This window comes from Oncorhynchus keta, unplaced genomic scaffold (genome assembly GCF_023373465.1).
Source record: "Oncorhynchus keta strain PuntledgeMale-10-30-2019 unplaced genomic scaffold, Oket_V2 Un_contig_2440_pilon_pilon, whole genome shotgun sequence".
NCBI lineage: Eukaryota > Metazoa > Chordata > Actinopteri > Salmoniformes > Salmonidae > Oncorhynchus > Oncorhynchus keta.
Window position 1 is genome coordinate 543581 of NW_026283886.1, and position 144179 is coordinate 687759.

Below are 144179 nucleotides of genomic sequence, written 5' to 3' on the forward strand. Positions count from 1 at the left end.
TCACCACTCACTCATTGTCATGTCATTTGAAGAACTCAAGTTTTTTTAAGGAAGAGAAAATTACTAATTTCATTGTGGTGATAAATCAATATTGAATATAATTTGTCTATCAAACGTAGTAAATTACAGTAGAGGTGGTGGTGTTATGTTCAGTTTCAGTGTTGGTTTTATAACAGAGAATAAGAGACTAACCCACTGAGCACAGGTCAATTCAACATCTATTCCACGTTGAACCAACATCATTGAAATTATGTAGAAACAATGTTGATTTAAACAGTGTGCTCAGTGGGAATGCTCTTTTGTTACACATAATCTCAATATATATATATATATATATATATATTTAGTTATTTAAAATACTTCATTCTTATCATGTATTGTTTTGTATTTTTGATCTTCTAAAATCAGGTTCTCTTAGTGGGCATAACCATGGATGAGTCAGACAAATTGAAACAGGTAAGGTCACTTGGGAATAAAAATAATAAAATACTTTTCTTATTCTAGTTACATCAGGTTAAGATCTCATCAAACCAGTTTTAAGCATAGGGGTATGACCTTGGTGTTGATGGTGTGTCCAGCTTTTGTCAGGTTCACAATCCAATGTAAAATTAGCATAGGTTGTTCTTCAAATGGAAAGTGAACTAGAAAGTTACTTCGATATGTCCATACAACTGGCATAGAAATGATATACAACTCAAAACAATGAACTTGGAATACAACAGGGTAATAATTTACAGTACAACAAATAGTAGAATTCACACACTACATGAAAGATATTGTACAAAACCAAAGAAGTTAAAGTTGTATGGATGCTGGCACAAAACTGTCGAGGGCTCTATTTGTCAGGTAAAATGACCTGTTGATGGTGTTGATGCAAACACTACGTACTGTAGGCTACTCATTGTCGAGGGGGTGTGGACCAACCATTTAACTGCTCCCTCTTGTATTATATACATAGTCTCTGACAGCTTTCAACAATAATAAAACATGATTAGAAATCATTAGAGAGAATAAACTATGCTCAAAGTTCACTTTTTTGAATGTGGAGTTAGGTCTAAATAACTATGATAAAAGTAGACTCATACTTTGATAAACTTCCTGCCTGCATCAGACAACCAGGTGAAGAGGAAACATAAATACCAGCCACACCTTTTTACCTAACCTGCCTGTCTCTGAGATTAGCTCGGCACAAGGCGTTTTGCTGCGTCACTCAGTCACTCACTGATCTCTACACCTGGATGGTATACGTAGACAGTGTGATACAATACTTCATCTTCTCCTGGCATTGTGGATACCAAGGTAAGTTTGAGAACTTGGCTCTGAGGAGGAACTATTCATTATATTAGAAGTAATGACAATGTTTTGACTGGTTATGTATAACTGTTACTCTAAATAAGAGCATTGTGGGTAATCAAAAATCATACGGAATCTAGTACTTCACATTGATAAACTATTTGTTATGCTAATTTGTTTTTTTTATTTTAGTATCTGTTGATTAAAGACGACTTTGCCATATTATTATATAGTATAATAAGTGACCAGAGATCTTTTTGTGACAAGGCTTAGGAAAAGGAAGTTAATGAGGCATGGGTTCTTGTTAATGATTGGTATGATTTTAGACTTTGATATGAGTTTTATGTGAAAACATGGTTGTACAGGTTGGTCTTGTCCAAGGGATTGTTAGTCATTGTTTGAGACGTATCGCTCAAAGTGCCTTAGCTGGTTTGACTTGTTCCTGTGACTCAGCTAGCTCTGCAAGTTTCTGTGGCTCAGCAGAAGCGATCGTCCCGCTCCTGGTCCTCAGGATCATCCCTCTGGTCGGTGTCCTGCGGCAAGAGCTGCGCGTCAGGGAGGGGGTACTGTCACGTCTACTCCTGCTGCTCTTCTCTGGCGCTCGTTGTCGCCAGTTTACACATTATTACGCACACCTGTCACCATCATTTCCCGCACCTGCGCCTCATGAGACTCGCCTGGACTCCATCACCTTCCTGATTAACTTCACTATATCGGTCACTTCCTTTGGTTCTTTCCTCAGGTGTTATTGAATCTGTTTCGTGTCTGTGCGCTTTTCGTGTTTTTTGTTTTGTACTATTTACTATTACCTTTGCACTCCCTGCACTTGGTCCCTGACTCCCAGTGTACACATTACACTACAACTTCATTGGAGTTCACCTGTGGTAAATTAAATTGATTGGACATGGAAAGGCACACATCGGTCTATATAATGTCCCACAGTTGGCAGTGCATGTCAGAGCAAAAACCAAGCCATGAGGTTGAAGGAACTGTCCGTAGAACTCCGACACAGGAGTGTGTCGAGGCACAGATCTGAGGAAAAGGAACCAAAACATTTCTGCAGCATGAAGGTCCCCAAGAACACAGTGGCCTCCATTATTCTTAAATTGAAAATATTTGGAAACACCAAGACTTTTCCTAGAGCTGGCCGCCCGGCCAAACTGAACAATCAAGGGAGGTGACCAATAACCTGATGGTCACCCTGACAGCGCTCTAGAATTCCTCTGTGGAGATGGGAGAACCTTCCTGAAGGACAACCATCTCTGCAGCAATCCACCAATCAGGCCTTTACAGTAGAGTGGCCAGATGGAAGCTCCTCCTCAGTAAAATGCACATGACAGCCCGCTTGGAATTTGCCAAAAGGTACCTAAAGACTCTCAGACCATGAGAAACAAGATTCTCTGGTCTGATGAAAACAAGATTGAACTCTTTGGCCTGAATGCCAAGCGTCACGTCTGGAGGAAACCTGGCACCACCCCTACGGTGAAGCATGGCGGTGGCAACATCATGCTGTGGGGATGTTTTTTCAGCGGCAGGGACTGGGAGACTTGTCGGGATCGAGGGAAAGATTAACAGTGCAAAGTATAGAGAGATCCTTGAAGAAAACCTGCTCTAGAGCACTCAGGAACCCGATCTAACATCTCTGGAGAGACCTGAAAATAGCTGTGCAGCAATGTTCCCCATCCAACCTGACAGAACTTGAAAGGATCTTCAGAGAAGAATGGGAGACACTCCCCAGATACAGGTGTGCCAAGCTTGTAGCGTCATACACCAGAAGACTCAATGCTGTAATCGCTGCCAAAGGTGCTTCAAAAAAGTACTGATGTAAAGGGTACTTATGTAAATGTGATTTTTCAGTTGTTTTTTCAAATAAATTAGCAACAATTTCTAAAAAGCTGTTTTTGGTTTGTCATTATGGGATATTGTGTGTAGATTGATAAATGTTTTAATCAATTTTAGAATAAGGCCGTAATGTAACAAAATGTGGGAAAGGTCAAGGGGTCTGAATCATTTCCGAAGACACTGTATATGGAGACTGTTTCGTTCCAACAAAAAAGGGTTCAATACATGTAAATGAAAGAAATATGTTTCCAATCTTTCTTATATCGCTCAGATACTTCTGAACACTTTTGTTTTTTGGGGGGAGTCTCTCTTCCACATAGTGAATCTGTTATTCAACGCGTTTGTTTAGGCTAATAGTGGTAAGGCAAAATACAATTACGAAAATATTTTTTTTTATATATATTTTTTTTTTAACTTGAAGAGGTCTTCTAAATCTAATTCTAAATGATCCTTGGTATGACCTTCTTCAAACGATTCCATGTAGATTAGAGTGTGCCTCCAATCATCAGGCTCCTGAGGACTGTAGTTGTCCATCCCTGGTGTACACTGTTTTCTGTACATACTGTATACATCGTCATACAGGATAGTCCCGACTGTCCTCATGAATGCTGAATTTATCAACAGCACTGAACGACGCCTTAGTTTCACTAGTGATGCATTTTACATTCTTTGTTCCCTGGTGTATTGTCATATAAATAGTTAATGTGCTTGCTGAAATGAATTAATATGTCACCAGCTCTAGCACTTAACGCTAGAAAATCCTGGGATCCTTGGACCCCCCTTCGGCCATCCTTTGAAAGCCAACATTATAACAGTCTAATGAATACATTTAATATATCCTATCATTTTATTGAGTTTATGGAGGTCTTAGGTAACATTAGAATATGAAAGAAAATGTATATGAAAGAACACCATAGCATGTTAATTTGTTTGTAGCTGCAGGCTATATGAACAAATGAAAAAGCACTAAAACCCCACAATTCAAGTGTTAATTGATTTCAAATAAACACTGTCACAAAGATAATTAATTTGTTAAAGACAGATCTTAAGGAGCATCATGAATTTAAGGGAAAGCATTTCAAAAGAACAGAATGGCATATTTTCTATTTAAATATATTACTGTTCTTTGAGTGTTGAGTTCACGTGGAGAGGCATGGATGGGATCACTGTTATTCAGAGTTGTTGAGTTAAATGCAGAAGACGCATTTTGGTTGAGTCATTCCGTTCTAGGTATCCCTCTTTCCCTTTAAATTTGCTAAAAAGTTATATCTTCAAATATATAGTATCTCAAAATGTCATTTTTAAGAGTTGTGTGGCAAGGATACATGATTTGGAACTGCATAATCTGCTCTTTCTGATACTATATAGACATCAAAACATTTTACCTGCTTGTGATTTGTAGGAGAATTTGAAAAAGTAACTTTTTGGCCCATCTTTTACCTGCCTCTGTGTCAATTCAAAGCTGCAGCTGTTCATTGGATTTGTCATATACAATTTAACAATTGATAATATTCTCACTCATCAGACTATTGTCAATTTAATCTTGTCTTTATTATATATGTGGGAAACTAATTTTGATATACATAGTTTAGTGTGAGGACAGACGCTGGGAGACAAGAAGCAAGTACAGGGAGTGAAGATATAATGGATAAACGGACATGGGAAAAAAACAATGTCTGGACGGGGAACAAAACAACATTAATGCAGACATGGTGAAGAAAAGGAGGAAGTGACAGATATAGGGGAAGCAATCAATAAGGTAATAGAGTCCAGGTGAGTCCCATGAAGTGCGTAATGATGGTAACAGGTGTACGAAATGATGGGCACCTGACACCCTCAAGCCCAGAGAGTGGGAGTGGGGGCCATCATCAGCTGCACAGGCTGAATGCCAAGGAATGACCTGCAGTGATTAATATTATAGGATATATTAAATATATTCATTTATAACACAAATTATTTTTGTCACATTAAGATTCTGACAACGACAGTTTGTTAAAAAGATTAATTTAGGAAAAGTTAAGGATGGGGGGACATTAAAAAGGCTTCTGTTTTGAGTCAACATGACGCTATTGGCTCTCCTAGTGTTAAACCGCTTGAGCTATCAACACTAACTCATCTTTGGAATACGCAGACTCCCTGTCAGCAGGTTACTTGAAGATATTTTTGATACTATTTATACTTTTTGTACTACAGCCATATTTGCATAAAACGCAATGCATTAAAATGGCCATAAACTTCAATGGTAAAACATTTAAAATTCTAGATGCTACATCAGGCTATCCTAACTTCAAACTGTCTATAACCTTTACAATTTTAACCTTAACAATATGAATTAGCATACATTTGCATAAAGATTTCTTGATTTAATGCCAACTATCTATAACAACACAATGGAAGACATTTCAAATGTGACTTTTTAAAAACTATATAGACACACCAACCCAACTTTCACATGCTCAGGCTATATAATACATTCAAGCAATCTTTCTATCTAACTACTTTTTCAGCTATAACCAATCACTACCATTATTATAATGTATTTCACATCCATAAATACTTTTAGTTATTGTTGATATTCTAGAGTGGTTTTGATTGGTCTCTTTTCTCTTTCAAAGGGTCAAGCTATGTCCACTCCGGTTTCTCAGGGGGTTCTACGGCCTGTTCTGATTGGCTGTTTTTTCATGGCATGCTTCGTGGGAATATTCTTAATTTACTACAAACCCCAGATCAAGTTCCTTTCATGCCCTACTGACCAGGCATCCCACGAGGGGAAGGCTGGTTGTTCTCCTTGCCCTCAAGTAAGTATGGCAGGGAACAACACAGGGCAAAAAACACACCATGCCCAGACAGCCATTCAGGCCGATGATGACGGAGACACAGACACTATCATTTTGATCTGGATGTGGCCATTTGGTCAGGCCTTTGACATAGACTCTTGTGTCTACTTTAACATCAAAGGCTGTCACCTAACAGTGGATAAAAACCTTTACAGCAAGGCGCACGGTGTCATATTCCACCATAGAGACATCCATGGAGACCTGAAGAACATGCCCCGAGAGCAACGTCCATGGTTCCAGAAATGGGTGTGGTGGAATGCAGAATCACCGGCTAACACAAACAGGATCCCTGGTGTTGACCACTTGTTCAATTTGACTGCCAGTTATCGACTGGATTCTGATATCAAGGTTCCATATGGGTCGCTTGTCGAGGTAACCAGTGAGGATAACATCTTTGAGCTGCCCAAGAAGGACAAATTAGTCTGCTGGGTAGTGAGCAACTGGAACCCAAACTACAAGAGGGTACAGGTGTTCAACGAGCTCAGTAGGCATGTCAAAGTAGAGGCCTATGGGAGACATTTTAGTAGATACCTAGAAAACGAAGTCTACTCAAAGACGCTGTCCAGCTGTAAATTCTACCTGGCATTTGAAAACTCCATCTACAAAGACTATGCTACAGAGAAGCTGTTCAACGCTATGAAGTTGGGAGCAGTGCCCGTTGTTCTAGGTCCATCCAGGGACAACTACGAGCAATTTATCCCAAGGGACTCTTTCATCCATGTGGATGATTTCTCCTCTACAGAGGAGCTGGCAAAGAAGCTTCTCTTTCTCGACCAGAACGAGGAAGAATACATGCGGTACTTCACCTGGCGAAAGAACTTTAAAGTCCAGGGATGGTGGTTTGGACTTGAACACGCCTGTCGCTCATGTGATTACATTAGAAGAAATAAAGGATACAAAACTTTTCATAATCTAAATAAATGGTTTTGGGGCTAAGTGACACATTTGTAGTGAGACATTTCCATTTAAAAGGACCCATAAGCACCAATCTGTGAAGCGTGAACGGGTCAGGGTTCCATAGCTGCAGGCAAACAGCAGAAGCTGGATCAGCAGCACAACCAGGTGTTTCCCAACCCTGGTTCTCAAGTACCCCCAGCAGTACACATTTTCATTGGAGCACTGGACAAACACACCTCATTCAACTCATTGAGGGCTTGATGATTAGTTGACAATTTGAATCAGGTGTGCTTGTCCAGGGTTACAATAAAAATGTGTACTGTTGGGGGTACTCGGGGACCAGGGTCGGGAAAAACTGACTTAAAACACAAAACCAAATCTATATCCATTGGAGTTGCTTAGCAATGGATATAGATTACCAAGAAAACAGTGAATGTTCCTGAGTGACCGAGCTACATTTTTTACTTAAATCTACTTGAAAATCTATGGCAAGCCCTGGAAATGGTTGTCTAGCAATAATCAACAACCAATTTGACAGAGCTTGAAGAATATTTAAAATAATAAATGGCAAATGTTGCACAATCCAGGTGTGGAAAGCTCTTAAGCCTTGTTCACAATGCAGGCCTTAATGCTCGAATCTGTAATGGAATACTGACTGTCCAAACAGCAAGTTACAAGTGACCAAATCAGATCTATGCGTGTTCAGACAGCAGTCATTTGCTGATAAGGCTATGCTAGTTGTCATAGTAATGACAGGTGTGTGTGTGAGAGCAGTAGTGTAGGCTGATTGGTAGTAGTGCTTCCTTTCACTCAGAATTTGCATAGCAAGCTAAAGTGACAACAATGCCTGCCATGGATGTTTCCCAGCTGCTTTAAATGTTTAAAATCAGAGTGGAAGAACACTTTTAAAGCCTCAAAGGATAAGATGATGCAACTTGTCAAACTGTCAACTGAGTAGCTAGCAAGCAACAAGATACGCCAAATAACAGTCTAAAAAGCACTTGAGGGCATATAAATCACAAGTCACATGGCCAGGAATCCGATTTGTATCTTTTATTAAAAAATATATATATTTCACCTTTATTTAACCAGGTAAGCTAGTTGAGAACAAGTTCTCATTTACAACTGCGACCTGGCCAAGATAAAGCAAAGCAGTGCGACACAAACAACAACACAGAGTTACACATGGAATAAACAAGCTTACAGTCAATAATACAATAGAAAAAAAGAAACTCTATATACAGTGTGTGCAAATGGCGAGGAGGCAAGGCAATAAATAGGCCATAGTAGCGAAGTAATTACAATTTAGCAGATTAACACTGGAGTGATAAATGAGCAGATGATGATGTGCAAGTAGAGGTACTGGTGTGCAAAAGAGCAGAAAGTAAATAAAAACAATATGGGGATGAGATAGGTATATTGGCTGGGCTATTTACAGATGGACTATGTACAGCTGCAGCGATCGGTTAGCTGCTCAGATATCTGACTTCAAACCACCTACGAAGGCTGTTCAGACTGCGGGAAAAATAACAGATTCAAATCGGATATGCAAATAAATATGATTTGGGACACTTCATACCACCAATGTGAACATTGCTTTAGAGACCTACCCAGAAAGTCACACAGCTGTATATCGCTGCCAAATTCAAATTCAAATTCAATTCAAAAATAATATATTTGTCATTATAGGGTATTTTTTGTAGATTGATGGAAAAAATATATTTAATCAATTTTGAACTTCAGCTGTAACACTATTTTTGTTTAAAATAAATAAATAAATAAATAAATAAATAAATATATATATATATATATATATATATACGTCAAGGGGTATGAATACTTTCTGAAGACACTGGACCCTTTCCAAATTTACCCCTGGACAGGGCAAACCACACCCACTTTTCCAAAACACAACCCCCACACCAACATAGGGATAACTAACTTACTACCCTGAGACAAGGCCAAGTATAGCCCACAAAGAGTACAGGAAGGATGGGAGAGCTCAAGCAAGTCAGTGACTCAGTCCCCGCAATAGGGTCAGAGGAAGAGAATCCCAGTGGAGAGAGGGGAGCCGGCCAGGCAGAGACAGCAAAGGTGGTTCATCACTCCAGTGCCTTGATTTTCAACCTTCGCACCTCCAAACCTGACTGTTGAATGTTCTGTTTTTGCACACTGTTTGCATAGTTGTTTTGTTGTTTGGACAGAATATACTGTGATTACAAATGTGAAATATAATGTAAATGTCTATCACACTAATGTCTTGTCATGACAGAAAAGGTAACAAGTTATAGTTACTCACATTTAAATCATTATTTGCCCAGATATCTGCTGATTCCAGTAATGCTGTTATTGTTTCAGGGTAATAAACTGACAATACACTGAACAGGGTTTGAGAATGATGGATGGAAAAGAGGAACTCTGTTACCATAGTGTTCTTGTATTGTTAACCCTCTTGCACAAAAGAATGTGGTATTACCATGAAACAATGCTGAAGGTGTTTCTGAGCAAATAGTGTTTGGAAAAATATAACTTGTTAGCAAATAATGTAATGTAATGTCAAATCAATTTTATTTATTTGACAAAATTGTATTTGTCACATGCGCCGAATACAACAGGTGTAGTAGAACTTGCAGTGAAATGCTTAATTACAAGCCCTTAACCAACAATGCAGTTAAGAAAAATAAGTGTTAAGAAAGTATTTACTAACATAAACTGAAGTAAAAAATGTAAACATTAAAATATAACATTAAAAAAGATAAGAAAATAGAAAAATAATCAATAATTAAAGAGCATCAATAAAATAACAGAAATGAGCCTAAATATAGGGGGTCCCGGTACAGAGTCAATGTGCGGGAGCACAGGTTAGTTGAGGTAATTGAGGTAATATGTACATGTAGGTAGAGGTAGTGACTATACATAGATAATAAACAGAGAGTAGCAGCAGCAGCTTAAAAATGGGGTGGGGGTGGGGTCAAATAGTACAGGTAGCCATTTAATTAGCTGTTCGGGAGTCTTATGGCTTGGGGGTAGAAGCTCTTAAGAGGCCTTTTGGACCTAGACTTACCGCTTGCCGTGCGGTAGCAGAGAGAACAGTCTATGACTGCGGTGGCTGGAGTCTTTTTAGGACCTTCCTCTGACACGCCTGGTATAGAGGTCCTGGATGGCAGGAAGCTTGGCCCCAGTCATGTACTGGGCCGTACGCACTACCCTCTGTAGTGTCTTATGGTCGGAGGTCGATCAGTTGCCTTACCAGGAGGTGATGCAACCGTTCAGGATGCTCTCGATGTTGCAGCTGATCTGAAGACCCATGCCAAATCTTTTCAGTCTCTTGAGGGGGAAAACACATTGTTGTGCCCTCTTCATGACTGTCTTGGTGTGTTTGGACAATGATAGTTTGTTGGTGATGTGGACACCAAGCTCTCAACATGCTCATGTAATGTAAAATGTTGTCACACCCTGACCATAGTTTGCTTTGTATGTTTCTATGTTTTGTTTGGTCAGGGTGTGATCTGAGTGGGCATTCTATGTTGGATGTCTTGTTTGTCTGTTTCTGTGTTTGGGCCTGATATGGTTCTCAATCAGAGGCAGGTGTTAGTCATTGTTTCTGATTGGGAGCCATATTTAGGTAGCCTGTTTTGTGTTGGGTTTTGTGGGTGATTGTCTCCTGTGTCAGTGTTTGTACCACACGGGACTGGTTTCGGGTTTTCACATTTATTGTTTTGTAGTTTGTTCATGTATAGTTTTTCTTATTAAAAAAACATGAACTTCAACCACGCTGCGTATTGGTCCGCCTCTCCTTCAACGGAAGAATCCAGTAACAAATGTGTCCACATACATAATGTAATGTAAAATGCTGTCCACATACATAATGTAATGTTAAATGTGTCCACATACGTAATGTTAAATGTGTCCACATACGTAATGTTAAATGTGTCCACATATGTAATGTTAAATGTGTCCACATACATTTACATTTAAGTCATTTAGCAGACGCTCTTATCCAGAGCGACTTACAAATTGGTGCATTCACCTTATGACATCCAGTGGAACAGCCACTTTACAATAGTGCATCTAAATCTTTTAAGGGGGGTGAGAAGGATTACTTTATCCTATCCTAGGTATTCCTTAAAGAGGTGGGGTTTCAGGTGTCTCCGGAAGGTGGTGATTGACTCCGCTGTCCTGGCGTCGTGAGGGAGTGTGTTCCACGATTGGGGAGCCAGAGCAGCGAACAGTTTTGACTGGGCTGAGCGGGAACTGTACTTCCTCAGTAGTAGGGAGGCGAGCAGGCCAGAGGTGGATGAACGCAGTGCCCTTGTTTGGGTGTAGGGCCTGATCAGAGCCTGGAGGTACTGAGGTGCCGTTCCCCTCACAGCTCCGTAGGCAAGCACCATGGTCTTGTAGCGGATGCGAGCTTCAACTGGAAGCCAGTGGAGAGAGCGGAGGAGTGGGGTGACGTGAGAGAACTTGGGAAGGTTGAACATACGTAATGTTAAATGTGTCCACATATGTAATGTTAAATGTGTCCACATACGTAATGTTAAATGTGTCCACATATGTAATGTTAAACGTGTCCACATATGTAATGTTAAACGTGTCCACATATGTAATGTTAAATGTGTCCACATATGTAATGTTAAATGTGTCCACATACGTAATGTTAAATGTGTCCACATACGTAATGTTAAATGTGTCCACATATGTAATGTTAAATGTGTCCACATACATAATGTAATGTAAAATGCTGTCCACATACATAATGTAATGTTAAACGTGTCCACATATGTAATGGTAAATGTGTCCACATATGTAATGTTAAACATGTCCACATATGTAATGTTAAATGTGTCCACATACGTAATGTTAAATGTGTCCACATACGTAATGTTAAATGTGTCCACATATGTCATGTTAAATGTGTCCACATACATAATGTAATGTAAAATGCTGTCCACATACATAATGTAATGTTAAACGTGTCCACATACGTAATGTTAAATGTGTCCACATACATAATGTTAAATGTGTCCACATACGTAATGTTAAATGTGTCCACATATGTAATGTTAAATGTGTCCACATACGTAATGTTAAATGTGTCCACATACGTAATGTTAAATGTGTCCACATACGTAATGTTAAATGTGTCCACATATGTCATGTTAAATGTGTCCACATACATAATGTTAAATGTGTCCACATACGTAATGTTAAATGTGTCCACATATGTAATGTTAAATGTGTCCACATACGTAATGTTAAATGTGTCCACATATGTAATGTTAAATGTGTCCACATACGTAATGTTAAATGTGTCCACATATGTAATGTTAAATGTGTCCACATACGTAATGTTAAATGTGTCCACATATGTAATGTTAAATGTGTCCACATACGTAATGTTAAATGTGTCCACATACATAATGTTAAATGTGTCCACATACATAATGTAATGTGAAATGTGTCCACAAACATCATGTAATGTAAAATGATGTCCACATACATCATGTAATGTAAAATGCGTCCACATACGTAATGTAAAATGCTGTCCACATACATAATTTAATGTAAAATGCGTCCACATACGTAATGTAAAATGCTGTCCACATACATAATTTAATGTAAAATGCGTCCACATACGTAATGTAAAATGCTGTCCACATACATAATTTAATTTAAAATGCGTCCACATACGTAATGTAAAATGCTGTCTACATACGTAAAATGCTGACTATTAACATGATGACACTGTTCTCTATTGTTAGAATTGGAATGGAGGTGAGAAAATGCCTGCAAAAAAATAGGGTAAATACAATAAAACATTTTTTTTTAAAGTATTTAGTGGATTTGAAAATCAAGTTTACAAAATGAATGTTGACAGCCTCACAGGAGCCACATCAGATCAGTTCAGAATATGCCCTCATTCACTAATGTCCATATAGGAGATTGGGCCATTGTCGTTTTTCTGCTGGTCACACAGAGCAATCCTTTTGCATGTATGTTTTTGCATTGTTTACCTACCAGCACAAAACAAAATAAACCATACAACCTTACTGCACAGCATAGACGAGTGGCACAGCGGTCTAAGGCACTGCATCTCAGTGCAAGAGTTACTTCAAACTACAGTTCCTGGTTTGAATCCAGGCTGCATCACATCCGGCCGTGATTGGGAGTCCCATAGGGTGTTGCACAATTGGCCCAGTTTTGTCCAGGTTCGGCCGCCATTATAAATAATAATTTGTTCTTAACTGACTTGCCTAGTTAAATAAAGGTCAAATGTAAAAAATAAATAAACTGGTTGTGTCCTTACTGTGCCTTTGAGTATCCTTGATAAGGGGAGGTGACAAATAAAATTGTGAGAGGAATTTTCCTCACGGTTATTGCTCTCTCGGTTCCCTGGGACGTCCCTAACCCCTCCCCCATTGAAGTTGTAATGTAAAATGCTTAGGGGTTAGTTGTAAAATCTTTGAATAGGGTTTTAGGGGTAGGGACGCCCCAAGGATCCCTGATAACACGTTCGAGATGTCATGTACTGGATACGAAATATAAACAAAACTATGTATGTGGCATCATGTATTGTTGAATGTTTTGTAAAAATGTATTTAATCTTTCACAAACGTCACATCCGTAAACAAAGAAGTCCCATGTGAAGCAGAGCCTACCATTCATCGAGAAGGAAAGGGAGGTAATTGTACTGTAAACAATGGACGTGTCATATATCGAAGTGGATATTTTCTTTCAGTGAGCTAAATCCGGGGATAATACCATATATTGAGATGAATGAAACATATATTCGTTATATAATGATAGCTATCTATCCATAAATTGCTGTTTGTATATACGGTTTAGGTTTGTATTAACGTTGCCCAACAAAGTACTCCCCACCGCTACTGAACGGTTTAGCCCAAATCGTACCGCAAGCCAGCTGTGGTCTTGGACCTTTAAAAATACTAAAGTGCCGTCAGCTAACTAGACTCAACCTCCTTTACAAACGACTCTTTTGGTGTATAACCTAGTCTCCCAAAGCGGAGACGTGAAAAAGGTAAAACATAGCTATATTTCGACGTATATTTTTGTTAGCATTAGCACATGCTAGGTGGGAACTTAGCTAGATAGCGAAACCATTTGAGCATGATAACAGTCACCTATGCTATGATGTTGCTAGTTACCAATGTATTGTTTGGGTCATGTTTATCCTTGTTGGTGTGATTGAGCTGGATGTATGTAATCGTAACGTTAGTTACAAACTTGAACCCATTATAATTTGGTGATTTAGCGTTAGCATTCTTGTTTACAAACAAATGAATAACATTGTATATCTTCTAGCTGTTAAAAAGCCATTTAGCTCATTGTCAGATTAATCTAACGTCGTCAGCTTGCTACGCTTGCACGATCACGCTTGTGACTTCATCCGTAACAATAACAACTATTGCTTGTAGCGACATTTTAATTGGAGTGGGTAGCTTCAGTACAATTCTCCCTGTGTAACTAGATGCGAGGATCAACATCCTTTGCAATCAATTAAAACCCTTTCAGCGACATAGTTATTGTCTTGCGTTTCTTTTGGCACAGGCAGATCTCTTCTCAGTCTTGTCCAGCGCTCTTGTTTTGGTGCTGCAGGATCACGTGTACTTCTCAGTGACGCGTGTGTGGATATATTGTTTTGTGCATGCAGCTTGTACAGTGTACTGCAGTTTAACTGAAAATGCCCTTTGCTGGAACCAGCCTTGTAGGGCTGAACGCAGGCTCACTTTTTGTGAGCATTCCCATCAAAAGTCAGACGTTTGAATATACTTAATCTGAATGTACAGTACCAGTCAAACGTTTGGACACACCTCATTCAAGGGGTTTTATTTATTTTTAATAGTGAAGACAAACTATGAATAACACATGGAATCATGTAGTAACCAAAAGTGTTAAACAAATAACATGTTGTAGTTTAGATTCTTCAAAATAGCCACCCTTTGCCTTGATGACAGCTTTGCACACTCTTGGCATTCTCTCAACCAGCTTCACCTGGAATGCTTTTCCAACAGTCTTGAAGGAGTTCCCACATATGCTGAGCACTTGTTGGCTGCTTTTCCTTCACTCTGTGGTCCAACTCATCCCAAACCATCTCAATTGGGTTGAGGTCGGGTGATTGTGTAGGCCAATTCATCTGATGCAGCACTCCATCACTCTCCTTCTTGGTCAAATAGCCCTTACACAGCCTGGAGGGGTGTTGGGTCATTGTCCTGTTGAAAAATAAATGATAGTCCCACTAAGCGCAAACCAGATAGGATGGCCTATTGCTGCAGAATGCTCTGGTAGCCATGCTGGTTAAGTGTACCTTGAATTCTAAATAAATCACTGACAGTGTCACCAGCAAAGCACCCCCACACCATCACGTCTTCTCCTCCTCTATGCTTCGCGGTGGGAACCACACATGCAGAGATCTGTTCACCTACTCTGCGTCTCACAAAGACAGAAGTTGGACCCAAAATTCTCAAATTTGGACTCATCAGACCAAAGGACAGATTTCCACCAGTCTAATATCCATTGCTTGTGTTTCTTGGCCCAAGCAAGTCTCTTCTTATTGGTGTCCTTCAGTAGTGTTTTTTTTTTTTCAGCAATTCCATCAAATTGTTATTGTCACATACACATGGTTAGCAGATGTTAATGCGAATGTAGCGAAATGCTTGTGCTTCTAGTTTCAACCATGAAGGCCTGATTCACACAGTCTCATCTGAACAGTTGATGTTGAGATGTGTCTGTAACTTGAACTCTGACGCATTTATTTGGGCTGCAATTTGAGGCTGGTAATTCTAATGAACTTATCCTCTGCAGTAGAGGTAACTCTGGGTCTTCCATTCTTGTGGTGATCCTCACGAGAGCCAGTTTCATCATAGTGCTGGATGGTTTTTGCAACTGCACATTTTCCACTTTGACTGACCTTCATGTCTTAATAGTAATGATGCACTGTCATTGTTTTTTTGCTTGTTTGAGCTGTTCTATACCATAAAATGGACTTGGTCTTTTACCAAATAGCCCTATCTTCTGTATACCGCCCCTACCTTGTCACAACACAACAGATTGGCTCAAATGCATTAAGAAGGTACTAAATTCCACAAATTAACTTTTAAGAAGGCACACCTGTTAATTTGAAATGCATTCCAAGTGACTACCTCATGAAGCTGTTTGAGAGAATGCCAAGAGTGTACAAAGCTGTCAAGGCAAAGGGTGCCTACTTTGAAGAATCGATCTATATATATTTTTTTATTGTTTAGCACTTGTTTTGGTTACTTCATTATTCCATATGTGTTATTTCATAGTTGTGATGGTTGGGAGAAGTTGCTCTCGGAAGATGTGTTGGTACCATTCTTTATTCATGGCTGTGTTCTTAGGCAAAATTGTGAGTGAGCCCACTCCCTTGGCTGAGAAGCAACCCCACACATGAATGGTCTCAGGATGCTTTACTGTTGGCATGACAGGACTGATGGTAGCGCTCACCTTGTCTTCTCTGGACAAGCTTTTTTCCGGATGTCCCAAACAATCGGAAAGGGGATTCATCAGAGACAATGACTTTACCCCAGTCCTCAGCAGTCCAATCCCTGTACCCTTTGCAGAATATCAGTCTGTCCCTGATGTTTTTCCTGGAGAGAAGGGGCTTCTATGCTGCCCTTCTAGACACCAGGCCATCCTCAAAGTCTTCACCTCACTGTGCGTGCAGATGCACTCACATCTGCCTGCTGCCATTCCTGAGCAAGCTCTGTACTGGTGGTGCCCCGATCCCGCAGCTGAATCAACTTTAGGAGACGGTCCTGGCGCTTGCTGGACTTTCTTGGGCGCCCTGAAGCCTTCTTCACAACAATTGAACCGCTCTCCTTGAAGTTCTTGATGATCCGATAAATGGTTGATTTAGGTGCAAAGAGGGACTTTGCAATTCATCTGATCACTCTTTATAACATTCTGGAGTATATTCAAATTGCCATCATACAAACTGAGGCAGCAGACTTTGAAGATTAATATCTGTGTCATTCTCAACTTTTGACCACGGCTGTACTTTACCAATTGTCTGCTGATTTTTGTCCTTATGTACTAGGTGATCTGAAACAAAGCATTTGCAGGGAAGTGTTCTTTGCCCAACTTTTAGTACAATGGTCTGTATATGGTTGTGTGTATATATGAAGAAAAAAATACTGATGCAATTGAGTACCACAGTATGAGTCATAAAACCCAGAAATGGTTCCAATTGTTTTTTCACCATACATTTTTCAATCTGTGATTTTAGCACAGGAGGTTGGCGGCACCTTAATTTGAGATAACAGGCTCGTGGTAATGGCTTAAGTGGAATAGTATCAACGACATCAAACATGTTTTCCATGTGTTTGATGCCATTCTATTCGCTCTGTTCCAGCCATTTTATAATGAGCCATCCTCCCCTCAGCAGCCTCCTGTGGATTTTAGAATGATGTCATATAAGGTCTGTGTTTCGTGTAGGCTTACCCTGGCATGACATTTTGATAACTATGCAAATCTCTCTTGGGCAAGGTCACTTTTAAATGTTTCAATGCTAACTATTGATAAAAGTAAATTGACATATTGTGCATAACGTGCAATGCCTGAAACGATTGAAAATACAATTTACAGAAACTACCAACACCGCAAAAAGTAGGGTATCCACAGGAAAGGTTGTTTACCTTATCTCCACCACCTACCTCCAAAAGGATCAACAGCATGTACAACTGGTAAAGTAAGTGTAAATATCATTTCATTCAACATCCTGGCTTGTAGAGCCTACTGCGTATTTTTTAGGGCAACTTCGGTCAGACTGCTAATCCATGGCGTAACCATGGTAACGGTCTGTTTAGACAAAGCGATGGGGAATCAACCAATGACAGCGTTGCCATGGAAAGCTATTTTCCCCACAGTTGTTCACTGATATAGTCCGTGCACTGCACACACAAGGGTAGCTATTTTGTCTTCATGTGGCTACGGGACACTTTGTGATTGTAATGTGATCATATCGAACTAACTCGCCTAACTACAGTAATAGACATATCCTAGGCTATTTATAGCCACTGTGCAGTGTCAAGTGGTGGTGAAGTGTCAGTTGCTCTGCAGGGATTGACATTAACAGTTACCGTATTTCCCAGGGCAAGTGACCAGAGCAGCTGTGCAAGTTGGGCCTGCTCTGTGGTTGTCCCAATGGGCATGTGATATTTATTTTTACTGTTAACAACCAAAATGCTAAGAATTTCAGTTGTCTGGTCTTTCTAGTTTATCTGGTTCTTGTCTAGGGGAAAATAGCTTAAAATGATCATACTTGATCATAATCTTCGGGCATTACAAATACTCCTGACTTGGCCGATGGGCGAATGCCTTTCAGACCTTCATCTCAATCCCTGCTCTGTAACCCTATGTGAAGTTCCTTTTCCTCCTGGGTCAGGGCTCTACAGTGCAACCATTTTACTCACACATGCGCCCATAAATATGTTACTGTGCTACCTGGAATTTAAATGTAGGAGCACAAGTGTGCCTAGAAATATATAAAGGATTCTAGCTTTATTACCTTAACTATTTTCCATTGTGCTCTTAAATGTCTTTGTGTGCGCCAACATTTTTCTATTTGGGCGCACACATGTTCCTTGGAAGGGAAAATAATGATAATGATTAAGGTCAGCGTAGATCCTTGTGCTGGGTTTGCTTGCTAGATCAGCCCATGTCTATTGTGATACCTGAATCACCTGCCTGTTTATCCTTCATTGGTAGGACAGGGCACATCACTTCAGGTATCACAATAGACATGGGCTGATCTAGCAAGCAAATACAGTGCATTCGGAAAGCATTCAGACCCCTTGACTTTCCACATTTTGTTACATTACAGCCTTGTTCTAAAATTGAATAATTTTTTCCCCCCTCAATCTACACACAATACCCCATAATGAGAAAGAGAAAACAGTTGATTTAAAAAATATATTTAAAAAAAATATTTACGTAAGTATTCAGACACTTTGCTATGAGATTTGAAATTAAGATCCGGTGCATCCTGTTTCCATTGATCATCCCTGAGGTGTTTCTACAACTTGATTTTGCTTTGTAGATTGGGGGTCTGAATGCTTTCTGGATGCAACAACTTCAGGCGTTCCCTTTCTCTTGTGACCTTTGAGATATGGGTTATGACCTTGCCATGTCTGACAGGAGAATGACGATGAAGGTCATGACTGAGACTACACACAGGCATAGACTATAAAGTCACAGCCTTCTTCCATAAGAAGGAAGCACCACCTAGCTCTCTGGACTGGAGTTGTTGGGCTATCTGGCAAAGAAAACACCAGCAGGGCAACACACGTCTGATACTGTGTCTTCTGTATTTGGCACGTTGGCCTAGTAGTTCGACATAGTGTATTGGAATGTTTTAAGGTCCATTTTAAAACTATTGGCCTAAATTCAAGTAATTTGCCTCAACAACACGTGTTGTTCTAAAAAGTGTAGGCCAAGTTGTTTACGTGATCTCATTGACGGGACGGCTGGAAGTGTGCCTTTTATGTTGCTTGGAACGATGTACGGTACACGAGAATGATTACCCTGTTCATCTAAGCAGTGAAGTGTAACTGGATCTGTGGACGGTTGGCTGAGAATTTGCCTGTTATCATGTTACCCTGGAGACTCATGCGATCCCATTCATAACACTGTCCCTTTGTTTTGTTATTGTGGAAGTTGGCTGTACTGGCTGAACTATGGTGATAATATTCCTCTTTTTTTTGCAGCACCATCTTTAAAGTCAACTAATGTCTGAATCGTTTTGGAAACTGTGTGTTGATCCTTTTATCTTAACTGGGGCACAAGTGGATGACCCTACTCCGGTTTCCATGGCCACTCTGGCCTAACAGCTGTTATACTGTCCTGTGTTATACACCCTGTCTCTCCTAGCAACAGGAACACAGGAAAAAACACACATGGTAATGGTAACACACCAAACCAAAAAGGGGCAGTTGAAAGATTGGAGTAGTGTCTTCAGTAAGGTAGTGCAAATGTTTTTATTGGGGGACCTCAGACTTTGGAAAGGGAGGTTAAGTTAGGTTTAACAATCTCATGGCCAGTCCAGTGCCTTTTATAGCTAGATAATGAATGTAAGCTCAAACTCAAGGTTCTTTCTACAACTGCCTGACCCCCACTACACAAGACTTAGAAACCCCTTATTTTTCCATAAGAGAACAACTTGAGAGAGAAACTTGTGGGTACCATCCAGTGCATTCAACCACATGTTACAGTACTCATGTAGGCTTAAATAATGCTGTGCCTGCCTGCAGCGCTAGCCCGCCATGCCTGGGACTGACGAGCGGCCCACCTCCATGTCCACCACTGGCAGCGAGGACGCCAGCAGCGACGCCGAGTCGTCGTCGGACCGCTGTAACAGCATCACGTCTGCCAGCGACTTTGACTGCTCCCGCCAGAGCTTCACCAGTGACTGCTCCAGCAGCAAGCACAGCTCGCCCTCCTGTGAGTAAATCTCCTTCTTCCCTGTCTAGTAGGACTGCTTCTTAGGCTAGTCAAAATGTCACCCTAAAAATTGCATTTCCAGAAAGTGTGCACTTGCACACTTCCCACCATTGATTTAAAAGCATCGGATTGGTGTCGTCATCACCTTTTGGAGGAGTATAGATAATTGGAATGCAACACTGTGTGCCCTCTCCCCACTTTGGTTGAGCTTTCAAACGCCAAAATGGCTACTCTCAACACTTTGTTTTTATTTTTATGCCCCCTATTTACAGCTAGCCCTCCCAAAACTGTAACGCTGGATGATGTCATGTCTTCTGCCCGGGACCTGTCCAACCTGACCCTGGCCCACGAGATCATCGTCAACCGTGACTTTCATGTGGAGCAGCCCCACCTACCTCAGAACAGGTACCTACCACTTCAAAATGGACGCCCAGTGAACATGGCCATCACTTGGGCTACACAAATGCCAATTGACAACTGATGATATTCAATTCTCCTTTTCAGTTTGGAGAAGCAAGTCAAAGATATAGTTCACAAGGCGTTCTGGGATAGCCTGGAGTCTGAGCTGAATGATGACCCACCAGAGTATGAGCACGCCATCAAACTGCTGGAGGAGATCAGAGAGGTGAGCTTTGGCCCCTTTCCCCTCTATCAATCTTGATGAATCCATGGTTGGAAAGCTTATCTTTTCAGGAAGATGACCCTGTTGGAAGACTTTGAAAACGTATCATTTCTAACTCCCTGAGCAGTAATCACTGATCTGACACAAGTGGATAAGCAACAGTTATGTAGTGGAATCCATTCTTTCACCTGTCCAATTGTGTGTGTATTGTGAATGTACGCAATAAGGATGTATTTAAAATGGGCTAATAGCTTTTGAAGATTGATATCTTCTAGCTATATATTGTTTCTTTCCTTCATTTTTTAAAACCATTTACTATGAACAGATCCTGCTGTCGTTCCTGAGCCCGGGAGCCAATCGGCTGCGGACTCAGATCCTGGAGGTGCTGGACATGGATCTGATTCGCCAGCAGGCGGACAAGGAAGCAGTGGACATACAGGGCCTGGCCTCTTACATCGTCACCATCATGGGCAAGCTGTGCGCCCCGGTCCGTGACGACGAGGTCAAGAAGCTCTGCGAGAACCCAGACAACGTTGTATCAATGTTCAAGTACGTTTGGGCAAAGTTTTGTTTCCAACCCTTGTGAATATTTATTTGGATAATTGTGGCCATCCCCATATATGGCCAGCATCCATTTGATCCTTTTAGCTCTCTAAAGCTACCGTGCATTCGGAAAGTGTTCAGACCTCTTTGACTTTTTCCACATTTTGTTACTTTACATCCTTATTCTAAAATTGATTTAAAAAAATGTAACCATAGACACACAATACCACAATGACAAAGCAAAAGCAGGTTTCTAGACATTTTTGCAAAATTTGAAAATAAATATATAAAAAAATACCTTATTTTGCTACGAGAATCAAAATTGAGCTCCGACGTATTCTGTTTCCATTGATCATCCTTGAGATGTTTCTACAACTTAATTGAAGTCCACCTTTGGTAAATTCAATTGATCCTTTTAAAACTCCAAAGCTAGAAGTACAGATGTTGAGGCATGGGTTTGATGCCGGCAAGTCACTAGGTATTACTTCTGGAACCATCTGTTTTGAGAATGTTATTACATTGAGCAGGGAGATCTTCCGGGTGCTGGACCTGATGAAGATGGACATGGTGAACTTTACCATCCAGAGCCTGCGGCCCGATCTGCAGAGGCAGTCAGTGGAGTATGAGAGGGCCAAGTTCCAGAGCATCGTGGAGAAGACTCCCAGTGAGTCTGCGTTGTTATTAACCTTTGTTTATGAGGAACATTTTATTGGCAATTTGACCGTTGACTGCCTAAAGGTCGCATAGTATTCATTCATTTTTTAACTTTGTGTGCTCCTGGGACCTAAATTATGAGCCTGTACTGCTTTATGGTATTAGGGGATGTTTGAGTTGTGGGATGTACAGCATGTGTAGCGTGGGTGTGATTTCTCTACATCATTAAATGAAAGATGTCAATCACTATTAAATGCCACACAAATGACTGTCCTAACTTCCTCAGGTGCATTGGACCATACCACTGAGTGGATCAAGTCCTCTCTGGAGGAAGTGCTTTTCTCCATGCCAACTGTGGAGCAGCCCAACGGCCATGGGAAGGCGGGGAAAGCCCTGCCAAGTCCCCTCCTGGTCTTCAACAGTGGATTCATCCGCATCCTAACCTGGGACTACCACAAGAGCCCACTGCCTGAGGTGGGTTGAAATGTGTGTGTATGTGTGTGTTAGTAGACAGATGGTTTCAAAATAATTATTTGCTTATTCAAGACATATCATGATTGCCATTGGATTACTTGTCTTTTGTTATTAAGAAAAGGTGACATTCAGTGTGTTTGTCAAGTGGCGAGGGTGTTGCTGAATGTTCACAGGGGAAATGTGTGTGTGTGTAAATAGAGGTGACGAGGATGTTGACAGGTGTTTGTTTCTGTGTATTATACTTCTTGGTCTAATGAATTTGTGGTGTTTATTTGCATATAGACTATTACCTAGAGGGTTTGTTTGTGTGTCTTAAATGTGTGTGAATTCCATATGAATACAAGTGTCTGAAAGAAGGTACCATCTCTCTCAACCAACTTACAACCACAAGTCTATTAAATGACCATTGTCTAAAATCTAGTCTCCATGGGGTGAATCCTAACTTCCACTCATGTCAAATGTTAATTTAGTCATGCATTGATGTCAATGGGAGACTAAGTAAAAATGTTGCTTAAGTTGATGATCCGTCCCTATATGTGAAAGCCATGTGTGTGTGTGTGTGTGTGTATATGACACACTCAGACCCTGATGACAGACGAGGTGCGTCTGCGGGAGCTCCAGCGGAGGCTCCAGCTGCTAAAGGCCGTGGCCTCCGTGCTGCTCATTGTCTACAGCGCCATCGGAGGGCCCATCTCGGGGCTGCCCGCACTGGCCGAGCGTCTCAAGAGGATGGCCAGCGTGCTCCTGGAGGGCATGCACAGACCGTAGGTTCTACATAACACACATAAACATATCAAATCAAATGTATTTATATAGCCCTTTGTACATCAGCTGATATCTCAAAGTGCTGTACAGAAACCCAGCCTAAAACCCCAAACAACAAGCAATGCAGGTGTAGAAGCAACATACATTTCAATGTGAAAATTGAGACTGACTTCCTCCACTCTGCAGGGACTTTAACCTGTCAGAGGCGCTGGGGAACGTCAGTGGTCAGATCTGCTGTGAGCTCAACAAGTCCCTGACTGAGAGGAACTACCCAGCCTTGCCCCCAGAACTCCAGGTCACACTCAAGGGCCAGATCACCAGCATCACCCAGGAAAACAACCCTATCCGCAGTCTTGTGGGTAAGCAAAACAACACCTGAGGGCCTGACATGGCTCACTAACTATTTAATTTGATATTTAATGCAATGTTCTCAGCCAAGCTACATTGCATTCGGAAAGTATTCAGACCCCTTGACTTTTTCCACATTTTGTTACGTTACAGCCTTACTCTAAAATGTATTAAATATTCAATCTATACACTATACCCTATAATGACAAGACAAATACATTTTTTATTTTGTAAATTTATAACAATAAAAAAAATGGAAATATCACATTTACATAAGTATTCAGACCCTTTACTCAGTACTCTGTTGAAGCACCTTTGGCAGCGATTACAGCCTTGAGTCTTCTTGGGTATGATGTTACAAGCTTGGAACACCTGTATTTGGGGAGTTTATCCCATTCTTCTCTGCAGATCCTCTCAAGCTCTGTCAGGTTGGATGGGGAGCGTCGCTGCACAGCTATTTTCAGGTCTCTAGCGGGGTTTGTTTGGGTTCAAGTCCGGGCTCAGACTGGGCCACTCAAGGACATTCAGAGACTTCACCCCAGTCTGAGGTCCTGAACATTCTGGAGCAGGTTTTCAATCAAGGATCTCTAAGGAACTTTTCGCCGTTCATCTTGGTCTTTTCCTGACTAGTCTCACAGTCCCTGCTACTGAAAAACATCCCCACAGCATGATGCTGCCACCACCATGCTTCACCGTAGAGATGGTGCCAGGTTTCCTCCTGACGTGACGCTTGGGATTCAGGCCAAAGAGTTCAATCTTGATTTCATCAGACCAGAGAATCTTGTTTCTCATGGTCTGAGAGTCCTTTAGGTGCCATTTGGCAATTTCCAAGTGGGCTGTTATGTGCCTTTTTACTGAGGAGTGGCTTCCGTCTGGCCACTAACATAAAGGCCTAATTGGTGGAGTGCTACAGAAGGTTCTCCCATCTCCACAGAGGAGCTCTGTCGGAGTGACCATCTGGTTCTTGGTCACCTCCCTGACCAAGGCTCTTCTCCCCCGATTGTTCAGTTTGGCTTGGGCAGCCAGCTCTAGGAAGAGTCTTGGTGGTTCCAAACTTCTTCCATTTAAGAATGATGGGGTCCACTGTGTTCTTGAGGAACTTCAATGCTGCAGAAATGTTTTGGTACCCTTCTCCAGATCTGTGCCTTGACACAATCCTGTCTCGGAGCTCTATGGACAATTCCTTCGACCTCATGGCTTGGTTTTTTGCTCTGACATGCACTATCAACTGTGGGACCTTATATAGACAGGTGTGTGCCTCTCCAAATCAAATCAAATCAATTGACTTTACCACAAGTGGACTCCAAGTTATAGAAACATCTCAAGGATGATCAATGGAAACAGGATGCACTTGTGCTCAATTTCAAGTTTCATAGGAAAGGGTCTGAATATTCAAATCAGATATTTCTGTTTTATTTTTAATACATTTGCAAGTTTCTGAACCTGTTTTTTCGCTCAGTCATTATGGGGTATGTGTGTAGATCAATGAGGATTTAATATAAAATGTTATACATTTTTGAATGAGGCTGTAACATAACAAAATGTGGAAGAAGGGGTCTGAATACTTTCCGAATGGACTGTGTATGGAATGCCGAATGGACTGACTTTGCTCCCGTTTATTGAATTGCTTGAATAGCTCACAATTGTCTCATGCCTGTTTTTCTGATCACTCTGTTTTTTCTGTCCCTCTTCTCTGTTCCTTTTCCAGAGGGAAGGGTCCAGCAGTACTTCCGGGTGCTCCTCGCCACGCCCAACTCTCACGTGAATCCGCCCCCGACGCCCGGAGGCCTGGCCCTGATCCAACCGGAGCTCACCTCCTTGGCGGTCACCTTTGTAAGCCTGGTCAACTTCAACAAGCAGGTCTACAGCCCCTTCTACATGATGATCCTCAAGACCCTGCTCTTCAGTAACACGGCGCCTCCACCGGCAGCCACCGCACCTCAGGACCCCAGCATACAGAACCCTGTGAACTCCAACTAGGACCGCCGCCTACCTACCGAGCCAGGAGCAGTACAAAGCTGGAGCTGACAACACCTTATTTGAAAAAGGGGCAAAGAAAGGAATGACTTAGCAGCTACCTAAATCCACCCCCCCAGTGGTCATTCTGATTCCTTGAGGCTGCAATCGCTCCCCCCATCCCTAACCGTCCTTCCCTTAGGCTTTAGATTAAGTAGTATCACAGCTACGTTTTGCATAGAACGTTGGGGTATGTGTATTAGAGCTGCGTCAGGAAAATGACAATGAGCAATTGTGGTGCACGTCCAAGCTTTGACTAATCCACCTCCCACTGTCGTGTATTGCGACATCCGCTTTGTGACACCTGACCTGATCTGTTAGATTTTGTGTAGATTCATACCTAAAAACTGACCCTAGTGTTTTGTGTGAGGAATCTTTCCCAATGCCCTTTTGAATTAGATCCGGGTACGTTGTGAATCTGCGCTGGCATGGAAGGGAGTGCTCGACATACATTCTTCTGTTGTTATTTTGGAGGGTGTCATCGGAAAAGGGTAGAATGTTCATGAAGTGCTGCTGTTACAAAGAACATTTATACACGTTTCATAGACTTTATGACAAAAGGGAAAGGCCTATATATTTAGAATCATGTCGCCCATTTTTATAACATCACATTTCGTATGCTTTATGCTGTAGGTTAAATAAAGTTGATCTATAACTGTTTGTTACACGTTGACAAATCCAGAACACAAAATGCTATATTATTCATGCCATTAGCTTATTCATTGACGTGCCACCATTTGAATAGAAATATAAAAAGTTTGTTTTTAACTTATGTCGGCTTGTGATAACTCGCCATTAAACTGGTTAGGGCTCGGGAAATGTCATCTTGAATGAAAACAAGAGACTTGTTTTAATTGTTGCTTTCCAACATGTCGAATACATGTTTAAATCACTTGAGCTAAATTAGTAGACTTAATTAATATTTAACTTTTTTAGGGGGGGGGACTGATTAATTGATATGGTTATGGAATCACTAATCCTGATGGATTCTGACCTTTGACCTTTTGGAGATAAATATAATGCATGTTTTATTTTGTGTTAACATTCGTTGGAAAATGTTTTGTTGTATGTTAGCCCTTGCATAGTATTCAGTCATTTTGTTGGGTTGTTTGAATGTGACTGATTTTTGTTTTGTTATTTGTGTCAGTGCATTTATTAAGTCGCTTGCTTTATATCTTCTAGGTACCAGTATTAGTTGTCCTTCTATACCTATATTTCCCTAAAAGATATCCAAAGGCTGTATATCTCTGGACATTTTATGTAATATCTATCTTTTGGTTTAGAACTCAAGTCATTAGAGGTGCTGAAGATGTTTTGAAATGTCTAAAACTTCCCACAATGGAACTTTTTGACGCAGAATAAACATTGAATCTTTTTAGCTTTTAAAATTCACTTGAACAAATATATTTTTATCTTCTCATGTAATGCAGCTATAATACAATAAACTCTCATGCAGTACCTTATTATTTGTCTAGCAGTGACCTGTGTGTGTGTGTGTGTGTGCTTATTGAAAATAGTTGTCTACATACAGACCCATCAATCAAAGACAGTTGGTTTTATCTGCAAAGGGCATAGATTGTATGGATTACAATCGGACAAGGAATGTAACTAGAAGGAACATTCCTTGCTGTTAGATTACCGAAGAACTCCAGTGACCTGACAAGTCCTGTACCCTCTCTGCTGCAGTGACTGAGGGCACTGTTTTCAAGCCATCTCTCCTCCATCTTAATGCATACGTTTTAAATTATATGTGAGCTAAATATAAAAAACATTTCCTTAAAGTGTATTTTTGTTTTAAAGTTCTAATGTTACTGTCCCCACTACAACAACAAAAAAATATGTAGAATTCCATTCATTCCTATCCTATGGAGGACTGCTCCTTCTGGGGAGTGCCAATATGACTGACCTGTGGCTTCAAAGTCACTCGGTGGCCAATTCACAATGCCGTCCAGGGTTTGTATACATCACTGGTGAGAACTTGCGTTTCTAAGCAACGCGTCCCTCCTGAAACAGGCTATGAGGAAATAATGGTAGCTAAAGGTACAGCAAGTTATGTTTCTTATCTATTAATATGAATCGACAATTATTTAGGTATTCTCCAAATTATGACAAATTCAAGTAGTATTTTCAATTAATTGTATATCATTTTTAGAGCTCACTTGTCAAACAAAGTTCCAACTTCCATTGCTTGCTGGCTAGCTAATGTTAGCTAGCTAGTTAGTACAGAGCATTGCTGTAAAGATTGCGCATTACCTTTCAAGGGGGAGCTACCCACTGGGTAAAAACTGGTTGAATAAACGTTGTTTCCACGTATTTTTATGTGATGCCGTTGAATGAACCTAAATCCAATTACTTGGTTACATGTAATGTTGATTTCACGTTCCATTCACGTTAACGTTAGTAGACAACTCAACCAAATGTAAATCAAAACCAGACGTTGAACTGACGTCTGTGCCCATGTGGGTGGCTAGATATTTGGTTCACAAAGTTACCATAAATGAAAAATGACAGCCTGTGAATGTGAATCATAACAGGCAGCTGGTACAGAAATCAATGTCTTTGTGTGCGCTGTGCATCATATCGCTACTGAATGTGTATGAACCAAGAGAGGTCTGAACATGGACCCAGGTGACCATGCATGCCCAAAAGTGCCATGTCATATCCTGAAACCAGAGAGTTGCTCATTCAAGCTCTGTAGACCAGTGTATACCAAGGCTTCTTTGCTGTCTATGTCAAACAGTGAGGGGATGAGCAGTGGCAAAATGAAAGTGGTGGGCCGCCTCTCCCGAGCAGCAGAGGCCAAACGACGGATGGCAGATGGCCAGGACATGCTGACCTCCATGACACAGATGGTGGCCTGCACCCAGGACATCCAGCAGAGATACCGCAGCATCCTGGGGCCACTCTCCCTCTTCTTCCAGTCCAACCCTGAGGGAGAGAAGAGGGCAGGTGTGTGGGGATCTAAAGCTGTTTGAGGGAAGACAGCCTGGTGCCTTGTGTGAGGTGCTATTGTTGATCCGTGATTGTATGCAAGAGGCCTTTGAGTTAATTGAATCAACAAAAGGATGTCTAGACAGTTTTACCCACCTAAATTCTAAAGTGTAGGCCTATTCATTTACAGGGCTGACCTGAAAACACACACAGGGTGTCGATCTACACAGTCTATTTTCTCTATCCACATGCCCCACACATCTCTTATGATGCCAAAACAAAATATGTTTATTGTTTTTTTGAATGGAGGTGATACAGGAGAATGAAAGGTATGTACACACGTCCCGGGTGTGTTGTTCCTCCCAGACAGGGTCCAGGAGGAGAGAACAGTGTCCCCGTCGGTGTCAGAGGGGGTGAAGACCAACCCCACCTCCCTGGCTGACATGCGTCAGCAGCTGCAGTACCGGATCCAGGAGCATTCCGTGCTCCACTCCACCCCTGTGGAGGATCAGCAAGCTCTGGTGAGCCACTCCATTAGGATACACTATACACTCTCTCTCCTAAGCATCTACTAAATGGATGGATGGTTGGATAGATAGATGGATGGAACAGTGTCACACACACACAGCCCCCATCCACCCAAAACACTCTGCGACCCCCAAGGCGGCGGTAATGACGTCAGAGCTGGGCCTGATCTGGCAGGACCTGAAGGGGCTGATGGACGAGCCCACGCTGAACCAGGAGGAGAACAGGCAGCTGCAGGCGGAGACGTGCCAGGAGGTGCTCCGCATCTGCCAGGAGCTCTACCTCAACTATCTCCACCTGCTGGACAGGCTGAGGCGCCGCGCCGTCTTCAGCGACCAGGCCAACCGCAGCCGCCTGGGGGCCCAGATGGCCATAGACTGCACCAGCCTGTGAGTGACTGGCGAGCAGGGTTTTCCCGAGCTCCATTATTTCCTAGATGAGGATCTAAAGTCCTCAAATCAACATCTATAGCTTCTTTAAACCAAGATTTACAATTGGAACCAATTGTAGCCAAATTCTTGTAGTCGAAAATGCATGCTAAGCTCGTTACTTGAATTATTGATCATCCACCTTTTGTCGATAAGTGCAAACTCACCAAGCAGCTGTAAATACAATTGGTTGTATTTATTGTTCTCCTTTTTGCTAACGGTTATTCTTTCTCTGCAGTTTAAACGTCCACTCGATCAGACGCAGCGTAGCGGCAGGGATCAAGGCAACACGGAGAGCCCGGCTGAGCGCTGAGAGACCCAGAGCTGCCGGACGCGACCTGAAGGGGGCGATGGAGACACACACAGCGCTGCCATGCAAACTGGACTTTGGTCTGACTCTGCAGACCAAGGCTGGCTGCAAGAAGAGCGGTGCCATCAGGCAGGGCAAAAACCCTATCGAGAGGGACCTCCGAGAGGTGAGAGACAGAGAAAAAGAGAGGGAGAGAGTGTGTGTGTGTGTGTGTGTGTGTGTGTGTGTGTGTGTGTGTGTGTGTGTGTGTGTGTGTGTGTGTGTGTGTGTGTGTGTGTGTGTGTGTGTGTGTGTGTGTGTGTGTGTGTGTGTGTGTGTGTGTGTGTGTGTGTGTGTGTGTGTGTGTGTGTGTGTGCGTGCGTGCGTGCGTGCGTGCGTGCGTGCGTGCGTGCGTGCGTGCGTGCGTGCGTGCGTGTGTGTGTGTGTGTCTCCATGCGTGTGAATGTGTGTGTAAACTTGCTTCTCTGCTGTTTTGGTGTGTGTGTGTCTGGTAAAGCTACAGGGAGCTGAGATGTTCCCTTCTTTCTCCCTGTCTGTCTCCCTGTCTGTCTCCCTGTCTGTCTCCCTGTCTGTCTCCCTGTCTGTCTCCCTGTCTGTCTCCCTGTCTGTCTGTCTGTCTGTCTGTCTGTCTGTCTGTCTGTCTGTCTGTCTGTCAGATGACTGAGAAGATGGGAGACATGGACCTGGAGCAGGTCTATGACCTGATGCCCTGCCACCTGGAACTGATCACTAACAAAGGCTTGCTATCTCTCTCTTGCTCTTTTCTCTCTATTGCTCTGTCTCTTTCTCTGTCTCTCTCTTTCTCTCTCTGTCTCTCTCTCTCTTTCTCAATCTCTCTTTCTCTGTCTCTGTCTTTCACTCTCTCTGTCTCTCTCCCTCTGTCTCTCTCCCTCTATCTCTCTTTCTCTCTCTCACTTTCTCTCTCTCTGTCTCTCTCTCTCTTTCTCTATCTCTCTTTCTATGTCTCTCTCTTTCTCTCTCTCTGTCTCTCTCTCTCTTTCTCTCTCTCTCTTTCTCTCTCTGTCTCTCTCTCTCTTTCTCTATCTCTCTTTCTCTGTCTCTCTCTTTCTCTCTCTCTATCTCTCTTTCTCTGTCTCTCTCTTTCTCTATCTCTCTTTCTCTCACACAGACAGGCACACACACATATAGTCAAGTACACTTGTGACAATAATAAACAATTGTTTGTTAGTACGAGTAGTAATGATATGTGTGTGTGTGTTTAGATGCAACGCGGGCCAGCTTGGCCAATGTTTCACAGTCAGATGAGGAACCCAGCATGTATTACCATGGCTACACCAGACTAGAGGTATTGGTATAGTTGCACTGTACTATTAACACCCACTCCAACTGGTCCCTGAAGACATGCATACAGGATGGTTATTATTTATTTATGATTTATTATTAGTATGAGTTATATTATGTATGAGTTTATTAGTATGAGTTTATGCAGTTATTTTTGTGAGCACCCAGGGGTGTAGTTCCATGCCAGACCTGCAGAGGGAGACTCTCCTGGAGGAGCTGGAGATGGAGGCCCTGCCTGCCAGACCCCAGTCGCCTCTGGTGCTGCTGGCCACTGGGCCCTGCTCCAACATCGAGAAGCCCATTGACCCGGCCCACGACCTCAGGAGGTGTGTGCGATAGAGTGTGTGTGTGTGTGTGTGTGTGTGTATGTGTGAGTGTGTGTGTGTGTATGTTTGTTCTTATGTGTGTGTATGTGTCTAGGTTGCTACAGGACAGAGTGATTGTGGATCAGGCTGTGACAGACTCTGACACAGACCTCCCTCCTCTGATCAAGGCCCTGGCGTGGAGAGGTTCCACCAAACTACAACAGCTCACACACACTCTGCAGGTAGGGAACACTCTCTGTAGGTAGGGAACACACTCTGCAGGTAGGGAACACACTCTGTAGGTAGGGAACACACTCTGTAGGTAGGGAACACACTCTGCAGGTAGGGAACACACTCTGTAGGTAGGGAACACACTCTGTAGGTAGGGAACACACTCTGTAGGTAGGGAACACACTCTGTAGGTAGGGAACACACTCTGTAGGTAGGGAACACACTCTGTAGGTAGGGAACACACTCTGTAGGTAGGGAACACACTCTGCAGGTAGGGAACACACTCTGTAGGTAGGGAACACACTCTGTAGGTAGGGAACACACTCTGCAGGTAGGGAACACACACACACACACACACACACACACACACACACACACACACACACACACACACACACACACACACACACACACACACACACACACACACACACACACACACATTCTCTCACCATAGTATACTTCCTATATACCCTCCCCCCATCTATTCTTGTCCAATCCTAGAAACAGGAAGAGGAGGGGGAGAAGAGGGAGGGTGCCAGTGGAGGAAGGTACAGGGTGCCAGTGGAGGAACCGGAGCACCCCCAGGGAGCTGTGGTGAACGTGGCCCTGTCCCACGTCTCTCTAGCCCGCACAGCCGCCGCCCGCGTCTCAGACAGGGTTCTCCGCGACACCATTAACATCCACACGTACCCACCCGTCTACAACTACCTCACCAAAGAGGTGGGTCACAGAGGAGGCGGAGGATAGACATGTTATTATTACTACTTAGTGTGTGATGATGGTACTGTTATACTGTTACTATCATTATGACCTCATCATGGTGGTCTGACCCCTCTCTCTCTCTCTCTTTTTCTCTAAACAGCTTGAGCTCTCTTCAGTGCAATGGCTGGATCGTAACCTGTTTGCCGGGGAAGAAATAAAGGAAGTTTATAAGGAGTTATCCAAAAGCAAATCTACACAGTATCTCAACTTCGATGAGGTGAGATATACTCTTTTACATTGCCTGTTGAATTTAATTCAGAAAAAATTCATTCTTAAATTGGCAATTGTTGATCCAGAATTTCAATTAATCTCTTGAATATCAATAGAATTGACTCCCTGTTGATCTGTTCCTTTCCCCTATAGGACCCCATGATAGAGCCAGCCCTGACCAACATCAGATGGAGTATGAAGAAGAAGAACCACCAGAGGTTCATCAACCCACAGCTGAAGAGACAGAACACCAACGCCATGTCCCACAGGTACTGTACCATGTATCCCACTTGACTCAATACCTGAACACCACTTTAACACGCTCTCTCTCATAATACAACACATTTTCTCACAGATGTAATGTGTGTGTGTAACTCAAAGTGTGTGTGTGTGTGTGTGTGTGTGTGTGTGTGTGTGTGTGTGTGTGTGTGTGTGTGTGTGTGTGTGTGTGTGTGTGTGTGTGTGTGTGTGTGTGTGTGTGTGTGTGTGTGTGTGTGTGTGTGTGTGTGTGTGTGTGTGTGTGTGTGTGTGTGTGTGTGTGTGTGTGTGTGTGTGTGTGTGTGTGTGTGTGTGTGTGTGTGTGTGTCCAGGAAAAGGACTGAGATCCCAGCGGACCATAAGAAACCGGAAGACCAGAATTCCCGAGCCTTCACAGCCTGGCTGCAGTGGTGGAAGACTGACCTCTCAGTCGAGGACTACCTCCGATACATCACCAATCAGGTCAGAGGTCACACATTCTGTAGTTACAGGAAGCAAATAGAAGAAGACTTTCTAATTAATAGAAGGCAGTAAATGCATAAAAATCGATTGAGTAACTAGAAGAAAATCAACCGGTTTTGTTTACAAATAAATCTCAATAAACTTTTGAATTGGACCATAGGTTCTGCATGTACATTATACATTTACATTTACATTTAAGTCATTTAGCAGACGCTCTTATCCAGAGCGACTTACAAATTGGTGCATTCACCTTATGACATCCAGTGGAACAGCCACTTTACAATAGTGCATCTAAATCTTTTAAGGGGGGGGGGGTGAGAAGGATTACTTTATCCTATCCTAGGTATTCCTTAAAGAGGTGGGGTTTCAGGTGTCTCCGGAAGGTGGTGATTGACTCCGCTGTCCTGGCGTCGTGAGGGAGTGTGTTCCACCATTGGGGAGCCAGAGCAGCGAACAGTTTTGACTGGGCTGAGCGGGAACTGTACTTCCTCAGTGGTAGGGAGGCGAGCAGGCCAGAGGTGGATGAACGCAGTGCCCTTGTTTGGGTGTAGGGACTGATCAGAGCCTGGAGGTACTGAGGTGCCGTTCCCCTCACAGCTCCGTAGGCAAGCACCATGGTCTTGTAGCGGATGCGAGCTTCAACTGGAAGCCAGTGGAGAGAGCGGAGGAGCGGGGTGACGTGAGAGAACTTGGGAAGGTTGAACACCAGACGGGCTGCGGCGTTCTGGATGAGTTGTAGGGGTTTAATGGCACAGGCAGGGAGCCCAGCCAACAGCGAGTTGCAGTAATCCAGACGGGAGATGACAAGTGCCTGGATTAGGACCTGCGCCGCTTCCTGTGTGAGGCAGGGTCGTACTCTGCGGATGTTGTAGAGCATGAACCTACAGGAACGGGCTACCGCCTTGATGTTAGTTGAGAACGACAGGGTGTTGTCCAGGATTACGCCAAGGTTCTTAGCGCTCTGGGAGGAGGACACAATGGAGTTGTCAACCGTGATGGCGAGATCATGGAACGGGCAGTCCTTCCCCGGGAGGAAGAGCAGCTCCGTCTTGCCGAGGTTCAGCTTGAGGTGGTGATCCGTCATCCACACTGATATGTCTGCCAGACATGCAGAGATGCGATTCACCACCTGGTCATCAGAAGGAGGAAAGGAGAAGATTAATTGTGTGTCGTCTGCATAGCAATGATAGGAGAGACCATGTGAGGTTATGACAGAGCCAAGTGACTTGGTGTATAGCGAGAATAGGAGAGGGCCTAGAACAGAGCCCTGGGGGACACCAGTGGTGAGAGCGCGTGGTGAGGAGACAGATTCTCGCCACGCCACCTGGTAGGAGCGACCTGTCAGGTAGGACGCAATCCAAGCGTGGGCCGCGCCGGAGATGCCCAACTCGGAGAGGGTGGAGAGGAGGATCTGATGGTTCACAGTATCGAAGGCAGCCGATAGGTCTAGAAGGATGAGAGCAGAGGAGAGAGAGTTAGCTTTAGCGGTGCGGAGCGCCTCCGTGATACAGAGAAGAGCAGTCTCAGTTGAATGACTAGTCTTGAAACCTGACTGATTTGGATCAAGAAGGTCATTCTAAGAGAGATATTCTGAGAGATTATAGACATGGCTTGATTTATTTTTTGTGTTTTGATGTTGTTTTTTAGTAGTTCTACTTTTTTTATATTGAATACTGTGCCCTGTTGTGTAGGGCTTGAAAGTTAAGCGTTTCACTATATTTGTGCATGTGACAAATAAAACATGAAATTTGAAATAGGTGCTGGTACTCATTTTGGGCTTGAGTACTGTTTATATTTAGGTGCCAGAACTTTTCAATCATTATTCTATAAGAGGTGCTGGACCTCAAGCAGTAGAAAAGTCAAGGTGCCGGTACTCAGTACCGAATGTAATTAATACTTTTTGAATGAATGAATAACATTTTATTTTCGTGTCAAAACGCCAATTGGCAACCCATCCCTTATGGGATTAATTGACACATAAACAAACATTACAATAATTCAATAAAGAAAGAAGGAAAGAATAAGTAAGGTACATACATACATACATACATACATACATACATACATACATACATACATACATACATACATACATACATACATACATACATACATACATACATAACATAACATAACATAACATAACATAACATAACATAACCAGATAAATAAATACAGAAAAAAAGAAACAGAATAAAAAGACCCAAATATGTATAATTGCTAGTAAACTCAAGAATGTCTTCACCAAAACAAAACTGAAAAACACTTCTCTTAGTACCTGGATTTCTAAAAGTCATTATCTGTGTTTTTGTCTAGTTGATCATGAGTCTCTATATTTTACACTAATTGACTGCACATAATAACATGTTCTGCAGGTCTTGTTCAGTTTCTTCCATGAAAATAGTATCATCAGCATATAAAAGGATTCTTAACATTTCATCATCATATCTTACTCCATTATTTAACTGTTGAATTTCTTTTGCCAAATAATTTATAAACAAAGCAAACAAAGTCTGTGATAAGGCGTCTCCTTGTTTAACACCCGAGGGTGTGGTAAACCAGTCTGTGCCATATTCATTAACATGCACACAAGCAATTGATACTTTGTAAAGAGACTGGATTGCGTGATAAAATTTCCCGTCAACCCTTGTCTTTAACAAACTATAGGCTAAAATATCCCTATTTTCAAAATCAAAAGCTTTCTACAAATCAATGAAACGTGCAAAAGTAGGCTTCTCTTTGTGTAATCTATTTCTGATTATTGTACATACCGAGAAGATATGATCTGTACAGGCTCTGGATTTACAAAAAACATTTTGTTCTTCCACCAGAATGTTTTGATTCTCCAAAAATGTAATTAGCCTATTGTTGAGGTGTCACGCCCTGGTCGAAGTATATTGTGTTTGTCTTTATTTATTTGGTCAGGCCGGGGTGTGACATGGGTTTATTGTGGTGTGTTTTGTCTTGGGGTTTTGTTAGGATTTGGGTGTGTGGCTTAGTGGGGGTATCTAGCAAAGTCTATGGCTGTCTGGAGTGGTTCTCAATTAGAGGCAGGTGTTTATCGTTATCTCTGATTGGGAACCATATTTAGGCAGCCATATTCTTTGAGTGTTTTGTGGGTGATTGTTCCTGTCTTTGTGTTTGCACCAGATAGGGCTGTTTTGGTTTTCGCATTTCATTATTTTGTAGTTTCTTCATGTATCGTTTTTTCCTTCATTAAAATATCATGAATCATCATCACGCTGCATTTTGGTCCGACTCTCCTTCTCCACAAGAAAGCCGTTACATGAGGATGGATGAAAATATAATTTACAAACTGTACTTAATAAACTTATGCCTCTATAGTTCAGTTGCACTCTTGGGTAATTTTTTGAAGATTTGGGAATGTGATTCACTATAGACTTATACCAAGTGGATGGCAGTATACTGTACTCAAAACACATTTGGAGCAAATCATATAGGACGTCAATTAATTTAGGGGATTTTAAAACCTCATCAGGCAGTTCATCAATGCCAAACGCTTTCCCATTTTTTGCAGCATCAATCACCTTCTTAACTTCTGCCACAGACAGCTCATTTAAATACAGGTTACATATATAAGATGGTTCTAACATTGTATTTTCCAGTTTAGTTTTCAGGGAACATATGTCTTTATAAAAAAAAATCTTCAAAATATGCCACATTTTCGTTACCTGAGAACAAACTGGCAAACCCCTTCTCCCACTCTTTAAGTACCTGTGTAATATCAGAATACCAGTGTTTTTCCAGGCCCAATTCAAGCACTAGATACATGTCCAATAATTTCCATGTCCAGTTATTGTTGTGGTATCAGAGAGTGATTGACTAGGACTCTCTCTGTCTATGTAGGACAATGACTACCTGTGGGCGGCGTTCCACCTGTACGATAGTGGCGATAGTGACGATGAGGAGGACGAGAGAAGAAGACTGCTCCAGCTACGAGGAGACGAGAGGAAGAAGTCTGTCTGTCTGTCTGTCTTACTGTCTGTCTGTCTGTCTGTCTGTCTGTCTGTCTGTCTGTCTGTCTGTCTGTCTGTATGTATGTATGTATGTATGTATGTATGTATGTATGTATGTATGTCTGTCTGTCTGTCTGTCTGTCTGTCTGCCCCACTATTTTCATTATTTTTTCTACATTCTTTTTTGTTGTAATCATGTTTCTTACATTATGAGGACTTTGATCAGCTAACAAACCAGTGTGTGTGGATAGGAGGCGGAGGCAGAAGATGGAGGCTCTAAAGGGTCAGAAGCAGGAGTACGTGACAGGGGTGTGGAACGTCAACACGGTGCTGCTGGGAGGGCTGTGGAAGGAACCCGATCTGGAGGGTAAACACACACGCACACTGTGACTTTTAACCATCGTAATTCAGTGAGTCATTCAAACGCAGGACGTTCCAGTCAAGGATCGCGAAATAAAAGGAAGTCAAACAGTTCTGGTTTAGTAGGTAATGTCATGACTCATTGGATTTCTGGCTTATTGGTGCTAAACCTGTTTCATAGCCTATTGTTTATAGACTCATAGGTAACCTATTGTCTGTTGGGTTTTTTACAGAGGAGGAAGAGAGCCCAGATGAAGAAATAACCAGCTCTAAACAGGTATGTGTGTGTGTGCGTGTCTTAGTACACAGATGATACTATAAATGTACTGTAAATGGATACTATAAATGAACTGTAAATGCAGAATATGCAGTAAATGTACCATAAATGGATTTACAGCCATTGTAATACTGTCAGGTTTTATGTGTCATTAAGACTGGGAGCCTTCGATCTGGGTAGTTCTCTCCTTCCTTGTCCCATTCCATCATCTCTCTTTCTCTGTCCCATTCCATAATCTCTCCTTCCTTGTCCCATTCCATCATCTCTCTTTCTCTGTCCCATTCCATCATCTCTCCTTCCTTGTCCCATTCCATCATCTCTCCTTCCTTGTCCCATTCCATCATCTCTCTTTCTCTGTCCCATTCCATCATCTCTCCTTCCTTGTCCCATTCCATCATCTCTCTTTCTCTGTCCCATTCCATCATCTCTCCTTCCTTGTCCCATTCCATCATCTCTCTTTCTCTGTCCCATTCCATCATCTCTCTTTCTCTGTCCCATTCCATCATCTCTCTTTCTCTGTCCCATTCCATCATCTCTCTTTCTCTGTCCCATTCCATCATCTCTCTTTCTCTGTCCCATTCCATCATCTCTCTTTCTCTGTCCCATTCCATCATCTCTCTTTCTCTGTCCCATTCCATCATCTCTCTTTCTCTGTCCCATTCCATCATCTTTCTTTCTCTGTCCCATTCCATCATCTCTCCAATTCCTTCAGATCTACGCAAAGGCTCATAACAATTTGGGACTGATTGGGTTCTGTTCCAAATCAAACTCTAGCTTCTACCCCTAGGGACTTTCTGTAGACTTGAATTTAATAGGCCTTAGCAATATGGATACTATTTCCCTTTAAACATTTTTTTAACTAACTGTCCTTTCTCCCTGTCAGAAGGCCTATAAGAGGACAGTGAGTGAGGGGAGCAAGGAGGCCAGTCGAGGGGGGGTGATGGGAGAGGGGGACCAGGTCCAGAGCAGGCTGGAGAGGATCTGGACACTCCTCTGCCTACCCGATACCTACAGACTGGACATGGCCATTAAGTACAGCTCCCACGCACGCAGGGACCAGCTGGAGGAGGTGTGCACAGTACATAGACACACACGCATACGATAACAAATACATACAGGTGAATGCACACTTATTGTACAAGTATCATGCCACCATCTATAGCAGGCCTGTCTAATTCTGGTCCTGGAGGGCCTAAATACTTATATTTTTTGTTTCTACCTGGTAGTTAATTGTACTCACCTGGTGTCCCAGGTCTGAATTAGCCCCTGATCAGAAGGAGAGAATGAAACCCAGAAGTTTTTGGGCCCTCCAGGACTGACATTGGACAGCCCTGATAGAGGTTAGCAGAGATGGTAGCATGATACTTGATGCTGTGTTCATATTATCTCACCATATCACCATAGACACAGAGCTCACCATATCACCATAGAGACATAGCTCACCATATCACCAAAAACACAGAGCTCACCACCATATCACCATAGGCACAGAGCTCACCACCATATCACCATAGAAACAGAGATCACCATATCATCATAGAGACAGAGCTCACCATATCACCATAGAGACAGAGCTCACCATATCACCATAGACACAGAGCTCACTGTATCACCATATAGATAGAGCTCACCATATAACCATAGACACAGAGCTCACCTTAGAAACAGAGCTCACCATATCACCATAGACACAGAGCTCACCATATCACCGAAGAGACAGAGCTCACCATATCACCAAAGAGACAGAGCTCACCATAGAGACAGAGATCACCATATCACCATAGAGACCGAGCTCACCATATCACCATAGACACAGAGTTTACCATATCACCATAGAGACAGAGCTCACCATATCACCATAGACACAGAGCTCACCATATCACCGAAGAGACAGAGCTCACCATATCACCAAAGAGACAGAGCTCACCATATCACCAAAGAGACAGAGCTCACCATATCACCAAAGAGACAGAGCTCACCATATCACCGAAGAGACAGAGCTCACCATATCACCAAAGAGACAGAGCTCACCATAGAGACAGAGATCACCATATCACCAAAGAGACAGAGCTCACCATAGAGACAGAGATCACCATATCACCATAGAGACAGAGATCACCATATCACCGTAGAGACAGAGATCACCATATCACCATAGACACAGAGTTCACCATATACTTCCAAAATCTTTTCTATACCTTGAACAGAATTTTGTGTTTATGCATACATTTGTGTATGTGTGTGTGTCCATGTGTGTGTATTTGTATACATCCGTGTGTGTGTGCGTTTCCTCCCAGGCTACAGCAGCATGGGAGCACGCTGCCCGTCTCATCCAGCAGAGGGAGTCTCTGCTGGCTCGTCTGGAGCTGTTTGAGAGGGACGCTTCTGACCCCAACCGCTTCTTCCTGCAAGGTACTGCATAATATATATCTGCTCTGGGGTAAAGTTTCCCCTAGGTGCAGATATATTACCACGAGCCCGTCCTCCCCAATTAAGATGACACCAGCCTCCTGTGCTCCTTACAATATTATAACATATTGCTTTTACAGCATATTGTATTGGATGATATATTGTAAGTTGCTAAATATATCATCATATTATTATTGTTATAAATAAAAGGCAGTTGATGAAATATCTAATGGACAAAAAATGTACAGCACCTGGTATTCCCAGGCAGTCTCCCAGCCAAGTACTAACTAGGCCCAACCCTGCATAGCTTCTGAGAGGCTAGTATGGTCGTAAGTGAAGGAGCATATCTTCATACACTATACAAAGGGAATGTCTCTCGCTCTATCTTTGTCTCTTTCTTTCCTTCCATCTTTCCTCCCTTCCTCTCACTTTACTTTTCTATCTTTCTTTCCTTCCACTCTCTTTTCTTTCTATTTATTCTTTCCTGCCCCTCTCTCTCTTTCTCACTTGCAAACTCATTTTTTTCTTTCTCAGGCTACCGAGGCACCTCTCTAGCCAGGATGGATGAGTCCAAGCACCGGAGAAAACTCAACTCCCAGATCTCTTCTCTGGAGAAGGTTTTGTCTAAGATTCTCCAACACATTACAGACAGCTTCCATGACACTGTCACCTACAAGGTGAGTCAGGCCAATGGGCCATACATCATGGGTCTATTAATTAGTGTACAGCGTAGCAAAATGTTTCGCAACGGAAGAAAAAAAAACGGTGTTTCTTATTAGACAAATTGAGCAAAGTCCCTCCTCGTTTTTGCTTGTTTGCTTCCGTTGATTTCCTAGTGAATATGACCCACTAGTGTCATTGTGCTCTCTGACATACAGCACATGCAGTATGCTATGGGGGATAGAGAGAGACAGAGAGAAAGCAGAGTTTTTAGGTTGGTGATTTACCCTCATTGAAAGAGCTTTGCCGTTCCCTCACCTTCTCTATTTCTCTCTCCCTCACATTCTCTGTTTCTTCCTCTGGCCGTGTCCAAAATCGGTCCTGTCTTGCCTACTACTTACTAAAACTGCACAATGTGTAATAGTCGTATATCCTATCTTGAACATACAAGTTAGAAAAAATGTATGCAGTAAGCTACAAATATTGACATACTAGGTGTAACAGTACTCTTCTGGCGTTGTGTACATCAGTCATCGACACGGAACTCCAATATGTAGCACCAATCATGTAGCTTTATTCTGATAAGAACGACACAAGATTGCACGTCATGCAATGCCCGTCTCACCATCCAACTCTGCACTCACGCACTGTACAAAATATATGAACCCCCCCCACCAGACACAGTAAGTTGCTAGCTAATACTGGCGTGAATTCTCTACAACAAAATGCACAACAAATATTCTCCAAAAACCCCTGCATCTTATGTGTGATGTTTGAATAACATTTACGAACTATTTGATATAAATTGTACATTTAAATCATCACTTGAGAGCATAAAATCACTTTTGACGTACGGTGCTTTGCAACCAACAACTTACCGCTGGTTTGGTGCTTGTTCACTGGGACGATTCTAACTGGAACATCCCCCTCGTAAGCAAGCTACGCAAACCAGCCAATAAGATGCCATGTTGAGTAGGTGAAGGCAAGACAAACTCAAACCAAAACCCATTGGCTTAACAATAAAGTGGCAAGGGGAATCACCAATATAACCCTGTTACACTCCCCCTACTGAATTCCACTTGCCAAGAAAAATAACAAAATACAAAACGGCACTGTGCAAACATACCAGATACAGAGACACTCAACATATGTACAGAATAATCCAGAGAAAAAAAATGTACTACCTAATAGAGAACTAAAAGGTAACGCTGTGTATATCAAGGATGCAGACCCTGCTTTAAATCAGTCACTAAATATTCCAGTCCTTAGACTATTCTCCTTGAGAATTAGAGTGAAAAGTGGTTGATCAAACCCCTTAGCCCTCATAGGTAAACATGCCCTGTCACATGTTAAGTACACTCGGTGACTTTAAAACATCCAAGTAATAAAATAAACCACCATAAGAGACTTTATCATATGTCACATTACCATCCTGCAACCTCTAATTATGGTCACAATGATGTAAAAGCAAAACAAATAAAAGATGTCAATACCATTGACCCTCTATTCACATATTTTACCTTCAAGAGCTAACTTTCTGCTGATTCATAATCTCAATCAGTCTTGACACTGGTTTAATAGCCTTCCTGCCCTTGACCTAATATGACCCCGACTACCTTCAACTGCATAAGGGGTAACAGTGTTGTGCACTGTTGCAATAGTGTGTCCGTCAACACAGTCAGTACTTAACTGATCAGGTAAGGAATGGTCCGCGTTTGGTAGGTCAGTACGGATATCGTAAGCAGACTGGTCAATTAGCTCACTCACTACACTGTTACAGTCTCGGTCAGATTCTTGAAGACTCTCTGATCGAGGCAGACCTTCCAGCTGCAGTATATCATCCACGGAAACCAAAGGTGGAATATCCTGAGCATCCAAGGATCGCACATCACCCTCCAGGCTTGTGTCACCTGTTCCTTCAGAAGACAACTCTGACACCCACACTCTGGTTCTGTACTCAGCACCATCATCCACTGCAGTGTCCATGGCAGCTGAGACCACTAGGCTGTCATTCATGTCCTCAGACTCTGTTAATCCAGACATGTCTGTTCCCTCCTCAACAGCAGCATGGGGAAGAGGAAGAAAGTTGACTGGCATTATCAGATTGCGATGTACCATCTTCTCCCGTCCAGTGGAGCTGTTCTGAATCTTAAAAGTGTGACTGTCAGCATTCAATCCAGTGACAAGGTAGACAGTATCCTCCCAACGGTCAGCGAGCTTCCGCTTTCCCCGCTCCCCCTTGTTAGCCAGCAATACTCGATCCCCAATCTCCACTGGTGCTCCTCTGACTCTTCTGTCATAAAGGTCAGCATGCCTCTTCAACTGCTTCGCTGCAGATGCCTGTGCTGCATTCATGGCTTCTTTCAGATCTCTCCTCAAAGACTGAACAAACTGGTCATAGTCGACAACTTCTGAGAAGACCCAAAACCTCAACACTCTCATGAGCACGCTCTCTCCGGGATGGTCTTCTCCCCCTCTCAACAAAGAAGATGACTTTGCTGATCACGTTGTCATCACGCTGCTTACTCATCAGTAGGTCGTGTGGCAGAACATCGACATTGGTCTGCTCTGATGGCATAACAGCCTGTGGGAGCTGTGGCAACAGCAGTGCATGTGAGCCCACTTCACCCACCCAGCACCTATGTGAATGAAGAACAGCTGCAACTTCATGTCTTGATAAAGCACCAGATGGGGGGTCAACAGTAGCCTGACAGCTAATGACCACTTCGTTGGAGTCAGAGGCTTTGTCAAAGGGGTGGCTGGACCAGCGAAACACATCTTGCACTCTGTCTGTGCGCACAGCGTCGGCTTCAGCTAGTAAGGTCTCGTACGGGACCCTTGTCAGGCGATGGAGTACACTGGGTCGTACGAAGGGCTCTCTGCTCAAAGCATCTGCAACAACATTCATTTTTCCAGGGATGTATTTAATGTCAAACTCGTACGGTGCCAGCTTGGCGACCCATCTCTGTTCACAAGCATCAAGCTTTGCTTTGGTCAGAATGTATGTCAAGGGATTATTATCCGTCCATACCGTGAACTGCTGTCCCCGTAGCCAGTGGTGGAACTTGTCACAGATAGCCCATTTCATGGCAAAGAACTCGAGCCTGTGCGCAGGATACCTTGACTGTGCATAACTGAGGGACTTGCTCGCGAAGGCTATAGGTCTCGCTGTAGCTCCCGGTTCTTGCACCTGAGATAGCACAGCACCTAAGCCATTGCTGGATGCATCCACCGAGAGTAGAAAGGGTTTTCAAAGTTGGGGTGGGCCAACAAAACCTGGTCCAGCAAGGCTTGCTTTAGCTGGAATAAGGCCTGTCTGCATTCTGTTGTCCAGTCGGCAGCCGTCAACTTCCTGACAGGTGAGCTTCGCTTCTTTTTCCAGCGTGGAGCCTTGTGTCCAGTAGTCAATCCAAAGAGAGGCTTTGCAATGGTCGAGCAACCTTCAATGAACTGTTGATAATACACCACCATCCCAAGGAATGACCTCAATTTCTTCTGAGATGGAATGTCAGTGCCATCTTTCATCAGATCATCTTCTGTTACTCCTGTAATGGCCCTCACCTTCTCAGGGTCTGTAGCTACACCATCCGCACTAATGATATGCCCCAGAAACTTCACAGACCTCTGCAGAAAGTTACATTTTTTTGGCGCCAACTTCAGGTTGTGAGCCTTGAGACGCTCAAAAACCATTTCCAGGCGCTGTATAGCCAGATCTTCAGTGGGCGCATAGACCAAGACATCGTCAAGGTAACACAGCAGGCTAAGAAAGTTCTGATCCCCAAAGATGTTTAGCATCATCCTCATGAAGGTTGCCGGACTATTACACAACCCCTGTGGCAATCGATTGTATTCGTACAATCCAAATGGGGACGTAAAAGCTGTGAATCTCCGGTCATCCTCATGCACTTCCACATTGTAGTAGCCAGAGGTAAGGTCCATTGTCGAGAAAAAGGCATTTCCACCTAACGCAGCCAGCGCGTCAGCCTGGTGAGGGAGTGGGTGGGCGTCTTTGATGGTGCGAGCATTGAGCAAACGAAAATCAGTACAGAGTCTCAGGTCTCCAGACTTCTTCCATACAAGGACAAGGGGAGAGGCGAACTCACTACTAGACTTCCTTATGATATCACGTTCTTCCATCTCATTCAATGCTTGTTTGAGCTTCTCATAATTATTTGGTGAAAGGCGTCGGTAGGGAATCCGAAAGGGTTTCTCATCACTCAGTTGAATGCGGTGAAGACATCCGGAAGCTTTTCCACAATCCAACTTGTGCCTGGAAAAAATAGACTGGTACTCAGCTATGAGCTGGGTGAGTTTCTTCTTACCAGCAGGAGACGCTTGACAGGAGGAGACATCAATATCAGTCAAACCTAAGTCACGTAAGACCTCAGGCTCGCTTGAACTGTCAGGTCCGTCAGTATCGTGAAGTTGGCTGGAACCGTCAGTCAGTGTCAAGTCATCTTGGCAGTCAGTGAGTATATCAGCCGTTCTCTGCACTTGCTGCTGTAAAGCTGCTGATGAACCATCATTCACACCCGAACAGTCAAAGTCCTCTAGAGCCATGCAAGGAAAGACATCGGCTAGAGTGGCGTTTCGTCTCAATGTCACTGTCTTCTGAGAAGGGTTTATCACTCTAACAGGGAGCCACCCATCCCCCCGCAATAGAGCTACTGTCCTCCCTACCAGTATTGACCTTGGTGTTGACCTTGAACTGCTGGGCTCAATGACAACAGCACTGCCAGCTGATAGATTCTGAGTGTTTCGTAGTCTGCCCCAGACTAAGTGCTCCTGCATAGGCTCTAGAGTCACAGCCCCTTTTAGTCTCACAGTTCCAACTTTGTCAGGTACTTCACTGTCTCTCCATCTCTCCACATTAGCCATCATCTCGATTAGCTTGCTCTCCTCACCCCCGTCACACACAGGAGTGTAAACCCTCTTCCAGAGATCTCCATCCGTCTTCAGGTGGCGAATCAAGTGCTTTAGGAGATTGCTGCCCAAGATGAGGTCATCACTCTGGCCTTCAACCACCAGTGTAGGCACAGCGACTCTACATCCGTACACCTCCATCTCCAGCTCACATACTCCCAAAGGCCTCGTCTTCAACCCACCACAACCAACCAAGACTACCTCTGTAGGACTCAATGATGGACTTTTCAACACTCCTGCATGCAACAGTTCAGGTAAGACCCTAGAGCTCAAGGTACAAGCCATGGACCCACTGTCAAGCATAGCTCTCACTTCCACTTCTCCTCCTATTAACACCTTGGCATAGAATAAATCATCATATGGGGAAAGTCTCTGTGTGCTCTGCATTATGATACTCTTCTCAGTCTCCATTTCGTCACAAACACTTTTATATACAGACTCCAAATCAACAGCTCTCACTGATGGGGACTCTACAAAAGGCCTCTCCCCTTCTACATGCAGGCCTACTAGTTTCCTGGAAGCTGAGCGGTGATTGCTGTAGGGACTCCACTAGCTGTGCTCAGAGCTGCGGCCTTGGGGCACTGAGAGCGTGCGTGGCCAGCTACATGACAAAGAAAGCAGAGGTGATTGGCCCTGCAGTGAAAGTAAGTATCATGTCCAGCATCCCCGCACACGTTACATGGCCCATTAGACTTCACTTTGCTCCTATTCCCTTTTTGGAACTTATGGTCAGACTGTTGTGGCCTCTGCTCCAGCACACGCTCCAGCATGGCAAGGATACGTTCCATGGGCTCAGCTGAGCCCTGAATAGGCTGGGCTGGGTAAGGCAACGTATTGGGTACTTCCATGTGGGACCTCACAGCAGGCATGGTAATCGGCATGACAGCACCAACTTCCTGCTTCATTGTTGCGATGGCTGGGGTCACCGTAGATAAGTGAGTGTACCTCCGCTCCCTCCTGTATTCATCCAGCCTCTCATGAACATCTGCAGCGGTCCACTGCTGTAATGGCTTGCACTTAAAGATAAGCGACAGTTCAGCATTAGGGCAATGTCTGATAAACATGACTGTGAGCTCACGAGATGGGTCTTCAACACTTTTTTTCTGTCTCTTTAGACAATCTTCAGCAACCTCCATAGCCCTGTTCAGTCTGAGCCAATATTCAAATGGTTGTTCATCAGTCAGAGGTAATGTGGCATAAAAGTCAGCAAGGGGCATGCTTGAAAAAACAGTGTCACTAAAATGTTGTTTCAGTATGTCAAAGATGGGACTCGGGCCTTTAGATAAATCAATGGAGGGATTGCTGCGTATGCCAACTTTAACAACATCGCGGGCCCTTCCCATAAGCCTGCCCATAACCTCAACTGCTTGGTCCATCACAGACACGCCCCTCTTACGCATGTAAACCATGACCATATCCTCCCACTCATGCACTGTGCACTTTTCAGAGCCATCCCCCAAAAATACACCGGTTCCCTGATATCAGACTTCAATACCAGGTTCAGGCCTGACACATCCATACCCCTCGAGCTGCATACACTCCCCATAACATTGTCCCCAACATGTCCAGCAATTGCCTTAGACTCCAAACAGGAGGCAATGTTCTCCCCAATGGAATGACCAATCTGCTGTACTATGTCTGCTATGAAATCCATGGAGACCTCCCCACTCCCTGTATTTGGCAAACCTCTTTCATACACATCCTTGGGCGTGTCCATGGATAAACTATCATCAAAACCCTCCAGTTTGGGCATAGGTGTAGAAGCAACTGGAATTTTGGCTGAACCCCTACCCACAGATGGTGACAGATTAAATGACAGGAAACCCCTACCTCTCCCAACACCTTCCATTTTAACAATGGGAAATCAACACCCTAATGAAAATGTAAACAGCAAAACATGTATAAATATATCACCTAAATCTCACCTATATCTAGTACACTGGTAAAACTCACCCTACTTATATCAGATATACATCAGAATTGCAAATAAACAAGTAACACAAAAGTTATCCTTTGTCTGTGAAGAGCCTCAGAGAGAGAAATTATCAATTGCAATAATAAAACGTTCTAGTGGCGCCATCTTGTGGCGAAATGCGATATTGCCAAACTGCACCAGCAACGTCTTATCTGATTCTTCAACAGCAACCACGGCGAAGTTCTGGGATGGAAATCCAACGAAGGATGATCCGGGTCACGGCACCACTGTAACAGTACTCTTCTGGCGTTGTGTACATCAGTCATCGACACGGAACTCCAATATGTAGCACCAATCATGTAGCTTTATTCTGATAAGAACGACACAAGATTGCACGTCATGCAATGCCCGTCTCACCATCCAACTCTGCACTCACGCACGCTGGTTTGGTGCTTGTTCACTGGGCAGTTACCAAAATAATACAATTACAATATAATATCTTTAACAATGTACCTGATAAGAACGACACAAGATTGCACGTCATGCAATGCCCGTCTCACCATCCAACTCTGCACTCACGCACGCTGGTTTGGTGCTTGTTCACTGGGCAGTTACCAAAATAATACAATTACAATATAATATCTTTAACAATGTACCTGATAAGAACGACACAAGATTGCACGTCATGCAATGCCCGTCTCACCATCCAACTCTGCACTCACGCACTGTACAAAATATATGAACCCCCCCACCAGACACAGTAAGTTGCTAGCTAATACTGGCGTGAATTCTCTACAACAAAATGCACAACAAATATTCTCCAAAAACCCCTGCATCTTATGTGTGATGTTTGAATAACATTTACGAACTATTTGATATAAATTGTACATTTAAATCATCACTTGAGAGCATAAAATCACTTTTGACGTACGGTGCTTTGCAACCAACAACTTACCGCTGGTTTGGTGCTTGTTCACTGGGACGATTCTAACTGGAACATCCCCCCTCGTAAGCAAGCTACGCAAACCAGCCAATAAGATGCCATGTTGAGTAGGTGAAGGCAAGACAAACTCAAACCAAAAACCCATTGGCTTAACAATAAAGTGGCAAGGGGAATCACCAATATAACCCTGTTACACTGGCTCATACATACTGAGAAAACGCTATGGAGATCTGCGCCATCCCCCTTATCTGATTATCCCCAATAACCAGAACTTGTCAACTCATCATCAAGTCCTACATTGGTTTAATCAGGTGTAGTAGTATTGGGCTAGAACAAAAGCCCCAAAACTCTGGTGCAGCCAGACTTAGCAGTTTCCTCACAACTGTGTTTTCAACGGTCACCCTCTCACTCTCTCCAGGGGAGGCCGTACAGGGAGAAGATGCGCTGGGACCGCATCGAGATGCTCTACTGGCTGCAGCAGGAGCGCCGGGTCCAGGCTCTGGAGAGGGTGGTGGAGGGGAGGGGCTCTCTCCCCACCAGACTGCCCCCCCTCAACCCCAACCTTCAGCTGTACCCGGGCACCCACCCCACCCCCCAAGGACACACCCCGACCCTCAGCCAGAGACCCCACCCTCACACACACAGCCCCTCCAACCCAACCCAGGCGAGCTCAGTGTATCCAGTATAAGTTTGAACGTTGTAAGCAAATAAATAAAATGCTTGGAAAATTGTTTGTATGCATGCACTGCTTGGAAGGAAGTATTATATTTGATCATTTGTATGTATTCATATTATGTATAATCCATTATCACTATCCCTTGTCAAGTAAATGTATGAACGTGATTGGATAATATATATGCACTACTAGTAGGTTCATATGACATTGTCAACATTTGATATGGTGAATATTTTGTCATTAATCATTTACATTATTTTGTTCTGAGTGTGGCAGAAACATGCAACTCTAAGTGCCATGACAAAAGGAACGCTGTTTGCACTATGAGTCTATGTCGGGCCACTGTTAAGTGTCTTATCAGTATTGCCAAGTGCAATACCAAAGATACTGAGCTAGCACTGCAGGCCTACAAGTTTACAATGAACAACAAGCTGTCACGTATCACCAGGCAGCCTGCTCCCATCTGCCTAGTTACAGTCAAGCGCATGCTTTATCTCACCCTCTCACGTGTGCGCGAAACGCCACCGCATTGGTCATTTGAGACCGGGGGCAGTTGTTTTTGTTATAATTCAGGAAGAACCTTACTCATTTCAAAAATAGGTGGGGATTACATTTATTTACAGAATTACATTATTTTGAAAGGAAATTATTATAAACTTGAGCACTTATCGAGTGTGGATAGCGAGCTCCTGTGTCGAGCAAATAGATACATGTGAGTAATTGTGTTTCAAATGTTTCATTTCCTTACAACTTATTACGAGTGAAGTATGTGCCACCTTCAGTTAAAAAGTCTTGTTCTTATCTGTTGTTTTAATAAACATACAATGTTTGTCTGCCTGTGGAAATAATAAACGTATAAATAGCGTTTGTTATGCATACTATATAGCCTACTACAGACAGCTGCTGTGTAGTTTTGGGAATGTCGGCTAGCTACACTGCTGTGTCCCACAGCTGTCAAATTAACCTTGGTAGTTAACTATAACGTTACGGTCTAAGTGCACAGTTAGCTAGCTATACGCCAGTCAGCTACTTTATGTATGTATGTATGTATGTATGTATGTATGTATGTATGTATGTATGTATGTATATATATATATATATATATATATATATATATATATATATATATATATATATATATATATATATGTGTGTGTGTGTGTGTGTGTATATATAAACGTGTAACCCGACTAAATGACAAAAGCCCACAATCAATGTTCACTCTAAAGAGGAAATTTGGTAACTTCCTGACGTTGAATCAGCAATATTTGGGCAAGTCAGTGCACGCAGACTGAATGGAGGAGATGGATAACGAAAGTAGTCTCAATTGTTGTTTTTCTGCTACAAATTAACGTTAGATGGTCAAGTCAGTCAGACTTATTCCATTCTCAACCACATTCATGGAGAAAAAAGTCACCTGTCCTTACGAAATATATTGCAGTCAGAGTGCTGTATAACTGCAGTATGCTGCAAATACTGCCTCCAAAATACCACAGTCGACTGCAATCTTTTTTTGTAAGGGCAGCATTTCCAAATATTTTCTGGCACTGTAGTATTACAAGGATCTTCATCATACTGTACATCTACCTATCAGAGCTCTTATCAGTTTCCAGTTTTATTTTAGGTTGGGCACAGGAGTCACACTAAGAGGCAGCAGTGCAAGTAGTAGTACTGTCCTAGCTCTGGTCCAGGGTGTTACGTGCAGCTTGAGCCTCCAACGTATTATTGTTCAAGAAAGCTCAAGCCACACATAGCACCCTGGACCAGAGCTAGTACTGCCCATACTACATCCATCCATGCAACTTCCTTTCCCCGCAGCTCCCATCACCTGCCAATTCATCACCATTCCAACCCAGCCACCCCACCTATGTGGTCGGACCAGGTCTGGCCCGTTGGCATGGCGATGATGGAGGAAGGGGCGCGGAGCTGCCTGCTTCAGTCACGCTCCAGCCTTGAGCAGGACATCAGGGCTTCCTACCTGATGGATCACATGATCAGTGACGGTGTGCTGACTGGGGACGAGGAGGACAGGATCAGGAGCAAGGTGGGGTGAGGAAGTACAGTAGCACCCTTTTCATACACTTTCCTATGTCCATAGTGGTAAGTGTGTAGTGATAATTAAGTGTATAAAACTGTTTGTTTTGAATTTGGCCCATAACCGAGTGCACCGTGCTGGGAAAACGGTTGGGTTCCTGATTCCAAACAAACACCCTCATAAGAGGAAGGGGGAGAGAGAGGTAAGTCAGATAGATTGCAGGGATTTTTAAACACTTAACACTACGGACATCTGAAAGAACTGCATTGGTGTAAGAAAAGCAATAAAGTGGTTTCAAAATTCAAATTGTCCATCGATTAGCCCACCAGGAGAGAGCAGGCGGCGGCCCTGCTGGAGCTGCTCCTGAGGAAGGATAACCAGGCCTACATCTCCTTCTACAATGCCCTGGTCCGCGAGAGCTACGGAGACCTGGCCAGCCTGCTCCACAACAGCCTGCCCCTGGTCTCCCCTGAGGCTGAGAAGAGCTTCTCAGACGGTGGCACCCGCTATGGTGAGCTGCACCAAAGGGTGGAGGATGGAGAATGCCAGGAGACTAGGGCAGTCTGAGATGTGCCCTCCTTTTCTGATACAGGGACATAATATGCAGGGGCGATCTATGTATATTTACAGTTGAAGTCGGGAGTTTACATACACCGTAGCCAAATATATTTAAACTCAGTTTTTCAGAATTGCTGAAATTTAATCGTAGTAAAGATTCCCTGTCTTAGGTCAGTAAAAGACCACTTTATTTTAAGAATGTGAAATGTCAGAATAATAGTAGAGAGTGATTTATTTGAGCTTTTATTTCTTTCATCACATTCCTAGTTGGGTCAGAAGTTTACATACACTCAATTAGTATTTGGTAGAATTTCAGTTCTGCCCACAAATTTTCTATAGGCTTGAGGTCAGGGCTTTGCGATGGCCACTCCAATACCTTGACTTTGTTGTCCTTAAGCCATTTTGCCACAACTTTGGAAGTATGCTTGGGCTCATTGTCCATTTGGGACCAAGCTTCAACTTCCTGACTGATGTCTTGAGATGTTGCTTCAGTATATCCACGTCATTTTCCTTCTTTATGGTGCCATCTATTTTGTGAAGTTCACCAGTCCCTCCTGCAGCAAAGCACCCCCACAACATGATGCAGCCACTCGCGTCCTTCACGGTTGGAATGGTGTTCTTCAGCTTGCAAGCCTCCCCCTTTTTCCTCCAAACATAACGATGGTCATTATGGCCAAACAGTTTTATTTATATATATATATATATATATAAATATAAATAAAACTGTTTGGCCATAATGACCATCGTTATGTTTGGAGGAAAAAGGGGGAGGCTTGCAAGCTGAAGAACACCATTTCTTTTTCTCCCCAATTTCATGGTATCCAATTGTTTTTAGTAGCTACCAACTTGTCTCATCGCTACAACTCCCGTACGAGCTCGGGAGAGACTAAGGTTGAAAGTCATGCGTCCTCCGATACACAACCAAGCCGCACTGCTTCTTAACACAGCGCGCATCCAACCCGGAAGCCAGCCGCACCAATGTGTCGGAGGAAACACTGTGCACCTGGCAACCTTGGTTAGCGCGCACTGCGCCCGGCCCACCACAGGAGTCGCTGGTGCGTGATGAGACAAGGACATCCCTACCGGCCAAGCCCTCCCTAACCCGGACGACGCTAGGTCAATGGTGCGTCGCCCCACGGACCTCCCGGTCGCGGCTAGTTACGATAGAGCCTGGGCGCGAACCCAGAGTCTCTGATGGCACAGCTGGTGCAGCTGGTACAGCACCCTTAACCACTGCGCCACCCGGGAGGCCAAACAGTTATATTTTTGTTTCATCAGAGGACATTTCTCCAAAAAGTGCAATCTTTGTCCCCATGTGCAGTTGCAAACCGTAGTCTGGCTTTTTTATGGTGTTTTTGGAGCAGTGGCTTCTTCCTCGCTGAGTGGCCTTTCAGGTTATGTCGATATAGGACTTGTTTTACTGTTGACGTAGATACTTTTGCACCTCTTTCCTCCAGCATCTTCACAAGGTCCTTTGCTGTTGTTCTGGGATTGATTTGCACGTTTCGCACCAAAGTACGTTCATCTCTAGGAGACCGAAGACATCTCCTTCCTGAGCGGTATGACTGCTGCGTGGTCCATGGTGTTTATACTTGCGTACTATTGTTTGTACAGAGGAACGTGGTACCTTCAGGCGATTGGAAATTGCTCCTAAGGATGAACCAGACGTGTGGAGGTCTACAAAAAAAAATAATCGGAGTTTTTGGCTGATTTCTTTTGATTTTCCCATGATGTCAAGCAAAGAGGCGCTGAGTTTGAAGGTAGGCCTTGAAATACATCCACAGGTACACCTCAAAATTGACTCAAATGTTGTCAATTATCCTATCAGAATCTTCCAAATCCATGACATCATTTTCTGGAATTTTCCAAGCTGTTTAAAGGCACAGTCAACTTAGTGTATGTAAACTTCTGACCCACTGGAATTGTGATACAGTGAAATAATCTGTCTGTAAACAATTGTTGGAAAAATTAGATATCCTAACCAACTTGCCAAAACAATAGTTTGTTAACAAGAAATTTGTGGAGTGGTTGGAAAAATTATTATTATTATTATTTTTTTGGTAACAGTATTTTTATTGGAATTTTCACCCATATTAAGAGATACAATAACAGAGACAAAGCAACAACAAAAAAACAGCACTCACTTACACATACCTACGTATATATATATATATACACACACACACACACACACACATGCGTACACCATTTTCCTCTTTCCGCTCGGTGCTTCTGTCACCCCATCACCATCATTGCGTCTCTCAATACATACATTTTAAACAAACTTACAAACAGAAATTAAACAAAAAAGCTCAGTTTAAACCAAGAGGTTAGGTTCCACACATGGAACGTACAGTGTAGTTCTGAAATACATAGATCCCCGCCATTCTAAGAGAATCCTTGCAGCATAATAGCTGATACCGCAGGTTCTAGGTAATTAAATAAGGTTCCCATACTTAGAACGGGTCTGTTTTAGAATGCAATGTAGAACTGGTCTGTTTTAGAATGCAATATACATGTCAGATATTCCAGAGGCACCCATTCAAATAGTATCTTATGCCAATCTTTAATAGAAGGAACCTTATCACTAATCCACTGTAAAAGGATGTTTTTCCTCGCTGCGAAGGTAAGGATGTTGTAAAGCCTCCTTTTACCCACAGAAGTAACATGCCTACTAGGGAGACCTAACAGTAAAGAAACTGGGTCCAATTCTAGATCAACCCCTAGGATCTTTTCCATTTCTTGCAGAACAACAGACCAGTATCTTTGTATTTTGGTAGATGACCATAAACAATGTGTTAGGGTGCCTGTATCAGTTTTGCATTTAAGACACTGAGGGGAAGAGGAAGTGGGGCTAAAAGCATGTCTGCGATTTGGGGATATATGCAATCTGTGTGTTATTCTTAATTGGATTGCTCTAGTACGGTTACATATAGATATTGTTTTTGCATATCTCCAAATCTCCCACATCTCTTTGTCAATAGTAACAGACAATTCTTTCTCCCACACTTGTTTCACCCTCTGTGTGTTGACAGCAGAAAAGGACCTTAAAGTATCATAAAACAGACTTACAGACATTTTCCTTTGTGGGGAAAAAAGGCATTCTTTCAATGACAGACACATCAGGGTTACCAATTAAGGTGGTGTTCTTCAGAATATAATGTCTTACTTGTAGGAAGCGGAAAAAGTCCTGCTTTGGGAGTCGATATTTGTCGACCATCTGCTCAAATGACAATAACATCTTATCAGCAAATAAGTCATTTAGCCTGCGTATGCCCTTATTAAGCCAAAAGTTAAAGCCAGCATCCAGCAATCCTGGACTGAAATCTGGGTTGTTAAGAATTGGGGTAAGAGCAGAGGTTAGTTTGGACGAAAAATGAGTTTTAATGACTCCAACCTAAGTGTTGTGTGTGTGTATGGTAGCGCACCTCTCTGTCTCTGCCATGTTTGACCCCTCTGTTTATTCCATTGGCAACATACTGTATTTATATATATATAATGCTGTATTACCCTGTTCCAGTCCAGGCGGTGCTGAGTGAGGGCGGCGTGCCCCAGAGACCCGTGGTGTTTGTGAGCCGGCTAGCCCTGATGAACCGGGTCAGGGAGAAGCTCTACCGCTTGCAGAAGGAGCCCGGCTGGGTCACTGTGTTCGGCATGGCCGGCTCCGGCAAGTCTGTCTTGGCTGCGGAGGCAGTCCGAGACCACGCACTCATCACAGGTAGGTGGCTCCGTGGTGAAGTTTTCACTAGGTACAGATCTAGGATCAGCCTCCTCCCACAATCCTAACCAAGCCCAATAATGGGTAAAATGTCAAACTGACCCAAGATACATTTCTGGAGGGGGGTTAATACATGTAGAGGAGGCTCTTTTTCTCTCTTCATTCACTTTCTCTCTGTTTTCTCTTTGTCTGCATTCACTTTATGTTTTCTCTCTGTTCTTTATCGCATTGGTCTCTTGACTGTTCTATTCGTCTGTCTCTCTCTCTCTCCATCCATCTTTCTCCCCGTTTCCTTGTTCGTTATCGCATTGGTCTCTTGACTGTACTGTCTCTCTCCATCTGTCTTTCTCTCGGTCTCTCTCTCTGACACCCACACCCACACCGGTCCTTCTGACCCCCCAGAGTGTTTTCCGGGAGGAGTCCACTGGCTGTCCATAGGCCAGCTGGACCGGTCTGACCTGCTGGTTAGGATCCAGTCACTGTGTTTCCGCCTGGAGCAGCAGAGCCAGGAGAAAGACCCCTCGTCCTCCCTCCACCGGTCTCCTGGCTCTCTGGAAGAGGCCAAGGAGCGACTACGCTTCCTCATGCTCCGTCGTTACCCCAGGTCAGTCCCCCAGGGTTGATGTGGACTGGTAGCCAACTTTTCAACTTGGTCCATTTCCTCTAAATGGTGGCTGTTAATGATTAGTAGAACGTTCAGTTGGACCTCAGAAGTTTCAGCTCTGGAGTGAATTATTGTATGCTATTAACTCCATTATAATTCCTGTCAATTGAATTAGATGTGTGTGTGTGTGCAGGTCGTTGCTGATACTGGATGACATCTGGGACAGCTCGGTGCTCAAGGCCTTTGACATCCAGTGTCGAGTACTGCTCACCACCCGAGACAGAAGCCTAGCCGACTGTGTCAGCGGTGTGTATGAGTAATAGCACTGATATTAATACTAACATTACTACAGTACTACTGATAATGATAACTTCATTTATAGAACACTGCTCAAACATTACGCTCAATGCACCTGCTCATCAATATGTGTGTGTGTGTGTGTGTGTGTGTGTGTGTGTGTGTGTGTGTGTGTGTGTGTGTGTGTGTGTGTGTGTGTGTGTGTGTGTGTGTGTGTGTGTGTGTGTGTGTGTGTGTGTGTGTGTGTCTAGGTCCTAAGTCTGAGGTGGCAGTGGAGAGTGGTCTGGAGGAGGGTCAGGCCTTGGAGATCCTCGCCCTGTATGTCAACAGGAAACCCCAGAGACTCCCAGAACAGGCCCGCAGCATTGTCCGAGAGTGCAAAGGTACATGCACACGCACACGTAGCTATAGTGTCAAAAGAAATTGTATTGAATGAAATGAAAATTCCATTCAGGTTTACAATAAAATTTCAATTTATTTCACATATTCAAGAGAAATAAGTATTACATTTTCTTATGAATAATTTGGTTGGCATTATGTAGTGTGACCAAAGACATTGATAGAAATAATGAACAGATCATGAAGAGAACAAGCTAATTAAACATCAAATAAAACCGCAACATGGCATACTGTAATAGTATGGATAGAATATAGTACCTTATACAGAGGGTGGGTCTAATCCTGAATGCTGATTGGTTTAAACTGCATTCCAGCTGGTGTCTATTCCACAAGTTACCACCGGCTAAATCAATGACGTTAAAATGCCTATTTACTCTGTTGCATCTGACTGTGCATTCCACTGTATCATCAGCCCAGCCAGGCAATTTATAAACTTGTTCTCCACTATAAAAAAGTATCTAGACATTGTTTCACATTTTTTTTAGACTATTATTTAGTTTAACAGCAGATATTTGTATAAACCTTTGTCTGTCTCCAACATTTGCAACATTGTTTCAATATTCAAATTCAATCTCCAGCTGTCCCATACATACAAATCATGAATCAGCTGGCATAATTTTTGTGGATATATATATACACAGAAATGTACATTGAAAAAAGGTCAAACAAAACGAAGTGCAGCTAGTTTGCAGTCTTTCCAGCTTCAGTTTTTAGTGATTGTGTTAGTTGTGTTGTTGTCTCCTTTGAACGACAATGTCCTGACAAGAGAGCACATTTTCTATGCCAGGAGAAATCGTGCATCATTAGCTCATTGTTATATATGTATCCAAGTAAATGTCACTAGAAAACAGCTTAAACAAATGCAGCTACTGTTGTTGTTCTGGCTGCACTGTTTGATGTGACTAAGTTAACCGTAGTTGGCTAGCTAGCAAGCAAAGGATAAGAACGTTGCCAGCCAGTATGGCTATGGAACATTTAGAAGGAACGACTGGGTCGTGTCCATAGATGCATAACAAAAAGACTGAACGACTTCCTCAAATTATTATTTGAATATGTTGGTAATCCGTTGTGTAAAAGTGATAATGCCAGAGAAGCCGGTGTTTGAAGGATATATTTGTTTGCTGCCTGAGACGATGCAAATATATCCTCTAAACACCTGCTTCTCGGGAATTCTCATAGTTAATAATGGTTCATGATAAATTAATACAATGTGAGATGAGAAGGGAATCATTAATTATAGGTGGCAACCAATCCACACACTAACATGGCAACCGATCCACACACTAACATGGCAACCGATCCGCACACTAACTCCATGTGCTTCTATTCAAAGCTCTTCCTTATTTTTCGGCTCCCTTTTTTTCTCTCTGTCGTTCTCTTTCTTCTCTTCCTTGTGGAAGACCTTTTCATCTAGCTGCTCTTTCCATCTCAGTTCCAAGTTCCAAGTCATCCCATTGGCCTTCATTTTCTCCTTTATCTGAGGAACAGAACCAGGCTTTACACCTAATCCTACTGAATATGTATTTATTAATACATTGTAGGATTAACTATTTGCATTACAAATTTAATGATGGCAGCTATATGCTTTCATATGTAGGTACCTGCACTCTTACGGTTTGAAAGGTTTACCATTACTTGGAGAACTCTCTTAACGTAAAGAGCAGTGGACTTGTTCACAGCGAGTTGGTCATTGTGAATAATAATTTATTCTTAACCCTTTACACTTTATCTTTGCCAGGTCGCAGTTGTAAATGAGAACTTGTTCTCAACTGGCCTACCTGGTTAAATTGAATAAAACACTTGAAATAAATAAAAAACACTTGTTTTTTATCCTTTATGGATAAGGCTAAATTGAAATGTTTCACAAAGAAGAAATATGAATAGCATGGTAGAAATTTAAAGGGAACAATTAGAAGATTATGGGAAAATTATCTGACCAAAGTTGAGGACACAACAGTTCACCTGATACAAGACTGAATCCAAATATTGCACTGTTGATTTTATGTGCATTTTCCCTTTAGTGAACTTTTCACCGCATTTGTTATTAGCGAAATCTGAAAATACTCTGGATCCATCCAGTAGCATGATAAGAATATTCCGGGAAAATGTGGGATAGGTGCAACATAAGACAAAACAATTACAAGGGTTTGAGTGAGAGAACTAACTGGTGTCTCCAAGTGACCACACTCCTTTCCATGTACTTTATGACTCAAAGAAGAGTGTTCAAATATAAAGTATTTTCTAAATTTAGCTTTCCTAGCAGTGCTGTTGAGTAACTAGAGCAAGCACACATGTTGTTTTGTTTGGAACACAACCCTGCATCCCACCATCACACAATTACTGTTGTTTACACAATCCAAAAACGGCCCATTATAAATCGCAATCTGGGTCAGGTGGGCATAAAATCTGCCACTTTGAACCCGTAAACGGGTATGAGTGTAAAGAGTTAACTGACATGCGTGGTTAAATGAAGGTAAAAGTCTAGAAATTAAGAGGGTGAGACTCACCTGCTGTAAAATGGCCTCCCTCTTCTTAGCATCATTCAGGTCCATGTTTGGGTCTGGGGTCATCCGCACTCTCACTACCTGTATCTTCTTGACTGTTGGGGGTCTTGGGTCTAACACATACATTTGAAGTCGAAGTTTACATCCAACTTAGCCAAATACATTTAAACTCAGTTTTTCACAATTCCTGACATTTAATCCTAGTAAAAATTCCGTTAGGATCACCACTTTATTTTAAGAATGTGAAATGTCAGAATAATAGTAGAGAGAATTATTCATTTCAGCTTTTATTTCTTTCACCACATTCCCAGTGGGTCAGAAGTTTACATGCACTCAATTAGTATTTGGTAGCATTGCCTTTAAATAGTTTAACTTAGGTAAAACGTTTTGGGTAGCCTTCGACAACCTTCCCACAATAATTTGGGTGAATTTTGGCCCATTCCTCCTGACAGAGCTGGTGTAACGGAGTCAGGTTTGTAGGCCTCCTTGCTCGCACACGCCTGTTCAGTTCTGGCCACAAATTTTCTATGGGATTGAGGTCAGGGCTTTGTGATGGCCACTCCAATACCTTGACATTGTTGTCCTTAAGCCATTTTGCCACAACTTTGAAAGTACAACTTTGGGGTCATTGTCCATTTGGAAGACCCATTTTGCGGCCAAGCTTTATGATGCCATCTATTTTTGTGAAGATCACCAGTCCTTCCTGCAGCAAAGCACCCCCACAACATGATGCTGCCACTCGCGTGCTTCACTGTTGGGATGGTGTTCTTCGGCTTGCAATCGTCCCCCCTTTTCCTCCAAACATAACAATGGTCATTATGACCAAACAGTTCTATTTTTGTTTCATCAGACCAGAGGACATTTCTCCAAAAAGTATGATCTTTGTCCCAACGTACAGTTGCAAACCGTAGTCTGGCTTTATGGCGGTTTTGGAGCCGTGGCTTCTTCCTTGCCGAGTGGCCTTTCAGGTTATGTCGATATAGGACTCATTTTACTGTGGATAGAGATACTTTTGTACCTGATTCCTGCAGCATCTTTACAGGGTCCTTTTCTGTTGTTCTGGGATTGATTTGCACGTTTCGCACCAAAGTACGTTCATCTCTAGGAGACAGAAGTTGTCTCTTTCCTGAGCGGTATGACTGCTGCGTGGTCCATGGTGTTTATACTTGCGTACTATTGTTTGTACAGAGGAACGTGGTACCTTCAGGCGATTGGAAATTGCTCCCAAGGATGAACCAGACTTGTGGAGGTCTTGGCTGATTTCTTTAGATTTACCGATGATGTCAAGCAAAAGGGCATGGAGTTTGAAGGTAGGCCTCGAAATGCATCCAAAGGTACACCTCCAATTGACTCAAATTATGTCAATTAGCCTATCAGAATCTTCTAAAGCCATGACATAATTTTCTGGAATTTTCCAAGCTGTTTAAAGGCACAGTCAACTTTGTGTATGTAAACTTCTGACCCACTGGAATTGTAATGCAGTGAATTATAAGTTAAATAATCTGTCTGAAAACAATTTTTCGAAAAATTATTTGTCATGCACAAAACTATAGTTGAAAAACGAGTTTTAACGACTCCAACCTAAGTGTATGTAAACTTCTGACTTCATCTATATACACACATACAGTTAAGATGAACATTCACTATTGCATACAAGAATGTCACATATTTAAATCAGTGTGGACAGTTATTCCAAATCAACAGCCCATTTAAGGAGATTAGTTTGGTGGCACAATAAGGGATCTTAACTTACTACCGTAGCAAACAAAGGGACATTCCTTCAGACATTCTCTGTCTATCCATTGGCCTGAGGTACTGCGATTCCAAGCAGCGCAGGACTTGTTCAGTTGTCTGTCGACCCAGTATCTGAACGAGGAGTTACTCTGGTCCGACCACGTCCAGGTGTCTTTGAACAGGCCGATCCAAACGTTATTACTCCCGGCCACGTTACAGATCTCTTTGTTCTCAGTCTGGTTCCTCACACTGGCCAGGTCTGTGTGGTGCTTCCTGCAGTAGAGCTGAGCCTCCCTCCAGGTCATTAGCTGTTGAACCATTAGGAAATGACCAGCTGGAGGCTTAGTCCCTATGGGGACAAATGCAACCATCAGAGTTTGGATCAGAGTTTGGATCGGTGCCGTTTGAACTGTTGTCAATTCATAAACCTTGGAATTGACAAGAAATTTGAAAGATAAACATTGTGACCTTTAACCCCAGAGTAATCTGTTGCGACCTTGATAACCCCACAGTAATCTGTTACTTGGCGAACTTGTATGCGCTGCTGGTGTCCTCTTGTGTTACCAGGTTAGTGTGTTTTTAACTAGAATACATGTAGTATGTCACTCACCGTCGTAGCACACTGGAAAGTGTTGAGTAGTACAACAATAGTCGTGCCATTTTCCAGAAGTCGTCATGACACCACAATCTTCATTCAAATTGTTTGGCTGGTTTTGGTCCCAAAATTCACTAAACTGAGTCTGTCCCTTACTATAGTGGTCTATGTCTGCCAGAGACCACTGCCACCTGGAATACTGTCCCTTCTTCAGTCCTATCCACACTGCACCATCATAACCGCTGTCTATAGTCAAGTGGTTCAGTCTGTTCATATCCTCCATGTTGCTTACGGTGGCCAGGTCCGTATACTTCTCTCTGCAGTACCTCTGTGCTTCAGTCCAGTTTTTAGGGTCCCTTACATAGTGATACTGACAGGAGGATAGTGTGAAGAGCCCTGTGAAGAGGTGCATTGTCATCTCAAGTAACTGCCTCAAGGGCTGCAACATCATTAATATAGACCCTTCTACCCAGAGGCTGCAACATCATTAATATAGACCCTTCTACCCAGAGGCTGCAACATAATTAATATCTACCCTTCTACACAGAGGCTGCAACATCATTAATATAGACCCTTCTACCCAGAGGCTGCAACATCATTAATATAGACCCTTCTACCCAGAGACTGCAACATCATTAATATAGACCCTTCTACCCAGAGGCTGCAACATCAATAATATAGACCCTTCTACCCAGAGACTGCAACATCATTAATATAGACCCTTCTACCCAGAGACTGCAACATCATTAATATAGACCCTTCTACCCAGAGGCTGCAACATCATTAATATAGACCCTTCTACCCAGAGGCTGCAACATAATTAATATCTACCCTTCTACACAGAGGCTGCAACATCATTAATATAGACCCTTCTACCCAGAGGCTGCAACATCAATAATATAGACCCTTCTACCCAGAGGCTGCAACATCAATAATATAGACCCTTCTACCCAGAGGCTGCAACATCATTAATATAGACCCTTCTACCCAGAGGCTGCAACATCAATAATATAGACCCTTCTACCCAGAGGCTGCAACATCAATAATATAGACCCTTCTACTCAGAGGCTGCAACATCAATAATATAGACCCTTCTACCCAGAGGCTGCAACATCATTAATATAGACCCTTCTACCCAGAGGCTGCAACATCAATAATATAGACCCTTCTACCCAGAGGCTGCAACATCATTAATATAGACCCTTCTACCCAGAGGCTGCAACATCATTAATATAGACCCTTCTACCCAGAGGCTGCAACATCATTAATATAGACCCTTCTACCCAGAGGCAGCAACATCATTAATATAGACCCTTCTACCCAGAGGCTGCAACATCATTAATATAGACCCTTCTACCCAGAGGCAGCAACATCATTAATATAGACCCTTCTACCCAGAGGCAGCAACATCAATAATATAGACCCTTCTACCCAGAGGCAGCAACATCAATAATATAGACCCTTCTACCCAGAGGCAGCAACATCAATAATATAGACCCTTCTACCCAGAGGCTGCAACATCAATAATATAGACCCTTCTACCCAGAGGCAGCAACATCATTAATATAGACCCTTCTACCCAGAGGCAGCAACATCAATAATATAGACCCTTCTACCCAGAGGCTGCAACATAATTAATATAGACCCTTCTACCCAGAGGCTGCAACATAATTAATATAGACCCTTCTACCCAGAGGCTGCAACATCAATAATATAGACCCTTCTACCCAGAGGCAGCAACATCATTAATATAGACCCTTCTACCCAGAGGCTGCAACATCAATAATATAGACCCTTCTACCCAGAGGCAGCAACATCATTAATATAGACCCTTCTACCCAGAGGCTGCAACATCAATAATATAGACCCTTCTACCCAGAGGCAGCAACATCAATAATATAGACCCTTCTACCCAGAGGCTGCAACATCATTAATATAGACCCTTCTACCCAGAGGCTGCAACATCAATAATATATACCCTTCTACCCAGAGGCTGCAACATCAATAATATAGACCCTTCTACCCAGAGGCAGCAACATCATTAATATAGACCCTTCTACCCAGAGGCTGCAACATCAATAATATAGACACTTCTACCCAGATGCTGCAATATCAATAGTCAAGTTCAGTTCTAAAAGTTCAAAGCAGAAAAAAATCATAGTATTACTATTTCTTAAACTACTAATGTTCACATTTGAACTCTATTTAAAAGTTTTGCACTTTAGCAGATTCAACTTCTCAAGAGCTTGATGGTTCATTGATTCTTTGTGATGGTGTTGGGTTGGAACACAAATGTGCTGGCTGCAGATATGCAATTGTAAATACATTGTAATAAAATATATATATTTTAAATATCATAATAAAACCACTGACCTGAGAAAAACACAATCAGCACTTTCTTCTCCATGACTAAAGATTCATAAAAAATAAACCAATATTTTCAGCGAGCTGTCTTGACCTGGTGTACTGTGGATCCTCTGCATTCAGCTGCACCTTTCTCTGTAGGGCAGGCGCTATTTCAGAACAATGCACAGTACACCTATTCATGTATTTTTCTAGCTTGCTTTGTATAGTGGTTATGTTCAGTTCTCTCTTACCCGCAGGACATCAGTCAAATGAGTAGGAGGCTGTTAACCTGTTTTTGTTTGCGTTAAAAAACTGATAGTCAAATTAGTCTGAACATAGACTTTGGAGAAAAGGAGCCCTTAATGCCCACTGAAAATTCTATTAACCTTCAACGACTTTTAAAATTCCATTCTAAATCATGAAATTCAATTTCAATTAGTGAAGTTTTAAATTCAATACATTAAATGTATCAAAACTAATAAATACAAATTAAATTTCTGTTACATCTCAACTCTTGACACAATAAACCAGCCTACCTAAACCCCTCCTCTACCCTCCTCTCTTCCCCAGGTTCTCCCTTGGTGGTGTCCCTAATCGGGGCCCTGCTGCGGGAGTTCCCGGACCGCTGGGCCTACTACCTGCACACGCTCCAGCAGAAGAAGTTCAAGCGTATCCGTAAGTCGTCTTCATATGACTACGATGCCTTTGACCAGGCCATGGCTGCCAGCATCCAGGTCCTGTCTGAGGAACACAGGGAGCTGTACATTGACCTCACCGTGCTGGAGAAGGACGTCAAAGTACCTGCCAAGGTCAGACTGGCCGGGGAGGATTATGGTTAGGCTTGGGTAGGTAAGGTTAGGCTAAACTAAGCTGGGCTACAGTAGGTTAGGGTAAGGCTATCCAGCACCTTCAGCCAGAAAGTATTCACAACCCATGGAGACATTGTGAGCTGTCCTTGTGGAAAGGAGGGAATAAGATAATAAAAGACAATGAAACAGGACATTCTCTGTCTCTAAATCTCTGTCTCTAAATCGAAGCCTGTTCTTCCATCAAAGGAGGCTGCTGAGGGGAGGACGGCTCATTATAATGTCTGGAATAGCGTTCCAGCCATTACTATGAGCCAGTCCTCCCCAATTATGGTGCCACCACCAACGTGTGTCCTCCATGTTCCTCTGCCTGCAGGTTCTGTCAGTTCTGTGGGATCTAGAACCGGAGGAGGTGGAGGACGTTCTCCAGGACTTTGTGAATAAGTCCCTACTGTTCCGTGACTGTCACCACCGGCCCTACCTCTACTACCTCCATGACCTCCAGCTGGACTTCCTGGCTGAGATGAACCGCTCTGGCCTAGAGGTGGGTCTCATACACTCCAACCAGTGGAGGCTGCTGAGAGGAGGACAACTCATAATAATGTCCAGTATAGAGTGAATGGAATGGTATCAAACACTCCATTCCAGCCATTATTATGAGCCGTCCTCCCCTCAGCAGCCTCCACTGACTCCAACATACACACCTCTATCTTAATTTACATAGGGTTGTTCTGTATGATTGTGGCCATTTTGAAATGTATCTAAAGCTTGATGTTTGTTAACTTTTGTCAAATGTGTTTGAATTAATTAATATTTTCTGAAATCCAATATAAGGAAAACACTGTCTTCTAGAGAATCAATGTACATAGAAATTGGAGAACTAGACAGTCGCTTAAAGAATGAATCAGTTAGACTCATGTCTTCTATGCCCTGCATTATTGGGACATCAATCTACTATAATTAAGCAATAAGGTCTGAGGGGTTTGTGGTGTATGGCCAATATACTGTGTCCAGGCACTCCATGTTGTGCTTAATTAAGAACAGCCCTTCGCCGTGGTATATTGGCCATACACCACAAACCCCCGAGGTTCCTTATTGCTATTATAAACTGGTTACCAATGTGATTAAAGCAGTTAAAATAAATGTTTTGTCATGTCTGTGCTATATGGTCTGTTATATTACGGCTGTCAGCCAATCAGCATTCAGGGCTAAAATCACCCAGTTTATAATATGGTATGTTTTTGAACAAGTGTGTGTGTGTGTGTGTGTGTGTGTGTGTGTGTGTGTGTGTGTGTGTGTGTGTGTGTGTGTTCCAGAGCCTCCACACCAAGGTGGTGCGTCAGTACCAGCAGCGTTACAGCAAGGGTCCTCCCACCTCAGGAGATGAAGAGTGCCTCTACTGGTTCAGATTCCTCACCTACCACATGGCCAAGGCCAACCTCACACAGGTACGCGCGCACACACAAACACACACATCAAAATCAAATCAACATTTTTGGGTCGCGTACACAGTTTAGCAGATGTTATAGCGGGTGCTGGGAAATGCTTGTGTTACTAGCTCCTAGCATGGACACAAATGATCAAAAACTAAATCCAATTAACAACCCAAAAACTAAATCCAATTAACCACCCAAATAACATTATCTGAGCTTGTTTGAGCTTGTTTGAGCTTGTTTGAGCTTGTGTGAGCTTGTGTGAGCTTGTGTGAGCTTGTGTGAGTTTGAGCTTGTGTGAGTTTGAGCTTGTGTGTGAGGGAGTTGGTGTGAGTGTGTGTTTTGTGTGAGCTGGTGTCTGTTTTGTGAACGAGTCTCTCTTAGCGTCTGGCTAGGAGATGGTGTGATGGCTGTTCAACAGTCTGATGGAGATAAAAGCACCACTCCGTATGATGGAGGCCTTCGCCAGACAAGCACAAGTCACTAACGTCTTTTTCTCTCTCTATTTCTTTCTATCTCCATCTCTTTCTCTCTATTTCTGTTACCCTTACACCCCTCCCTTACTTCTCTCCTCTCCTCCCCCCTCTCTCCCTTTAGGAGTTGTACTCTCTGATGTTCTCTCTGGAATGGGTCAGAACTAAAGCTCAGATTATGGGACCGGCTCATCTCATCAATGACTATTTGGAGTACAGCACCATACTGGACAAAGAGGTCAGGATTTGATCAACACCAAGTTCACTGAGGAACTTAGTGTACCTTGTTTTATCCTCATGTGATATGGTTTTCAGATCTTGTGGTTGGTATTAATTACTCGTAAGTCGATGGTGGCCTAGCGGTTAAGAGCATTGGGCCAGTAACCAGAACGTCGCTGGTTTGAATTCCTGGGCCGACTAGGTGAAAAATGTGTCCTTGTGCCCTTGAGCAAGGCACTCCACCCTAATTGCTCCTGTAAGTCTCTCTGAATGACTACAATGTAGTAATGTCAATGCTAGAAACAGTTACTCGTTTCATGCCTGTGAATACAATTGTTCTGTTCCAATAATCTCTCCTTTCTCCTGCAGTGTGTACTTGTTCAATTCCGCTCATGGTTTTGAAAGGAAGTGACTGTTGTATATAAACTCCCCCTAGCCTATGCCTTCTCCAATCCAATGCTTTTATGTTTGTGTAGTGAATAAATGCACACTTCAGGAAGCTGGACATATTATTGGGACGCACACCATTTGTCACATCCTCGCTGTGAGTCTCTCTTTATGGCCCCCCCCAGAACAGCGAGGTGCGGGGCCACTTCCAGGAGTTCCTGTCTCTGAACGGCCACCAGTTGGAGCAGCGTCCGTTCCCTGACGTAGTGCAGCTGGCCCTGTCCCAGCCAGACTCCTCTGAGGTGTACCGCCAGGCCCTGCTGCAGGCGCAGGAGAGGGCCACCAGAGGGGGACTCTACCTTGACTGGGTGTCAGTAGTAGGCCCATACACACTACTCACGTGCTTATAAGCGTACTCACTACTTAATCGGGGTGTACAGTATTGACCCCTAGCCCCCACCTTGTACTCCCTAGCCCTTATGCATTCCATTCCCCAGTCAACCATACCCTAACCATAGAGTTGGTTTTGTGTCGCAATTACCACAAAGCCTGTTTGAGCGTAGTGTCAGTGGCACTGCCCATGCTAAAACAGAAGCCATTGTACATGCAAAGACGTGCCAACTATCCAACTCTATGACCATAACTCTTAAGTTTTAGTCTCATTCCCTGATGTTCTGCTTCCTCTAACATCCCCTCATGCTCACGTTCTCTAAGTAATTTATGTTTGTGGTTTGTTTCAGGAACAAAAGTAGTCTGAAGAGCCTGTCTCGTCTGGTGGTCCAGGCCCACCAGGGATCCATCTACTCTGCCTGCTTCTCCCACGACGGCACCAAGATCGCCTCCTGTGGCTCCAGCAAGACACTGCGAGTAAGACGCACACATTCTTTTGAAATAAATATTTTACACACTATCTCCCACACTTCCCTGTTTGTGTGAGTGAGTGTCCTCTATAAACTCTGTCCTGTGTGGTTCTCCAGGTGTTTAAGAGCACGTCTGGGGAGAAGCTGCTGGAGATCCAGGCCCACGACGATGAGGTGCTCTGCTGCGCCTTCTCCCCGGATGACCGTCTCCTAGCAACCTGCTCCAGTGATAGGAAGGTCAAGGTATGGTGTGGAAGCCTCCCCTCTGCCATTCAAACTTTGGACAGACTTCAGACAGACTTGCCTGACAACCCGACTGCGACAGACGGAAGTCGTTTGTCTGTCTCTAATCTGTGTTGTGTAAAAGGTTTGGAAAGCAAATAAAGGAGTTGTATATCTATGTAACTACAGTATCTGTGTTGTGTGCCAGGTTTGGAATGTGGAGCGTGGGACTCTGATGAGGATGTTTGAGGACGAACACGAGGAGCAGGTCAACCACTGTCAGTTCACCAACACACGCCGACGCCTCCTACTGGCCACCTGTTCCAACGACAAGTTCATGAACACCAAGGTGAGCCTGTGTTTCTGTTGTGTGTGTGTATGATTTAAAAACCATGAAGTAGGCCACATTTTTTGCACTCTGGCTATACGATATATATCCATCCCACCCTCTCTCTCTCTAGCTGTGGAACATCAATAAACCCTCCTCCCAGAACACCATGTTTGGTCATTTGGAGCCTGTCAATCACTGCTGTTTCTCCCCTGATGACGCCTACCTCTCCACCTCTTCCAGCGACGGAACCCTGAAGGTGGGCGGGGCATAGTTACCACCTATGGCTTTGTTTGTTCATATTAGCAAATAAAGATAAAGGTTTTTAATTTAGGTGTAGACTACTACTATGTATTTAACAACATTAATTGTACGTACCTGTGTATGTGTTTCTGTACATGCATGTGTGCGTGCCTACCTGTGTGCTTGCATGTGTGTTTCAGCTGTGGGAGGTGTCCTCTGCTAATGAGTGGAAGTCCATAGACGTGGCGGACATGTTCCCGGAGCAGAGAGAGCAGACGGAGGTCATGGTGAAGTGCAGCACCTGGTCAGCAGACGGCAGGACCATCATCTGTGCTGCCAGGAACGCAGTCTTTGTGAGTGTTGAAGAGCCAGCCCTCCCCTGCTGAGTTAGTAAGCCTCTGCTCTGCTCCGTCCGGCTAGCATGGGGCCATGGCGTGGGCACAGGGACTGAGGGGTGGTCCCCTGGTGGAGCTCCATGACTCAGACCAGATTTGTTTAGCATGTTGCATCAGAGTAGGAGCTGGCTGAATGTTGAATGGACTTCAAATCAAATCAAATTTTATTTGTCACATACACATGGTTAGCAGATGTTAATGCGAGTGTAGCGAAATGCTTGTGCTTCTAGTTCCGACAATGCAGTGATAACCAACAAGTAATCTAACTAACAATTCCAAAACTACTGTCTTATACACAGTGTAAGGGGATAAAGAATATGTACATAAAGATATATGAATGAGTGATGGTACAGAGCAGCATAGGCAAGGTACAGTAGATGGTATCGAGTACAGTATATACATATGAGATGAGTATGTAAACAAAGTGGCATAGTTAAAGTGGCTAGTGATACATGTATTACATAAGGATGCTTTTGATGATATAGAGTACAGTATATGACGTATGCATATGATATGAATAATGTAGGGTATGTAACATTATATTAGGTAGCATTGTTTAAAGTGGCTAGTGATATATTTTACATTTCCCATAATTTCCCATTATTAAAGTGGCTGGAGATGAGTCAGTATGTTGGCAGCAGCCACTCAATGTTAGTGGTGGCTGTTTAACAGTCTGATTGCCTTAAGATAGAAGCTGTTTTTCAGTCTCTCGGTCCCAGCTTTGATGCACCTGTACTGACCTCGCCTTCTGGATGATAGCGGGGTGAACAGGCAGTGGCTCGGGTGGTTGTTGTCCTTGATGATCTTTATGGCCTTCCTGTAACATCGTGTGGTGTAGGTGTCTTGGAGGGCAGGTAGTTTGCCCCCGGTGATGCGTTGTGCAGACCTCACTACACTCTGGAGAGCCTTACGGTTGTGGGCAGAGCAGTTGCCGTACCAGGCTGTGATACAGCCCGCCAGGATGCTCTCGAATGTGAATCTGTAGAAGTTTGTGAGTGCTTTTGGTGACAAGCCAAATTTCTTCAGCCTCCTGAGGTTGAAGAGGCGCTACTGCGCCTTCTTCACGATGCTGTCTGTGTGAGTGGACCAAATCAGTTTGTCTGTGATGTGTATGCTGAGGAACTTAAAACTTACTACCCTCTCCAGGAGTGGCTGAATGTTGAATGGACTTCAAATCAAATCAAATTGTATTTGTCACATACACATGGTTAGCAGATGTTAGTGCGAGTGTAGCGAAATGCTTGTGCTTCTAGTTCCGACAATGCAGTGATAACCAACAAGTAATCTAACTAACAATTCCAAAACTACTGTCTTATAGACACAAGTGTAAGAGGATAAAGAATATGTACATAAAGATATATGAATGAGTGATGGTACAGAGCAGCATAGGCAGGGTACAGTAGATGGTATCGAGTACAGTATATACATATGAGATGAGTATGTAAACAAAGTGGCATAGTTAAAGTGGCTAGTGATACATGTATTACATAAGGATGCTTTTGATGATATAGAGTACAGTATATGACGTATGCATATGATATGAATAATGTAGGGTATGTAACATTATATTAGGTAGCATTGTTTAAAGTGGCTAGTGATATATTTTACATTTCCCATAATTTCCCATTATTAAAGTGGCTGGAGATGAGTCAGTATGTTGGCAGCAGCCACTCAATGTTAGTGGTGGCTGTTTAACAGTCTGATTGCCTTAAGATAGAAGCTGTTTTTCAGTCTCTCGGTCCCAGCTTTGATGCACCTGTACTGACCTCGCCTTCTGGATGATAGCGGGGTGAACAGGCAGTGGCTCGGGTGGTTGTTGTCCTTGATGATCTTTATGGCCTTCCTGTAACATCGTGTGGTGTAGGTGTCTTGGAGGGCAGGTAGTTTGCCCCCGGTGATGCGTTGTGCAGACCTCACTACACTCTGGAGAGCCTTACGGTTGTGGGCAGAGCAGTTGCCGTACCAGGCTGTGATACAGCCCGCCAGGATGCTCTCGAATGTGAATCTGTAGAAGTTTGTGAGTGCTTTTGGTGACAAGCCAAATTTCTTCAGCCTCCTGAGGTTGAAGAGGCGCTACTGCGCCTTCTTCACGATGCTGTCTGTGTGAGTGGACCAAATCAGTTTGTCTGTGATGTGTATGCTGAGGAACTTAAAACTTACTACCCTCTCCAGGAGCTGGCTGAATGTTGAATGGACTTCGGTAACTTGCTATGGCTAACACTACACTGAACAAAAATAGAAACCAAACATGCAACAATTTGTAAGATTTTGCTGAGTTACAGTTCATAAAAAGAAATCAGTCAATGTAAATAAATGTATTAGGCCCTAATCTAGGGATTTCACATGACTGGGAATACAGATATGCATCTGTTGGTCACAGATACCTTAAAATGTTGTTTTTTATTTTTAAACTTGGGCCGTGGATTAGAAAACCAGTCAGTATCTGTTGTGACCACCATTTGCTTCATGCAGTGTGACATCTCCTTTGCATAGAATTGATCAGGCTGTTGATATTGGCCTGTGGAATGTTGTGGCTGTGGACGACTAGCATGCAGATGAGCTTCCCTGAGACAGTTTCTGACAGTTTGTGCAGAAATTCTCCAGTTGCGCAAACCCACAGTTTCATCAGCTGTCCGGGTGGCTGGTCTCAGACGATCCTGCAGGTGAAGAAGCCAGATGTGAAGGTCCTGGGCTGGCATGTTGACTCCAATGTGTCCCACAGTTGTGTCAAGTTGGCTGGATGTCCTTTGGGTGGTGGACTGTTCTTGATAAAACTGTGATAAACCGAGCAGAACCAGTGTGCCTGGCACCTACTACCATACCCCGATCAAAGGCACTTAAATCTTTTTGTCTTGCTCATTCACCCTCTGAATGGCACACGTACACAATCCATTTCTCAATTGTCTCAAGGCTTAAAGAAGTATTTTTAACCTGTCTCCTCCCTTTCATCTACACTGATTTGAAGTGGATCATCAATAAGCTTTCACCTGGATTCACCTGGTCAGTCTGTAATGGAAAGAGCAGGTGTTCATAATGTGTTGTACACCGTGTCTGTCAAATTCTGTCAATATATTTGTGTTTAGCGGTATGTTCTTGTCTAATAAACTGCTCCTAGAGCAATCTGTCTGTGAAGCAATGAGAATGCCCTGGACAACTTGTCTTTCATGTTTTGGTATTTGGGCCTGTCTGCCCATCAGAGGGCAGAAGCGTGTGTTCTGACTGAGAATAAAGCCGTCCCACTCCTGGGAAATGGAAAGGTCCATGTCTGTTCTCTCCACTCCAGGAATCAGAGTGGCGTTCAATGTCAGAGTGGCGTTCAATGTCAGAGTTGTCAGTTTGTAGGCTACTATTGATAAAAGAAGAGAGAGCTTGATTGACTTTAAAAACAGTTATGGCACGTAGAAACAGCAGTTGGAACTCTTTTGTTTTCTACCTGAATCTCTCTGTTTTCTCTCCATCTCTTTCCCTTTCTTTACTTCGGTCTGCTTTCCCTTCAATCACACACTTTGCCAAGTTGGAAGATATGGAAATCATCATCATCCATGGTTAAGATACAGGTTGACATGTATTGTCATGAGTCTTGCCCTGAAGGCAGAACTGTGGTTCCCGCTAGATGGGACAGCTGCAAAGTCATAAAAATGAATGAAAACAAAACCTGCAGTTGAGACTTCACTTAGCAGTTTATCAGGCTATTACCATGTTGCTTCCATCTAATCCCATCCTGTCATGTCCTTTACAGTTCACATTACATTTGAGTCATTTAGCAAAGACTCCAGAGCAACTTACAATTAGATCTCTACATGGTCTGACCTAACAACCTCTGAGCCCTTCAAGGGGCCATCAAGAAGTGTCTAGAAAGTTATCACTAGCTTATGCATGGAAGCCATTTTGTGCCCCACATATTGGCAGTTGCACTAGAGAGCGATCACCAGCTATAACTATGGTGGAGTGACAGATCCCTCCTGCTGTTCCCAGGTGTTTGATGTAGAGACGGCGGCCATGTTGTTGGAGATCCGGACCAGTCGTCTGAGCACGGTGCAGTACTGTCACGCCTGCCCCAGCAGCAACCTGGTGGCCATCGCACTGTCACACTATGCTGTGGAGGTACACACACACACAGGCTGTTGACTATTACACTGTGCCATGTAGGTACACACGTGGTGGCTATAGCCCTATCAAACTACTACACCATCATACGGCAGGATATGACATCATACGCCTCTTCCCTCCAGCTGTGGGACATAGAGACCAGTAAGAAGATGGCTGACTGTAGTGGTCATCTGAGCTGGGTCCATGGAGTCCAGTTCTCCCCTGACGGATCTCTACTGCTCTCCTGTTCTGACGACCAGACCGTCAGGGTGTGTGTGTGTGTGTGTGTGTGTGTGTGTGTGTGTGTGTGTGTGTGTATTTGTGCATCTGCCGTCTTGTCTGTCAATAATTTGTCCAATCTGTCTTCATCAGTTAACCCTTCTCGTGACATATTGTACTTAACCATTTAACCTTTTTAATGGCATAAAAAATGTAATGCCTTTGTTGTGTGTGTGTGTGTGTCAGGTGTGGGAGACTAATAAAGTTCACACCTCCTCGGCTGTCTGTCTGAAGAGGGACTCTGACGTGCTCTTTAACAATGGTGACATTACTGTGGTCGCCGCCGACAACCGCAACAGACTGCAGGTGAGAGGGCTGGGCTGGACTCGCACACACACAATGACGCCTTACAGATGTGACAGGTGTTAACCCAGCAGGCTGGCGTGTGTGCGTGTGTGTGTGTGTGTGTCAGGTGAGGAATGGGAGGACCGGAGCGGTGATGTTCCAGTCAGAGAACCAGGAGTCTCGTATCCGCTGCACTGCGATCTGCTCACAGACCTCAGCCGTGGGGCTGGGACGAGAGGATGGGACGATACACACACACACACACACACACACACACACACACACACACACACACACACACACACACACACACACACAGGTACGCTCACATATACACACACTTTTACCCTCACACACATACCAGAAAGCAAAAATCTTCAAGGACACAAAAGTAGGAAAATGCTTACGTATAATTTATGCTTAACTTGACAAAAGTGCAGGTGCTATGAGGGAAAAGTGCCAGAAATGTAAAAGGCTTTTTGGCTGGAGAAGATGGTGTCACTGCCAAACTTGATCAACTGAGCTGTAGGAAAGGCAGGAAGATACATTTTTGAAGGTAAAGCTGTACACAATGTTGCACCAAAACTAAGTTTGACAGTTTTTCCACTGGTGCTGTTCTGTAAAAATCATGTTCACCTTGCTGGAGGAGGTGTTTCTCACATCCAGTAATGGCTGGTGACATTGTGCTGGAAACCTCTGTCTGGCCTGTCAACCCTGTCTCAGTCCTACTGTACGGTACCCAGCTCTCTCTCCCTCTCTCTCTCCCTCTCTCCCTCCGGTACCCAGCTCTCCCTCCCTCCCTCCGTACGGTACCCAGCTCTCTGTCTCTCTGTGTCACCTCAGGAACCTCTAATTAATCAAGGGGGCCTGGGCTCGAACCAACACAGGGGTTAATGTATTATAATAACTCAGCCCTCTTCTCTCTCACACACACACACACACACACCTAGGTGTCTGTGTACTCTTCTCAGTCAAGAGGGGGCTGAGGGATAAAGGGATGATAATGGTTGAAATGAGTGGAGCTGAAAAACTCTGTAGGGTTGTGTAATATCAGTTACTTAACATGTGAAAAGTGGGCATACCATGGAAATGTTGGTTTCACTGTGAGGATACTTGTGTTGGTCTTTACACCTGTTCCATTCCATCTAATTCCTCTCATTTCCACCAGAGGGAGCTTCTGCTTTGTTTCCTTCCAGGTCCGCTGCTGCAGTAGTCTGCCCCCCGCTCTCGCTCGCACTCTCCCTCTAACTCTTGCTCTCTCGCACTATCTCTTGCTCCCTCTAGCTCTTGTGCTCTCTCTCTCTCCCCCTCTAGCTCTTGCGCTCTCGCACTCTCTCACTCTCTCACTCTTTCTCTCTCTCACTCTTTCTCTCTCTGCCTGCTCTCTCTCTCTCTCCACATCAGAGCCACTGTGCTAGTAGAGCAGAGAGGTATAAATTGACCAGAACTCTAATGAACTCACAAAGCAATGCCCTCGTTGTCATTGACTCAGTTTGACGCATGCCTTCTAGTCTTCTTTCTGGGCCGTAATTGCCACTTTGATTGGCTCGGTTCTCTCCTCTGAAATGACATGCTGTTTTTCTATTAAGAAGGAAAAGAAGAGAGGGACAGGAGTGTTGAAGAAAGTGTGTTCTACCCCAGGCAGGTGGGAAGACAGTTAGGCAGGTACTGAGGACCATTGGATGGAGGACTCTACAGCGGCTGACCCCTCACAGGGGCTTGTTGCTGGCGCTAGGGCTAGAAACAGGCAGTGTGCAGGTATGGTAGTGTGATATGGCACGTGTGCGCGTCAGTAGAGGCTGCTGAGGGGAGGACGGCTCATAATAATGGCTGGAATGGAGTCAATGGAATTGTATCGAACACATGGTTTCTATGTGATTAATACCAGTCCAGCCATTACTATGAGCCGTCCTCCCCTCAGCAGCCTCCACTGTGTGCTTGGATCTGATTTCAAATAATATTACAGATACTTTGCTTTAGTCTGACTAGATGGTCAAGGTGTGCACTGTTGGGACTATTCCATTTGTCCATTGCACCAGGCTCAATCAAGTCCTGATCTTTTTAAATAGTATTTTAAGGTGTGTGTCTGTGTGTGTTCCTTGACCTTCTCAAAGGGATTGTGATCAGTATTAGGGCGAGGGATAGCTCCAGTACTGTGGAGTGATCTATTGTTCAAATGGAGTTTAAGGTGCACGTCACAGCATATCTTTCTGTATGCAGTATTACACTAGGGAGGCAGCAGATGTGGATGAAAACAGATCAGGGATCAGTACATGTTAACCTGCTCATCGTAAGGTGCTCCGATGACCACTGCTCTCAGATCAGATCTGTGCTGCTTTCGTTGATCTGTTTATTCCTAAGCGTCATAAGCCAAACTAGTATTCCTAACGCTAACATGTTTTACTCAACCTTTCCCCCATATCGCCCTGAGCACCCTCCCTGCTGCCTCATTCCCAAACCTTGAGGTGAGCTGGCAACCTTTTGAAACCCATTTCCCAGTAGCATCGCAGAGCGTCCTCTGGTTGGCATGCCCTGCGGCTAGCCGTCTCACGCGTTTGTTTGAAGTAGGGTTTTATTTGAGAGGTTTAAATATTTTAGTACAAGGTGAGTCCTAGATTGAGATTTCACCTTGCAGTGAGTGTCTGTGTGCATGCTTGCATGCATGTGTAGTCATTTTGTCTAAAGTTATGAGCTTCTGTGTTTCTTTGCCTTTTAGTTTATTGGTTTACACTACAGATATCGTACCAGGAGGGTTAATTGGGTTGAATTAATTTGCGATAATATTAATAGACTTCAAGTATGGCCCTTATTGTTTCTAAATCTTACCATATTAATGAATAACTTAAGCTATTAAACTTAAGTTTGAAATTTACAATAATTCAATGTCAACAGAATTCAGCCTTAAAATTCTAGTCCAACTACTCAGTCAAGTTATCAAAGATGGCGCAGGAAGTTTATAAGACAGTTAGGACTTCTAGGACCTCAATAATGTACTCTAGGTTGTCCGAGTTTCTGTTGTCTCCCTTTATAAGATTAAAGTGGTTTTGTAACTTGAAGCCAGTTCTTTGGGCATCAGAGCTGTTTTTTGTCCTGCTGTGGCAGTGTTGTCTGTCAGACCCTCACACAAAACAGTCAGGGCAGAGCCACTCTGCTAATGGGCTGATCAATCGTACGCAGAGCCCGGTAATATTTAAAACATGTCCTTTTTGATGAGCTTATCACTGTCAACCCAAACGCATTACTTTGGTCTCCTTTTTTATTCTAATATATTTTTATTATTTTTATTTTGCTCCACATGTTTATCTTTTACTAGTTTTGGTCTAGGCTTACCCATAGACAGTCAGAAGGTTATCAATTTATCCTCCCAGGTTTCCCCTCTAAATATCTCTGTGTTCCCTCTTCTTTCCGTCTCCTGTTTTCCATCTCACTTGAGCAGTTGCTTGTTTTAACACTTTTGGGAGCTAAATAAAGTGTGTGACTATCTTATTAAACATTTTCTAAGTTTGCTATTCTGTTAGTCAACCCCTCTCCAACTTCTTGGGATGTGTGTCAACTCATGATTTTAATAGATTGTTTTTGCTCTTTTGACACAGTAATAAAGGATTGACATGGAATCATCTGTCTCTCTCCCTTCTCCTCCCTCCCCTCTCTCTGCCCAGGTGTTGGAGGTGCCGTCGGGGACCTCTCTAGCCACTCTTCAGGGTCACACCAGGGCAGTTCTCCACTGCCAGTTCACCCCGGAGGGACACACACTCATCACCTCCTCTGAGGACACCACCATACGGGTGGGGCCCTTCTCTTTCTTCCTCATCCTTCTTTCTTCTTGTCTTCTCTTCTGTGGTTTGTTATTTCCCTCCCTGTGTGTCTGCGTATGTGTGTGTGTGTCTGATGTTTTCGGACTGTTCCGCTCTGTCACCCCTAACAGCTCTCCTCTACAGTTCCACCTCACTGAACATATCCTCTCATCTCCTCTGTCTCTCATCTCCTCTCCTCAGTTTTTAGGACAGCCTGTCCACTGCTAGACCTATCTGCCTATCAGAAGTACACACACTATCCAGAGCACCACCTTGCTGCAAATCAGAACAGCACAGCCTCATTTTGTATTCATCTTACTCTGTATTCTCCTGTTTAGTCTCCTGTTTAGGCCCTTTCTGTCCATGGACCGTCTCCTGTTCATATGAATAATGTTTGAGTAGCTCCGCTGAAAAGGGAATATTTGGTGGATAGATTCACTTTGAGGAAATGTTCACCTACAGGGAATGTGAATAGCTCTATACAGAAAACATAGCTGTTACTCTGACCACTGAATTCTGGAGTGGTGAGAGTTTGATATGTCAATCATTGTCTGAGATATTTGCATAGAGGCCAATATTCTGCCCAGTGCCCATCCCCTCCTAGCAGCTGAATACTCTCATTCTGGGCACAGATCCAGGATCAGCTTACCCTCCATAACTGCGGTTTTGCTAAATCCCTGGTTGAGGTGCAACTTTTACCCACTCCAGTGCCAGAAGGTGATCGCTCTCGTGCTCTTTCTCGCGCTTTATCTCGCTCTCTCTCTGTCCCTCCCCCCTGTAGGTGTGGAGGTGGAGGACAGGTGAGTGTGTGGTTCTGGAGGGCCACAAGGAGCAGGTCAGATGCTTCTCTCTGCTCACCACCTCACCCTCCTCAGAGACACATCTCCTCAGCTGGTCCTTTGATGGCACCATCAAGGTAATACAAGCACACGTATGCAGTACCAGACAGACAGTAAGACTTAGAAACACACACGCATGCAACAAGTTACAATCAGCGTGCACTTACATGAACTGAAGGATATTTACTAGAGGGAGGTGACACCGAAAGCGTCTCCCCCTCTCGCTCCCTCCCCCCAGGTGTGGGACATGTCTAGTGGTGAACGGCTGCAGGATCTAGTGTGTCACCAGGGGGCGGTGTTAGCCTGTGACGTGTCACCTGACGGACAGCTCTTCGCCACCACCTCCGCTGACAAGACTGCCAAGGTAACACACACGTGTCATCAGTATGCGACAGAACCCAGCCTAAATTCTTAGATCTGTGTGAGACAGACATGTTGTCTATATCATGATCCTTTCAGAACCGTGTGTATAGTGTACATTATTATGTGGTCAACTAAAGGTCATTGGTAGCTTGGGGTGGACATGTTAGCGGTCGCTAACTTAGCCAGCGGTCAAGTCGCCCAGTCGCCTCCCTGGCCCTCCAGCGGTCAAGCCGCCCACTTGCCTCCCTGTCTCTACAGCGGTCAAGCCGCCCACTTGCCTCCCTGTCTCTACAGCGGTCATTAAGTTTGCAACCTACAGACCGTACCGCAGGCCCTCTCCTCTCCTCCTACTTAGCATTACCTGTGTGTGTGCGTGTTTGTGAGAGAGAGCAGGCTGCTGCTATGCGGTTGACTTTGACACTGTAGGTTGGGAGAGGATCTCTCCTCTTGACTAGGTTTTCACTCTGTCACCTTACTGTGTTTTTGCCCTCGATCGACCTTCCTCGTTCTCTCCATCAATGTGTGTTGTTCCCTCTTTCTTCTATTTTCTATCCTTGTTTCCCCCTCTTTCTTCTGTCAGTCACAGGATCATTGAGTTGGTCACTCACTGTGGGAATGTTTATTTGTCAGCATCCAAATTGGCATTGGAGTATTGCATGTTTCTGGTGTGTCTACCGAGGTGTGTGTTTTTTTCCTATTTTGTTGCATTATAACCTGTAATTTAAGGGGATTTTTATTTGGATTTCATGTAATGGACATACATAAAATTGTCGAAATTGGTGAAGTAACAAACAAAAAACAACTGAAAAGTGGTGTGCATATGTATTCACCCCCTTTGCTATGAAGCCCCTAAATAAGATCTGGTGCAACCAATTACCACCAAGCAAGCAGCACTATGAAGACCAAGGAGCTCTCCAAACAGGTCCGGGACAAAGTTGTGGAGAAGTACAGATCAGGGTTCGGTTATAAAAATAAAAAAAATCTTTGAACGTCCCATGGAGCACCATTTTAAATCCATTATAAAAAATAAAAAATAGAAAGCATATGGCACCACATCAAACCTTCCAAGAGAGGGCCGCCCACCAAAACTCACAGACCAGGCAAGGAGGGCATTAATCAGAGAGGCAACAAAGAAACCAAAGATAACTCTGAAGGAGCTGCAAAGCTCCACAGCGGAGATTGTAGTATTTGTCCATAGGACCATTTTAAGACTTACACTCCACAGAGCTGGGCTTTACGGAAGTGTGGCCAGAAAAATGTGTTTTGTGTTCGCCAAAAGGCATGTGGGAGACTCCCCAAACATATGGAAGAAGGTACTCTGGTTAGATGAGACTAAAATTGAGCATTTTGGCCATCAAGTAAACTGTTATGTCTTGCGCAAACCCAACACCTCACATCACCCCAAGGACACCATCCCCACAGTGAAGCATGGTGGTGGCAGCATCATGCTGTGGGGATGTTTGTCATCGGCAAGGACTGGGAAACTGGTCAGAATTGAAGGAATGATGGATGGCGCTAAATACAGGGAAATTCTTGAGGGGAAACCTGTTTGTCTTCCAGAGATTTGAGATTGGGACGGAGGTTCACCTTGCAACAGGACAATGACCCTAAGCATACTGCTAAAGCAACACTTGAGTGGTTTAAGGGGGAACATTTAAATGTCCTGGAATGGCCTAGTCAAAGCCCAGACTTCAATCCAATTGAGGATCTGTGGTATGACTTAAAGATTGCTGTACACCAGCAGAACCCATCCAACTTGAAGGAGCTGGAGCTGTTTTGCCTTGAGGAATGGGTGAAAATCCCAATGGCTAGATGTGCCAAGCTTATAGAGACATATCCCAAGAGACTTGCAGTTGTAATTGCTGAAAAAGGTAGCTCTACAAAGTATTGACTTTTGGGGGGGGGATAGTTATGCCCGCTCAAATGGTACGTTTTTTTTGTCTTATTTCTTGTTTGTTTCACAAGAAAAAATATTTTGCATCTTCAAAGTTGTGTAAATCAAATGATTACAACCCCCCCCCCCACCAAAATCTATTTGAATTCCAGGGTGTAAGGCAACAAAATAGGAAAAATGCCAATACTTTCGTAAGCCAGATACTTTCTTAAGACTGTATACACACATACACCCACAGTCTATCATAGGTCAAAGCCGAACCCTGAGTCTGATCGTGTTTGTCTGATAGAATAAAAGACTGAAGGTTTTTGTTCCACTCGTCTCTCTCCTCTGTTCCTTTCTCTCTCCCTTCCTCCCTCTGTCTATTGACCTTCAGATGACTACGAGACGTTGTGCCAAATAATCACTTTTTAATCATCTACCATGTGATGTTCTCTCCAAGCATGAAAGAGAGAGCGAAAGAGGGAGAGAGATGGACAGACAAAGACAGAGACAATTTGCTAAGAACATTGTGTTCTTGTAATAAACAGAGTATTCTTTATTATGTTAGGTTCTAAATAAACAGAGTAAAAACTAGGAAAAGCTCAAACCAAGTTTATTCACCAAATGGGTCAGATAGCTGAACAGACAGACATGTTCCCACCAGCACAAGTGTATATATATTCCCCACTTCAGGTGGTCTCCTCCCTTTCTCTAAACATTACATATTTAATGGTAGGTAGGAAGGTAAGTGATGTGGGTAATAAACTGTTCCTTCTCCCTGACCTAGGCCCCGATTCCTCACTAATCCACAGCTCTCCACCCTTATCAGTGACCACAACCATGTGATTGCCTTTCCCTTACTCAGTAACAGTCCAAGCCCCTGGCTCATATCCAACCTTAATTGACCCCCACCATATACATTCCTCCTACAGATAACCATTCACTTCTGGTGTAGCAAGTATTTCAAATTACAACCCAACAACTGAAACCAGACTGTGGCCCTTCTCCTTCCCATAGGATAACATGACGTCTAACAATAACACGTCCTGACAGAACGTAAACGTTCCCCTCTCTCCCTCAGTACCATGAACAAGGATATTTCACGAACCCAACAATTAGATGTACTTTACATACTGATGGGATTTAATTCAAATATGTTTACACTACCTTGTAGTTTACCAATAAAATGGGCAGATGGTGAAGTAGACCTACTTCGTATTCACATCTCAAAAAATATCAATTAAATTACCACAATTGATTTCAATAGAAAGTTAGAAAAAATAGATATGATTCTGTAACCATGGAGAGGTAAATACTTGTCTATTTATGGAAAAATCACATTAACACTTTGGTCCTATCACAGTTTACTTACTAATGGCACTGCCTACTCCAAAACGACTCGTTTTTTAAAATCATATGAGCAAAAATATTTCATTTTATTTGGAATGCTAAGCCAGACAATTTAAACGTGCCTATTTATATAATGATTTTGGGGGGCTAAAATTATTAAATATGACATTTTTAAACCTCTCACTAAAAGCATCACTCATGCATAAATTATACTTAAACCCAAAATGTTTATCCAATAGATTATTAAGAAAGGCTCATCCTTTGTTAAAAAATAGCGTCTTTATACAGATTACAACTTCTCATTTCCAACTAATTGAACAGTACATTTTGTTTAAAGTGTCGCCCTTTCTGAAACAAGACATGCAAAGCTGGTTACAATTTCAAGTTTTATCCTCCAAAAAAGATAACAACATTTGTTTTATGGTTAAACTCAAATTTACTGATTTAATAAAAAAACACATTCTTTATGGATGATTATTTTTAATGGTATTATATTTATGAACGATATGACTAGAAATGGAATTATGGCACATGCAACTATCGAAAATATATAGGAATATCTGCTCAATCCTAATTTACAACCAACTGATTGCAGCACTACCACAATGGAGGAGGCAAGTGGAAAAGGGAGAAGGTAGGGAACTTGTTTGCCTGCCATATATTAAAGATACAAATTGGCTGAAAAGGAATTGGTGTAAATAGAAAATTATACCAGTTTCATCTGAGGACAAAAATGTTGACAGGATGTAAATAGATGGGAAGAGATTTTTGATGTACCGATTCCATGGCACATGGTTTATGAATGGGTACAAAAAAACAACACTTGATACAACACTTAGAGCTTTTCAATTTAAATAATTATATAAATTCTTGCCAAATGGGGCATACAACAACCTCAGCTCTGTAGATTTTGCTGCGAAAAGACAGAATCCCTAGATCATTTATTCTGGTATTTCACCTATGTAGCTCGTTTCTGGTCACAGGTTCAGGACTGGTTAAAAAATCACAACATTAACCTTGCAAATAGCAGTGTTGGGCAATTTAGAAAGCCATAGTCGGTCATTAAATAATATAATACTAGTAGGAAAGGTTTTCATCTTTAGCTCACAATCTGTGGATACATTACGATTTAGAAAGGTAAAAAAAAATGATGTAATACATCACAGTAAAATTGAAAAATATCTGGTAGATGGAAACCAAACGAGGGTGGTCTATGGTGATAGGTGGGATGGGCTGAGAGTGGCTGAGGGGTGGGATTAAGGAGCTGAGGTCTATGGTGATAGGTTGGTAATAATACGTTGTTTTCTTTGTTTTATAATGTATTATTGTTATGTGATTGCTTTATATAAAAGTACCATGTATGTATATGTAGCAAAAAAGCTGTAAAAAAAAAAAAAAATATATATATATATATATATATATATATATATATATATATATATATAAATTTGTCCTCCGTTAATAAAATGTAAAAATAGCATTATGGTATGGGCAGTATCATCTATCAAAGAGCAGCCGGGAGGCTTTAATTGATGCCAGGCTTCATTATCAGTGAGTTGAGCTACCAGACTAGCAGCATAGAGAAACAATAGACAGTTAGGCCTTCAGGGGAAAAGGAAATTATTCAATTTAATTAACCAAGGCACTCTGCATATAGAAGTGGCCTAACCAAAATTGCTTTGGCATGTTCAAAAGAACATATTTGAAAATGTTTTATTTTCGACAAACTTTTGTAACCTCTGACCTCCTGTTTCTCCTCTCATTGGCCCTCAGGTGTGGAGCAGTGCATCGTGGGAGTGCGTGCGCCTGTTGAACGGCCACCAGGATTGTGTCCGCAGCTGCCGCTTCTCTTGGGACGGCCGGCGCCTAGCAACCGGCGACGACAACGGAGAGATACGGGTGGGTAGGGATAGAGGGATGGAAGGGGGGGTGAGTGAGTAAAGGAGGAGGAAGGAGTGAGTGAAGGAGCATTAGAAGGAAGGAAGTTGAGGGGTAAGTGAAGGAGTGAGTGAAGGAGCATTAGGAGGGAAGTTGAGGGGTAAGTGAAGGAGCATTAGGAGGGAAGTTGAGGGGTAAGTGAAGGAGTAAGCACATGAGTGAAGGAAGGAGCAATAGAAAAATAGAGTGAAGTGCTGCACCTCTAAAGAGACGGAGAGGAGGATGTGGAACAGGTGTGCAGGTCGGCAGGGGGGATGAAGAGGAAGGAAGGAAGGAAGGAAGGAAGGCAGAGGAGGGGAGGAAGTAGAAGACAGTTAGTCAGATTGAATCCCTAAGGCTCCGGCATCTGCATAGATCCTAGAGAAGGAGAGAGAGGGAGAAGGGATGATGGAAATGAAGGGAAAGTGGGGTAAGAGAAGAAATGAGAGTGGGCAAGAGGGGATGGAAAATAAGATCAATTAAAGAGAAGAAGAGGGAGAGTGAAAGAGTGGGACAGGCTAGAGCCTGAAGAAATGAGAGCATGACAGAGGGACCGGTCTGTTCCTCTACAATCACATTGTTCTTCTACCAGCTGCTTTCCACAAACTATCCCTGACTGACTGTCTGACTAGTACATTTGGACTACACTCAAGTTTTAGAACCTGAAAAGTCATCTAATGTCGACGAGTCCACATCTCATGCCTCTTCCCAGGTTCTAAAACAACTGACAAACTTATATTTTGGAGTGAACTGTCACTTTAAAATCATGTCATGACATGTCAATCATGTCTAGTCAATCATGCAGGGTTGTGTTCATTAGGCACCAAACAGAAGGAAACTGACTTAAACCACAAGATTGAATTAGAGTACATAGAGTGGAATATATGCCCCTCTTGTTTCTATGGAAACACTTGAGTCATTCTCAGTGAATCATGCAAGGTGTTAAATATAGCATGTTCTGTGTCCTATATAGACAGGACAGTATGGCTCATGGTTGTTAGTTGCATAACTCCAGTATTAAAATGGAGGGTTGTTTTACGTCTCTATGGGCCTTTATCAGTGAAAGTAGTCATTGATTGAAAGGCAAAGTTGAAAAGCACAAGATACTGTAGCATTCAAGGACTGGATTATTGCACACCTAACTGTAGACTACTGTATGTCTAAGGTTGGTAGTCACTAGATGGCCATGTTAGAAAGTACTAAAGTAGCCCGAACAGTACATGAGATATTTGTTATTTTAGTTTGTAGTTCTGGTTGGGGTTAGATATTTTATGGCCGTCTCGTCAAAAGGTTCCTAAGATACCAGGTTGATAATAAGTTCATAGCTGTCATACACCCCACCATTTATAACTACTAGGTCTCATTCATTTCTCTCATTTTTGTATTTGTTTGTCTCATGTGTGTCTCGTGTCTCAGCTGTGGAACGTGAAGGATGGTACTCTGCTTAAGATCTGTTCCCGTGACAACAAGGACGCCATGGACTCTCTGCACGGAGGCTGGGTGACCGACCTGCACTTCTCCCCAGACAACACTGTGCTGCTGTCTACAGGAGGATACATTAAGGTAGGAAACCCACACACACAGACACAAGGAGAGACGCGCACACACAAGCATGTAAAGAAAAATAGATGCGCGCGCGCGCACACACACACACTAATGGGAACAAACAGAAGTTTAAAGCACTATCGACCAGAGCCCTTGTCCCCTGGGGATTACATCATCACTGCCTGGTTAAAAAGCCAATCAGAGCCCAGCTGAGGCTGACACCCAGGTGATCCTTCTGTAAAACTGGAGGTAATCAGAGGAGTAACAGACACATGCCGCAATCCAATCAAGTATGGAGGAGGATGAGATATGAAATCTCACTCACACTCTCACTGTGACTATTGCTTTGGGAGTACTATAAACCTACTGTGGTGTAAGAAAGCTTGGGGGCATTACATTTAGCATACGTGGATGGGCGTGTGATTGGAGCGAGAGGGAGTTTCTTGCCTGAGTGATTTCAGGAAAATTCAACAGCCACATTCCTTATCTCGCTTGTCTCCTCCGCTCTGAATTCTAAAAGCCTCTAGTAAATGTATGAAGTATATTAAGCCTGTGATTTTAACGTACATTGGATCAATGTGATGGATGTTTTATTTCTAATGCTTCTCAACACATCAACTCTCATGCTTGGCTCTTTTTATGTGATATTCAAGAGTCTGTTTGAATCAAAGTGGTTGCCACGTATCTAAGAAACACAAAATAAATAAATGTCAATTTCAAACTTCTCTCGCAGTTGTTAGCTAGCCTTTTTGTTTTTTGTCTTCATTGGGAAGATTCTAGTTTCTATTGATGAGCCCCTGGTCATTAAGCCCATTGTGATAAGTAAATTTGTTAATGAGTCAACTCCATGGATACTGATGGAGAACTTAACTACTAGACTTAATGAGTGAACTCCATGGATACTGATGGAGAACTTAACTACTAGACTTAATGAGTCAACTCCATGGATACTGATGGAGAACTTAACTACTAGACTTAATGAGTCAACTCCATGGATACTGATGGAGAACTTAACTACTAGACTTAATGAGTCAACTCCATGGATACTGATGGAGAACTTAACTACTAGACTTAATGAGTCAACTCCATGGATACTGATGGAGAACTTAACTACTAGACTTAATGAGTCAACTCCATGGATACTGATGGAGAACTTAACTACTAGACTTAATGAGTCAACTCCATGGATACTGATGGAGAACTTAACTACTAGACTTAATGAGTCAACTCCATGGATACTGATTGAGAACTTAACTACCAATTCCATCATTACCTCCTGATGACACTCGTTCTTATCCAGAGTGGTAGAAGGACAGAATAACTCTTCATCACTCTATCACTTCCTTTTTCCACACTTCCTTTCTTTCTCCTGAGGCGCCTTGCCTTGATGGATCTGAGCATGTGTGGATGTAACGAGCAGTGATTGATTATTATGCCTGTCTGCGCTGAAGAGGCGAATCCCTTGTAATGAGCGTTGATTGATTTATCGTGGGTGAGAGGTGAGCTGTCAGTCATAATAATTGCCGTGACAGCTGTGTATTCATAGTTAAACGATGGCTAATTTAGCCTGGGGAGACGTGTGGACAGAATAAATAAAACGGACTAATTGCATCTGTATGTATTAACAGTGGGCCTTATTCAATCCAAACCTGTATCCAGATTTCAGATGGAAATTATTACAAAATATACAGCACTGGAACAAAATAAGAGTCTACTGCAAAATGATCTGTTTCTCTGGTTTGACTATTTATGTGTTTGGGTAAAATGAACATTTTTGTTTTATTCTATAAACTACTGACAACATTTCTCCCAAATTCCAACTAAAAATATTGTCATTTAGAGCATTTATTTGCAGAAAATGGAAACTGGTCAAAATAACAAAAAAATATGCAGTGTCAAATCTTGAATATTGCAAAGAAAATAAGTTCATAATCATGTTTAAACAACACAATACTAGTGTTTTAATTTAGGAAGAGTTCAGAAATCAATATTTTGTGGTATAACCCTGATTTTCCATCACTGCTTTCATGCGTCTTGGCATGCCCTCCACCAGTCTTTCACATTGATGTTGGGTGACTGTCACTCCTGGCGCACAAATTCAAGCAGTTTGGCTTTGTTTGATGGCTTGTGACCATCCATCTTCCTCTTGATCACGTTCCAGAGGTTTTCAATGGGGTTCAGGTCTGGAGATTGGGCTGGCTATGACAGGGTCTTGATCTGGTGGACCTCCATCCACACCATGATTGACTTGGCTGTGTGGCATGGAGCATTGTCCTGCTGGAGAAACCAATCCTCAGAGTTGGGGAACATTGTCAGAGCAGAAGGAAGCACGTTTTCTTCCTGGACAACCACATTCACGCGTCCTTCACAAAGACAAATCTGCCCGATTCCAGCCTTGCTGAAGCACCTCCAGATCATCACCGATCCTCCACCAAATTTCACAGTTGGTGCGAGACCTGGTGAGGCCTACAAGCCACAGTGTCTTGCACCCACTATGAAATTTGTCTTTGCGGAGGACGCATGAATCAAGCCACATACAAAACTTTCTTCCTTCTGCTCTGACAATTTTGGGTTTTGATTGATTTAAGGCCTAGTTTGTACTGTAGCCTTGTCTTCCTGAAGAAGACCATGTCTTTCCAAATGTTGATTATGTATCACGCTGTATGAAAACTAACTTGAGGAAGCAGCCAACAGTGAGCAGAACTTATCATTACAGACGTGTGTTCAGTAGAAGTGGTGCTGATGGGATCAGTAGTGCTGTGATGTTGATTCAATAAAGCTAGTCTCCCTGATGTCTGTCAACCCCTATCTGTCTCCTCCTTATGGCTTCCTGGAGTAACTTCCCACCACAACACTCACTATCTCTGTCTTGCTATATTTAAAGGAGATTCTCTCTCTCTCTCTCTCTCTCTCTGTCTTGCTCTCTCTCTGTCTTGCTCTCTCTGTGTCTTGCTCTCTCTGTGTCTTGCTCTCTCTGTGTCTTGCTCTCTCTGTGTCTTGCTTTCTCTGTGTGTGTCTCTCTCTCTTCATGCACTCTCCTTTTATCTGTCTCTGTCTCTGTCTATCTCTGTCTGGTCCATACAACAGGTATTATCAGGTAGTGTAATTAAAAGCAGCATGGTGTGTGACCCTCTGGGAGCTGTTCCAATGCTTCCTTAAAGCCTCTGAGACACCAGGATAGGACATCACGTGTGTGTGTGTGTGTGTGTGTGTGTGTGTGTGTGTGTGTGTGTGTGTGTGTGTGTGTGTGTGTGTGTGTGTGTGTGTGTGTGTGTGTGTGTGTGTGTGTGTGTGTGTGTGTGTGTGTGTGTGTGTGTGTGTGTGTGTGTGTGTGATCAGGTGTTTTGGGGCAGCTCTCTGAGTGAGGGTGTAATATCACACTGACCCCCATCAGTCCTCTGTTCTCTGCCCGATAATACCTCACACAGCCTGTCTTACACCTGGGAGACAGCCCCTGACGCACAGCTATACATCACACAGTCTGACACACAGATACACAAACATGCAGACACGCGCAGACACAGGTATGCACATAGGTACACTCAGAGAATCAGCGGGACCTCACAGATTCAGCATGAGTTGCTGTGAGACAATCTGTCATAGTGCCATGATCCAAGTAGAGGTGGGATGTGTGAAGAGGCTCATCCTGACGCGCACACACACACACACACAGCAGGAGACCCCGAGTAATTCACACAGAGCGCTCATACTTACAGAAGCTTCATATCTTCCTCCTCTCCCCTACACTTCCACTGTTGCTAAGTCAACACTAGTCCTTAGGATTGAGGAGACATAGTATACATCCCAAACGGCACCCTATTCCCCTATTTAGTGAACTACTTTTGATCATGGCCCAACTCGCTCTGGTCAACTGTATAAGGGAAAGTGCACCATTTGATATGTGACCACAGACCAATACCAGTCAATACAGTACCAGTCAAAAGTTAGAACACCTACTCATTCCAGAGTTTTTCTTTATTTTGACTATTTTCTACTTTGTAGAATAATTGTGAATACATCAAAACAATTAAATAACACACATGGAATCATGTAAGTGTTAAACAAATCAAAATATATTTTATAGCCACCCTTTGCTTTGATTGACAGCTTTGCACACTCTTGGAATTCTCTCAACCAGCTTTACCTGGAATGATTTCCAACAGTTTTGAAGGAGTTCCCACATATGCTGAGCACTTGCTGGCGGCTTTTCCTTCACTCTGCGGTCCAACTCATCCCCAACCATCTCATTTGGGTTGTGGTCGGGTGATGGTAGAAGCCAGGTCATCTGATGCAGCACTCCATCACTCTCCAAGAATCACTCTCCTTCTTGGTCAAATAGCCCTTACAAAGCCTTGAGGTGTGTTGGGTCATTGTCCTGTTGAAAAACAAATGATTGTCCCACTAAGCACAAACCAGATGGGATGGCATATCGCTGCAGAATGTTGTGGTAGCCATGCTGGTTAAGTGTGACTTGAATTCTAAATAAATCACTGACTGTGTCACCAGCAAAGCACCATCACACATCCTCCTCCATGCTTCACGGTGGGAACCACACATGCAGAGATCATCCGTTAGCGATCATCCGTTAGCGGAGATCATGCGTCTCACAAAGACACGGCGATTGGTATGAAAAATCGCAAATTTGGGCTCAGACTAAATTACAGATTTCCACCGGTCTAATGTACATTGCTCGTTTTCTTGGCCTAAGCAAGTCTCTTCTTATTGTTGTCCTTTAGTAGTGGTTTCTTTGTAGCAATTCAACCATGAAGGTCTCCTCTTAACAGTTGATGTTGAGATGTCTCTGTTACTTGAAGTCTGAAGCATTTATTTGGACTGTAATTTTGAGGCTGGTAACTAATGAACTTATCGTCTGCAGCAGAGAGAACTCTGGGTCTTCCTTTCCTGTGGTGGTCCCAGTTTCATAATAGCGCTTGATGGTTTTTGCGACTTCACTCGAGGGAACTTTCAAAGTTCTTGACATTTTCCGCATTGACTGATCTTGTCTTAAAGTAATCATGGACGGTCTTTTCTCTTTGCTTATTTGAGCTGTTCTTGCCATTATATGGACTTGTTATTTTACCAAATACAGTTGAAGTCGGAAGTTTACATACACTTATGTTGGAGTCATTAAAACTCGTTTTTCAACCACTTCACACATTTCTTGTTAACAAACTATAGTTTTGGCAAGTCTGTTAGGACATCTACTTTGTGCATACACAAGTAATTTTTCCAACAATTGTTTAGACAGATTTATTTCACTTAATTCACTATCACAATTCCAGTGGGTAAGAAGTTTAAATACACTAAGTTGACTGTGCCTTTTAAACAGCTTGTAAAATTCCAGAAAATAATGTCATGTCTTTAAAAGCTTCTGATAGGCTAACGTTCATCTGTACAAACAATAGTACGCAAGTATAAACACCATAGGACCACACAGCCATCATCCCACTCAGGAAGGAGACACATTGTCTCCTAGAGATGAATGTACTTTGGTGCGAAAAGTGCAAATCAATCCCAGAACAACAGCGAAGGACCTTGTGAAGATGCTGGAGGAAACAGGTACAAAAGTATCTATATCCACAGTAAAACGAGTCCTATATCAACATAACCTGAAAGGCCGTTCGGCATGAAGATCACTGCTCCAAAACTGCCATAAAAAAGCCAGACTACGGTTTGGGTACTTTTCTGCAGGAGGGACTGGTGCACTTCACAAAATAGATGGCATCATGAGGTAGTATGCACCATCATAAGGTGAATGCACCAATTTGTAAGTCGCTCTGGATAAGAGCGTCTGCTAAATGACTTAAATGTAAATGTAATGTAATGAGATGGGAAATTATGTGGATATATTGAAGCAACATCTCAAGACATTAGTCAGGATGTTAAAGCTTGGTCGCAAATGAGTCTTCCAAATGGACAATGACCCCAAGCATACTTCCAAAGTTATGGCTTAAGGACAACAAATTCAAGGTATTGGAGTGGCCATCACAAAGCCCTGACCTCAATCCTATAGAAAATGTGTGGGTAGAGCTGAAAAAGTGCATTTGAGCAAGGAGGCCTACAAACCTGAATCATTTACACCAGCTCACTCAAGTGGAATGGGCCAAAATTCACCCAACGTATTGTGGGAAGCTTGTGGAAGGCTACCTGAAATATTTGACCCAAGTTAAGCAATTGAAAGGCAAAGGTACCAAATACTCATTGAGTGTATGTAAACGTCTGACCCACTAGGAATGTGATGAAAAAAATAAAAGCTGAAATAAATCATTCTCTACTAATTATTTGGACATTTCACTTTCTTAAAATAAAATGGTGATCCTAACTGATCTAAGACTGAATTTCTACTAGGATTAAATGTCAGGAATTGTGAAAATGAGTTTACATTTATTTGGCTAACGTGTATGTAAACGTCTGACTTCATCTGTTGGTCTTTCTTCTGTATACCACCCCTACCTTGTCACAATACAATTGATTGGATCAAATGTATTAAGAACGAAAGACATTCCACAAGCTTTTAACAAGGAACACCTGTTAATTGATATGTAATCCAGGTGACTACCTCATGAAACTGGTTGAGAGGATGCCAAGAGTGTCCAAAGCTGTCATCAAGGCAAAGGGTGGCTGCTTTGAAGAATCTCAAATATAAAATATATTTGGATTTGTTTAACGCTTTTTTTTTGGGGGGCTACTACATGATTCCATATGTGTTATTTCATTGTTTTGATTTCTTTACTATTATTCATCATTGTAGAATGTAGTACAAATAAAGAAAAACTCTGGACTGAGTAGGTGTGTCAACTTTTGACTGGTACTGTAGGTGCAATCACCAATCTTGATAACCACACAGTATTTAATTTATCATTATTACTTTTTGATGCTTTCCAATACAATATTATAGAGTACTATATGACTCAACATAGTGCTCTATATTAGTACATTACTCTTCTATAAAAGACTAATGCAAGGAATAGAATGTTGAGTTTTCTCAATATTCCAAAATACATATTGTGTGTGCAATATGGTGAATGGTGAATGGGCAAGACAAAAGATTTACAGTGGGGCAAAAAAGTATTTAGTCAGCCACCAATTGTGCAAGTTCTCCCACTTTAAAAGATGAGAGGCCTGTAATTTTCACCATAGGTACACTTCAACTATGACAGACAAAATGAGAAAAAGAAAATCCAGAAAATCACATTGTAGGATTTTTAATGAATTTATTTGCAAATTATGGAGGAAAATAAGAATTTGGTCAATAACAAAAGTTTATCTCAATACTTTGTTATATACCCTTTGTTAGCAATGACAGAGGTCAAATGTTTTCTGTAAGTCTTCACAAGGTTTTCACACATTGTTGCTGGTATTTTGGCCCATTCCTCCATGCAGATCTCCTCTAGAGCAGTGATGTTTTGGGGCTGTTGCCGGGCAACACAGACTTTCAACTCCCTCCAAAGATTTTCTATGGGGTTGAGATCTGGAGACTGGCTATGCCACTCCAGGACCTTGAAATGCTTCTTGCGAAGCCACTCCTTCGTTGCCCGGGCGGAGTGTTTGGGATCATTGTCATGCTGAAATACCCAGCCACGTTTCATCTTCAATGCCCTTGCTGATGGAAGGAGGTTTTCACTCAAAATCTCACGATACATGGTCCCATTCATTCTTTCCTTTACACGGATCAGTCGTCCTGGTCCCTTTGCAGAAAAACAGCTCAAAAGAATGATGTTTCCACCCCCATGCTTCACAGTAGGTATGGTGTTCTTTGGATGCAACTCAGCATTCTTTGTCCTCCAAACACGACAAATCGAGTTTTTACCAAAAAGTTATATTTTGGTTTCATCTGACCATATGACATTCTCTTCTTCTGGATCATCCAAATGCTCTCTAGCAAACTTCAGACGGGCTTGGACATGTACTGGCTTAAGCAGGGGGACACGTCTTGCACTGCAGTATTTGAGTCCCTGGCGGCATAGTATGTTACTGATGGTAGGCTCTGTTAGTTTGGTCCAACCTCTCTGCAGGTCATTCACTAGGTCCCTCTGTGTGGTTCTGGGATTTTTGCTCACCGTTCTTGTGATCATTTTGACCCCACGGGGTGAGATCTTGCGTGGAGCCCCAGATCGAGGGAGGTTATCAGTGGTCTTGTATGTCTTCCATTTCCTAATAATTGCTCCCACAGTTGATTTCTTCAAACCAAGCTGCTTACCTATTGCAGATTCAGTCTTCCCAGCCTGGTGCAGGTCTACAATTTTGTTTCTGGTGTCCTTTGACAGCTCTTTGGTCTTGGCCATAGTGGAGTTTGGAGTGTGACTGTTTGAGGTTGTGGACAGGTGTCTTTATACTGATAACAAGTTGAAATAGGTGCCATTAATATAGGTAACGAGTGGAGGACAGAGGAGCCTCTTAAAGAAGAAGTTACAGGTCTGTGAGAGACAGAAATCTTGCTTGTTTATAGGTGACCAAATAGTTATTTTCCACCATAATTTGCAAATTCATTAAAAATCCTACAATGTGATTTTTCTGGATATTTTTTTCTCATTTTGTTCGTCATAGTTGAAGTGTACCTATGATGAAAATTACAGGCCTCTCTCATCTTTTTAAGTGGGAGAACTTGCACAATTGGTGGCTGACTAAATACTTTTTTGCCCCACTGTAAATCTTTTGTCTTGCCCATTCACCATCTGAATGGCACACACAATATGTCTCAAGGCTTAAAAATCCTACTTGAACCTGTCTCCTCCCCTACATCTACACTGATTTGAAGTGGATTTAACAAGTGGCATCAATAAGGGATAATAACTTTCACCTGGTGAGTCTGTCATGGAAAGACCAGGTGTTTGTAATGTGTTGTACACTCAGTGTATATGTTCGTTCTCTCAACATACCCCATGACTTTTTCCACATTTTGCTGTGTTACAGCCTGAATAAAAAATAGATTACATGTAGATGTTTTGTCATGTCAGTGGCCTACACGCAAAACCCCATAATGTCAAAGTGGAAGTGTGTGTGTGTGTGTGTGTGTGTGTGTGTGTGTGTGTGTGTGTGTGTGTGTGTGTGTGTGTTTTTACAGATTTATTCAAAATGAAACGCAGAAATCTAGTGAGACAAAGTATTCAACCTCTTTTAGTTATGACCTCTTTGTTAAGCCTAAATAAGTTCAGGAGTAAAAATCTGCTAAACATGTCACATAATAAGTTGCATGGACTCGCTCTGTCTCCAATAATAGTGTTTAACATATATTGTTTTAACGACTACCTCATCTCTGTACCCCACACACAATTATCTGTAAGGTTGAGCAGTGAATTTCAAATACAGATTCAACCACAAAGACCAGGGAGATTTTTGAAGGGCGCCTATTGGTAGATGGGTGAAAAGAAAATCGCAGACATTGAATATCTCTTTCAGCATGGTGAAGTGATTAATTATGCTTTGGATGATGTATCAGTACACCCAGTCACTACAAAGATACAGGCGTCCTTCCTAACTCAGTTGCTGGAGAGTAAGGAAACCGCTCAGGGATTTCACCATGAGGCCAATGGTGACTTTAAATCCGTTACAGAGTTTAATGGTTGTGATAGAAGAAAACTGAGGATGGATCAACAACATTGTAGTTACTCCACAATACTAACATAATTGACAGTGTAAAAAGAAGGACGCCTGTGCAGAATAAAAAATATTCAAAAACGTGCATCAAACGTAAGTAAAACTGTAAAAAATGTGGCAAAGCAATTAATTCATTTTTATTCCTGAATACATAGTGTTGTTTTGAGAAAATGGTTACAGACCCAACAACATTATATAGTATCCCTTCCTCATGTTTACAAACCCAACAACATTATATAGTATCCCTTCCTCATGGTTATAGACCCAGCAACATTATACAGTATCCCATCCTCATGGTTACAGACCCAACAACATTATATAGTATCCCTTCCTCATGTTTACAGACCCAACAACATTATATAGTATCCCTTCCTCATGATTACAGACCCAACAACATTATATAGTATCCCTTCCTCATGATTACAGACCCAACAACATTATATAGTATCCCCTCCTCATGATTACAGACCCAACAACATTATATAGTATCCCCTCCTCATGATTACAGACCCAACAACATTATATAGTATCCCCTCCTCATGATTACAGACCCAACAACATTATATAGTATCCCTTCTTCATGTTTACAGACCCAACAACATTATATAGTATCCCCTCCTCATGGTTACAGACCCAACAACATTATATAGTATCCCTTCCTCATGATTACAGACCCAACAACATTATATAGTATCCCCTCCTCATAGTTACAGACCCAACAACATTATATAGTATCCCCTCCTCATAGTTACAGACCCAACAACATTATATAGTATCCCTTCCTCATGGTTACAGACCCAACAACATTATATAGTATCCCCTCCTCATAGTTACAGACCCAACAACATTATATAGTATCCCCTCCTCATGGTTACAGACCCAACAACATTATATAGTATCCCATCCTCGTGGTTACACACCCAACAACATTATATAGTATCCCCTCCTCATGGTTACAGACCCAACAACATTATATAGTATCCCTTCCTCATGATTACAGACCCAACAACATTATATAGTATCCCCTCCTCATGATTACAGACCCAACAACATTATATAGTATCCCCTCCTCATGATTACAGACCCAACAACATTATATAGTATCCCCTCCTCATGATTACAGACCCAACAACATTATATAGTATCCCTTCCTCATGATTACAGACCCAACAACAGTATATAGTATCCCTCCTCATGGTTACAGACCCAACAACATTATATAGTATCCCCTCCTCATGATTACAGACCCAACAACATTATATAGTATCCCCTCCTCATGATTACAGACCCAACAACATTATATAGTATCCCTTCCTTGTGGTTACAGACCCAACAACATTATATAGTATCCCCTCCTCATGGTTATAGACCCAGCAACATTATATAGTATCCCTTCCTCATGGTTACAGACCCAACAACATTATATAGTATCCCTTCCTCATGTTTACAAACCCAACAACATTATATAGTATCCCTTCCTCATGGTTATAGACCCAGCAACATTATACAGTATCCCATCCTCATGGTTACAGACCCAACAACATTATATAGTATCCCTTCCTCATGTTTACAGACCCAACAACATTATATAGTATCCCTTCCTCATGATTACAGACCCAACAACATTATATAGTATCCCTTCCTCATGATTACAGACCCAACAACATTATATAGTATCCCCTCCTCATGGTTACAGACCCAACAACATTATATAGTATCCCATCCTCGTGGTTACACACCCAACAACATTATATAGTATCCCCTCCTCATGGTTACAGACCCAACAACATTATATAGTATCCCTTCCTCATGATTACAGACCCAACAACATTATATAGTATCCCCTCCTCATGATTACAGACCCAACAACATTATATAGTATCCCCTCCTCATGATTACAGACCCAACGACATTATATAGTATCCCTTCCTCATGTTTACAGACTCAACAACATTATATAGTATCCCCTCCTCATGGTTACAGACCCAACAACATTATATAGTATCCCCTCCTCATGGTTACAGACCCAACAACATTATATAGTATCCCTTCCTCATGGTTACAGACCCAACAACATTATATAGTATCCCCTCCTCATGATTACAGACCCAACAACATTATATAGTATCCCTTCCTCATGATTACAGACCCAACAACAGTATATAGTATCCCTCCTCATGGTTACAGACCCAACAACATTATATAGTATCCCCTCCTCATGATTACAGACCCAACAACATTATATAGTATCCCTTCCTCATGTTTACAGACCCAACAACATTATATAGTATCCCTTCCTCATGGTTACAGACCCAACAACAGTATATAGTATCCCTCCTCCTGGTTACAGACCCAACAACATTATATAGTATCCCTTCCTTGTGGTTACAGACCCAACAACATTATATAGTATCCCCTCCTCATGGTTATAGACCCAGCAACATTATATAGTATCCCTTCCTCATGGTTACAGACCCAACAACATTATATAGTATCCCTTCCTCATGTTTACAAACCCAACAACATTATATAGTATCCCTTCCTCATGGTTATAGACCCAGCAACATTATACAGTATCCCATCCTCATGGTTACAGACCCAACAACATTATATAGTATCCCTTCCTCATGTTTACAGACCCAACAACATTATATAGTATCCCTTCCTCATGGTTACAGACCCAACAACAGTATATAGTATCCCTCCTCATGGTTACAGACCCAACAACATTATATAGTATCCCTTCCTTGTGGTTACAGACCCAACAACATTATATAGTATCCCCTCCTCATGGTTATAGACCCAGCAACATTATATAGTATCCCTTCCTCATGGTTACAGACCCAACAACATTATATAGTATCCCCTCATGATTACAGACCCAACGACATTATATAGTATCCCTTCTTCATGTTTACAGACCCAACAACATTATATAGTATCCCCTCCTCATGGTTACAGACCCAACAACATTATATAGTATCCCTTCCTCATGGTTACAGACCCAACAACATTATATAGTATCCCCTCCTCATAGTTACAGACCCAACAACATTATATAGTATCCCCTCCTCATGGTTACAGACCCAACAACATTATATAGTATCCCATCCTCGTGGTTACACACCCAACAACATTATATAGTATCCCCTCCTCATGGTTACAGACCCAACAACATTATATAGTATCCCTTCCTCATGATTACAGACCCAACAACATTATATAGTATCCCCTCCTCATGATTACAGACCCAACAACATTATATAGTATCCCCTCCTCATGGTTACAGACCCAACAACATTATATAGTATCCCTTCCTCATGGTTACAGACCCAACAACATTATATAGTATCCCCTCCTCATAGTTACAGACCCAACAACATTATATAGTATCCCCTCCTCATGGTTACAGACCCAACAACATTATATAGTATCCCATCCTCGTGGTTACACACCCAACAACATTATATAGTATCCCCTCCTCATGGTTACAGACCCAACAACATTATATAGTATCCCTTCCTCATGATTACAGACCCAACAACATTATATAGTATCCCCTCCTCATGATTACAGACCCAACAACATTATATAGTATCCCCTCCTCATGATTACAGACCCAACGACATTATATAGTATCCCTTCCTCATGTTTACAGACCCAACAACATTATATAGTATCCCCTCCTCATGGTTACAGACCCAACAACATTATATAGTATCCCCTCCTCATGGTTACAGACCCAACAACATTATATAGTATCCCTTCCTCATGGTTACAGACCCAACAACATTATATAGTATCCCCTCCTCATGATTACAGACCCAACAACATTATATAGTATCCCTTCCTCATGATTACAGACCCAACAACAGTATACAGTATCCCTCCTCATGGTTACAGACCCAACAACATTATATAGTATCCCCTCCTCATGATTACAGACCCAACAACATTATATAGTATCCCTTCCTCATGTTTACAGACCCAACAACATTATATAGTATCCCTTCCTCATGGTTACAGACCCAACAACAGTATATAGTATCCCTCCTCATGGTTACAGACCCAACAACATTATATAGTATCCCCTCCTCATGATTACAGACCCAACAACATTATATAGTATCCCTTCCTCATGTTTACAGAGCCAACAACATTATATAGTATCCCCTCCTCATGGTTACAGACACAACAACATTATATAGTATCCCTTCCTCATGATTACAGACCCAACAACATTATATAGTATCCCCTCATAGTTACAGACCCAACAACATTATATGGTATCCCCTCCTCATAGTTACAGACCCAACAACATTATATAGTATCCCCTCCTCATAGTTACAGACCCAACAACATTATATGGTATCCCCTCCTCATAGTTACAGACCCAACAACATTATATAGTATCCCCTCCTCATGGTTACAGACCCAACAACATTATATAGTATCCCCTCCTTGTGGTTACAGACCCAACAACATTATATAGTATCCCTTCCTCATGGTTACAGACTCAACAACATTATATAGTATCCCTTCCTCGTGGTTACAGACTCAACAACATTATATAGTATCCCCTCCTCATAGTTACAGACCCAACAACATTATATAGTATCCCCTCCTCATGGTTACAGACACAACAACATTATATAGTATCCCCTCCTTATGGTTACAGACCCAACAACATTATATAGTATCCCCTCCTCATGGTTACAGACCCAACAACATTATATAGTATCCCCTCCTCATAGTTACAGACCCAACAACATTATATAGTATCCCTTCCTTGTGGTTACAGACCCAACAACATTATATAGTATCCCTTCCTCATGGTTACAGACCCAACAACATTATATAGTATCCCTCCTCATAGTTACAGACCCAACAACATTATATAGTATCCCTTCCTCATGTTTACAGACCCAACAACATTATATAGTATCCCCTCATAGTTACAGACCCAACAACATTATATAGTATCCCCTCATGGTTACAGACCCAACAACATTATATAGTATCCCATCCTCGTGGTTACAGACCCAACAACATTATATAGTATCCCTTCCTCATGGCTACAGACCCAACAACATTATATAGTATCTCTTCCTCATGGTTACAGACCCAACAACATTATATAGTATCCCATCCTCATGGTTACAGACCCAACAACATTATATAGTATCCCATCCTCGTGGTTACAGACCCAACAACATTATATAGTATCCCCTCCTCATGGTTACAGACCCAACAACATTATATAGTATCCCATCCTCGTGGTTACAGACCCAACAACATTATATAGTATCCCCTCCTCATGGTTACAGACCCAACAACATTATATAGTATCCCATCCTCGTGGTTACAGACCCAACAACATTATATAGTATCCCCTCCTCATGGTTACAGACCCAACAACATTATATAGTATCCCATCCTCGTGGTTACAGACCCAACAACATTATATAGTATCCCCTCCTCATGGTTACAGACCCAACAACATTATATAGTATCCCATCCTCGTGGTTACACACCCTACAACATTATATAGTATCCCCCCCTCATGGTTACAGACCCAACAACATTATATAGTATCCCTTCCTCATGGCTACAGACCCAACAACATTATATAGTATCTCTTCCTCATGGTTACAGACCCAACAACAATTTTGTCATCAAAGGTGCTTTCAAGATAACTGGGAACTCTTAAAAAAATATATGTCGGAGCTCTAGAAAGAGGCCTGAGTTCCCGGTGTGGAATTCTATGTTGGATGACTGTTCAAAATGTCTTTTCCAAGTTGGAGCTAGTTTTTCCCCCAGAGTTCCCAGTTGTCTTAAACACAGAAGAAGTCATGCTGGATGGACAGCATGGCTAATGTATTCAACCTTTTCTGGCCCATGGTGTTGCGAGTGACTGTATTTTTTTAAGCTTGGAAAAGAGACCATTTCAGACAGATTATTTAAATCCTTAAACCCAGACTTGGACCACACACCCTCTCCACCAAATAGCAGGCAGACAAAGCAAAATGGTGATTGCTTTGCAACGCTTGCAGTTAGTTACTGATTCCTTCCAAACCACTCATTGTTGAATTTGCGATTTCTGACTTGTTGTGTAATGTTTATGTCCAATGGCCGATGGACACCGATACCGTTTTATCTATAATTTATCTTCATATTGCAAGGATGGAAAATGATTTTCCAGTAGATTGTCGATGTGGTTCATGGTCGATGACTGCTTAAGCAAAATCCTAGAGGAAAACCTGGTTCAGTCTGCTTTCCACCAAACACTGGGAGATTTAATTCACCTTTAAGCAGGACAATTACCTAAAACACAAGGCCAAATATACACTGGAGTTGCTTCCCAAGAAGACAGGGAATGTTCCTGAATGGCGAGTTACAGCTTTGACTTAAATCTATAGCAAGCCCTGAAAAATGGTTGTCTAGCATTGATCAACAACCAATTTGACAGAGCTTGAATAATCTTTAAAAGAATAATGGGCAAATGTTGGACAATCCAGGTGTGGAAAGCTCTTAGAGACTTACCCAGAAAGAAACAGAGCTGTAATCGCTGACAAAGGTGCTTCTACAAAGTATTGACTCAGGGGTGTGAATACTTATGTAAATTAGAAATGTCTATTTCATTTTCAATACATTTGCTAACATTTCTTAAAACATGTTTTCACTTTGTCATTATGGGTTATTGTGTGTACATGGGTGAGAATGATTCTTTTTTAAATACATTTTGAATTCCGGCTGTAACACAACAAAATGTGGAATAAGTTAACAGGTATGACTACTTTCTGAAGGCACTTTATGTTCTGTTTTCTCAATATACCCACATTTATCAAACATATCCCCAGATCTCATACCATCCTCATTTAACCTTCATTCATTTCCCTAGGTACTCTCACATGAATCATGCACCGACACACACGTGTACACACACACATACGTCTCGAAATACAGACACACACACACACACATACGTCTTGAAATACAGGCACACACTCCTTCAAACGCACACATACGTAGACACACACACACAGTACTGTAGATGGATGTGAGGAGTTTCGATGAAGGCAGTTAGTTGCCTGTTGGTAGTGTTGTCAGACCTCACTTCTCCTCTCTAGGTGATTGAAGACCAACAGAAGACATCCAACTTTATCTCACCTTTTCACACTCGCTGTTGTTGCTCTCCATCTCTCTGTTCCCCATAGGACGTCTCTCACACTCTCCTACTAATGGCATCTCTCCTCTCTCACTCTCTGCCTCTCTCTCGCTCACTCTTTTACTCGCTCACTTTGTGTGTCTCTCTCTCTCTGTCTGTTTCTCCCTCTCCCTTTCTCTCAGGTGTTCATTCTCTTTCTTTCACTTTTAATCTCCCCATTGGAACCCCTCTCTCAATCTCTCTCTCCTTCATCATACGCTTCTGAACAGGGGTAAGAATTGGGTAAAATGTGAGCTTTCTGCTTCTCTCTCTCTGTCGCTCTCTCTCGCTCTCTCTCGCTCTCTCTCGCTCTGTGTTATGGTCGTTAAGTGTATGCTAACACGACCCAGGTGGTCAGTGAGGGGGAGGGAGAGAGGGGAGTCGAGGTTAATATGACCTTCCCCTGGAAAGGGAGAAAAGAAAGAGTACATGTGTGAGTGAGAGAAGCATAGAGAGGAAGGGTAGGAGTTAGAGAGAGAGATAGGTAAGTTGTGTGATTGGTGTCCCCCATAAAGCTAAATAATACATCTGTAAATATCTTGTTCAGTTGCTGAAACCCTGTTAATAATGTTTAATAGTCAGTCGGCTAACAATATTGGACGAGAAATGTATATTATATTGATTGGTCCGTTCAAGTCTCCCGATGTAACGTCACAAACACCTAGTTTAGTAATAAAAAGGCTCTCCGTTGCCTTCCCATGACAACGGTGCATTTTCTAATGCTTGTAGATACAGCATTCTTACACCACAATCTATGTCGGTAAATAGATTGGATGAAGTCATCCGATAAGACATGGTGGAGCGAGTCAGTAGGAGAGAACCTTGTCAGTGTAGATCTGTTGTTCCTCCCCAGCCATAACACCACGTACTGATAGTTCCCAACAGAGAAGCTGCAGGAGAGCCATGCCACACTCCACGCAGAGACATGCCTCTAAAAATAAACGCACGCTACCTGTCACATCACATACTTTAAATCACAGTTCTGTGCTATGTGGTGGCTTTGGGGTGGGTGTTTTTTGATTTTGTTGTTTGAGGTTTTGTTTTTGGCTTGTGTTTTTGTATAAATTAAATGTGTATTTCGGATAGAATTACGATCAGACACTGTACAGTTATTATATTTGTGTGTTCATATTTTTCTGATTCCAAGATCAAAAGCTACATCTCGGTCTTTGAAAAAGCCAGCTATTGTCACCGTTCCCTTGAGTAAGGACCACCCAAACTGCTCATTGGCTGCTCTCTGCTCCAGCTTCTCCAACTTAATGTGTTTGCGTGTACACACACATTCTAATGTATAAAGCTAAATATGTTAGGTACAAAATGACGTAGTTTAGGAGTGCAGACAGCCGGTCTCTAACAGACAGACAGATCTCGTGGGGTTTGGTAAAAGCAGAAGACTAATTTCTGTCTCGGTTGAACTAATAAAGTATTCTTCTTCAGCTCGAGCCGTGATCTAGCCTTGTTCAGCCTTTGCTATGTCCCAGAAGGTACCCTATTCCATTGAGAGTACACTACTTTTGACCAGAGCCCTATCTAAGCAGTGCACTATAAAAGGAATAGAGTGCCATTTGGTTGGCAGCCCTGAGTTTGGCCTAGCTACAGTATATGTCTTCTCAGGCTCATGGCGTAAACACAACATGATGTAGTGAAATATTTATCCCCCCAAAGCCTGTTGTTACTATGCTCCCCTCATTAACTCTGCGTTAATTGTCTTTGGCTGTGGGAGAGAGAGGGGTTATACCTTATACCTTACATCCCGGGACGAGATGGAGAGAAAGAGATGCAAGATGTGGGAGAGAGTTAGGGAAAGGGTTAGGGGAGAGAGGGAAAGGGTTAGGGGAGAGAGGGAAAGGGTTAGGGGAGAGAGGGAAAGGGTTAGGGAAGAGCGGGAAAGGGTTAGGGAAGAGCGGGAAAGGGTGAGGGAAGAGCGGGAAAGGGTGAGGGAAGAGCGGGAAAGGGTGAGGGAAGAGCGGGAAAGGGTGAGGGAAGAGCGGGAAAGGGTGAGGGAAGAGCGGGAAAGGGTGAGGGAAGAGCGGGAAAGGGTGAGGGAAGAGCGGGAAAGGGTGAGGGAAGAGCGGGAAAGGGTGAGGGAAGAGCGGGAAAGGGTGAGGGAAGAGCGGGAAAGGGTGAGGGAAGAGCGGGAAAGGGTGAGGGAAGAGCGGGAAAGGGTGAGGGAAGAGCGGGAAAGGGTGAGGGAAGAGCGGGAAAGGGTGAGGGAAGAGCGGGAAAGGGTTAGGGAAGAGCGGGAAAGGTAGAGGGTTAACGTTAGGGAAGAGAGGGTTAACTTTAGTGAAGAGAGGGTTAACGTTAGTGAAGAGAGGGTTAACGTTAGTGAAGAGAGGGTTAACGTTAGTGAAGAGAGGGTTAACGTTAGTGAAGAGAGGGTCAACGTAGAGGGTTAACGTTAGGAAAGAGAAGGTTAACGTTAGGGAAGAGAGGGTTAACGTTAGGGAAGAGAGGGTTAACGTTAGGGAAGAGAGGGTTAACGTTAGGGAAGAGAGGGTTAACGTTAGGGAAGAGAGGGTTAACGTTAGGGAAGAGGGGGTTAATGTTAGGGAGGAGGGGGTTAATGTTAGGGAGGAGGGGGTTAACGTTAGGGAGGAAAGGGATAACGTTAGGGAAGAGAGGGAAAGGTAGAGGGATAACGTTAGGGAAGAGAGGGAAAGGTAGAGGGTTAACGTTAGGGAAGAGAGGGAAAGGTAGAGGGTTAACGTTAGGGAAGAGAGGGAAAGGGTTAGGGAAGAGAGGGAAAGGTAGAGGGTTAACGTTAGGGAAGAGAGGGAAAGGTAGAGAGGGTTAACGTTAGGGAAGAGAAGGTTAACGTTAGGGAAGAGTGGGTTAACGTTAGGGAAGAGTGGGTTAACGTTAGGGAAGAGTGGGTTAACGTTAGGGAAGAGTGGGTTAACGTTAGGGAAGAGAGGGTTAACGTTAGGGAAGAGAGGGAAAGGTAGAGGGATAACGTTAGGGAAGAGGGGGAAAGGGTTAGGGAAGAGAGGGAAAGGGTTAGGGAAGAGAGGGTTAACGTTAGGGAAGAGAGGGAAAGGGTTAGGGAAGAGAGGGTTAATGTTAGGGAAGAGAGGGTTAATGTTAGGGAAGAGAGGGTTAACGTTAGGGAAGAGAGGGTTAACGTTAGGGAAGAGAGGGTTAACGTTAGGGAAGAGAGGGTTAACGTTAGGGAAGAGAGGGTTAACGTTAGGGAAGAGAGGGTTAACGTTAGGGAAGAGAGGGTTAACGTTAGGGAAGAGGGGGTTAATGTTAGGGAGGAAGGGGATAACGTTAGGGAAGAGAGGGAAAGGTAGAGGGTTAACGTTAGGGAAGAGAGGGAAAGGTAGAGGGTAAAAGTTAGGGAAGAGAGGGAAAGGTAGAGGGTTAACGTTAGGGAAGAGAGGGTTAACGTTAGGGAAGAGAGGGAAAGGGTTAGGGAAGAGAGGGAAAGGTAGAGGGTTAACGTTAGGGAAGAGAGGGTTAACGTTAGGGAAGAGAGGGAAAGGTAGAGAGGGTTAACGTTAGGGAAGAGAAGGTTAACGTTAGGGAAGAGAGGGTTAACGTTAGGGAAGAGAGGGTTAACGTTAGGGAAGAGAGGGAAAGGTAGAGGGATAACGTTAGGGAAGAGAGGGAAAGGGTTAGGGAAGAGAGGGTTAATGTTAGGGAAGAGAGGGAAAGGTAGAGGGTTAATGTTAGGGAAGAGAGGGAAAGGGTTAGGGAAGAGAGGGTTAACGTTAGGGAAGAGAGGGAAAGGGTTAGGGAAGAGAGGGTTAACGTTAGGGAAGAGAGGGAAAGGGTTAGGGAAGAGAGGGTTAACGTTAGGGAAGGGAGGGTTAACGTTAGGGAAGAGAGGGTTAACGTTAGGGAAGAGAGGGTTAACGTTAGGGAAGGGAGGGAAAGGGTTAGGGAAGAGAGGGTTAACGTTAGGGAAGGGAGGGTTAACGTTAGGGAAGGGAGGGTTAACGTTAGGGAAGGGAGGGTTAACGTTAGGGAAGGGAGGGTTAACGTTAGGGAAGGGAGGGTTAACATTAGGGAAGGGAGGGTTAACGTTAGGGAAGGGAGGGTTAACTTTAGGGAAGAGAGGGTTCACGTTAGGGAAGAGAGGGTTTAACGTTAGGGAAGAGAGGGAAAGGTAGAGGGTTAACGTTAGGGAAGAGAGGGGAAGGTAGAGGGTTAACGTTAGGGAAGAGAGGGAAAGGGTTAGGGAAGAGAGGGTTAACGTTAGGGAAGAGAGGGAAAGGGTTAGGGAAGAGAGGGTTAACGTTAGGGAAGAGAGGGAAAGGGTTAGGGATGAGAGGGAAAGGTAGAGGGTTAACGTTAGGGAAGAGAGGGTTAACGTTAGGGAAGAGAGGGAAAGGTAGAGGGTTAACGTTAGCGAAGAGAGGAAAGGGTAGAGGGTTAACGTTAGGGAAGAGAGGGTTAACGTTAGGGAAGAGAGGGTTAACGTTAGGGAAGAGAGGGTTAACGTTAGGGAAGAGAGGGTTAACGTTAGGGAAGAGAGGGTTAACGTTAGGGAAGAGAGGGTTAACGTTAGGGAAGAGAGGGTTAACGTTAGGGAAGAGAGGGAGAGGGAGAGGTAGAGGGTTAACGTTAGGGAATAGAGTGTTAACGTTAGGGAAGAGAGGGTTAACGTTAGGGAAGAGAGGGTTAACGTTAGGGAAGAGAGGGTTAACGTTAGGGAAGAGAGGGTTAACGTTAGGGAAGAGAGGGTTAACGTTAGGGAAGAGAGGGTTAACGTTAGGGAAGAGAGGGAAAGGTAGGTGGAGACAGGAGAGAAACACACACATGGTCTTGCCAGGGCAGAGAGTACATATTCATATAGAAATTGAGACAATGCCATTTCTGAGAAAGAGGTGGAGAGAGGAAGGGATGGAGAGTGGGAGGTAAAAAAAAAAGGACTCAGACAGAGGGCAAGAAAGAATGAGACAGGAAGACTGAGAGAACAATAGAGGGAGAGAAAGATGGAGGGGAGAGAGAGATGGAGGAGGGGAGGAGTTAAAGGATTAACTGTGCATCAATATTTCAGTGGGAGCCTTTGTTGAATAATGCAGCCGTTGCATCAGACAGTGTTTCCCTCTCTCCGCTTGGTCCTCGGTGCTCACACACACACACACACACACACACACACACACACACACACACACACACACACACGGGCATTGACATACATACACTGAGTGTACAAAACATTAAGAACATGCTCTTTCCATTACTGACTGACCAGGTGATTCCAGGTAAAGGCGTATTGATGTCTCTTGTTAAATCCACTTCAGTCAATGTAGATGAATGGGAGGAGACAGGTTAAAGAAGGATTTTCAAGCCTTGAAACAATTGAGACATGGATTGTGTGTGTGTTCCATTCAGAGGGTGGATATTTAAGTGCCTTTAAACGGGTTATGGTAGTAGGTGCCAGGCGCACCAGTTTGAGTCAAGAACTGCAACGCTGCTGGGTTTTTCACGCTACACAGTTTCCCGTGTGTGTCAAGAATGGTCCACCACCCAAAGGACATCCAGCCAACTTGACACAACTGTAGGAAGCATTGGAGTCAACATGGTTCAGCATCCCTGTGGAACGCTTTCAGCACCTTGTAGAGTCCATGTCCTGATGAATTGAGGCTGTTCTGAGGACAACATTGAGGGAGGTGGTGTTCATATTTGGTACATCAGTGTACAGTTGTAATATAGGCCTACAGTGTACTGGTATTCACCTAGTTCACCCACAGTTCTCTCACCTTTTATTTGATCATCTCTCTCCCTCCATCTCCTTTCCTATGGCTACCTTGTCCCAGAGCCTGTAGGAGTTGAACAAGAGCAAGGGAACTGTACGCATTATCCCTGGGCACTTCGTCTGAGTGTGTTCGCTTAAGAGAGATTGCTCACCCACATATAAACACCTGCCTCTCCATCTCTCTCCCTCCTTCCCTATTTCTCTCTCTCCTCCTATCCAATTATCTCTCTCTCACTCACACACACACTGTTGTGTTGTGACTGGGCCAGGCAGGCTGTGTTTCTATCATGTAAGTCTGAGTTTTTCCCTGGGCAGCTTCAATAGACAGACCTGCTCAGCTCTGCAAAAGCTGGAAGCACCTGTCACAGCCAGTTCATTCCAGCCAGGACTGGGTTATGGTTGTTTCTACACATACTGACACACACACATACTCTCAGTATACAAGCCTGCATATTAACATACTGACACACACACACACACACACACACATACTCTCAGTATACAAGCCTGCATATTAACATACTGACACACACACACACACACATACTCTCAGTATACAATCCTGCATATTAACATACTGACACACACACATACTCTCAGTATACAAGCCTGCATATTAACATACTGACACACACACACACATACTCTCAGTATACAAGCCTGCATATTCACATTCTCTCACACACACGCACACACACACATACTCTCAGTATACAAGCCTGCATATTAACATACTCACACACACATACTCTCAGTATACAATACGCACACACACACATACTCTCAGTATACAAGCCTACATATTAACGTACTGACACACACACACATACTCTCAGTATACAATACGCACACACACACATACTCTCAGTATACAAGCCTACATATTAACATACTGACACACACACACATACGCTCAGTATACAAGCCTGCATATTAACATACTCACACACACATACTCTCAGTATACAAGCCTGCATATTAACATACTCACACACACATACTCTCAGTATACAAGCCTGCATATTAACATACTGACACACACAAACATACTCCGTATACAAGCCTGCATATTCACATATTGACACACACAAACATACTCTCAGTATACAAGCCTTCATATAAACATACTGACACACACACATACGCTCAGTGTACATGCCTGCATATTCACATACAGACACACACAGGCTCATTCTAGTGTACTGTATTCACTCTAGCATAAGCTAGGCACACACAGTACATATACTAATACATTTAGTCAGTGTGTGTGTGTGTGTGTTAGACGGGTTGTTATTCTATATTAGTATATCCACGTAGATATCATCATCATCATCATCATCAGTGTTAATTTTAGAAGACTTGGCAGGAGGGGGCAGCAAGCTGTGCTGTTGGATTGGAAAGTTTTCTAACTTATGAGAACTCAAGATGGCATACACACACACACACACAAGTTACAAACACACACACATGAAGAAAAACAGAGCTTACAGTACACGTATGCGCGCACACACACACACCAGGACATTGCATCTTTCTGCTTCGCTAACACCATCATAAATCAATGGCAGCACAGTAATAGTGTTCATATCAGCAGCACCATCTGTTCTATAGAGGACACACACACATTCCATCATGACTTATACTGCAGTATTCTCTTGGTGGTCATTAGACTTTTGTCAAATAAGGCTCCTCTTGTAGTGTGTGTCTCTGTGTACCTATAGTACAGTGACTATGTCCCTGTCATGTTCGTTCCCTCCCTTGCCCCTGTCTTCCCCCGCGTCATGTACCCCACATGTACACACTGTCCCCAGCACATTGTTTCATAGAAAAATACTGCACCAAACATCTTAGTTAGATGTACAATTGATACTGCACCAAACATCTTAGTTAGATGTACAATTGATACTGCACCAAACATCTTAGTTAGATGTACAATTTGATACTGCACCAAACATCTTAGTTAGATGTACAATTTGATACTGCACCAAACATCTTAGTTAGATGTACAATTGATACTGCACCAAACATCTTAGTTAGATGTACAATTTGATACTGCACCAAACATCTTAGTTAGATGTACAATTTGATACTGCACCAAACATCTTAGTTAGATGTACAATTTGATACTGCACCAAACATCTTCGAAGTAAAATTGCACGACTAAGATCTCTTCGGCAAAACGTCAAAATGAATGACAGATTTCTTGGAATAATTCAGACTATTTTGAGGAAGTATATCCTGGCTATGGCATGTCAAAATGGACAAACAGTACTATTTCTGATTTTTCCTCCTTTTTCAAGCATAGGTCTTCCAAGGCAGTATGCGAGCGCACTCGTTTGGTTCAGCTAGCCGTGTTTGGCTAGGCATCATCCCTTGCTGGTTGTCTTGTCTTTATTCTGATCCCTTGCTGGGTGTCATGTCTTTATTCTCATCCCTTGCTGGTGGTCTGTCTTTATTCTGATCCCTTGCTGGTGGTCTGTCTTTATTCTCATCCCTTGCTGGGTGTCATGTCTTTATTCTCATCCCTTGCTGGTGGTCTGTCTTTATTCTCATCCCTTGCTGGTGGTCTGTCTTTATTCTCATCCCTTGCTGGTTGTCTGTCTTTATTCTCATCCCTTGCTGGTGGTCTGTCTTTATTCTCATCCCTTGCTGGTGGTCTGTCTTTATTCTCATCCCTTGCTGGTGGTCTTTATTCTCATCCCTTGCTGGTGGTCGGTCTTTATTCTCATCCCTTGCTGGTGGTCTGTCTTTATTCTCATCCCTTGTTGGTTGTCTGTCTTTATTCTGATCCCTTGCTGGTGGTCTGTCTTTATTCTCATCCCTTGCTGGTTGTCTGTCTTTATTCTGATCCCTTGCTGGTGGTCTGTCTTTATTCTGATCCCTTGCTGGTGGTCTGTCTTTATTCTCATCCCTTGCTGGTGGTCTGTCTTTATTCTCATCCCTTGCTGGTGGTCTGTCTTTATTCTCATCCCTTGCTGGTGGTCTGTCTTTATTCTCATCCCTTGCTGGTGGTCTGTCTTTATTCTCATCCCTTGCTGGTGGTCTGTCTTTATTCTCATCCCTTGCTGGTGGTCTGTCTTTATTCTCATCCCTTGCTGGTGGTCTGTCTTTATTCTCATCCCTTGCTGGTGGTCTGTCTTTATTCTCATCCCTTGCTGGTGGTCTGTCTTTATTCTCATCCCTTGCTGGTGGTCTGTCTTTATTCTCATCTCTTGCTGGTGGTCTGTCTTTATTCTCATCCCTTGCTGGTGGTCTGTCTTTAATCTCATCCCTTGCTGGTGGTCTGTCTTTATTCTCATCCCTTGTTGGTTGTCTGTCTTTATTCTCATCCCTTGCTGGTTGTCTGTCTTTATTCTCATCCCTTGCTGGTGGTCTGTCTTTATTCTCATCCCTTGCTGGTGGTCTGTCTTTATTCTCATCCCTTGCTGGTGGTCTGTCTTTATTCTCATCCCTTGCTGGGTGTCATGTCTTTATTCTCATCCCTTGCTGGTGGTCTGTCTTTATTCTCATCCCTTGCTGGTGGTCTGTCTTTATTCTCATCCCTTGCTGGTGGTCTGTCTTTATTCTCATCCCTTGCTGGTGGTCTGTCTTTATTCTAATCCCTTGCTGGTGGTCTGTCTTTAATCTCATCCCTTGCTGGTGGTCTGTCTTTATTCTCATCCCTTGTTGGTTGTCTGTCTTTATTCTGATCCCTTGTTGGTTGTCTGTCTTTATTCTGATCCCTTGCTGGTGGTCTGTCTTTATTCTCATCCCTTGCTGGTGGTCTGTCTTTATTCTCATCCCTTGCTGGTGGTCTGTCTTTATTCTCACCCCTTGCTGGTGGTCTGTCTTTATTCTCATCCCTTGCTGGTGGTCTGTCTTTATTCTCATCCCTTGCTGGTGGTCTGTCTTTATTCTCATCCCTTGCTGGTGGTCTGTCTTTATTCTCATCCCTTGCTGGTGGTCTGTCTTTATTCTGATCCCTTGCTGGTGGTCTGTCTTTATTCTCATCCCTTGCTGGTTGTCTGTCTTTATTCTCATCCCTTGCTGGTTGTCTGTCTTTATTCTGATCCCTTGCTGGTGGTCTGTCTTTATTCTCATCCCTTGCTGGTGGTCTGTCTTTATTCTCATCCCTTGCTGGTGGTCTGTCTTTATTCTGATCCCCTGCTGGTGGTCTGTCTTTATTCTCATCCCTTGCTGGTGGTCTGTCTTTATTCTCATCCCTTGCTGGTGGTCTGTCTTTATTCTCATCCCTTGCTGGTTGTCTGTCTTTATTCTGGTCCCTTGCTGGTGGTCTGTCTTTATTCTCATCCCTTGCTGGTTGTCTTTCGATCAAAGGATATTTACAAGAGAGATTGATGAGTGTTTGAGAGACTAGGAGTTTTTGTGCGCACATGAGTGTGTGTTTGGGGGGAGCTGTTTTTCTTTCCTCTGAGACTTAATCACACTTCGCTCCCCCTCTCCTCTCAGTATTGGGTACCACCTCCTCCATCATGAGAAGCTGTCAAATAGGAAGAATAGTACTAGTTTTATATCCATCCGTTACTACAAAAACCTTCTTCTCTGTTGTCAACAGGCAGGCCACAGGCACGCACGCACACAGACGCACGTATACACACACACACACACACACACACACACACACACACACACACACACACACACACTCCAAGTGCAGCACTACCTAGAATTATCTAGGGTTAAAAGCATTGCTGAAAGCAGTAACTATCTATATCCATGGGTCCATATCTGTGTTGCCCAGTCTGGGATTAGAATCAGCAGTCTTACAGCTACAGTACAGGGTTTATTTATTATTAACTCGCCTCACTGTCTATCTCTCCTCTCTCCAAATATTTATATGGAAATGGAGGGAGTGTGAAAGAAAGGAGGTGGGAGAGAATAAAATGAGAGATGGCGAGAAAGAGATGAATTTAGAGACATCTTAGTGGTGTTAAATATTGAAGACCTTTGTCTTGTTGTGTTGCATGGTTATGTAAGGGATCTGAAAGGGAATCACCTACCAGACCTTCTCCATCTCTCCTGCCCTCCATCTCTCCCTCTCTCCTTCCCTCCATCTCTCCCTCTCTTCTCCACTGAAACATACCTCATTAAGTCAAAACAGACATCCTGTTGTTCCTCCTATTCCTCAGTCTTCATAGATCTAGAATAGTCAGCTTGAGTTCCTATGGAGCTCAGTCACCCCACTTCACTGCAGCCTGCTCCATACGCTGCTCACACAGTGGTGTTGGTGTTCCACAGACCGTGGCCGAAACCCCTGCAGAGCCATTACACAGCATGGGCCTCACACTCATAGACTAGAGATAGTGGGGTACAGAGTGGCAGACAGTCAGACACACAAATACGCAGAAATATTAATGAATCATACAAACTCCTCAAACACACAAAAGGAGTCTCATTTGCAAACTGTACTTACAGGGGAATGGAAAATGAGGCCCCTTTTGTGTGTTTGAGGAGTTTGTATGATTCATTAATATTTCTGTGTCTGTGGTGTGTTTGTGCGTGCGTACATGTGTCTGCGTGTGAGAATGTGTGTGTACTTGAGTATGATGGTACAAGGGTACTACTACTAATACTGCAACAGTTGACGCTGCACACACACTCTCGGAGACAGACTTTTTCCTCAGGCCCACAATAACCGCTGGGTCTTACAGTCAGACTTGCCCTGGTTTTTCCTCAGACCCACAATAACAGCTGGGTCTTACAGTCAGACTTGTCCTGGTTTTTCCTCAGACCCACAATAACAGCTGGGTCTTACAGTCAGACTTGTCCTGGTTTTTCCTCAGACCCACAATAACAGCTGGGTCTTACAGTCAGACTTGTCCTGGTTTTTCCTCAGACCCACAATAACTGCTTGGTCTTACAGTCAGACTTGTCCTGGTTTTTCCTCAGACCCACAATAACAGCTGGGTCTTACAGTCAGACTTGTCCTGGTTTTTCCTCAGACCCACAATAACAGCTGGCTCTTAGAAGCTGCTAGGTTTCTCCCTTCCACTAATGGAATTGAGGAAGTGGAAATATGTTCTGCAGGGAGATAAGTGGTGTGATGATGCTGTCTGTTTTCATTGGCCTGATAAGAGCGAATATGAATATTATTCTGGGAAATGTGGAAGATTGGCATGTTTGAGACACCTCCTGCGCGCACACTTGATATGATTGACTTGGCGCCTTTGATAGTGGATTCCTGAGAGGTGGAACTTCAATGAAAAAATTACAGCTTAGCAGGTCGCATTAAACAGAATCGGTTAGTAAAAGTGTGTGTGTGTGTGTGTGTGTGTGTGTGTGTGTGTGTGTGTGTGTGTGTGTGTGTGTGTGTGTGTGTGTGTGTGTGTGTGTGTGTGTGTGTGTGTGTGTCTGACAAGACCAAACTGCATCACTGATCTATTATCAGACGGGCTCTTACAGGGTACTGTGCAGCAGTGGTAGAAGCTTAGAGACACACTTAAACTGATAACTCTCTGTCTCTCACTCTCCCTCTCTTGCCCCTGCTCTCTCTCTCGCTCTCCCTCATAGTGGTGGAACGTGGAGAAAGGAGTGGCCCTCCAGACCTTCTACCCGACAGGAGCCAATCTGAAAAGGATCCACGTGTCACCTGACTTCTCCACCTTCGTCACCATCGACAATATCGGAATCCTCTACATCCTTAAGAAGGTGGAATGAGAGGGAGGCATAGCTCATTAGTCTAAAGTGGTTTACTTATAGCTCATTAGTCTAAAGTGGTTTACTTATAGCTCATTAGTCTAAAGGGGGCGTAGCTCAATAATGTAAATAGTTCTCGTCTCCTCTCCTTGCATTGATCTGAAAGAGCCAGACAGGTGAGAGCCAATGTCCGTTAGTCATCTGCCATGTTGCTTTAGCCTGCGTTCTCAGATCAGTTCTCAAATAATTTCTCCTGCTCTGCCTTCTGCATGCCATAACAGTCACACAATCACAACCAAATACATCATTTCTCCTGCTCTGCCTTCTGCATGCCATAACAGTCACACAATCACAACCAAATACATCATTTCTCCTGCTCTGCCTTCTGCATGCCATAACAGTCAAACAATCACAACCAAATACATCATTTCTCCTGCTCTGCCTTCTGCATGCCATAACAGTCACACAATCACAACCAAATACATCATTTCTCCTGCTCTGCCTTCTGCATGCCATAACAGTCACACAATCACAACCAAATACATCATTTCTCCTGCTCTGCCTTCTGCATGCCATAACAGTCAAACAATCACAACCAAATACATCATTTCTCCTGCTCTGCCTTCTGCATGCCATAACAGTCAAACAATCACAACCAAATACATCATTTCTCCTGCTCTGCCTTCTGCATGCCATAACAGTCACACAATCACAACCAAATACATCATTTCTCCTGCTCTGCCTTCTGCATGCCTCAACAGTCACACAATCACAACCAAATACATCATTTCTCCTGCTCTGCCTTCTGCATGCCTCAACAGTCACACAATCACAACCAAATACATCATTTCTCCTGCTCTGCCTTCTGCATGCCTCAACAGTCAAACAATCACAACCAAATACATAATTTCTCCTGCTCTGCCTTCTGCATGCCATAACAGTCACACAATCACAACCAAATACATCATTTCTCCTGCTCTGCCTTCTGCATGCCATAACAGTCAAACAATCACAACAAAATTGATATCCTGACAAAATGAACTATTCTGCTTTTCTTATTGTATCAGGGGACCATAGACAAAATGCATTTGATTCTTACTGCACTGGGGTAAATTGTATGCAATATGGAGAGATTTTTCTATGCTCTTTTTAACTAGGAAAATCTATGCTATAATGAAATGCACCAGCATTGTCTGTTGTGATTCTACAGTGATGTTGTCAAACAGTGAATTGGTTTTGTATTTCTAAGTGCCCAATGAGTCTTTGGCTTTGTTAATGTCGTGGCACTCTGCAAATGGTCATGATTGTGTTCCGTCGTCTTAAACAAAGTGCATGTATTTTTCCCTGTGAAGTTTGGGTGGCAGGGAGCCTAGCGATTTAAGAGCATTGTGCCAGTAACCTAAAGGTTGCTGGTTCAAATCTCTGAGTCGACTGGGTGAAAATCTCTCTATGCCCTTCAGCAACGCACTTAACCCTAATTTGCTCTTGTAAGTCGCTCTGGATAAGAGCGTCTGTTGACTAAAATGTAAAGGTCTAAACCTGTGTTTTTGGACTAACTAAAGTCTTAAAGATGGATTCCGCAGTATGGGGAAGCCTACCCACCACTTACAAAAAAAAAAATCAAACCTTGACCAAAGGCATTTGTCAGAATAGCATCTGTCGACTATGTTTACTATCAAGTTCAACACTGTTTAGGACATTTTATACACTAATTATATCAATAGAGCCAGTTTTTTTTTTTTTTGTACAAGTCCTTTTTTATTGTATATATCTTGCTTTCATACATTTAGTTTTATTATTACTACTGATCCACGCTCCAGTGAGCTTTGTAGGAAGGCACTATGATTTATCTCTTGTGGTCTATAACAAGAACATGGCCTTGTTCCAATACTTTGACAATGCGTCCTTACTTCCTCGCTTCCTTCCTTCCATTGTTGCTTGTCGTCATCTCTGATCTGACGCTATTGAATAGCTGACCGATTGCTTCCACTTCACGGTTGACAATCCAGAGTCATTTCAAATCTGTGAATTTTTTAAAGGAAAGGATGCATTTTCAAAGTATTCAATATGGGCCTTGTTTTTGATGTCAGAACATGTGCTCTTACCTATTGGTGCTTTAAACTCAGTGTGCAAGTAAATCATCAGAGGAGGTCTCTCCCTGTCAATCAAATCTGTGAAGTCACGAGGTGATCTCAGGACATGAATACTGTTATGGTAAAGTGCTTGTGTGTGGTCTGTAATGTATAATGTTTTATTCTCTAAGGTATTATAAGACAGCAGGTGGCTTACATACTCCTCTAAATTTGTCATTAAATCATTTGATGTTCACTGTCCAGAGCATAGGGTAGTATTTGATCTACACTGAACAAAAAAACACATGTCAAGTGTTGGTCCCATGTTTCATGAGCTGAAATAAAACATTCCTGAAATTTTCCATATGCACAAAAAGCTTATTTCTTTAACAAATTTGTTTACATCCTTTTTAGTGAGCATTTCTCCTTTGCCGACATGATCCATCCACCTGACAGCTGTGGCATATCAAGAAGCTGATGAAACAACATAATCATTACGTATAAGGCCATTCTAAAATGTGCTGTTTTGACACACAACACAATGCCACAGATGTCTCAAGTTTTGAGGGAGTGTGCAATTGGCGTACTGACTACAGGAATGTCCATCAGAGCTGTTGCCAGAGAATTGGATGTTAATTTCTCAACCATAAGCTGCCTCCAACGTTGTTTTAGAGAATTTGGAAGTACGTCCAACAGGCCTCACAACCGCAGACCATGTGTAACCACACCAACCCAGGACCTCCACATCTGACTTCTTCACCTGTGTGATCATCTGAGACCAGCCACCTGGACAGATGATGAATCTGTGGGTGTGCACAGTCAAATAATTTCTGCACTGTCAAATGTCTTAGAGAAGCTCATCTGCGTGCTCGTTGTCCTCACCAGGGTCTTGCCCTGATTGCAGTTCAGCGTCGTAACCGACTTCCGTGGGCAAATGCTCACCTTCAATGGTCACTGGCTCCCTGGAGAAGTGAGCTCTTCATGGATGAATCCCAGTTTCCACTGTACCGGGCAGATGGCAGCGTGTATGGCATTGTGTGGCCGAGCGGTATGCTGATGTCAACGTTGTGAACAGAGTGCCCCATGGTAGTGGTGGGGTTAAAGTATGGGCAGGCATAAACTACGGATAACGAACACAATTGTGTTTTATCAATTGAAATTTGAATACACAGAGATACCGTGACGAGATCCTGAGGACCATTGTCGTGCCATTCATCACCCGCCATCACCTCATGTTTCAGCATGATGATGCACGGCCCCACATCACAAGGATCTGTACACATTATCTGGAAACTGAAAAAGTCCCAGTTCTTAACTGTCTCCTTATCCCACGCTGCCTGTGTCCTTATCCCACGCTGCCTGTGTCCTTATACCACGCTGCCTGTGTCCTTATACCACGCTGCCTGTGTCCTTATCCCACGCTGCCTGTCTCCTTATCCCACGCTGCCTGTCTCCTTATCCCACGCTGCCTGTCTCCTTATCCCACGCTGCCTGTCTCCTTATCCCACGCTGCCTGTCTCCTTATCCCACGCTGCCTGTCTCCTTATCCCACGCTGCCTGTCTCCTTATCCCACGCTGCCTGTCTCCTTATCCCACGCTGCCTGTCTCCTTATCCCACGCTGCCTGTCTCCTTATCCCACGCTGCCTGTCTCCTTATCCCACGCTGCCTGTCTCCTTATCCCACGCTGCCTGTCTCCTTATCCCACGCTGCTTGTCTCCTTATCCCACGCTGCCTGTCTCCTTATCCCACGCTGCTTGTCTCCTTATCCCACGCTGCCTGTCTCCTTATCCCACGCTGCCTGTCTCCTTATCCCACGCTGCCTGTCTCCTTATCCCACGCTGCCTGTCTCCTTATCCCACGCTGCCTGTCTCCTTATCCCACGCTGCCTGTCTCCTTATCCCACGCTGCCTGTCTCCTTATCCCACGCTGCCTGTGTCCTTATCCCACGCTGCCTGTCTCCTTATCCCACGCTGCCTGTCTCCTTATCCCACGCTGCCTGTCTCCTTATCCCACGCTGCCTGTCTCCTTATCCCACGCTGCCTGTCTCCTTATCCCACGCTGCCTCTCTCCTTATCCCACGCTGCCTGTCTCCTTATCCCACGCTGCCTGTCTCCTTATCCCACGCTGCCTGTGTCCTTATCCCACGCTGCCTGTCTCCTTATCCCACGCTGCCTGTCTCCTTATCCCACGCTGCCTGTCTCCTTATCCCACGCTGCCTGTCTCCTTATCCCACGCTGCCTGTCTCCTTATCCCACGCTGCCTGTCTCCTTATACCACGCTGCCTGTCTCCTTATACCACGCTGCCTGTGTCCTTATCCCACGCTGCCTGACTCCTTATCCCACGCTGCCTGTCTCCTTATCCCACGCTGCCTGTCTCCTTATCCCACGCTGCCTGTCTCCTTATCCCACGCTGCCTGTCTCCTTATCCCACGCTGCCTGTCTCCTTATCCCACGCTGCCTGTCTCCTTATCCCACGCTGCCTGTCTCCTTATCCCACGCTGCCTGTCTCCTTATCCCACGCTGCCTGTCTCCTTATCCCACGCTGCCTGACTCCTTATCCCACGCTGCCTGACTCCTTATCCCACGCTGCCTGTCTCCTTATACCACGCTGCCTGTCTCCTTATACCACGCTGCCTGTCTCCTTATCCCACGCTGCCTGTCTCCTTATCCCACGCTGCCTGTCTCCTTATCCCACGCTGCCTGTCTCCTTATCCCACGCTGCTTGTCTCCTTATATCACGCTGCCTGTCTCCTTATATCACGCTGCCTGTCTCCTTATACCACGCTGCTTGTATCCTTATACCACGCTGCTTGTATCCTTATACCACGCTGCCTGGCTCCTTATACCACGCTGCCTGGCTCCTTATACCACGCTGCCTGGCTCCTTATACCACGCTGCCTGGCTCCTTATACCACGCTGCCTGTCTCCTTATACCACGCTGCCTGGCTCCTTATACCACGCTGCCTGGCTCCTTATACCACGCTGCCTGTGTCCTTATACCACGCTGCCTGTGTCCTTATACCACGCTGCCTGTCTCCTTATCCCACGCTGCCTGTCTCCTTATCCCACGCTGCCTGTCTCCTTATCCCACGCTGCCTGTCTCCTTATACCACGCTGCCTGTCTCCTTATACCACGCTGCCTGTCTCCTTATACCACGCTGCCTGTCTCCTTATACCACGCTGCCTGTATCCTTATACCACGCTGCCTGTATCCTTATACCACGCTGCCTGTCTCCTTATACCACGCTGCCTGTCTCCTTATCCCACGCTGCCTGGCTCCTTATCCCACGATGCCTGTCTCCTTATCCCACGCTGCTTGTCTCCTTATCCCACGCTGCTTGTCTCCTTATACCACGCTGCTTGTCTCCTTATCCCACGCTGCCTGTCTCCTTATCCCACGCTGCCTGTCTCCTTATCCCACGCTGCCTGTCTCCTTATACCACGCTGCCTGTCTCCTTATACCACGCTGCCTGTCTCCTTATACCACGCTGCCTGTCTCCTTATACCACACTGCCTGTCTCCTTATACCACACTGCTTGTCTCCTTATACCACGCTGCCTGTGTCCTTATCCCACGCTGCCTGTGTCCTTATCCCACGCTGCCTGTGTCCTTATCCCACGCTGCCTGTCTCCTTATCCCACGCTGCCTGTCTCCTTATACCACGCTGCCTGTCTCCTTATACCACGCTGCCTGTCTCCTTATACCACGCTGCTTGTATCCTTATACCACGCTGCCTGGCTCCATATACCACGCTGCCTGGCTCCATATACCACGCTGCCTGGCTCCTTATCCCACGCTGCCTGGCTCCTTATCCCACGCTGCTTGTATCCTTATACCACGCTGCCTGGCTCCATATACCACGCTGCCTGGCTCCATATACCACGCTGCCTGGCTCCATATCCCACGCTGCCTGTCTCCTTATCCCACGCTGCCTGTCTCCTTATCCCACGCTGCTTGTCTCCTTATACCACGCTGCCTGTGTCCTTATACCACGCTGCCTGGCTCCTTATCCCACGCTGCCTGGCTCCTTATCCCACGCTGCCTGTCTCCTTATACCACGCTGCCTGTCTCCTTATACCACCCTGCCTGTCTCCTTATACCACACTGCCTGTCTCCTTATACCACGCTGCCTGTCTCCTTATACCACGCTGCCTGTCTCCTTATACCACGCTGCCTGTCTCCTTATACCACGCTGCCTGTCTCCTTATACCACGCTGCCTGTCTCCTTATACCACGCTGCCTGTCTCCTTATACCACGCTGCCTGTCTCCTTATACCACGCTGCCTGTGTCCTTATCCCACGCTGCCTGTCTCCTTATCCCACGCTGCCTGTCTCCTTATCCCACGCTGCCTGTGTCCTTATCCCACGCTGCCTGTCTCCTTATCCCACGCTGCCTGTCTCCTTATCCCACGCTGCCTGTCTCCTTATCCCACGCTGCCTGTGTCCTTATCCCACGCTGCCTGTGTCCTTATACCACGCTGCTTGTCTCCTTATACCACGCTGCCTGTGTCCTTATCCCACGCTGCTTGTCTCCTTATACCACGCTGCTTGTCTCCTTATACCACGCTGCCTGTCTCCTTATACCACGCTGCCTGTCTCCTTATAGCACGCTGCCTGTCTCCTTATACCACGCTGCCTGTCTCCTTATCCCACGCTGCCTGTCTCCTTATCCCACGCTGCCTGTCTCCTTATCCCACGCGGCCTGTCTCCTTATCCCACGCGGCCTGTCTCCTTATCCCACGCTGCCTGTCTCCTTATCCCACGCTGCCTGTCTCCTTATCCCACGCTGCCTGTCTCCTTATCCCACGCTGCTTGTCTCCTTATCCCACGCTGCCTGTCTCCTTATCCCACGCTGCCTGTCTCCTTATCCCACGCTGCCTGTCTCCTTATCCCACGCTGCCTGGCTCCTTATCCCACGCTGCCTGGCTCCTTATCCCACGCTGCCTGGCTCCTTATCCCACGCTGCCTGGCTCCTTATCCCACGCTGCCTGGCTCCTTATCCCACGCTGCCTGGCTCCTTATCCCACGCTGCCTGGCTCCTTATCCCACGCTGCCTGGCTCCTTATCCCACGCTGCCTGTCTCCTTATACCACGCTGCTTGTGTCCTTATACCACGCTGCCTGTCTCCTTATCCCACGCTGCCTGTGTCCTTATCCCACGCTGCCTGTCTCCTTATACCACGCTGCCTGTCTCCTTATCCCACGCTGCCTGACTCCTTATCCCACGCTGCCTGTCTCCTTATCCCACGCTGCCTGTGTCCTTATCCCACGCTGCCTGTCTCCTTATCCCACGCTGCCTGTCTCCTTATACCACGCTGCCTGTCTCCTTATCCCACGCTGCTTGTCTCCTTATACCACGCTGCCTGTGTCCTTATACCACGCTGCCTGGCTCCTTATCCCACGCTGCCTGGCTCCTTATCCCACGCTGCCTGGCTCCTTATCCCACGCTGCCTGGCTCCTTATCCCACGCTGCCTGGCTCCTTATCCCACGCTGCCTGGCTCCTTATCCCACGCTGCCTGTCTCCTTATACCACGCTGCCTGTCTCCTTATACCACGCTGCTTGTCTCCTTATACCACGCTGCCTGTCTCCTTATACCACGCTGCCTGTCTCCTTATACCACGCTGCCTGTCTCCTTATACCACGCTGCCTGTCTCCTTATACCACCCTGCTTGTCTCCTTATACCACGCTGCCTGTGTCCTTATACCACGCTGCCTGTGTCCTTATCCCACGCTGCTTGTCTCCTTATCCCACGCTGCCTGTCTCCTTATCCCACGCTGCCTGACTCCTTATCCCACGCTGCCTCTCTCCTTATCCCACGCTGCCTGTCTCCTTATCCCACGCTGCCTGTCTCCTTATACCACGCTGCCTGTCTCCTTATCCCACGCTGCCTGACTCCTTATCCCACGCTGCCTGACTCCTTATCCCACGCTGCCTGTCTCCTTATCCCACGCTGCCTGTCTCCTTATACCACGCTGCCTGTCTCCTTATACCACGCTGCCTGTCTCCTTATCCCACGCTGCTTGTCTCCTTATACCACGCTGCCTGTGTCCTTATACCACGCTGCCTGTCTCCTTATCCCACGCTGCCTGTGTCCTTATCCCACGCTGCCTGTCTCCTTATACCACGCTGCCTGTGTCCTTATACCACGCTGCCTGTCTCCTTATCCCACGCTGCCTGTGTCCTTATCCCACGCTGCCTGTCTCCTTATACCACGCTGCCTGTCTCCTTATCCCACGCTGCTTGTCTCCTTATACCACGCTGCCTGTGTCCTTATACCACGCTGCCTGTCTCCTTATCCCACGCTGCCTGGCTCCTTATCCCACGCTGCCTGTCTCCTTATACCACGCTGCCTGTCTCCTTATACCACCCTGCCTGTCTCCTTATACCACACTGCCTGTCTCCTTATACCACACTGCCTGTCTCCTTATACCACACTGCCTGTCTCCTTATACCACGCTGCCTGTCTCCTTATACCACGCTGCCTGTCTCCTTATACCACGCTGCCTGTCTCCTTATACCACGCTGCCTGTCTCCTTATACCACGCTGCCTGTCTCCTTATCCCACGCTGCCTGTCTCCTTATCCCACGCTGCCTGTCTCCTTATCCCACGCTGCCTGTGTCCTTATCCCACGCTGCCTGTCTCCTTATCCCACGCTGCCTGTCTCCTTATCCCACGCTGCCTGTCTCCTTATCCCACGCTGCCTGTGTCCTTATCCCACGCTGCCTGTGTCCTTATACCACGCTGCTTGTCTCCTTATACCACGCTGCCTGTGTCCTTATCCCACGCTGCTTGTCTCCTTATACCACGCTGCTTGTCTCCTTATACCACGCTGCCTGTCTCCTTATACCACGCTGCCTGTCTCCTTATAGCACGCTGCCTGTCTCCTTATACCACGCTGCCTGTCTCCTTATCCCACGCTGCCTGTCTCCTTATCCCACGCTGCCTGTCTCCTTATCCCACGCGGCCTGTCTCCTTATCCCACGCGGCCTGTCTCCTTATCCCACGCGGCCTGTCTCCTTATCCCACGCTGCCTGTCTCCTTATCCCACGCTGCCTGTCTCCTTATCCCACGCTGCTTGTCTCCTTATCCCACGCTGCCTGTCTCCTTATCCCACGCTGCCTGTCTCCTTATCCCACGCTGCCTGGCTCCTTATCCCACGCTGCCTGGCTCCTTATCACACGCTGCCTGGCTCCTTATCCCACGCTGCCTGGCTCCTTATCCCACGCTGCCTGGCTCCTTATCCCACGCTGCCTGGCTCCTTATCCCACGCTGCCTGGCTCCTTATCCCACGCTGCCTGGCTCCTTATCCCACGCTGCTTGTGTCCTTATACCACGCTGCCTGTCTCCTTATCCCACGCTGCCTGTGTCCTTATCCCACGCTGCCTGTCTCCTTATACCACGCTGCCTGTCTCCTTATCCCACGCTGCCTGACTCCTTATCCCACGCTGCCTGTCTCCTTATCCCACGCTGCCTGTCTCCTTATCCCACGCTGCCTGTCTCCTTATCCCACGCTGCCTGTCTCCTTATACCACGCTGCCTGTCTCCTTATACCACGCTGCCTGTCTCCTTATCCCACGCTGCTTGTCTCCTTATACCACGCTGCCTGTGTCCTTATACCACGCTGCCTGGCTCCTTATCCCACGCTGCCTGGCTCCTTATCCCACGCTGCCTGGCTCCTTATCCCACGCTGCCTGGCTCCTTATCCCACGCTGCCTGGCTCCTTATCCCACGCTGCCTGGCTCCTTATCCCACGCTGCCTGGCTCCTTATACCACGCTGCCTGTCTCCTTATACCACGCTGCTTGTCTCCTTATACCACGCTGCTTGTCTCCTTATACCACGCTGCCTGTCTCCTTATACCACGCTGCCTGTCTCCTTATACCACGCTGCCTGTCTCCTTATACCACCCTGCTTGTCTCCTTATACCACGCTGCCTGTGTCCTTATCCCACGCTGCTTGTCTCCTTATCCCACGCTGCCTGTCTCCTTATCCCACGCTGCCTGACTCCTTATCCCACGCTGCCTCTCTCCTTATCCCACGCTGCCTGTGTCCTTATCCCACGCTGCCTGTCTCCTTATACCACGCTGCCTGTCTCCTTATCCCACGCTGCCTGACTCCTTATCCCACGCTGCCTGACTCCTTATCCCACGCTGCCTGTCTCCTTATCCCACGCTGCCTGTCTCCTTATCCCACGCTGCCTGACTCCTTATACCACGCTGCCTGTCTCCTTATACCACGCTGCCTGTCTCCTTATCCCACGCTGCTTGTCTCCTTATACCACGCTGCCTGTGTCCTTATACCACGCTGCCTGTCTCCTTATCCCACGCTGCCTGTGTCCTTATCCCACGCTGCCTGTCTCCTTATACCACGCTGCCTGTCTCCTTATCCCACGCTGCTTGTCTCCTTATACCACGCTGCCTGTGTCCTTATACCACGCTGCCTGTCTCCTTATCCCACGCTGCCTGGCTCCTTATCCCACACTGCCTGTCTCCTTATACCACACTGCCTGTCTCCTTATACCACGCTGCCTGTCTCCTTATCCCACGCTGCCTGTCTCCTTATACCACGCTGCCTGTGTCCTTATACCACGCTGCCTGTCTCCTTATACCACGCTGCCTGTCTCCTTATCCCACGCTGCCTGTGTCCTTATACCACGCTGCCTGTCTCCTTATACCACGCTGCCTGTCTCCTTATCCCACGCTGCCTGACTCCTTATCCCACGCTGCCTGTCTCCTTATCCCACGCTGCCTGTGTCCTTATCCCACACTGCCTGTCTCCTTATCCCACGCTGCCTGTCTCCTTATCCCACGCTGCTTGTCTCCTTATCCCACGCTGCCTGTCTCCTTATCCCACGCTGCCTGTCTCCTTATACCACCCTGCCTGTCTCACCATGCTTTCTCTCTCTCTGTATCCCTCTGTGTGTCAAAGCCCAACCGGTAATGGCTGTGGATCTGGGAATGATTATGATGGTTGATTTAAAAAAAGAATTATTTTTTTTACCTTTATTTATACAGGGTTTTTCTCAGTGAGATAACATCTCTTTTCTAAGAGAGACCTGGTCCAATAGCAGCAGGGGGAACAACGTTTCAGACAAAACACCTTACATAAACTAACACATCATTAAACAACTATAAACACACATACAATACAACAAAACATTTTACATTAAAAACTATTCTTGACTAAAAACAGCTGGCCTAAAAACAATTACACTCTATGATATATACATCGATCAAGTGTTTAAACTCCACCAACAAAACAAAGTTGATGGATACTGATGGTTGAAACCTCTGTGCTGAACACATATTTCGTCTGGATTGAACATCCAAAGCCCACTTCAATTGGTTTGTTTGGACATTGTTAAAATAGAGAGGGTCTCATGAGAGTTTGTACCACCGTGTGGAGGGTGTGTGTGTGTGTGTGTGTGTGTGTGTTTGACCTACTTCTGTGTCTGTATTAAAATCCCTTCGGCCTGGGACCAGTGTGAAGTTCTCCAGTCTTTGTCAGTATCCTCAGTAAAAAGTCTTTGCACTCATTGTAATTAATCATTGTCTCTGGTTGAGTTAATTAAAACCAGCTGAAAGGCTTTGCGTTCGCTCACAGAGGAAAACTGACGCTGGGTCTTTAAGGGCTAAGAGACTTGACAAAGGTCTTACTCATTAGGCACCCAAGCAAGAAGCCATACTGAAACAGGGAGGGACTATCTGAACTTCTATAGAAATGCTCATTTTCCTTTTCCGTTGCAAAATGTTTTGCTACGATGTGCTATAATGAATGTGATCCAGAGCTATACGTCCCATCTCATACACAGGTCATTTATTTTTCTGGTTTACTAGCCTAGTTAGCTTAGTTAGCATTCACAATGATAGATCTAGGTCTTGGCTAATGCCTCTAGACCTCCCTAGTTCCAGTGTAAAAGTGGAAGGCCCCAACTGGAGACTTGTTTTCCCAGAAGCCTTTGGGAGGGCTGAGCTGGGAGATTTCATTCATCATTTCATTCAAGACATGTGAACTCCCTGGGTTCTGTCTGCGCAATACTTTAATTATCTTGGCTAATGCATCAGGCACATTTTTAGACCTCCCTAGTTGTTTTCCCAGAAACCTTTGGGAGGGCTGGGCTGGAAGATTTCAGTCTTCTGTCTCCTCTCTGCTGTCTCCTCTCTGCTGTCTGCTGTCTCCTCTCTGCTGTCTCCTCTCTGCTGTCTGCTGTCTCCTCTCTGCTGCCTGCTGTCTCCTCTCTGTTGCCTGCTGTCTCCTCTACTGTCTCCTCTCTGCTGTCTCCTCTGCTGTCTGCTGTCTCCTGTCTCCTCTCTGCTGTCTCCTGTCTCCTCTCTGCTGCCTGCTGTCTCCTCTCTGCTGCCTGCTGTCTCCTCTCTGCTGCCTGCTGTGTCCTCTCTGCTGCCTGCTGTGTCCTCTCTGCTGCCTGCTGTGTCCTCTCTGCTGACTGCTGTGTCCTGTCTGCTGTCTCCTCTCTGCTGTCTGCTGTCTCCTCTCTGCTGCCTGCTGTCTCTTCTCTGCTGCCTGCTGTCTCTTCTCTGCTGCCTGCTGTCTCCTCTCTGCTGCCTGCTGTCTCCTCTCTGCTGCCTGCTGTCTCCTCTCTGCTGCCTGCTGTCTCCTCTCTGCTGCCTGCTGTCTCCTCTCTGCTGTCTCCTGTCTCCTCTCTGTTGCCTGCTGCCTGCTGTCTCCTCTCTGCTGCCTGCTGTCTCCTGTCTCCTCTCTGCTGTCTCCTGTCTCCTCTCTGTTGCCTGCTGTCTGCTGTCTCCTCTCTCAGCTGCCTGCTGTGTCCTCTCTGCTGCCCGCTGTCTCCTGTCTCCTCTCTGCTGTCTGCGGTGTCCTCTCTGTTGCCTGCTGCCTGCTGTCTCCTCTCTCAGCTGTCTGCTGTCTCCTCTCTGCTGTCTGCGGTGTCCTCTCTGCTGTCTGCTGTGTCCTCTCTGCTGCCCGCTGTCTCCTGTCTCCTCTCTGCTGTCTGCGGTGTCCTCTCTGCTGTCTGCTGTGTCCTCTCTGCTGCCCGCTGTCTCCTGTCCCCTCTCTGCTGTCTGCGGTGTCCTCTCTGTTGCCTGCTGCCTGCTGTCTCCTCTCTCAGCTGTCTGCTGTCTCCTCTCAGCTGTCTGCTGTCTCCTCTCTGCTGTCTGCGGTGTCCTCTCTGCTGTCTGCTGTGTCCTCTCTGCTGCCCGCTGTCTCCTCTCTGCTGCCCGCTGTCTCCTGTCTCCTCTCTGCTGTCTGCGGTGTCCTCTCTGCTGTCTGCTGTGTCCTCTCTGCTGCCCGCTGTCTCCTGTCTCCTCTCTGCTGTCTGCGGTGTCCTCTCTGCTGTCTGCTGTGTCCTCTCTGCTGCCCGCTGTCTCCTGTCTCCTCTCTGCTGTCTGCGGTGTCCTCTCTGCTTCCTGCTGTGTCCTCTCTGCTGCCCGCTGTCTCCTGTCTCCTCTCTGCTGTCTGCGGTGTCCTCTCTGCTGTCTGCTGTGTCCTCTCTGCTGCCTGCTGTCTCCTGTCTCCTCTCTGCTGTCTGCGGTGTCCTCTCTGCTGCCTGCTGTGTCCTCTCTGCTGCCCGCTGTCTCCTGTCTCCTCTCTGCTGTCTGCGGTGTCCTCTCTGCTGTCTGCTGTGTCCTCTCTGCTGTCTCCTGTCTCCTCTCTGCTGTCTGCGGTGTCCTCTCTGCTGCCTGCTGTGTCCTCTCTGCTGCCCGCTGTCTCCTGTCTCCTCTCTGCTGTCTGCGGTGTCCTCTCTGCTGTCTGCTGTGTCCTCTCTGCTGACTGCTGTGTCCTGTCTGCTGTCTCCTCTCTGCTGTCTCCTGTCTCCTCTCTGCTGTCTGCTGTGTCCTCTCTGCTGCCCGCTGTCTCCTGTCTCCTCTCTGCTGTCTGCGGTGTCCTCTCTGCTGCCTGCTGTGTCCTCTCTGCTGCCCGCTGTCTCCTGTCTCCTCTCTGCTGTCTGCGGTGTCCTCTCTGCTGTCTGCTGTGTCCTCTCTGCTGCCTGCTGTCTCCTGTCTCCTCTCTGCTGTCTGCGGTGTCCTCTCTGCTGTCTGCTGTGTCCTCTCTGCTGTCTCCTGTCTCCTCTCTGCTGTCTGCGGTGTCCTCTCTGCTGCCTGCTGTGTCCTCTCTGCTGCCCGCTGTCTCCTGTCTCCTCTCTGCTGTCTGCGGTGTCCTCTCTGCTGTCTGCTGTGTCCTCTCTGCTGACTGCTGTGTCCTGTCTGCTGTCTCCTCTCTGCTGTCTCCTGTCTCCTATCTGCTGTCTGCTGTGTCCTCTCTGCTGCCCGCTGTCTCCTGTCTCCTCTCTGCTGTCTGCGGTGTCCTCTCTGCTGCCTGCTGTGTCCTCTCTGCTGCCCGCTGTCTCCTGTCTCCTCTCTGCTGTCTGCGGTGTCCTCTCTGCTGTCTGCTGTGTCCTCTCTGCTGCCTGCTGTCTCCTGTCTCCTCTCTGCTGTCTCCTGTCTCCTCTCTGCTGTCTCCTGTCTCCTCTCTGCTGTCTGCGGTGTCCTCTCTGCTGCCTGCTGTGTCCTCTCTGCTGCCCGCTGTCTCCTGTCTCCTCTCTGCTGTCTGCGGTGTCCTTTCTGCTGTCTGCTGTGTCCTCTCTGCTGTCTCCTGTCTCCTCTCTGCTGTCTGCGGTGTCCTCTCTGCTGCCTGCTGTCTCCTCTCTGCTGTCTGCGGTGTCCTCTCTGCTGTCTGCGGTGTCCTCTCTGCTGTCTGCTGTGTCCTCTCTGCTGTCTGCTGTGTCCTCTCTGCTGACTGCTGTGTCCTGTCTGCTGTCTCCTCTCTGCTGTCTCCTGTCTCCTCTCTGCTGTCTCCTGTCTCCTCTCTGCTGCCTGCTGTCTCCTCTCTGCTGCCTGCTGTCTCCTGTCTCCTCTGCTGCCTGCTGTCTCCTCTCTGCTGCCTGCTGTCTCCTCTCTGCTGCCTGCTGTCTCCTCTCTGCTGCCTGCTGTCTCCTCTCTGCTGCCTGCTGTCTCCTGTCTCCTCTCTGCTGTCTCCTCTCTGCTGTCTCCTGTCTCCTCTCTGTTGCCTGCTGCCTGCTGTCTCCTCTCTGCTGCCCGCTGTCTCCTGTCTCCTCTCTGCTGTCTGCGGTGTCCTCTCTGTTGCCTGCTGCCTGCTGTCTCCTCTCTGTTGCCTGCTGTCTCCTGTCTCCTCTGCTGCCTGCTGTCTCCTGCCTCCTCTCTGCTGCACACTATCTCCTGTCTCCTCTCTGCTGCCTGCTGTGACCTCTCTGCTGCCTGCTGTCTCCTCTCTGCTGCCTGCTGTCTCCTCTCTGCTGCCTGCTGTCTCCTCTCTGCTGCCTGCTGTCTCCTCTCTGCTGCCTGCTGTCTCCTCTCTGCTGCCCGCTGTCTCCTGTCTCCTGTCTGCTGTCTCCTCTCTGCTGCCTGCTGTCTCCTCTCTGCTGCCTGCCGTCTCCTCTCTGCTGCCTGCTGTCTCCTCTCTGCTGTCTGCTGTCTGCTGTCTCCTCTCTGCTGCCTGCTGTCTGCTGTCTCCTCTCTGCTGCCTGCTGTCTCCTCTCTGCTGTCTGCTGTCTGCTGTCTCCTCTCTGCTGCCTGCTGTCTCCTCTCTGCTGCCTGCTGTCTCCTCTCTGCTGTCTGCTGTGTCCTCTCTGTTGCCTGCTGTCTCCTCTGCTGTCTCCTGTCTGCTGTGTCCTCTCTGTTGCCTGCTGTCTTCTCTGCTGTCTGCTGTGTCCTCTCTGTTGCCTGCTGTCTCCTCTCTGCTGTCTGCTGTGTCCTCTCTGCTGCCTGCTGTCTGCTGTCTCCTCTCTGCTGTCTGCTGTCTCCTCTCTGTTGCCTGCTGTCTCCTCTCTGTTGCCTGCTGTCTCCTGTCTCCTCTCTGCTGTCTGCGGTGTCCTCTCTGCTATCTGCTGTGTCCTCTCTGCTGCCCGCTGTCTCCTGTCTCCTCTCTGCTGTCTGCGGTGTCCTCTCTGCTGTCTGCTGTGTCCTCTCTGCTGCCCGCTGTCTCCTGTCTCCTCTCTGCTGTCTGCGGTGTCCTCTCTGCTGTCTGCGGTGTCCTCTCTGCTGTCTGCTGTGTCCTCTCTGCTGCCCGCTGTCTCCTGTCTCCTCTCTGCTGTCTGCGGTGTCCTCTCTGCTGCCTGCTGTGTCCTCTCTGCTGCCCGCTGTCTCCTGTCTCCTCTCTGCTGTCTGCGGTGTCCTCTCTGCTGTCTGCTGTGTCCTCTCTGCTGCCCACTGTCTCCTGTCTCCTCTCTGCTGTCTGCGGTGTCCTCTCTGCTGTCTGCGGTGTCCTCTCTGTTGCCTGCTGCCTGCTGTCTCCTCTCTGTTGCCTGCTGTCTCCTGTCTCTGCTGTCTCCTGTCTCCTCGGCTGCCTGCTGTCTCCTGCCTCCTCTCTGCTGCACACTATCTCCTGTCTCCTCTCTGCTGCCTGCTGTGTCCTCTCTGCTGCCTGCTGTGTCCTCTCTGCTGCCTGCTGTGTCCTCTCTGCTGCCTGCTGTCTCCTCTCTGCTGCCTGCTGTCTCCTCTCTGCTGCCTGCTGTCTCCTCTCTGCTGTCTGCTGTGTCCTCTCTGCTGCCCGCTGTCTCCTGTCTCCTCTCTGCTGCCTGCTGTCTCCTCTCTGCTGCCTGCTGTCTCCTCTCTGCTGCCTGCTGTCTCCTCTCTGCTGTCTGCTGTCTCCTCTCTGCTGCCTGCTGTCTCCTCTCTGCTGTCTGCTGTCTGCTGTCTCCTCTCTGCTGTCTGCTGTCTCCTCTCTGCTGCCTGCTGTCTCCTCTCTGCTGTCTGCTGTGTCCTCTCTGTTGCCTGCTGTCTCCTCTGCTGTCTCCTCTCTGCTGTCTCCTCTCTGCTGTCTGCTGTGTCCTCTCTGTTGCCTGCTGTCTTCTCTGCTGTCTGCTGTGTCCTCTCTGCTGCCTGCTGTCTCCTGTCTCCTAACTGCTGTGTCCTCTCTGTTGCCTGCTGTCTTCTCTGCTGTCTGCTGTGTCCTCTCTGCTGCCTGCTGTCTCCTGTCTCCTCTCTGCTGCCTGCTGTCTCCTCTCTGTTGCCTGCTGTCTCCTCTCTACTGTCTGCTGTCTCCTCTCTGTTGCCTGCTGTCTCCCCTCTGTTGCGTGCTGTCTCCTGTCTCCTCTCTGCTGTCTCCTCTCTGCTGTCTGCTGTGTCCTCTCTGCTGCCTGCTGTCTCCTCTCTGTTGCCTGCTGTCTCCTCTGCTGTCTGCTGTGTCCTCTCTGCTGCCTGCTGTCTCCTGTCTCCTCTCTGCTGTCTGCTGTCTCCTCTCTGTTGCCTGCTGTCTCCTCTACTGTCTCCTCTCTGCTGTCTCCTCTCTGCTGTCTGCTGTGTCCTCTCTGCTGTCTGCTGTCTCCTCTCTGTTGCCTGCTGTCTCCTCTGCTGTCTGCTGTGTCCTCTCCGCTGCCTGCTGTCTCCTCTCTGTTGCCTGCTGTCTCCTCTGCTGTCTGCTGTGTCCTCTCTGCTGCCTGCTGTCTCCTGTCTCCTCTCTGCTGTCTGCTGTCTCCTCTCTGTTGCCTGCTGTCTCCTCTACTGTCTCCTCTCTGCTGTCTCCTCTCTGCTGTCTGCTGTGTCCTCTCTGCTGTCTGCTGTCTCCTCTCTGTTGCCTGCTGTCTCCTCTGCTGTCTGCTGTGTCCTCTCCGCTGCCTGCTGTCTCCTGTCTCCTCTCTGCTGTCTCCTCTCTGCTGTCTGCTGTCTCCTCTCTGCTGTCTGCTGTCTCCTCTCTGTTGCCTGCTGTCTCCTCTCTGTTGCCTGCTGTCTCCTCTACTGTCTCCTGTCTGCTGTCTCCTCTCTGCTGTCTGCTGTCTCCTCTCTGTTGCCTGCTGTCTCCTCTGCTGTCTGCTGTGTCCTCTCCGCTGCCTGCTGTCTCCTGTCTCCTCTCTGCTGTCTCCTCTCTGCTGTCTGCTGTCTCCTCTCTGTTGCCTGCTGTCTCCTCTCTGTTGCCTGCTGTCTCCTCTCTGTTGCCTGCTGTCTCCTCTCTGTTGCCTGCTGTCTCCTCTACTGTCTCCTGTCTGCTGTTTCCTCTCTGCTGTCTGCTGTCTCCTCTCTGCTGTCTGCTGTCTCCTCTGCTGTCTGCTGTGTCCTCTCCGCTGCCTGCTGTCTCCTGTCTCCTCTCTGCTGTCTCCTCTCTGCTGTCTGCTGTCTCCTCTCTGCTGTCTGCTGTCTCCTCTCTGTTGCCTGCTGTCTCCTCTACTGTCTCCTGTCTGCTGTCTCCTCTCTGTTGCCTGCTGTCTCCTCTACTGTCTCCTGTCTGCTGTCTCCTCTACTGTCTCCTGTCTGCTGTCTCCTCTCTGTTGCCTGCTGTCTCCTCTACTGTCTCCTGTCTGCTGTCTCCTCTCTGCTGTCTGCTGTCTCCTCTCTGCTGCCTGCTGTCTCCTCTACTGTCTCCTGTCTGCTGTCTCCTCTCTGTTGCCTGCTGTCTCCTTTCTGTTGCCTGCTGTCTCCTTTCTGTTGCCTGCTGCCTGCTGTCTCCTCTCTGTTGCCTGCTGTCTCCTGCCTCCTCTCTGCTGCACACTATCTCCTGTCTCCTCTCTGCTGCCTGTTGTGTCCTCTCTGCTGCCTGTTGTGTCCTCTCTGCTGCCTGCTGTCTCCTCTCTGCTGCCTGCTGTCTCCTCTCTGCTGCCTGCTGTCTCCTCTCTGCTGCCTGCTGTCTCCTCTCTGCTGCCTGCTGTCTCCTCTCTGCTGCCTGCTGTGTCCTCTCTCCTGTCTCCTGTCTTCTCTCCTGTCTCCTGTCTTCTCTCCTGTCTCCTGTCTCCTCTCTGCTGCCTGCTGTGTCCTCTCTGCTGCCTGCTGTGTCCTCTCTGCTGTCTCCTCTCTGCTGTCTCCTGTCTCCTCTCTGCTGCCTGCTGTCTCCTCTGCTGCCTGCTGTCTCCTCTCTGTTGCCTGCTGTCTCCTCTGCTGTCTGCTGTGTCCTCTCCGCTGCCTGCTGTCTCCCGTCTCCTCTCTGCTGTCTCCTCTCTGCTGTCTCCTCTCTGCTGTCTCCTGTCTCCTCTCTGCTGTCTGCTGTCTCCTCTCTGTTGCCTGCTGTCTCCTCTACTGTCTCCTCTCTGTTGCCTGCTGTCTCCTCTACTGTCTCCTCTCTGCTGTCTGCTGTCTCCTCTCTGCTGTCTGCTGTCTCCTCTCTGTTGCCTGCTGTCTGCTGTTTCCTCTCTGCTGTCTGCTGTCTCCTCTCTGTTGCCTGCTGTCTGCTGTGTCCTCTCTGCTGTCTGCTGTCTCCTCTCTGTTGCCTGCTGTCTCCTCTCTGTTGCCTGCTGTCTGCTGTGTCCTCTCTGCTGTCTGCTGTCTCCTCTCTGTTGCCTGCTGTCTCCTCTCTGTTGCCTGCTGTTTCCTCTCTGCTGTCTGCTGTCTCCTCTCTGTTGCCTGCTGTCTCCTCTCTGTTGCCTGCTATCTCCTCTACTGTCTCCTGTCTGCTGTCTCCTCTACTGTCTCCTGTCTGCTGTCTCGTCTCTGTTGCCTGCTGTCTCCTTTCTGTTGCCTGCTGCCTGCTGTCTCCTCTCTGTTGCCTGCTGTCTCCTGCCTCCTCTCTGCTGCACACTATCTCCTGTCTCCTCTCTGCTGCCTGCTGTCTCCTCTCTGCTGCCTGCTGTCTCCTCTCTGCTGTCTGCTGTGTCCTCTCTGTTGCCTGCTGTCTTCTCTGCTGCCTGCTGTGTCCTCTCTGCTGTCTCCTCTCTGCTGTCTCCTGTCTCCTCTCTGTTGCCTGCTGTCTCCTCTACTGTCTCCTCTCTGCTGTCTCCTCTCTGCTGTCTCCTCTCTCCTCTCTGCTGTCTCCTCTCTGCTGTCTGCTGTTTCCTCTCTGCTGTCTGCTGTTTCCTCTCTGCTGTCTGCTGTCTCCTCTCTGTTGCCTGCTGTCTCCTCTGCTGTCTGCTGTGTCCTCTCCGCTGTCTCCTGTCTCCTCTCTACTGTCTCCTCTCTGTTGCCTGCTGTCTCCTCTACTGTCTCCTGTCTGCTGTCTCCTCTCTGCTGTCTGCTGTCTCCTCTCTGTTGCCTGCTGTCTCCTCTGCTGTCTGCTGTCTCCTCTCCGCTGTCTCCTCTCTGCTGTCTGCTGTCTCCTCTCTGTTGCCTGCTGTCTCCTCTACTGTCTCCTGTCTGCTGTTTCCTCTCTGCTGTCTGCTGTCTCCTCTCTGTTGCCTGCTGTCTCCTCTGCTGTCTGCTGTGTCCTCTCCTCTCTGCTGTCTCCTGTCTGCTGTCTCCTCTCTGTTGCCTGCTGTCTCCTCTCTGTTGCCTGCTGTCTCCTCTAATGTCTCCTGTCTGCTGTCTCCTCTACTGTCTCCTGCCTGCTGTCTCCTCTCTGCTGCCTGCTGTCTCCTCTACTGTCTCCTGTCTGCTGTCTCCTCTCTGTTGCCTGCTGTCTCCTCTACTGTCTCCTGTCTGCTGTCTGCTGTCTCCTCTCTGCTGTCTGCTGTCTCCTCTCTGTTGCCTGCTGTCTCCTCTGCTGTCTGCTGTGTCCTCTCCGCTGCCTGCTGTCTCCTGTCTCCTCTCCGCTGTCTCCTCTCTGCTGTCTGCTGTCTCCTCTCTGTTGCCTGCTGTCTCCTCTACTGTCTCCTGTCTGCTGTTTCCTCTCTGCTGTCTGCTGTCTCCTCTCTGTTGCCTGCTGTCTCCTCTAATGTCTCCTGTCTGCTGTCTCCTCTACTGTCTCCTGCCTGCTGTCTCCTCTCTGCTGCCTGCTGTCTCCTCTACTGTCTCCTGTCTGCTGTCTCCTCTCTGTTGCCTGCTGTCTCCTCTACTGTCTCCTGTCTGCTGTCTGCTGTCTCCTCTCTGCTGTCTGCTGTCTCCTCTCTGCTGCCTGCTGTCTCCTTTCTGTTGCCTGCTGTCTCCTCTACTGTCTCCTGTCTGCTGTCTCCTCTACTGTCTCCTGTCTGCTGTCTGTCTGCTCAATACTTTTATTGTATTTTCTGTTTTCTTCACTTTCTTTTCATGACAGACAGACAGACAGACAGACAGACAGACAGGGTGCTGGGGGGATGGTGAACTGTAGGTTATGTAATATTGATTGGTTCCTCCACCATTGAGACCTCCGGTCAAGCAGGGCAGCTGTCTCAGTCATACTTATCATGCATAGGAAGTGTCAGTGAGTGCATCTATATACTGTATGTGTGGTGAAAAACAATGATGGCGTCAGTTTGAATGTGTAACAGTGACGTATGTGTACATGTTCCTGGGGCTGTAGATCTCACTGTCTGGCACTGTGGCTGTGTTACCTGACTTACACTCCCCCCTCCACTGACCCTGCCAGGAAAGTGGTTCCTGCCACATCGGAGCACAGTCGCCACATTAACCCTCTCCCACCTGCTGATCACTGCTTCCTGTCAGACCTCTGAGTCCCTGCGCGTCCCCTTTCTCCCTCCCCTGACCTTGGCCGAACATTGGTTCCTGTCAGCTGTCCACGCTGCTGCCCTCCGCCTTTATTTCTCCCCCATGTCGAGCATCGGGCTCCAAACCGCGATCGCATGGGTCACGTTCCGTTCCACTCCCTACCCCCTTCCCTTAGCCACCTAACCATTCCCTCTGTGCCGATCTGAAGTAACCAGATAGGTGTATGTAAAAAAGGGATATTATAGCCTCAATATAGTTAAGTAGATCTTGCTATCACATCCTACACAGTCCATTCAGATCTGTACACTTCGAAGGGGGTAGGAGACGAGGGAAGGTTGGTAGGGAGTATAGACTGAAATGGGAAGGGCCCAGGGAGAGCAGATGCTCCAGTCACTCATGCCTCACCTGGTTACAGCTAACCCAGCATGATGTCAGAGCCAATAACACACAAAGTGGACCTACAGATCAGGCTTATAGAGGGGGTGGGGTAAGCTGATATGTCTGTCCCCTCCACCAATCTGGTTGTAGTGGAGTGGGTTCTAACTGGCTGTGGAGGAAGGTGACCCCTAGCCCCCAGCCTTTACCCCCTAAATATGTGGACACCATGCCACTGATTGGCCAGTGCACACACCTGCCAGTCCAGGTCTCAATCAATTGGTGATTGATCACTTATCTTGCAGCTTTCATATGGGTGAAAGGACACCACAGAAACCCCAGTCATAGACTGTCTGTCCTCTCTGCTACCGCACGGCAAACGGTACCGGAGTGCCAAGTCTAGGTCCAAGAGGCTTCTAAACAGCTTCTACCCCCAAAACATAAGACTCCTGAACATCTAATCAAATGGCTATTCAGACTATTTGCATTGCCCCCCCCCCCCCTTTTATGTTGCTGCTACTCTCTGTCACTTTAATAACTCTACCTACATGTACATATTACCTCAATTACCTTGACTGACTCTGTACTGGTACCCCCTGTATATAGCCTCCTCATATTGACTCTGTACGGGTACCCCCTGTATATTGCCTCCTCATTTTGACTCTGTACTGGTACCCCCTGTATATAGCCTCCTCATATTGACTCTGTACTGGTACCCCCTGCATATTGCCTCCTCATATTGACTCTGTACTGGTACCCCCTGTATAAAGCCTCCTCACACTGACTCTGTACTGGTACCCCTTCTATATAGCCTCCTCACATTGACTCTGTACTGGTACAAATCCTTCTGTTCACCTGATTTAGAATTCCTCACAATCAAATGTAGACCGCATTATCTTCCAAGAGAATTCTCTTCGATTATAATCACAGGCGTATATATCCCCCCCAAGCAGACACATCGATGGCTCTGAACGAACTTTATTTAACTCTTTGCAAACTGGAAACCATTTATCCGGAGGCTGCATTCATTGTAGCTGGGGATTTTAACAAAGCTAATCTGAAAACAAGACTCCCTAAATTTTATCAGCATATCGATTGCGCAACCAGGGGTGGTAAAACCTTGGATCATTGTTACTCTAACTTCCGCGACGCATATAAGGCCCTGCCCCGCCCCCCTTTCGGAAAAGCTGACCACGACTCCATTTTGTTGATCCCTGCCTACAGGCAGAAACTTAAACAAGAGGCTCCCACGCTGAGGTCTGTCCAACGCTGGTCAGACCAAGCTGACTCCACACTCCAAGACTGCTTCCATCACGTGGACTGGGACATGTTTCGTATTGCGTCAGATAAAAATATTGACGAATACGCTGATTCGGTGTGCGAGTTCATTAGAACGTGCGTCGAGGATGTCGTTCCCATAGCAATGATAAAAACATTCCCTAACCAGAAACCGTGGATTGATGGCAGCATTCGCGTGAAACTGAAAGCGCGAACCACTGCTTTTAATCAGGGCAAGGTGTCTGGCAACATGACCGAATATAAACAATGCAGCTATTCCCTCCGCAAGGCTATTAAACAAGCTAAGCGTCAGTACAGAGACAAAGTAGAATCTCAATTCAACGGCTCAGACACAAGAGGCATGTGGCAGGGTCTACAGTCAATCACGGACTACAAGAAGAAACCCAGCCCAGTCACGGACCAGGATGTCTTGCTCCCAGGCAGACTAAATAACTTTTTGCCCGCTTTGAGGACAATACAGTGCCACTGACACGGCCTGCAACGAAAACATGCGGTCTCTCCTTCACTGCAGCCGAGGTGAGTAAGACATTTAAACGTGTTAACCCTCGCAAGGCTGCAGGCCCAGACGGCATCCCCAGCCGCGCCCTCAGAGCATGCGCAGACCAGCTGGCCGGTGTGTTTACGGACATATTCAATCAATCCCTATACCAGTCTGCTGTTCCCACATGCTTCAAGAGGGCCACCATTGTTCCTGTTCCCAAGAAAGCTAAGGTAACTGAGCTAAACGACTACCGCCCCGTAGCACTCACTTCCGTCATCATGAAGTGCTTTGAGAGACTAGTCAAGGACCATATCACCTCCACCCTACCTGACACCCTAGACCCACTCCAATTTGCTTACCGCCCAAATAGGTCCACAGACGATGCAATCTCAACCACACTGCACACTGCCCTAACCCACCTGGACAAGAAGAATACCTACGTGAGAATGCTGTTCATCGACTACAGCTCGGCATTCAACACCATAGTACCCTCCAAGCTTGTCATCAAGCTCGAAACCCTGGGTCTCGACCCCGCCCTGTGCAACTGGGTACTGGATTTCCTGACGGGCCGCCCCCAGGTGGTGAGGGTAGGCAACAACATCTCCTCCCCGCTGATCCTCAACACTGGGGCCCCACAAGGGTGCGTTCTGAGCCCTCTCCTGTACTCCCTGTTCACCCACGACTGCGTGACCACGCACGCCTCCAACTCAATCATCAAGTTTGCGGACGACACAACAGTGATAGGCTTGATTACCAACAATGACGAGACGGCCTACAGGGAGGAGGTGAGGGCCCTCGGAGTGTGGTGTCAGGAAAATAACCTCACACTCAACGTCAACAAAACTAAGGAGATGATTGTGGACTTCAGGAAACAGCAGAGGGAACACCCCCCTATCCACATCGATGGAACAGTAGTGGAGAGGGTAGCAAGTTTTAAGTTCCTCGGCATACACATCACAGACAAACTGAATTGGTCCACTCACACTGACAGCGTCGTGAAGAAGGCGCACCAGCGCCTCTTCAACCTCAGGAGGCTGAAGAAATTCGGCTTGTCACCAAAAGCACTCACAAACTTCTACAGATGCACAATCGAGAGCATCCTGGCGGGCTGTATCACCGCCTGGTACGGCCACTGCTCCGCCCTCAACCGTAAGGCTCTCCAGAGGGTAGTGAGGTCTGCACAACGCATCACCGGGGCCAAACTACCTGCCCTCCAGGACACCTACACCACCCGATGTTACAGGAAGGCCATAAAGATCATCAAGGACATCAACCACCCGAACCACTGCCTGTTCACCCCGCTATCATCCAGAAGGCGAGGTCAGTACAGGTGCATCAAAGCTGGGACTGAGAGACTGAAAAACAGCTTCTATCTCAAGGCCATCAGACTGTTAAACAGCCACCACTAACATTGAGTGGCTGCTGCCAACACACTGTCATTGACACTGACCCAACTCCAGCCACTTTAATAATGGGAATTGATGGGAAATTATGTAAATATATCACTAGCCACTTTAAACAATGCTACCTTATATAATGTTACTTACCCTACATTATTCATCTCATATGCATACGTATATACTGTACTCTACATCATCGACTGCATCCTTATGTAATACATGTATCACTAGCCACTTTAACTATTCCACTTTGTTTACTTTGTCTACATACTCATCTCATATGTATATACTGTACTCGATACCATCTACTGTATGCTGCTCTGTACCATCACTCATTCATATATCCTTATGTACATATTCTTTATCCCCTTACACTGTGTATAAGACAGTAGTTTTGGAATTGTTAGTTAGATTACTTGTTGGTTATCACTGCATTGTCGGAACTAGAAGCACAAGCATTTCGCTACACTCGCATTAACATCTGCTAACCATGTGTATGTGACAAATACATTTGATTTGATTTACCCCCTGTATATAACTTCCTCACACTGACTCTGTACTGGTACCCCCTGTATATAGCCTCCTCATATTGACTCTGTACTGATAACCCCCTGTATAAAGCCTCCTCACATTGACTCTGTACTGGTACCCCCTGTATATAGCCTCCTCACATTGACTCTGTACTGGTACTCCCTGTATATAGCCTCCTCACATTGACTCTGTACCGGTACTCCCTGTATATAGCCTCCTCACATTGACTCTGTACCGGTACCCCCTGTATATAGCCTCCTCACATTGACTCAGTACCGGTACCCCCTGTATATAGCCTCCTCACATTGACTCTGTACTGATACCCCCTGTATAAAGCCTCCTCACATTGACTCTGTACTGATAACCCCCTGTATATAGCCTCCTCACATTGACTCTGTACTGATAACCCAATGTATAGCCTCCTCACATTGACTCTGTACTGATAACCCCCTGTATAAAGCCTCCTCACATTGACTCTGTACTGATAACCCCCTGTATATAGCCTCCTCACATTGACTCTGTACTGATAACCCCCTGTATAAAGCCTCCTCACATTGACTCTGTACTGATAACCCCCTGTATATAGCCTCCTCACATTGACTCTGTACTGATAACCCCCTGTATATAGCCTCCTCACATTGACTCTGTACTGATAACCCCCTGTATAAAGCCTCCTCACATTGACTCTGTACTGATAACCCCCTGTATATAGCCTCCTCACATTGACTCTGTACTGATACCCCCTGTATAAAGCCTCCTCACATTGACTCTGTACTGATAACCCAATGTATAGCCTCCTCACATTGACTCTGTACTGATAACCCCCTGTATAAAGCCTCCTCACATTGACTCTGTACTGATAACCCCCTGTATATAGCCTCCTCACATTGACTCTGTACTGATAATCCCCTGTATAAAGCCTCCTCACATTGACTCTGTACTGATAACCCCCTGTATAGCCTCCTCACATTGACTCTGTACTGATACCCCCTGTATAAAGCCTCCTCACATTGACTCTGTACTGATAACCCCCTGTATAAAGCCTCCTCACATTGACTCTGTACTGATAACCCCCTGTATAAAGCCTCCTCACATTGACTCTGTACTGATAACCCCCTGTATAAAGCCTCCTCACATTGACTCTGTACTGATAACCCCCTGTATATAGCCTCCTCACATTGACTCTGTACTGATAATCCCCTGTATAAAGCCTCCTCACATTGACTCTGTACTGATAACCCCCTGTATATAGCCTCCTCACATTGACTCTGTACTGATAACCCCCTGTATATAGCCTCCTCACATTGACTCTGTACTGATACCCCCTGTATAAAGCCTCGCTATTGTTATTTTACTGCTGCTCTTTTTCTTAACTGCATTGTTGGTTAGGGGCTTGTAAGTAAAGCATTTGGCGCATGTGACCAATTAAAATGTGATTTGATGCCTTTCCAAACCAAACAAGAAAAGTAAGCAAATGTGTTACAAAATACAAGCATAAGGCTATTTATCTGGCTGGTGGTGGATGAATCTCTCTCTCCCTGTCCAGGTGGATTCTGGGATGTTAATCCTCGCAGCGAGCAGCACAGTTTTGGCTGTGAGACGACGGACGGAAGTTTGAGTCTGTTTCTTCCAGATAATACACACACACACACACACACGCACACGCACACACTCTCTCAAACCAGAACAACCTAACCTGTCTCTTCATCTGTTTTGTACCCAAGAACCAGATTTGTCTAAATGTGACTGGTAAAGTAGAAGACACAAAATTCATCACAAGCTTTAAAGCCCTATTTTCAGATTGACAGTCGGACGCTTTTTTAAGAGCGTTATGGCCTAGATATGGCACATTGTGTTGCTATGATGATCTGATTATAAGGTTGGGGCTGTGAGTTCATGTTTGCTTCTGTAAATCTCTTGAAGAGAGTTTAACAGTTTTTATATAGTTTCTTTCTCTCAAGCCCATAGATTTAATATGATTCATACATCACATTATGTTAGCAAGTAAAGTCCCCTAAAGCTAGTAGAAGCATTGTGTTTGCCCCTGTAGATTGGAATTGCTTGCTCTTTGGGGTTTTAGGCTGGTTTCTGAATAAGCACTTTGTGACATCTGCTGAAGTAAAAAGGGATTATATATACATTTGAATGTACAAAGTGCCAGTCAATATCAATGAAAACATTACAGGCTGGAATGGGGAACTCCCTCAATTAGACATGCTATGAAAAGGCAGTGTACATTGTCATAAGGAAGGAAGGAAGGAATGGTCTCACCATGTGTCTGTTTTTGGGGGGATTAATTATTAATTTAACTTTCATGACTTCAAAGCTGGAGTGGATCCACAACCATTTTCCAAGTGTGCTGAGAGATCCACTACCCACTTACTTTGACCACACAGCATCCTTTCAACCTCCAATGCAATACTGTCTCTCACCCAACATGTTGCATCATGACCTGTATCCCTATACTGGAAATCTACTCTTCATTCGGCCACTGCTATAGTAGTCCCTGTAGGTAAGAACGAATGCCGTGAATTTCAAGTGTGGATCAGTAGAATGTAAATGGAAGTATAAGTCCAAACTATTTTTGCTGTCTTACAGTGTCATGGGAGACATAAGCAGCTTCGCCTGCTGTGGTCTTTCCTCTCGAATGTGGCTGTTGAGGAGTTCAGAACAGCTTCTTGCAATACTAATCTGACTGGGCTTAGAGATCTGTCATAGCAGGTGTAGTCTTATGAGGGTTGTGTTAGTTCACTATAGTTACATGTTCCTCTACTTCCTGAATTGGTGTGTTGCCTGGCTGTCTCCTCTGTATACGGGTAGTCAAACCACACAGTTGTTTGGCAAGGCAACGCCACCTTGACCAACACAGAAACAGAGAAACAGACTTAGACCCACGCTCACATGACCTTAAGCAGGTAGAACACATACAGTTGAAGTCGGACGTTTACATACCAAATACATTTCAACTCAGTTTTTCACAATTCCTGACATTTAATCAGAGTAAAAATTCCCTGTTTTATGTCAGTTAGGATCACCACTTTACTTTAAGAAAGTGAAATGTTCAGAATAATAGTAGAGAGTGATTTCAGCTTTTATTTATTTCATCACATTCCCAGTGGCTCAGAAGTTTACATACACTCAATTAGTATTTGGTAGCATTGCCTTTAAATTGTTTAACTTGGGTCAAACGTTTTGGGTAGCCTTCCACAAGCTTCCTACAATAAATTGGGTGAATTTTGGCCCATTCCTCCTGACAGAGCTGGTGTAACTGAGTCAGATTTGTACACCTCCTTGCTCACACGGTTGGGATGGTGTTCCTCGGGTTGGAAGCCTCTGCCTTTTTCCTCCAAACATAACGAGGGTCATTATGGCCAAACAGTTCTATTTTTGTTTCATCAGACCAGAGGACATTTCTCCAAAAAGTACGATCTTTGTCCCCATGTGCAGATGCAAACCGTAGTCTGTCTTTTTTTATCTTCCTTGCTGAGCAGCTTTTCAGCTTCTGTCGATTTTCAGGTTCTGTC

General features: G+C 44.8%; 5 protein-coding genes across 12 annotated transcripts; 4 read left to right on the plus strand and 1 right to left on the minus strand.

The window, feature by feature from the left end:
* The first annotated feature begins 1152 nt into the window (after positions 1-1152).
* On the plus strand, positions 1153-9252 carry LOC118392551 (4-galactosyl-N-acetylglucosaminide 3-alpha-L-fucosyltransferase 9-like). Its single transcript, XM_035784611.2, has 2 exons — positions 1153-1299; positions 5751-9252. Exon 2 carries the CDS (start codon positions 5760-5762, stop codon positions 6906-6908), a length of 1149 nt encoding a protein of 382 aa, XP_035640504.2. The 5' UTR covers positions 1153-1299; positions 5751-5759; the 3' UTR covers positions 6909-9252.
* A 4275-nt stretch (positions 9253-13527) lies between these two features.
* tcp11l2 (t-complex 11, testis-specific-like 2) lies at positions 13528-27233 on the plus strand. 3 transcript variants are annotated; one of them, XM_035784608.2, is made up of 11 exons: positions 13595-13908; positions 17496-17598; positions 20159-20348; positions 20621-20753; positions 20853-20973; positions 21296-21519; positions 22041-22177; positions 22454-22641; positions 23224-23405; positions 23593-23765; positions 25463-27233. In XM_035784608.2, the coding sequence occupies exons 3-11, from the start codon at positions 20171-20173 to the stop codon at positions 25732-25734; spliced, it is 1608 nt and encodes a 535-aa protein (XP_035640501.1). In that variant the 5' UTR covers positions 13595-13908; positions 17496-17598; positions 20159-20170; the 3' UTR covers positions 25735-27233. The 3 variants fall into 3 exon arrangements, with proteins under 3 accessions (XP_035640502.1, XP_035640501.1, XP_035640500.1); XM_035784609.2 differs by lacking the exons at positions 13595-13908; positions 17496-17598 and adding an exon at positions 13528-13551; XM_035784607.2 differs by lacking the exon at positions 17496-17598 and having other exon boundaries at positions 13596-13908.
* A 468-nt stretch (positions 27234-27701) lies between these two features.
* Positions 27702-50502, plus strand: ccdc87 (coiled-coil domain containing 87). 3 transcript variants are annotated; one of them, XM_052505619.1, is made up of 20 exons: positions 27702-27810; positions 28511-28719; positions 29068-29222; positions 29365-29615; positions 29893-30130; positions 30621-30702; positions 31188-31270; positions 31435-31592; positions 31687-31813; positions 32307-32525; positions 32668-32784; positions 32931-33046; positions 33368-33497; positions 37365-37474; positions 37726-37841; positions 38068-38111; positions 38995-39180; positions 40409-40523; positions 41055-41197; positions 49380-50502. In XM_052505619.1, the coding sequence occupies exons 2-20, from the start codon at positions 28518-28520 to the stop codon at positions 49647-49649; spliced, it is 2862 nt and encodes a 953-aa protein (XP_052361579.1). In that variant the 5' UTR covers positions 27702-27810; positions 28511-28517; the 3' UTR covers positions 49650-50502. The 3 variants fall into 3 exon arrangements, with proteins under 3 accessions (XP_052361579.1, XP_052361580.1, XP_052361581.1); XM_052505620.1 differs by having other exon boundaries at positions 38998-39180; positions 49380-49704; XM_052505621.1 differs by lacking the exon at positions 49380-50502 and adding an exon at positions 48246-48519.
* LOC118378593 (apoptotic protease-activating factor 1-like) lies at positions 49961-117714 on the plus strand. Of its 2 annotated transcripts, XM_052505618.1 has the most exons (27): positions 49961-50349; positions 51456-51681; positions 51994-52183; positions 55751-55948; positions 56351-56552; positions 56746-56858; positions 57101-57232; positions 64998-65236; positions 65610-65777; positions 66550-66681; positions 67264-67377; positions 67931-68115; positions 68486-68612; positions 68723-68848; positions 69036-69176; positions 69289-69414; positions 69599-69751; positions 73769-73897; positions 74026-74151; positions 74348-74467; positions 74574-74696; positions 78103-78231; positions 79022-79156; positions 79318-79443; positions 84442-84567; positions 86002-86148; positions 115155-117714. In XM_052505618.1, the coding sequence occupies exons 1-27, from the start codon at positions 49961-49963 to the stop codon at positions 115299-115301; spliced, it is 4269 nt and encodes a 1422-aa protein (XP_052361578.1). In that variant the 3' UTR covers positions 115302-117714. The 2 variants fall into 2 exon arrangements, 1 of the variants encoding a protein (XP_052361578.1); XR_008110274.1 differs by lacking the exons at positions 67931-68115; positions 69036-69176; positions 69289-69414; ... (9 more) ...; positions 86002-86148; positions 115155-117714 and having other exon boundaries at positions 68723-68847.
* Positions 57305-64660, minus strand: LOC118378594 (secretory phospholipase A2 receptor-like). Of its 3 annotated transcripts, XM_035765574.2 has the most exons (5): positions 64455-64660; positions 62097-62477; positions 61506-61835; positions 59756-59865; positions 57305-58725 (listed from the first exon to the last, which is right to left on the minus strand). In XM_035765574.2, exons 1-5 carry the CDS (start codon positions 64486-64488, stop codon positions 58576-58578), a joined length of 1005 nt encoding a protein of 334 aa, XP_035621467.1. In that variant the 5' UTR covers positions 64489-64660; the 3' UTR covers positions 57305-58575. The 3 variants fall into 3 exon arrangements, with proteins under 3 accessions (XP_035621467.1, XP_035621468.2, XP_052361582.1); XM_035765575.2 differs by lacking the exon at positions 64455-64660 and having other exon boundaries at positions 61509-61835; positions 62097-64438; XM_052505622.1 differs by lacking the exon at positions 64455-64660 and having other exon boundaries at positions 62097-64435.
* Positions 117715-144179: the final 26465 nt, after the last annotated feature.

Coding starts and splice junctions, on each gene's coding strand:
- ccdc87 (XM_052505619.1), top strand. CDS start 28,518: ATGAGCAGTGGCAAAATGAAAGTGGTGGGCCGCCTCTCCCGAGCAGCA. Junction 28,720..29,067: donor TGAGGGAGAGAAGAGGGCAG/GTGTGTGGGGAT, acceptor TGTTCCTCCCAG/ACAGGGTCCAGGAGGAGAGA. Junction 40,524..41,054: donor CAACCGCTTCTTCCTGCAAG/GTACTGCATAAT, acceptor TTTCTTTCTCAG/GCTACCGAGGCACCTCTCTA.
- tcp11l2 (XM_035784609.2), top strand. CDS start 20,171: ATGCCTGGGACTGACGAGCGGCCCACCTCCATGTCCACCACTGGCAGC. Junction 20,974..21,295: donor TGCTGGAGGAGATCAGAGAG/GTGAGCTTTGGC, acceptor TACTATGAACAG/ATCCTGCTGTCGTTCCTGAG. Junction 22,642..23,223: donor ACAAGAGCCCACTGCCTGAG/GTGGGTTGAAAT, acceptor TGACACACTCAG/ACCCTGATGACAGACGAGGT.
- LOC118392551 (XM_035784611.2), top strand. CDS start 5,760: ATGTCCACTCCGGTTTCTCAGGGGGTTCTACGGCCTGTTCTGATTGGC.
- LOC118378594 (XM_052505622.1), bottom strand. CDS start 62,532: ATGATGTTGCAGCCCTTGAGGCAGTTACTTGAGATGACAATGCACCTC. Junction 59,866..61,505: donor TCCCTTTGTTTGCTACGGTA/GTAAGTTAAGAT, acceptor TGTATGTGTTAG/ACCCAAGACCCCCAACAGTC. Junction 58,726..59,755: donor GGGAGGCCATTTTACAGCAG/GTGAGTCTCACC, acceptor TCTGTTCCTCAG/ATAAAGGAGAAAATGAAGGC.
- LOC118378593 (XM_052505618.1), top strand. CDS start 49,961: ATGAGTCTATGTCGGGCCACTGTTAAGTGTCTTATCAGTATTGCCAAG. Junction 51,682..51,993: donor AGGACAGGATCAGGAGCAAG/GTGGGGTGAGGA, acceptor TCCATCGATTAG/CCCACCAGGAGAGAGCAGGC. Junction 78,232..79,021: donor CTGAGGACACCACCATACGG/GTGGGGCCCTTC, acceptor TCCCCCCTGTAG/GTGTGGAGGTGGAGGACAGG.